Source organism: Nymphalis io, chromosome 9 (assembly GCF_905147045.1).
Source record: "Nymphalis io chromosome 9, ilAglIoxx1.1, whole genome shotgun sequence".
Classification (NCBI taxonomy): domain Eukaryota; kingdom Metazoa; phylum Arthropoda; class Insecta; order Lepidoptera; family Nymphalidae; genus Nymphalis; species Nymphalis io.
In genome coordinates, this window is record NC_065896.1 from 9,217,266 (window position 1) to 9,361,444 (window position 144,179).

The 144,179-nt window shown below is 31.4% G+C and overlaps 4 protein-coding genes across 12 annotated transcripts; 2 read left to right on the top strand and 2 right to left on the bottom strand.

Moving 5' to 3' along the window:
* Positions 1-12,314: 12,314 nt before the first annotated feature.
* LOC126770534 (extracellular serine/threonine protein CG31145) lies at positions 12,315-86,734 on the bottom strand. 2 transcript variants are annotated; one of them, XM_050489968.1, is made up of 12 exons: positions 86,512-86,734; positions 62,384-62,416; positions 34,895-35,242; positions 26,483-26,725; positions 24,497-24,621; positions 22,565-22,643; positions 18,791-18,883; positions 16,262-16,505; positions 15,071-15,151; positions 14,239-14,351; positions 14,005-14,145; positions 12,315-13,743 (listed from the first exon to the last, which is right to left on the bottom strand). In XM_050489968.1, the coding sequence occupies exons 3-12, from the start codon at positions 35,101-35,103 to the stop codon at positions 13,554-13,556; spliced, it is 1,518 nt and encodes a 505-aa protein (XP_050345925.1). In that variant the 5' UTR covers positions 35,104-35,242; positions 62,384-62,416; positions 86,512-86,734; the 3' UTR covers positions 12,315-13,553. The 2 variants fall into 2 exon arrangements, with proteins under 2 accessions (XP_050345925.1, XP_050345924.1); XM_050489967.1 differs by lacking the exon at positions 86,512-86,734 and adding an exon at positions 68,699-68,751.
* Positions 86,735-90,084: 3,350 nt separating this feature from the next.
* LOC126770488 (zinc finger protein 595-like) lies at positions 90,085-106,021 on the top strand. Of its 4 annotated transcripts, none has more exons than XM_050489883.1 (22): positions 90,085-90,478; positions 90,558-90,791; positions 91,055-91,202; positions 91,605-91,723; positions 92,289-92,363; positions 93,965-94,120; positions 94,597-94,803; positions 95,963-96,121; positions 96,598-96,728; positions 97,003-97,100; positions 97,456-97,594; positions 98,001-98,152; positions 99,332-99,499; positions 99,642-99,869; positions 100,094-100,274; positions 100,752-100,919; positions 102,336-102,503; positions 102,596-102,763; positions 103,133-103,296; positions 103,481-103,619; positions 103,943-104,027; positions 104,106-106,021. In XM_050489883.1, the coding sequence occupies exons 1-22, from the start codon at positions 90,419-90,421 to the stop codon at positions 104,229-104,231; spliced, it is 3,273 nt and encodes a 1,090-aa protein (XP_050345840.1). In that variant the 5' UTR covers positions 90,085-90,418; the 3' UTR covers positions 104,232-106,021. The 4 variants fall into 4 exon arrangements, with proteins under 4 accessions (XP_050345840.1, XP_050345842.1, XP_050345843.1 ...); XM_050489885.1 differs by having other exon boundaries at positions 91,605-91,678; XM_050489886.1 differs by lacking the exon at positions 100,752-100,919.
* Positions 106,022-107,314: 1,293 nt separating this feature from the next.
* Positions 107,315-108,275, bottom strand: LOC126770658 (charged multivesicular body protein 6-A). The gene is made up of 2 exons (XM_050490166.1): positions 107,786-108,275; positions 107,315-107,702 (listed from the first exon to the last, which is right to left on the bottom strand). Exons 1-2 carry the CDS (start codon positions 108,086-108,088, stop codon positions 107,385-107,387), a joined length of 621 nt encoding a protein of 206 aa, XP_050346123.1. The 5' UTR covers positions 108,089-108,275; the 3' UTR covers positions 107,315-107,384.
* Positions 108,276-109,316: 1,041 nt separating this feature from the next.
* LOC126770593 (luc7-like protein 3) lies at positions 109,317-116,323 on the top strand. 5 transcript variants are annotated; one of them, XR_007669468.1, is made up of 10 exons: positions 109,317-109,617; positions 109,858-110,053; positions 110,448-110,545; positions 110,784-110,935; positions 111,280-111,417; positions 113,376-113,594; positions 113,955-114,127; positions 114,722-114,804; positions 114,979-115,086; positions 115,847-116,323. XR_007669468.1 is itself a non-coding variant. In XM_050490068.1 (9 exons), the coding sequence occupies exons 1-8, from the start codon at positions 109,513-109,515 to the stop codon at positions 114,766-114,768; spliced, it is 1,128 nt and encodes a 375-aa protein (XP_050346025.1). In that variant the 5' UTR covers positions 109,317-109,512; the 3' UTR covers positions 114,769-114,804; positions 114,979-116,323. The 5 variants fall into 5 exon arrangements, 3 of the variants coding, with proteins under 3 accessions (XP_050346025.1, XP_050346024.1, XP_050346023.1); XR_007669467.1 differs by having other exon boundaries at positions 114,722-115,086; XM_050490068.1 differs by having other exon boundaries at positions 114,979-116,323.
* Positions 116,324-144,179: the final 27,856 nt, after the last annotated feature.

Here is a 144,179-nt window from a genome sequence, read left to right on the forward strand (position 1 = left end):
TCCCTCGCTCCATGATTGACGACACAGTGGCTCCACCACTGATCACGGAGCGGGAGATGGAGGTGGCCTTCGACCGCTTGAGGGCCAAAAACACTGCGCCGGGCCCAGACGGGATTCCAGGGCGTGTTCTATGTGACGCTCTGGAATACCTAGGCGTAAGGCTTCGGGAGCTGTTCGACCAATGTCTGTGCAGCGGGCAGTTTCCGAAGCCTTGGAAAGAGGGAAAGTTAGTCTTGTTGCCAAAGCAAGGTCGACCGCCAGATTCTTCCTCGGCATACAGGCCGATTGTGCTGCTGAACGAGACGGGCAAATTCTTCGAAAAAATTCTCGCTGCCCGTCTTATTCAGCACCTCGACGAGGTGGGGCCGGGTCTGTCAGAGGCTCAGTACGGGTTCAGGGCGGGTCGATCAACTATCGACGCCCTGGATGCCCTGAAAACCCGGACCACGGATGCGGTGGCCCGAGGGGACGTAGTTCTGGCGGTATCGATAGATGTTGCGAACGCCTTCAATAGTCTTCCTTTCGAGACTATTGGGGAGGCACTCCGATACCACGGGGTGCCTTCCTATCTCAGGAGGCTGTTGGGGGCATACCTCCAGGACCGGGTAGTCCTCTGGGAGGGGGGCGATGGGCGTCTTGTCCGGCGTCGGGTAGGCTGTGGCGTTCCACAGGGGTCAGTTCTCGGCCCAATTCTGTGGAACGTTGGCTTCGACTGGCTCCTGCGGACATCCGTCCTTCCCAGAATGGGGGTGTTGTGCTATGCGGACGACACTCTCATCACGGCGACAGGGCGGAATTATCAGGAGGCGGCTCGCCTGGCCGAAGTCGGTACGTCGCTCACAGTGGACCGCATAGGAATGTTGGGCTTGAGGGTCTCCATCTCAAAAACGGAGGCCCTCTTATTCCACGGTCCACGTCGAGGCCCCCCTCGAGGGGCGTTTATCACCGTCCAGGGGACGATGATTAAGGTGCAGGCCCACATGAAGTATCTGGGCCTGACCCTGGACGGAAGATGGAGCTTCGGGCAGCATTTTGTCCAACTTGGCCCGAAGCTCATCAACGCTGCTGCTGCCTTAAGCCGGCTCCTACCAAATGTAGGAGGGCCGGAAACGCCATGCCGGCGATTATACGCTGGTGTTGTGCGGTCCATGGCTCTGTACGGTGCTCCCATCTGGGTGGACGCTCTCACCGCTCGGAACAAGGTTCTCTTGCGAAGGCCGCAGAGAATCATAGCGGTGAGGGTGATACGCGGATATCGTACGGTGTCGTGGACGGCGGCAACACTTCTCGCGGGCGATCCGCCTTGGGAGCTCCAGGCGGAGGTGCTCGCGGAAGTGTACCGGTTCCGGGCGGAAGTGAGGTCGCGTGGCGACCGTCCAGGGTTGGAGGAGGTGCTGCGAATCAGGACTCTCGCCCAGCAAGCCCTGATTCGCAGGTGGGAGGAGGATCTGAGGTCCCCATCAGCAGGCCTGGCGACAGTGGAGGCGATCCGTCCCCACTTGAGTCGCTGGGTAACGAGAAAAGGCGGCACACTGACCTTCAGACTGACTCAGGTGCTTACTGGACATGGGTGCTTCGGTAAGTACCTGCACGGAATAGTCAGGCGGGAGGTAACGCCCTCCTGCCACGAGTGTGGTGCGCCTACGGACACGGCATGCCACACTCTGATGGAGTGTGCCGCTTGGGGGCCTCAGCGCCTTTCCCTGGCGACTTTAATCGGCGGAGACCTTTCGCTGCCGAGCGTGATAAATGCCATGCTTGGTAGCGAAAGGTGCTGGATGGAGATGGTCTCCTTCTGCGAAAATGTCATGTCGCAGAAGGAGGCCGCGGAGCGGGAGCGCGAGGAGAGTGCCTCCGCTGACCCGCTTCGTCGAAGAAGACCGGGGAGAAGACGCCAGCGCTATGCGCATCTTCTCCTCCCGCCGTGAGTGTCGCCGGGGCCAGAGGGTCTCTGTACCCCGAGTACCCCCTAGGATTTGGAGGCCCGCAGAAGCGGGCCAACCGTCGGGACGGCACGGTAGTATGCGCAAGCGATCCCGTGACGTCCCCCGACAAGATGGAGTGGGTACCGCTGGTTTTTAGTGGGTATTCCGGCGCCTTCAGCGCCGGCGAGTCCCACATACCCCCCCACCTTATGTGGGGGAAACACATAAATGTGTTTTCCAGCGAGGAAAAAAAAAAAAAATGGTGTACCATCTTGTATAATACATAACTAATTGTATATAAAATGGCCAAAATATTTTGTTTAATTATAAAGCTTCATGCTAGTAAAAACGTATTGGGTTTCTGTCAAGAAATTGTTATAGCCCGAAGTGTGGTATAGCGAGGACAACCCCGTGCATCGGAAATTATGTAAGCCAGAGATCACTTCATGTGTCTGAAGTTCCACCAGTCGTTGTATCTTGGTATTATGAGAGTTAGCAAATGGAGTGCAGCTGCGTTTGCACAAACACTTTAGCACTGTAATTTCTACTTTGCAGTGTCTCCGTTACTACTGTTTCTCCGTAACCAAAGTCAGGATGACACGATCACAATATAACAACATAAAAAATACTTGAAAAATCAGATGCATTTATGACTAAACACCCTTAAGACAATAAAAGAGTTTTAATAGTTTAGCAAAAAACAAACATGCTCTAATTGTTGTGCAAGTTCTATAAAAATTGGCGTAACTTTAATATAACAATTATGTCATGGAATATAATATGGAGTACCATAATTATGTCATGGAATACCAGTACCATTATTTAATTATTCTTCGAAAATGATTACTAAAATCTTAATAACTGTAAAGTCCAAACGAAGCGAGCGAGTAAAAAATAAAAATGAAAAGGTAAGTGATACTTGCATATTCAATATGCATATGTTATTACTCGACGTGACTTAAGGCACAACTATATGCGCTTTCACTGTTAGAAATTAAAATGCTTCAAGTCCCTTGAGAGTCGGCGGATTCGTCCAATCCGAGGATATCGATTTACATTTGTCCGCTCTAATTGCGATCATTTAGATTCACTACTTCGTTACTTACTACTCCTGATTTTAGAATTTTTGTTTAAAAGGTAACTTTCATGATTTACATGCATCTTTAACCTTAAATTTTCTATGTATTTGACCATTGACATATTTTGATTCGTCATCGAAAGACTAATTTTATACGTATTACGTACTGGCGATGAATTTGACCCGCGTTACAGGCTGTAACTTATAGCGCCATATTCCATTGTGTGTTCCAGATTGTGTGTTCCAGAGTGCGTTTTCCGTAGATAACAATTATAAATTATATTATGCACAAGAGTTCATTTGTTCCAAAATATAATTAGCTAATAATCGAGTACAGCTCCAACTACTGAAAACTAGCTTTAAACCATCGCCTTCATGAAACAAAAATACCGTGTTAATAGAACCCCGTTTGTTCTAATAATACGGTATATCAAATTTAAATAGAAAATACAAGATCACAAACAGACACATCAATGATTATGTACCTTAAGTAATTATATAAAGACAAAACAGGTCAAACTAAATAAAATTAATCAGGTCGATAAAATATTGTTTAATATCAATTCATATCCATCTCCATGCTATATACATCTCCTTATGATAGGAAATATTACCTGTCAAAATATTATCTTGATTAAGATTATTTTAAAATATTTTACTGTTCAAATTCTATTAGCATAATGAATGTATCTGAAATAGCCTTTACCCACTTGTCACAGACACACGTGTAATTAGACTGGTGAGCTTCCAAATCTATCTGATAAATCAACCAGCTGCTATTCAATAATTCTACGCATTTGGAAATACACCAAACCAATGAATATCTTATATACCTTTTCAGCCTATTTTCCAATTTTTTAATTATACTATATTATGAAACAACACTAACAACTGAACTTTGATTGATATAAACACAAATGATTACAGGGCTATATCTATTTATTTTATTTTTATTAATCCCTTATTGTACACAATTTACAAACATTTAATAATATATAATAACATGTAGAACATATAGTATGCAAAGGCGGTCTTATCACTTTATATTTATTATTGTGATGAATGAAGTGTGTGCACAAACAAAAGTGTTCCCTCTATTTCCTTGGTCTCACAATGCGATCAACTGTGCAACAATGGGACGAGTTAATGTTTCGGCTTAAAGACTCAAGTTGCTAGTGTAATTTGCAAATATTAAAACTTTTATATCTCTATATGTATCGAGGAACAATGTACAAAACTAAACCATTATTCAATATTAAAGTATTAAACTTGTTTATTAGTTATGAAAAATATAGACGTACGGAAAACAACCGAGGAAACTCGGCGGGGCTATACCTTTTTTAACCTAATTATTGCTTACAATTTTTTTTTTGTATTTTGTTGTAATGGCCTGGAGGCGTTAACTTTTGCCCAAGGTGTGTTATCATTTAAAAAAATCGTTAGCTTTATAGTCAGCACAAACTTTTTTAAACTTTACAATTGAACGATTTTGGTCGATTCCTGGGATCCTAATGTAAAAGCGCGAACAGTATCACACAACAAATAATTAACCTGTATAATAGGTCTTTGTATTTATAACGTGACAAATTCTAGAAAAATATTAATAATTTTATGTCAGATACATCCACACTATCAAATATGTATTGAGTCACGGTCAATGTTTATATATTCTAAGGGCATCTTAGTTAAAAAAAGACATTTATTATTATTTATCATTACATGAATTATATTTTATATATATATAAAATTACTATTTCTGCAATGATTAAAAAATAAATTACTTTTTGTTCACTATAATATTATCATCTTCTTCGTATTATTTTTTAAAAATCACACAAAACACTTTAGCTTTTAAGTTTGTCCAATTGCATTTTAGTTAATTAAATTGATAGAACCACTGGATATATGCAAACAGTTATAATCAATACCATTTGCCAATGAAAGCAAACAGGTATGCCTTTGATCCACAGAGTAACAACAAGGTCCATATAAACGGTTAGATCTCAATACTATTTTATTAAATTATTAAATAGAGTTAGAATTTGATAGGAAATGATTAATGGGTGACGTTTAACAAGTCATCGCCAGCGCATTCCCCATTTGTAATAACGGGGCACCGCATGGAGTAAACAATACCGCGCATGTTGCCGTCAAAAGCCAATGTTGTCCAAGTGAATTGTTGTGCCAGTGACTCCTATTTGGACACCGGCGATAAATCGTCCAAAAACAATAGGCCAGTAGCGACGCCTAGCGCCGCGCCATTCGACGTACATAAATCAGTCGTTCGCCAGCGCGGCCCATGTTGTATGGACAACTAAGTGAACATTCTTTAAACGTGTCACGGCACTTTGAATAACAAAATCGTTTAATCCATATTTATAATCTTCATTTGTTTGAATGGGGAATACGGTTTTAGATTTCGTTTGAGCACAACTTGGAACAGGCGTTAAGTCGGGTAGGGAAAATCTTTGAAATCTTGCTTCGATTCGATCGATTATTAGAAAATATGACTACACCTTTTTTATTCATATAAAAGTATATCGTGAATTTTTAATTACCCGTTGTTGCTGTTTAATGTCCCGGTTAATGTTCCGAAACGGCTCGACCGATTTTTATGAAATTTGTTATGTTTATTTGGGAGGTATATGAGAATCGGTAGTAAAGTATATTTCATATTGCTATTTTTTTATTTATTTGCTAGGTGTTAAGAGATATCCTATCCAGAATATATTTTTCTATTTTTTGACATTTTTTTAATTATGTATTTTATTTAGATTTAGCGTCAAAAAATACATATAACGTCGCGAAGAAAGTAGCGTAGAAGCGTCGCGTCATTCTGACATTTAAAAATTTGCAAAATATTTAACGATTTATTTAATTTATAAGAAATATAAGCGTGTTTTATGATATTGAAAAGAGTGGTAAAATACTAAAAGATCAAATACATTATCGGTATACAGATTTTATCAGTAAATACAACAGTAATTGGTCTATAGAAAAATGCCAGCAAAACGCAAGGGAGCCCATTTGGGTCGTCGAAGTAATAAAGCATCTAGCATGCGTAATAATAGAGCAGAAAGAACAGACGAACAAATTCAACAAAATAACGAAAATGTGCGGGTGGCTATGTCACCATTGAACGGTTTGCTCATCAGCACATCTCTAGTAGCAAGGCTGTTCCTGAAATCTATTCGCACACAAAAACATATCGCAAAGGACTTCGTTCCTCCCCGGGTCTCTTCTTCCCCAACAGTGCATTGTTTTTTTGTTATCGTTTTAATTTACACGGGACTTATATCGTGTCTTGATCTCAATTTTAAGGAGGAAAGTCAAGAAACCGAAATTGTAGCAAGTGTAAATAATGCAATCTTGAAAAAAAAGTTAATAAATCATTTAAATTAATTACAGTATACATACATAAAATACATTCAATATACACATGATTCGAGTGTTTACTATTGACAGTATAATCAGAGAAATGATAGTAAGTATAATCACATGCTCAGCGTCAAAAAAACTATCGACAAAAAAAACAAAATCCATTATTTATCAAGCAATTATAACAATATTTAATTTATAGTAAAGTGTTTTGATTGTTTAAAGACATTTTTGATGTTGAATTTACTGTTAAAGGGCTTTGACAACATTCAAAATAAAATCCTTTAGAAATAATATCATTATTCTGAATCAAATTTAATTATTTAATACAATGGGTAAAACTTAATTTCATTTGAATTCTGTTAGCAGCGCAACCTTTGAACAGACTATGTTTGTTTATATATTTTGTGTGAAATAAATCATCTCGAGTTGTGTAAAATATTAAACTATATTTCAAAAAATATTTAGCAGTAATTCAATTTGTCTGATTTAATAGAAACTGTTAGTTGCTAATAATTGAATCGATTGAAAGGCAATAAAAAGTCGCGGTTGCCTCACTGGAATTATAAAAGGATTAATTTAAATTAATATTTTAGGAGTCACGGCAAAATTAAAATTCTCGCGCAAAAAGAAAAATTATGTCGATGGCCAACGATGCGACAACCATGCCCAAAGATTATGTTCCATTCGTATGTACTATGTTTATCCCATATTCTACCGCCAAACAGCAATATTTAGTATTGTTGTGTTGTGTTGTGTTCCAGCTTAAAGGACGATAGAGCCAGTGTAATTACAGGCACAAGGGACAATTTGGTTCCCAAGGTTGGTAGCGCATTCGCGATGTAAGGAATGGTTAATATTTTTATAGTACCAATGTATACGGGTGGGGGTGACCATTTACCAATATTATAAAGAAAACAAATAATGGACCACCTTTTTCAAAAGTTCCGTCTCATAAAGTGGAACGAATGTACGATGAGCCACCACTCACACACAAAATCCGTAGACATAACCTAAGAAAACAATAATAAATAAACGCATGAAAAAAATCACAGGGTGGTGCTTTATATGCATAAATGCATATAATGGTGCTTTATATGCAAATATATATATATATATATATATATATATATATGCATATGTATAATGACAATCGATAAGTCACAAGGCCAAACGATGTCCGTTTGTGGATTAGATTTGGCCACACCATGTTTATCACACGGACAAGTATACGTGGCATGTTCTCGGGTGGGCAAACCATCGAACTTATTTGTGTTGGCTAAAGACGGACTGACAAAAAATATCGTACACTAAATTGCTCTTCGAAATTAATTAACTGCCTTAGGATAAAAATATATTACTTTTTTCACTTTACATTTAACTTTTAATCGAACAATGAATATGTCCATTACATTAATGAAATACATTGAATTGAGAAAATGAATGGTTGGTGTTTTTTTGTTTTTATCGGCGGTCATCGTCTACAGCGCTCCTTTCCTTTTTCTGTCATAGATCCCATCCCCACACAACAATAATATAATTACAATAAATTCGTTACTTTTTATTTAAAATCCAAAATATTAAGTAGATATAATTTATATGACAGAACAACGTTTGCCGGGTCAGCTAGTAGATATATATAATGTGCCTATTATGCCATTAATTCTTAATAGTAAAATAAAAGGCATGTAAGTAACGTTTTATTCGCCTAAGTTACCTTTTAAATTTCCAGCTACTTTGTTTTCAGCATAAATTTAAAAGATATGACGGTTCAAATCTTTTATCAACTTTCTTAGATTACGACTTACAAAGTATTTTGTGTAAGCGAACTTGCATTCAGCGGAAATAGTTTCGGAATCGATAGCACGCGGACAGATACCTATTTGTATGGACATTGTATATATTTGTTATAGTTGTTGTTGAATTGATCTTAAAGGTTTAATCATATTAATCTCGGTTTTTCACTTAATAATATTCATAGTTTTTAAAAATATTTATATCAATCCGCTCCTAACAGAAAATAATAGCAAACGCTAGCAAAGTGCACGGGTGGTTTTAAAAAAAAGTATAACTAAATATTTTGCATACCCCTTTGCTATTTTATGAATAAGGTTATTTTATTAATTTTTTTTATTTCTTTTCACGGTATAGATACAATACTCTGAAGGTTTCCGTCATAGTAAATTCAGCAACTTAACCTGTAGGGTTAAGGGAAATTTTCTTCTCAAGCGCACCAAAATGATGAACATTTACCATACCTATAATCATATAGTATTTCCGCCACTATATCGGAACCTACACAATCATTTTTTTTTTAATGAATAGGTAGGCGGGTGAGCCACCCGATGGTATGGCGCCACCAACGTTGGGAACTAAGATGTTATGTCTCTTGTGCCGGTAATTACACTGGCTCACTCATCCTTTAAACCGGAACATACCAAGTACTGCTGTTTTGCGGTGGAATATCTGATGAGTGGGTGGTACCTACCCAGACGAGCTTGCACAAAGCCCTACCACCAGTGAAATACTAGCATACTATCAAAAGCGTTATCAAGGAGGTTCAGGCAAGCGGCCGATCGTAAAGTGTGTCAAACCCTTTTTCTTATAGTGTTACATATCGTGCTAACCCTAAATAAATGGGCTAAATGGCAAACGAATCGTTATTATAATATCGACTTCCCTAATTAAAACTCTGCAATTTTTTTATTTGTTATGTACCTAAATTGATTAATAACCTTCATTTAAAATATGTATATACAATTAGTGTAAAAATACGTTTATTGAAGCACTATTGGATGAAACGTATAACTTCTTCACTGTTTGAGCATCATTTAGTGAAACTCTCATTCTACTACTCAAGGAACAAGACGTGCGTCTCTTATTTCTTCTAAGAATTTACAAGTAACAACTCTTTCTTGGTCTTATATTGATATATTCTTAACGTAACATATATTTCATATTTACCATAATAATTATTTTTGGAAGATTTGTTTGTTTTAAAAAATGTATTACAAATTTATTTCATTCCTCCGATGGCGATCTTGTACATCTAAGACTCGTTTGGTACACAAAATTATACTTACGGGCAATTAGCGATATCGTTCTATTGAATGTTTTCTATAAAAATATATTGATACCTTAAAATAAATACGTTATTTATTTGAAATAGTAAATTAAGGCGTATGTGATGTGCCTTATTTCTCTCGGTGTACTAATAGTTCGACAGTTTCAGTTTGCACTCGAGTAAACTAGGGAGTCTGAATGAGATAGGTAGTTTGAAAACTGTACACATTCAAACCAGAATATACTTCAGAATACACAATATACTCGTACGACAAAACAAAAAACAACAAACTCATCGACTTTCTGTTCGAATATTCAAAAATATTTCGAATCAGTTTCAATTTATAATGTCAAAATTAAATTAAATGTTCATTAAACGCAACATCTAACAGTAATTAATAAAATTATGAACGTTTATAATTATTTAAACATTATCAAAAATCCGGCGTTCGTCAAAGAATTGTGTGGCGAATTATTAATAATAACCGTTCGTTTACGATTGAGGGTAAATTGTAAGTAACTAAGAACAACTGTCGTCCCGTTTCATGATAATTCTCTTTGCCCCAATCTGGATGGCGACCTACAATAATTAAAATATTCCCTTTAATATAGCTTCATTCAAAGAAATTCTTAAGACGGTAATGTTTGTTTTTAATTACAAAATCCGATTTCCTTTACTGAAAGTGAGAGAAGTTTATTAAAATATGCCAACAAAGAAATTGTAATAAACAAACTATAATAATTTAAACTTGACCTTAATTTGGCAAATATAAATCTTTTTTATAACTTCCAAAAATGGGTAGCAGGATGAAGTATAATAGAACTGTAAATGAAAATAAAGAAACATTACGTTTAAAAATATGTTCTTTGGATATTTATGATTTAATTTATAGTAAATATAAACAAATACGACAATCATTTCTTTTTAAACCTTTAAGTATATATAAAAAATAATTAATTTTGATATTACAAATCAAATAAACCTTGAGTTTGCCCATAAAAATCTAAAAAATGTTTTGGAGTTTGTGTGAAAATTGACAATTTAACGCGATGCGCGAATTTCTCGCTATTCCACTCTTGTTATTCAGTAGATGATCCACAGTGTTGGAATTGACGTGATCATGTGAATATACAATTTGAAAGATTGCGATATGCCGAAGAACAAAGTTTTCAGACGTATGTATTCTTAATTTAGGATAGGAACTGAGCGTTTTCTTCTTAATTTTTCTTTAGTCTTTTGTGCAAAATCTACAAATAGGAAAAACATGAATGCAAACAACGCAAGCAAATTTTCTTCCAGCAACATTATACTGGAAGAAATTACATTTATTCTAATTATTATTTATTTTAAAAAAATAGTTATGTTTCAGTGCAGATAAAAAAAAAAGATTAAATAAAACTGAAACGATTTTCTTTATTAATATGCAACAAAAAGGCTGTAAAAAGTTATGGCAAAATATTTTGCTATTCATATCCCCGTTTTATAGCGGCCGCCCATATCTTTGTGTTTCTTCAGCTTTATGTGACCTTTATGTGATTACGTCAAGGGGATCACTGACCCGCGAGAACCTTTTCGTTGTCAAATAATTCGGTTTCTGAAATTTGGTTTTGAGAAGAGGATCTTTAAAAAAAATTATTTTCTTCAACCAGATCCTTAAGGATTACTATTAGCGTTAACTGTTCCCTGCGACTCCATCCTCTTTTGTATATCCTTGTCCAGGTAACCTTTTTGTTAAATTTGGCTAATAGTTGTGAGGAGACAGACAATTTATGTCATGATTATCCTTTTTAATGCCACATACAAGAAAGAGATAAACTGTAGTCGTGTCAAATAAGCTTAGTTTTTAAAATGTATACAACAGAAACGGCTGTTCAAACGTATTCCTCTTTTATTTAGCGTAATATGAACATAGTATCAAATAAATTATACTTTTGTTACATGGGTAAAAAAGAATTACGCTTCGGTTTTCATTTGTGTATATTTTAATTTCTTTGATATAATCTTCTTTAAAAAAAAAACTCAAACATTCAACATTTTTCTATAACTAACAATTTTTTTGGTTCTTCTTTATAGAATTTAAACTCCAAATTGGTCATAGAGTATACAAGGTGCGGCGTTTTTTCACGCCACAACAACTGTGCCTGCTGTACAAAACACAGGTTGCGTGGAATATTGCTCGCACCTTTGGGATGGCTCCGCTAAGTACCTACTGGAGGCCTTGGACCGGTTGCAGCGATGTGCCGTACGCATTATTGGCGACGTAAAGGTCACAAACACCCTTGAACCTTTACAATTGCGTCGTGAGATAGCAGCACTGAGCACTTTCTATCGACTGTATCACGGCGAGTGCTCTGAGGAATTATTCTCTCTAATTCCTGCTTCCCCCTTCCTTCTTAAGTCCACGCGAGCTGGTTCTCGATGTCACCGCCTAACTGTGACATCAATTCCATCGCGAACAAAGAAATTTGGCAACTCCTTTCTTTGTCGCACTTCCAAAAAATGGAATTCCTTACCAGCTCACGTGTTCCCCTCCTCTTACAACCCGGGTTCCTTCAAACGAGACGTGAAGAGGCATCTTGCGGGCCGGCAAGGCGAAGGCGGCTAGTCCAGAACGTTTTTCCCGTCTATACTGGCCGTCGTCGCGTTTGGACTCTACTACCACTTACCATCAGGTGGAGTAGAGTCATTTGCCCTCCCGGCGAATATATATATATATATATATATATATATATATATAAAAAGTATATTTATGTCGTTAAATAATGATTCAAACGTGTTTCTTGGAATATAATCGTTCTCTTACAATTTTACATAAGATGCAAGGTATAGATTATTCCGAATGGTCCAAACAGAAATAAATATCACAAGATACTTTTTAAAAGTTTATTAACAATCAACAGACACTCATTACAGTAGCGTCATACAACGTTTAAACACATTCATGTATGTATGTAGGTACATCTTTGGCAAGTTGTTTATTTCACCTGCGTTTCACATAAAGCCTCATATTAACTGACACTGCCATTTCTAAGTTTATTCAAATTATAACTTTAAGTAGGAATAATAATTATTTTTATATATTATAAGAATGCTACTTGAACACACCTTATATATAATAAAAGGTCTATATCGTATATATTTTTCCAAATTGATTAAAATTTATCGAAAGCGTTTGCTTTAAAACTATTGCATTGTAAAGTTTGTTTGCATTAAAGTATAACATAGATAACAACTAAATAAATATCCCAGAATAATTAACGTAAATTGCATTTTAACTACCGCCGACAAATACTTCGATAAATAATTTAAAATTACACATACAGCTAAAATTTAACATTTATTTATTAAAAATTAAAACGCAATAAACGCAGCGCAAGTAACTTAACCTTATATATATTTTCACCCTACAATATATAAGAAAAAATTGCATTATCATTTTTTTTAAAGTAACGAGAAATATAGCAACAGGGATATCATAAAAACACATATATTATTATATATAAATATCACATGCAGAAGAATCGCAGTACGATATGTCTTATTGAGCTTTGAGCTATGGTAACAGATTCACAACGAAAAATTGAGTTATCTTAAAAGTAGCGGCTAGTTTGCATTTCACTTATTATGTAAAGTCGTTTGCACTTAATATAGGTATGTTTCAGACTTAAAACTTTCAAAATATACAAAAAAATAAAATAATAACTAAGCTAATATACCAAACACATGTTTACACAAACTATTGACAGTCTAATAGATTTGTACAAACGGATCGTTTTACACTTTTTTTTTCAATTTTTGGTATGTAACATGGCTCTTTAATCAGTGGAATGGTTAAAAGATTATGCTGAATTATAAATTTCAAGATTTCATTTGGACTATCTTTGGCACAAAATCTTAATTCTAATAGCCTTTCTGAACCAAAGACCTGCGTTTGCGTTTGAAATCTTTCTATATCTAAATCAGGAATACGAGAGTTCGACTAGTGAGTCATTTTTATCAATTGCACCTTCCCTAACACCGCACTTAGTAACATTGCATATCACACAGCTATCACTGTCTTCATACTGATTCCTTAATGGTTCCATCACATTAATTTAACTGGCTATGGTCATACAAAATCGTTCACTTCATTCAGTATTGGATTTTCTAATTTGTCTGTACACTTTCTGATTGCGTCCAGAACTGTAACTATACGTCGATCTAAAGCTGTTAGATGAGGCTCCCATAAAATAGGAGCCACTGGATCAGCTTTTAAAGATTCCCGAAGAACTGTTGATAGAGGAACGCCATTGTGGTACCTGAAAGAAACCAAGCGGACTTGAAATGTGACAAAATATCTGTTGTTGTGTTTTAAGTTTACAAAAACCGTTAAAGGCAAGACTTTTTCTTATATTTATTAAGAAAATCATTATTAGCAATAAATTAATTTTCTAGTGACCTTTATGGTTTTGCGCAATCATTGAATGTCAGAATATAAAATACTTGTAAACAAAATGACCAGTTACGGTTCTATAAGATAGAATAATTAAATAGGACAAAAAGAGGCAAGTTTGACTCACTTAAGCAGTGTAGCGAGCGTTGTGTGCCGGACAAGGCAACACTGCAACAACGGCGCCAGGATACTCAGCTCGTCGTGAAAGGCTTTCCCAAACGCGCGACCCTGATCCAGGTGCAGTGTGAAAGTTTCATTACCGAACATTCTGGAACAAGTGTTTTTCTTATAAAAATGAAATCTTAAAAAAAATCGCATTTTGGCCACACGCGACACAAATATCCTTTTTTAATATACTAACTTGAAAGTCTCGTAGTGGTGCCTATCCATGTTGCCAGTAAGGAAATCGAATATGGACATATCCATCAAATCCAGAAGACGACGCCCAGAGTCGTACGGCGGGGTCGTGCGCACCTGTCAATGATATTATTATCAAAAGCTATGTATTTATTTTTCATTTTATTTATATATAAAAAAATGATGCGTAGCAGTTCCCCCGATAAACTGCGCAAACACGGGTTTGCGCAGTTTATCAAGAGCCGAGATGACCCAGTGGTAAAGAACGCGTGAATCTTAATCGATGATCGTGGGTTCAAACCCGGGCAAGCACCACTGAATTTTCATGTGCTTAATTTGTGATTAAATTCATCTCGTGCTTTACGGTGAAATTCTGCCACATGTGTATTCCACCAACCCGCATTGGAGCAGCGTGGTGGAATAAGCTCCAAACCTTCTCCTCAAAAAAAAAAAAAAAGAGGAGAGGAGGCCTTTAGCCCAGCAGTGGGACATTCACAGGCTGTTACGACGGTTTAAAAAAATGGCTAATATTTCCGCAGAAACCCGATCTCCTGAAGATATCGTTTTGACGAGTCTTATGACAAATTAATTATTATTAATATAAGTATTATATAAGTAAAACAAAAAAAAAGACTGAATAGACAATGTTTTTTTACGAAAAAAAGTCTGTTTTTTTAAACAAAAAAAAACATCAAAGAAATTTATCGTCTTCGCAGAAAATATATTAAAAAAAAAACAAAATACACAACCACATTACTTATAAATGTTATCTTTGAAGGCACACATATGTAAATAATTTTTTCTATTACATAAACGAGTAGCAAGCAATCACTAACCGTATCACAGTAATCAGATTGTAATTCCCATTGAGCTTTTCGACGCTTATGGTACGATCTTCTCCACGGATGCCTCCAAACCTGAAATATTTAAATCACTAAATATATGTCGTAGCTTAAGTTATAAAAGATAAATTTTGTTTTATATTTTATTAAAAATATACAAGTTTGATATGTCCTATTTTACACGTCTTATATTAGCTTATTTTTTATGTAATAAAGTCAGTATGTGAACAAATCTAGGAAGTCAATTTAACCTACTTCTAATCGGATCGATTTCAAACTTTAAGCGTCAATAGCACAATGGTTTACGAGCTCCCTAGCGATGTTAAAGTCGTGATTTGATTCTGACCCTTTGGCCTACTGTCGTCCCTACTTCTTAAAAAGCTTTACCCTTAATTGTTGTGGGCATTGCTATAATTCTTCAAAAAAAACCTTTGCAAACTTGTTTACGTTATTTGGATGATAATATTAAAATAAAGAACCCTCGACCTATTCTAATGACGAAACCAAGAGGAAGTATTACTTATAATTATGTGTCTATGTTATTGTCTTATTAATTTTGACCAGTCCTATGGGACCGAATTAATGCATTACGGCGACCAAGGCGTAGTTTATAGTATTAGGAAATAGAAAAACGTTCCACGTTTTTACCAATAAAATAAAGTAATACATAGAGAGAGATATTATCAATAGTGGTAAGATAAATTAATGGTATTTTTAATTATAGATAATTACAGCATGCTCAATGTTCATTCATACATCAAAACACACACAAAAAAATACAGATAAACATAAGAGTAACTGGCACCCTTAAAAATATCAAGACATCTGGCCCGGGAACAGACGGAGCGTTGAGGTTACCCACGTAATTAGCTTTAGCCCCTTTCATTTTTGCTCTTCATCGGGTAATAAAATTTAGATTTTTAAATTAAAAATTAACCCGGTCCCGTCTATTTTATCCAAAAATATTTTATTATTGATTATGAGCTATACACACTTAATGTTATAAAGTACCATATAACGGATATTGTTTTACAAATAAAAGATCGTCCTTTTTAATTATATGCCACATAAATTAAAAAAGAATAAACAGTCATATATAGAATAAGTTATCATTCAATAAAAATGTGTATCTAGTAGAAAGGAAAGGGAAAATATGTATTAATATAATCGAAATTGATTGCAAACCTTTCGTTCGGCTAAATCCGCAGTCGGCAGGAAAGCGGCGAAACTTCCTTCCAGCATGTCAGGATTGCCGCAGATAGCATGTCCCGTATCACAGTAGTAAGAACACTTGCCGTGGAAACAAAAGTTATTTGCAGGTGACACGAAGAATGTCTTTAGGATGTCCCCCTCAGTGACGTCATAGATCTCAGTGGTCATGTTGAGCACTCGGCCCACGACTGGCATTGCTCGTCGGAAGCCGAGTATCCTGATGTAGCAAAGAGTTTATTCTAAGTATTTTTTATTTCAAGGCGCATTAAAGACAAAATTCAAGTATGTAAAAATTAGTAATGAATTATTAAAAGGGTTTCACATGACTCAGAGCAGACATTTGCGGAAGTTAATTATTTGGTTAAATGGTGCGTTACTAATATTTTTATGAAGGATTATCTTTACACTTGCTGGCAAACATTACAAGGTTTATTATTGCGTGACATTAAAAATTAAACGCCTTAATTATGTTGGTAAGATGATTAGATGACGGATATTCAGCGTCGGATATCCAGTTAACAGATTACAACAGCTCGTGTAATGTTTACGTGGAATTTTTTTTTGTTTGTAGTTATTTTTTGTATCACCACATACTTTTGCGTTCGTGACTATTTTTAGTTTCATTTTGTGACCCTCCTTTACTTGGGAATATAAAACTTACATTCATATATAACTGGTTTTTTTCTATCATTCTACACATACAACGACTTGTAATGTATATAATATATAAATATTTTTTTTATTATTATTCATTCTCTTTGCTTTTAGATGAGAAAAATGACGCATCGTATTGATTTAGAACCTTTATAATGTTAGATAGAATGCAATATGTATGTAATGACTCATAGTTTGTAATGTATGTCTATATTTATCGTGAGACATGTCAAATATTTACAAATGTGTATTCCTGTAATCATGGCGAACAATCATTATTTGTATAACAGTAGCAATTTATTGTTTTGTCTTATAATTATATAGAATTTTATTTATATCATTGTCATATCTGATCTTTGATTTGGTTTACACTTTATTTCTCGATAGGTTTATTTTATATAAGTATATTATATAATTTAAAGTGTGCATAGTCATTTCATATATATCCTAATAAATGAAAATACGTTATTTTGTATGATCTAACTGAAAAATCTAGTAATCCATTATGTATAAAACTTATACCTACCAGAAGATACAGCGCGTTTCGGTTAAAATGTTGACTATTGACGTGACAAGCGTGAATTTAACGTTCTTGTAAATATATGTATATAGTACCATAATTGTAATAATATAAATGGAAATGATTACATATATACTTATTTAAAATAATGGTTAATTATTTAATAAACCTTCGATTATTTATCAATCATCTTCAATCAATGTTAATTAAATTAATAATAGTTATTTTATTATGCCACCGCTGGCAATCTTCAACGTGATTTCGATGAATCCGCACTACGCACTCGTAGTCTACCCGAAACATATCGAGCATTTCTCGATTAATAATGTAAGTAAAATATGATAATACCGACGATTAATTTAGTAGTTAAATGAGTAAAAATATTTTCATTTCAATTTGTTTAAGTTAAACCTTCATCGTGGGTTCAAACCCGGGCAGGCACCACTGAATTTTCATGTGCTTAATTTGTGTTTATAATTCATCTCGTGCTTGACGGTGAAGGAAAACATGGTGAGGTGACTGCATATGTTTAATTTTTCTAAAATCCTACCACATATGTATTCCACCAACCCGCACTGGAGCAGTATGTTGGAATAAGCTCGAAACCTTCTCCTCAAAAAGGAAAAGGTGGCCTTCAGCCCAGCAGTGGGACATTCACAGGCTGTTCACAAGCCTTCAACCACATTAAATTACTCTGTCCTAAGTTAGCAAGGTTATATTTACGTATAATCATCTCATAATAGCGACAATCCTAATTAGTTATACGTCATATAATTAGTCTCGTGCTAGTCAACAGTGTGCTATTACATCTTGTTGGACATTGCCTATTAATTATCTGTTAACTGTGACAATTATTGTAACTTTATGTTATTGAGATCAACTTAATGCCACAAACAGTATCCGCTTAAATACCGAAACCTTGATTCATAAATACTTATGTATATTTATATAAATAATAACCGCTTTTTGTTACATCTGTTATTATGTTTAAATCGATTTTACGATAACTATTTTTTTTTTGTACAATAAAGTATTATTAAGTAATTTTACATAATGTTATAAATAATCTAATTCGTTTTCTCTTATAATAATATACAATAATGCTTGTAAAATTTACAAAACTATAATGTATACATTACTAACAAGTGTTTTAAATTATTAGGTTCATATTTAGTAGTCCAGTGTTGTAAAGAATTATGTTATAAAAGTCACGAGAATATAATTGTTGAACATTTTTTTTTACTGGGAAATATTTCATTAGTGTTTTTCTTTAACAAAAATAGATGGTTTTTTTAAAGTTAATATGTTGTAATAATCTGGGCACTTACCGGTCGAGATGAAAAGCTGCAATTTCGGCGTTATGGCGCTCGTAGTCCGAGAAGTAGAAGTGGTTGGGCAATGTTTGGACGTCCCGCGCGAATCTGTCGGCAGAAGATATTACTTAGCTCTGGCGTTGTTTGATTCCACGTTGTGTTTGGACAAGATCTTAGCAATATTGTATTTCGGGTTGTGATACAATGGTCATTCTTATTATTCTACAAATATCATATTTAAAGTTATTATTAGGTATTTTATAAAATCACTAACCGCGTGGAATGTGGCAAGAATGCTAGCATTCTTATTTTTCATTTTATTAACAGTCACGATTTGTACAGTAATTATTTTTAATTTCTATTTGTATTTATAAGGTTTTAATGTAAATAAATGATTAATAACACTATAACTATCTTAATCCTTTATGTATGTATACACAAAAATGATACCCATATATTTTTTATAAACTAAAACCTAAAATTATCTAGATTACCTAGAAAGAATCATAAAAATCGTTTAATTAGTTTCTAAAAAATCGCTCATATGAGATACTTTTTTAAAGTCTTAATAAAATGTATCAAAAATAGATATAATTTCTTAATAGAATGCAAAAATAAATTAGTTAACAAGACTACATTGTGATTAACTAATTGCTCTATGTAGTAAGTTTAATTCAAATATTTGTAATAAAAATATTATAAAGTTACAAAGCGCTGCTTTAAAATCTCTTATATTTTACACAGCATACGTGATATCTTCAATGAGAGCAAGGAGTTTACAAGTGTATGATCTGAGATAAAGCACGCGTACTGTTCTGATTACTTAATTAATGTATATCAAGAATGATTATCTAATAAAACGTGCTTAACTACATCTTTGCTACTGATATGGATGATTTAAGTTCTATCAAGAGTACGTACATAAGAATTTTATAATAATATAATAACCTTAATAATGAATCAGAAAACATTATATAATAAAACTAATGTAAATAATATATTCAAATTTAATAACATTTTACTACATTCGATTTAAAATGAATATAGATAGATGTATTTATTGACTAAAAGAAAGTCCTAACATTGTTTTATTAAAGTGTCTAAAGAATCACTTGAATAATATTAAAATACATATATTAGATACTGACTTAAGTGACTACGGAGATTATGAAGTTACTTACAATAGCTTTTAAGTATAAAATATATATAATTTTAGTTACTTCAATTAAGAAATTCAAATCATAAATATAAAATGATATATCATAGATACAATATTAAACAGATAATAAAAAAACGTAGTTAGCATCCATTCAACGTTAATATTTATTTAATATACCTATGTAATTTAATTCTTGGAAAAGAGTAACTACTGAATTTCATGCCGTTTCTATTAATTTAACCTTTTTAAATTATAATTCAAGATTATCTGTATGAGCCTACTTGAGAAATGTATATTTTGATTTTGAATAAGTGTATAGAAACAACATAATCGTTTAACAGAAACGATGTACTATATCAATACGTCGGAAGCAAAACGTTTAAAAAGGCGCTTAAATCGTGAAGTTGGTTAGATAGCAGCGATTCAGGTAACATACGACCATGGATGTCATCCAATTTATTGCGCTTTAGTGGATCAGACCGATAAAATTTAAACCTTTTACACTTTACTCATTCTCAATAATAACAAATTATATTCAATACATATTATTTAATAATAATCAATACATCGAACAAAAATAGGCCCTGAGCTTAATGAACCTACAATCAAATCGATATGTATATTATACCAAGAAAAACCAAATACAACAAAAAAGCTGCAATATTATTTCCAATTAATTATGTAATATATTAATTTTATTTAGTTCTAGTTTCTATCCGCAGCTTCGCGTACGTGTTAGGGAAAGGTGTTTAATATGTTATGTCTTTTTCTGTATTTCTGACAATGTGTATGCATTTCATGATGACGGTAACAACGAAACAAAAAAAACTCACTTTTGCATTTATAATATTAGTAACAATTAAATTCTACAATATCTGCGTGATTACGATACTCCACTTTTACTACTACTATCATCTTTAAAATCTTATACAGAACTAGCTAATCGTCCCGGCTTCGCACGGGTAGATAAGAAGAAAAATGTATTTTAAATAGTATTTGCGTAAAATCCGTTCTTAGTGGTTTAATTTGAGTCTACGTCGGGGAAGACGTAACTGTGACAAATTTCAAGTCAATCGGGCTCATAATTTAGGAGATCTCTTGATGAGTAGTATTTCGCTTGTATATACAGATAAAATGCCTCTATACTTGTACTATTTCGACATAAATAATAAATTATACTTCATTTATTGACAACTTTAAAATATGATGACGTAATAATGCGAAATTCGTATGTGTGTGCGTGTATATGAAATTATTACTGGCGAGTCAAATATAATGTTGTTATTTATTTAATTAAACAAGAATGAAGGGTAGGCAGCAGTGACAATTTTATATCAATCGCGTCTCAGTTCGATAATAGCCGTACATTAATTCTTCGAGGTCCATTAGCATGACGTTGGCGATAAGAGTCAATGTTTCATCTCCTTGGAGCTCTTCATTAAATATTTAAGAATATAATATTGAATTTTAAAACATTAATTAGTCGGTCAAATGACTTCCGTCATAAATAAAATATAAACAATGTAGTTAACAACTCTTTTCTTTTAAATACTTTAATAAAGTTTTTTTAAATATATAAGGTCGTTTTTAAATATATAAGGTCGTTTTTAATATATCCTCCAATAATTAATATTAAATTACTAATAGAAGTTTAAAACATTTAAACAATTTAAAAACAAACTAAAAACTTGTAGTGTGAGTTTATGTATTAGTAAAATACATGTACGTACTTTATATTCTGGAAACTAAATCTATTCAAATATGTTTAAAGGTACAAGTCTAGAAAGTCTATAAATATAGGTCTCTATATTTTTATAAGTAATCACATAACTCGGATAAGCCCGTGACCTATAAACCTATCAACAGGGAAGGGTTACTATCGACTGTTGCAATTTATTGTCCCAAAGCGAATAGTGGGTGCTATCACCAACCCTTGAACTGTCGCCGAGATAACTGTATACAATTTTTCTTTTTAATCTAAAAACCAAGTTTAACTTCTATAAGGTGTAAGCGATTCAAATTGATTAAAATTTTAGCCTAATAACGTTTCGAACCTCCAATTAATGTAATTTTAAGTTACTCCGAAGTGTTAAAAGCTTTTGACATCCGATATACTATCCATTCGAGAAAGACAATGTTTTCCTTTAAGTATACTTGAATATTTAATCACAATAATGTCGTGATGAATTTCATTTTATTATTTCAACTTTATTTTATTTTCTTACAAATTTTTGCACTTATATTTTCAAGACGAACTGATACCGAAGAATTTACACCTAAGTTCGAGTGAATAAATACAAGTTAGTTCACACTCGTAGCTTGAGGATCCCAACAATATTACGGTAACAATGGTCCAAGCGTTGCAGAAGTTCGAAAAAATTCCCCACTTCCTTCAATAGCACTTGTAGTTCAAAAGAGGGTGGGCAAGCCTCTAAGCCGATCATGTGAAAGAATGTTCTCGAAGTTGGGTGAATGGAAGCAACGCGTTATGTTCTCAACAACATGACAGAACTTATACAAGTCGTACAGAACCAAGCACTCGAAACTAAAGTACTTATATTAAAGTTATGGTACAATGTGGGTGCGGAAAAATAAGTATTCTCAATATAACATGGTTTCAAAGATCTCACCTCATTGGTTTGAATAAAGCCTGGACACCGTTGGGGTAGTCTATTATAAGCTTTAATTGTGTTCCACCTTCTTTTTGTTCTGTAATAGAAAACAGTATTTTAATTTTATTCGAAAGAAATAATTAAAATTATATATAACATTGTATTTTTAGTATAATCTAAAAACATCAGCCAAATTCCATAAAATATATTTAATTTTTTAAAAAAAGCTAATACAACATGCTATTCGATGCAATTCTTATCACAATAACAAATTAGAGTACGACCTTCAAAACAAATGAGAATTCACAAGTAAGGCTAAGCTTGAAAGTTGTTTAAGGACCCAATCGATCTAGTTATATACATCTATACATTAAACAATAATGATTCTTGATCGTATAACTAAAATAGAATTGTATTTGATAGATCCGATTTTAATAATGAAATCCATTTAAGTAGTTTAAATATTAAAGTCCAATTGGAAGTAAAGGGCGAGATTGTTGTGGCACCATTGTCCGCAGACCGCTAACCCTCCACTGATTGCAGACCCGACTTCATTTAATATACATACCCTGGCTGCTTAAGCTTTTGTACACACGCAGGTGGACGGTCGCGATGTATTATACCTAGTTGATGAAACTTCAACTAGCTTTGTGTAGCAAATTAAATGTGATGTAACATAATATGTTGATAATCAAAATGTCAGCAGCTTTCTCATTATTTATCGCAAAACGTGCAAATCCATACAAAGTTCGATACAAGAACTAACGAAGGCCGTCAAATCTTAATTATGATGTGTATTGTAGTTCGTCAAATCGTCAAATGAAAACCATATTTTCGTTATATATAAACTCTCCAAGGGCAGGCCATGTGTAAATATTATTATTATTATGAAAATAACCTTCACCTATTTTACATATGTTATTGACCATCCCAATCAATTGAATAATTAAGTACCTATTTAGATATAGCTTAAACAAACAACAATTATAAGACTGGTTAAACATTATATTTTACACGAGAAAAATAAATGTGATCGGTCATTTTAGTTAATGGAATTTTGTATTCAGATCAACATTAGTTATTATAGACAGTTATAGATATCCTAATGTAGAGAACCTAACTCGTTTCACTCGGTGATTGTTAAGTTTTGCAATTTGACATAAATATTTAAACGCTAAGCTAAGCTTAGCTGGAAATTTACAATTATTAAATCGCATATTAAAATTTATTATATAAGTATGACAAAAATAATTGTTAATAAATTAAGTTTTATAATTATTACAAAAGGCTTATGTTTTAAGTGTTACGTGTAGCAGAAAATTTAAATTTCTTAGAGAGCAACATATTCACTCACTCACATTCAACGAATACATTTCTTAGTCGTCTTCATATTCTTCACATAAAAAATATCATTTATCTAAGTTGTTACGGAGGTATATTCAAAGATTCAGTTTATATTATTAGTAATAGCAAATGAGAACAAAGATTATTACCATCTAACCAAAGGTGATCTCTGTTCGAAATATGCTCTGTTCTAATAAAGCAAGAGTAGAACCCGCTATAGTCATTATTAAAGACAGTCTAAGTAGTAAGTGAAAATTATATTAGGCTTTAATCATCATATACAGCAACTTATATTTGTAATACTGTGTAAAAATATCTTTGTAAAATGTTGCAATTTCGATTTTGTGATTTTTGTTAGACGTAAGGCGTCTGTGTAACAATGAGACACTGGATAAATTTGCTTCTATGTTGAAAACAGTTTGAAAGTTTCGTGTCACAAGTTTTATTCACAACCATTACATATATGATGTGATGTATTATTTTTTAAGTGCAGTATGTAGAAAGATAGAAAATTAATAATAATCTTAAAATATATTAGCCCTTTGAGTAGTGAGAATTCGAATATTATTATAATTATTTAACAAGTAATTATCGTTACATACGCACCAACATGCAATATTGGGATTGTAGCCATGTCCTGAAGTACAGCGCCAACCAGTGGCTCTCCATCTTCATAAAGTTCATGTTGTGCAATTTTTAGCTGGAATTTTTCTAAATTCGATGCATTTACGCTGAAATAAAAATAAGAATTCAATATCCTCATCCGTTTGACCAGTAACGTGAAGTGCATAGCATATGAGTTCAAGTTTACAAGATAAAATCATAGTAACAAGTTCAGTAGGACAATGGAATGTCTATCGAGGCACTTTAAATTTGCATCACACACTCTTAAACCTGATCGTTAATGTCGAGATTTACATGGAAGATTTTCCTACGGCGTGTTGGTTTTGGCTGCGTGGAACACATAAGTGGACGTGATTTGGTTGCTAGAAGCGGGCGAGACTCCAGGCGACACGACGCAGGAAGGAACGGAATACTAAGGAGCCTACGTGTTACGTTCTCGATTTGTGGCATGCCCCGATAACCTGCATTTAGAAATCAAGCCGTCTGCCATAAAATTTATTGACTCTCTTTCGGTGTGAATTGTGCTCGTGTCAAATGGGAATTCAAAACGATCGATTCGATTTAGTACAAATGGACGTTTAGAATTCTGAATGGCTAACTTGATAAATTGCAAAAGCAACTTTTATTCTGCAGATTTTATTTTTTAAAACAGAATAGACACTGCCACTGTTTTTGTTTCTATATACAACGGGTCAGATTTTTGTTAATTTTTAAAAAACGTCCATTTTAAGTTCTCCAGACTAACATTCAGTGTTTGTAGAGTAATGTCTTAATGAAATATTCTGCAAATTGAACATTCACGGAGCAGACAAATTTTATAAAAAATATGTTGAAGAACATATTGTATATAATTTTTTTGGCCTTATATACAGTCAAGAAAATACCTCCAAAAATACTCTCATTTAATTTTACATTTTCGTAGATGGGTCGAGAATATAGTAAAAATTATTCATATATCAAAGCAACCCTTTTGTGGGATACATGAATTTAGCTATAAGGCTCCGTCATATCTTAAGCAACGTTTGAGGAAGCCCTCATGCATTCATTCCATTTAGTTTTATTGTCAAAGGCCCGCGCCTATCTCCACACAGCCCCGTAACTGGATTTTAAATAAGTTTCCTAGCAAAGCTGGTAAAATTCGCTTTACAAGATAAAAAAGGTCGCCCTGTCTGTTACATTATAGAATCAGTCTATCGTTCAAGTATGATCCGTTTTATAGTAATATCGAAAATATATTCCCTTAAGACAGAGAAGTATAAAGCTAAAAACGAACGACATTGTAGCATGATATTTTTTCATTTCATTCGCCGTCCTATGAGATTTGGCCTAATATTTACTTTGGTAAAATTACGTCAACCACTGAGCGACCAACCTGTTTGGTTTTGATGCATACTTCAGCGCTCAGCCGGGTTAGTCGCTGTGGATGAAAAGCTTTTAGGATGTACGAACAGTCTACTATTCTTACAATGATGAATGCTGTATAGTCTATTTTTGTTAGACTTTGAAATTATAATTTCCTTATAAAATATTATGTTTAAAATTAATAAATGATTTTACATACCCATCACTATGACGTATGTTAATTAAAGGGTACTTAAGAAAATTAAATGCGAGGGAAACGAAATGGCCGAATCGTTAAATGCAATATACGTTTTATCAAAGTTTAATTGCAGCAATAACGGAGTAGGTAACCAACTATTTAATTCGCCGTCTTGCCGCGCGCTACATAAATTGTACTTGTGGATGTCAGCTGTCGACAACTTTCCCAAATTTTCCTTGTAATGTCCTTTTCGAGTCGTTTTTCGCGAACAATTTTAATTAATATTTCTCGGTCTTAATATTAATTTCTGTACATTCTTGGATATTTAGGTTAATGTTGTTTTAATGTTAAACGAAACGAAGCCAAGAAATCTTTATTTTTTAATAATGTTCGTATTGTAAATAGTTTTTTTTAAAATATATTCTTACCTGGGTTCCAAATCTTCCATTTCTCCAATAGTTGGATTTTCGGGTCTTAAAACATTTAAATCGCGATGTGGAGGTACTACAACAGGATTGTCGTCTGCTTTGCCTTGAATTTGTAGGAGAAGTATTCTTTGCAAGTCTTCAAAACGATCCGCCGGCGTGGCCGGAGTACGAAGTTCAACATCGCTCCCACTCGTCTCACTCGGAGCTGATTGCTCGTATTCTCTTGAGCCATTGCTGCCATTACTGTTAATAAAATCGTAATAAATAACTTTAAGTTATTTTTTTCTGTAATAAAAATAGGGTCAATGTGTTGACTAAAAAAAACAATTAAAAGATATCTTTGGTATTAATATACTTAAGGTTTTTTTTTAATAATTTATATACGATAATATTTTAAACAAAATTAATAATAGACGGATTTTATAAGTACGCACTCAATAATATCTTAATAAATGAAGGTTCAATAGATTTCAGTCAATTAGTTTTGCGAAATTCCCTTAACAATTTACGCCTAAGCCTTTTCAAGTCAATTGTTTTGTTTATTCCAGACTTGTGTTTAAAATATTTAATTTTGAATTGCTTAATCTTATTTAATAACAAAAGAACCAATATTATTATTCAGTAAGTATTTTAATTACCTAGCAATGTTTTCAAAGTTTTGATGTAAAAAGTTAAAATGATAAAAAAATTATATTGTTATTAGTGATTTTTTATATCGGTTTGTGGGTTTGAAATTCAGGGTTTAATTTTGATTTGTTTAATTTGATTTTTAATTTGATAAAATTAACAAAAAAGGTACAAATATAATGTGACACTGTATAAGAAATAATGCATATATTTGTAGAATTGCAGAAGTAATTTATTATTATTATTAATAAAAATAATAATTATTTATTTGTTAATCGAAGATTGCGGGTTCAAATCATGAGGACTCATCATTGACGAGCGCCACTTTGTTTTAAAGTACTTAATTTGAATTTGTAATTCATCTCGGTGGATTCCTAATATTGTCATAAATGTTTGGATTTCTTCATACATTAGTATTTCAATTTGAGAAAAAAATCGTTTAATAGTAGTTTCGCTTAATGGCTTTAAAGATGCGAATTTGAAAAATATAGGCTAATAGAGACAAAGTATAGTAATAAAAAATATATAATATTTAAGTTAAAAAAAACATTTCATTTCGCTTAATTTTTAGTGAACATTAAATATTTAAAAACAGCTAGATCGTTACAATTTAGAGTGCACGCTTAATGATGTTAAATGTTAATGAAGCTACAATGTCTTAATAAGTTCCGTTTACACGATGCAAATTTTTATTAGTAATTATCCCACAAGGAACTTTTCAGACGAAACAAATGGACTTAAGAAATCGGTATTATTTAATATTAGTTAATATACATTAATTTACATATATTATATAAATTACATACTTTATTTTAATAAATGTAATAAGTAAATTTATAATGGTTCAAGTTTAAACGATCATATCGAAATGAGAAAATATAACATGTAACGTGTATGTAAATAAAACACGTGTAAAGTATTTAACTAGAGGCATATGTATAGGTACAAGTATGGCTACTTTTACCCTTAAACCTATTAGTTTGTAAACTTTTAAATTGTAATTATTGCTGTATGCCATGTTGGTGATCCTAAATAAAAAAATATCAAATATAGAAATGACATCCAGATTGTTAAAAAACTCATTTACATCTCATCTAAGTTCATTAAAATTACATGAAAAAGTAATTTTTTTACACTTCCCTACTTCCTCATTACTTTAAAAAGAAAATTAAATCATTATTTCCTTGCAATGGAAAAGTCTAACAGAATATATGTCTGTAATGAATGTATTTTGTTTGAACTGCAAGGAATAAAAAACTTTTTTTAAGTTTATAAAGTGTAATTCATCACCTGGTATACTGTGGAATACAATTTATTCATAAACCTGCATAATTAAATTTTAAGGCGCGCCAGTAACTTAATAATGATGATTATTAAGTACTACATTTCATTTCCTAATACGAAAGATAATTAGATATTATTCTGTATATTCTATTTGTTTAATGTTCAAATATAAAAACAATAAAAAAGTACGACTTATTAGAACGAACTCTTCTAGTATGTGATGGATGTACGCAATATAAAAATCTCTCTAAATAAAAAAATACGCGTGCAACTCTGACAAAAGTGTCATGTGAGAAAAGTTGCATTTTAAAACGTTACTCATTTAAACGTTTAATTTATATCGCGCGCAAAAATTGCAGGCATTTACTTTACTAGACAAAAACGATTCTAGAAATAATTTACTTGAACAATGAAGCCAGCGATGGTGTGAGCATTAATTCTTAAGATTTTTGTTTGCTGGGCCATTGTAATGATATGACGTTTCGATTGTATACAGCTATTGTTCTAAGGCATAAAAGCATTGAGTGGCAAACTCATATTTCGTTTACTTTACATATTTGCTCAGCCGAGGTGACAAATTAATTAATGCATTGTTCAACAACAAAAGCTGTCACTTCTTTAACGTGGATATAAAGCGATGGGCAGATTGCAAATATAATAAGAAACATGTTTACGTATTATCTATCAATACATAATATTTCTGATATGTAGATTAAGCCACACGTAGGCGAGACTATTTATAATTGTATAGCTACCGTAACAACATCGTAGAATATGATATGTTTGACTAAAATAAAAAATAAAACATCTATGAATGGGAAAACTCGTGTAATTTGTGAAGAAACTTAAAGTATCTGCTAATGTAACGAAATTTATTAGAACTTATATTATAAAAGTAGAACTTATATAATGGAAGAAGAATTTTACCCCGTACTATTTTTTAATCATTCAAATTATTTTTTAAACATTTTTTAAACCTACCAATCTATTCGCTCGTCTAAGAACTTAAACATCATACAGCACGCCCTGTTTAGTTTTTCATACCTTTATTTAAATATCTAATAATATTTGTAGTCTATATTAGTGTATTAAATTGCAAGATGATAATTTACCTTGGCAATATTTATACTTATACATACTAAGTGACATTTAAACTAAACTACAATTTTTTTTTATTACAATTCTTTTTTTTCTCCTTTTTCAATAATAAAAATCGTTAGTATATTGCGGACTTTTTTTTTAAGCTTTTCATGAGGAAAATCTTTCAGAATTGTAAAAGGACATTATTAAAGTGTTATATATTATTACGTTATGTATTATAGCCTTTTTTTATGAAACCTATTTTTTATGTTACGAAAGTAATATATTAATTTTGAAGTGGACTTTCTTCTATAAGTAAATCAAATTAAAATATTCTTTATTCAAGTAACAAAGCATTTTTGAATCTTCATTATAGACTATTAAATGAAATGTATACAATCGGTTCAGATTGTAGATTTTTTTTTATAGATTAGGTAGGCGGACGAGCAAATGTGCCACCTGATGGTAAGTGATCACCACCGCCCATAGATATTGGCACATGCCCGTCCACCTTCCTGTTCTAAAAAAAAATACGCCACCATCCTTGGGAACTAAAACGTTACGTCCCTTGCGCCTGTTACACTGACTCATCCGTCCTTCAAACCGGAACACAACAATACCATATACTCATTACCGACAACAATTTATATATTATAAACGTTAATTTATATCAAATAATAATAATTATTATTTATCCTGCATGAAAGTCAATCGATAAATAAAATCTAAAGAAAACGAAAAACTAAATTTAAACAATGGTTCAAATATCACGTATAATACCTGAACACATTTTGTCGTAATTAAACTAATAAGTTTTAAATGGCCAATCGATTTGCCAGAAACAACTTATAAAGTGTATGTATACACGTTAAGTATATTTACATTGAGTCTTAGATCTTTCCACACAAGTGTTTGCAGTGGATCTCCCCATGACCTTTGACATAACATCTGCTATCTACTGATAAGATGTAAAACTGATAACACGTCTCGACCTCAAACTGCTACAAATAATTTCTTGAAGAGATATTTTTGAATTATACGAAATATACAAATATTTCAATCAATCATACTAATCCAATTTCTTTTACAACTTGTAAAAGCCATCAAGCATGAAGATATAAAGTACGTACTTTTACTGCGAGGTGGGATAAACCTGTGGTTAGAATATGTGCATCTTAACCGAAGATTGCGGATTTATGCCCAAACCGTTTTTTTTAAATATTCATTGCTTAAGTATGTGCTTATGAATGTCGTATAAACAAGCATTGCAGCGCGTTAGTTGCTCTAAGCATCCTAAATCAGGGTAGAAGACCTTTGCTCAGCACTTTGAAATTTACAGATGGGCAAAGTATGTCCCACAACTGGAATAGGATCTAAGGAGCTCTTCCACTGCTTGTTTACTCCTTCCATATAAATACCACGCTGTTATTAGGTGTTTTTATTAATTTCTAGATATATTATGACGAGAAATAATTACACTAAGTATTTTAATTACTATAAATTGTCTGAATACTAACAAGAATTTTCTTGGAATAATTATTTTATAATCTTAATGACAATAATTGTGGGTCTCACAATAAATTTTCCGGAAATATATAGTGACATTGAAAAAAAAAACATGTGGGCTTATTCGACTTTTATTATTTAACTAGCAAAACCAAAGGCTTTCCACGGCGACTTGTTCTGAATCTTTGCGTTTATTTTCTGTAATATATCATATACTATAAATTCTTCCTAAGGCCAAATAACATCGATTTGTACATGAAAACATACGGTCCCCGATTTTCAGTGAATTGACAGACAATGTTTTTGAAAATTGCTTTCGACATCGTATTTAACAATTATGAATAAATTAAAAAATATGTTCACATAGACACACGTCTTCGTTACAGTTACAATATTTATCTAGATTGTACGTTCTTTTGTATAGAATAATAATTGAAGATATGACGAATATGCCTATGAATTCAACTAAGATATTTAATTGTCACTGTCTGGGACAAAATTAAATTATACAGAAATCTCACTTATATATCTTTACAATATGTAAGGTTTGAGTTGATAAAAAATGTGATAAACATGATAAAGTAGTAGATTATGCCAAACGACTGATAAATATTAAAGGGCCGAAATTCAAACTTGTTTTCTTACCATTACACAATATTTCTGCATTGATGAAGTTACATTAAATTAGCTATGCAATTTAGCTATGCAATAAACTATATTTAGGCAATACGAACATAAAGTACTTTTTCGTCTAAACACAATTTTTACGACTTATGTTATTTTTATAAGAAAGTACTCCAAAGGTTTATAAACATATATATTTTTATTTACCATTACTTTTTAGCGTAATCAACACATTATGTACCGAAGGATATATATTAAAAAAAAAGTATTTTTCATCAAAACTAGACACAGTCAGTTATCTTTTTTATAAATTTTGATGTACGGTTAACCATATCATAAATAAATAAATCAAAATATGATAACAGCTGACCTAAATATATATGATTATTTTTACTCAATGGTGTTTTATATGTACATATCACTATATACAAAATACCAGGTGCTAAAAACGTGAGCGAAGATCGCGGATTCAAAACAGAGCATGCATGCTTAAATACCTGTGAGTTAAATTTGTTCATATATTTAAACTCGAGCACATCGATAAATGAAATCCATAAAGAAGCCTTTATATTCAGATCCATCTATCGACCTGTAACTAATTTAAGACAAGAACATTGGGACAATCCTACTGTAATTTTTCGATACGCGTAAAAACTGTAGTTACAAATATAACTATATATATTAATCCATTATGTGATAGAGGGATTGATGTAGATTAGATAAGATACATATTAGTGAAATAAAGTAGCGGGAAGGGTCAAGAAACTGAAAACATTGTTGATTCAAGTATTATTCAACATATCTAATAGCACTTTTGCTTTATAAGGACGTACTTATATATTAATCACTAGGTTTAAAGTTTTAAATTTGTTTAATATAGCTTGTTGCTTGTGATATGTGGATTTTAATCACAATAGTATGCGCAAGCATCCCGTAACGTCCCCCGAAGGGACGAAGTGGGTACCGCTGGTTTTTAGTGGGTATTCGGTGGCGCCTTCATATGCATAATCTCCGCGCATATCTATGTCAATCTCATAGCTCCGGCGAGTCCCACATACCGACCATGTGGGGGAAACGCATAAAAGCGTTTTTGCAGCGGTAAAAAATGTGTATTTTAATAACAAATGCCCGATTATAATTTTAAAAACCTCTCTACATACGAATAATATAAATTCATAAGATTACTTGCAATTCAAATAGCGTTGCTATACATTGTTTTTAAAAAACAACCTCTAGTCACCGAAAACAAATCAGATATTCAACATACCTTGCATAGAAGATTTGCAGGTTTTACAATATCCACAGATGACATAGTTACACGTGTAAGATATAAGTCACTTCATTTTGAATTTTAAAGATTATATCGTGATTATGCTTTATATACCTTAAGTATATATTCTTTAAAAGTAAAATCTAATTAAATAAGTGATAAATTTTCCTTAATTTTTTTAAACTACTTTGATCGAGTAAATTCTCAAAATAATCACAATATATTTGAGAGTAATTTTAAATTATATTGCTTAATAAAAAAATTTGCTTAAACGAAGAGTAGCTAACTTACTGTTTAATACCGCTAAAGTAAAGTAACAATTTGTGAATGTTCCACAATATGGAAGGGAAGATTAGGAGTTTATTTACCACGCTGCTCCAACGCTGGTTGGTAGATAAACATGGGGCTGAATTGTATTGAAATTGGACAAGTGCAGGTTACCTCAAAATGTTTTCCTTCACCTTCCTTTTGTTGCACAAAATGAATTATAAACATAGATTAAGCATATGAAAATTAAAAGATTTTTGTCTGGGTTAGTACCCGCAATCATCAGTTGACATTAACGCGTTCTAACCACTGAGCCATCTCGGCTCTTTGGTGTAATCTGAGACAATATTTCAAACTGAGATCGATTATAAGGTTAGGTAGTCATTTTGAGTATATCTGATTAATTAAGAATCTTTTTTTTGAATATAGTCTATGTGAAACTTACTCACTCCCGTCAGGGGCGCTACTCTCCAATTAACAGGCTAATCATCGATTTTAATAATATCTACAAAATGCTCAATAATATGATTAACAATAAAAAGTGTCAAACGAAGCTCTTAAAATTAATATTTTAATGTCATTAAAAAAAATTGAATCAGTTTCGTAAAAAAAAATCTTTTTTTTCTTCTCAATAATAATATATAAAATAATGTATAATTTTTTGTTTTTAACAACTTTTTCTTTATGTAATGTACCTCTTAATTTTGTTTGCTTTTAATCAAATAATTGTTATTCAACAATTTTAAATGTTCTCCGATATTTATATTTTACTCATTTTATACCAATCAAGTGATAATTTTATAATAATTTAATTGTTCATGTCTTTTCTATTTGTTATAAATATTTTGATTTTTAAAATTATTATTTTTTGTTAACTAGAAATGTTGATATATTTTTTCAACACCTATAATTTAGGAGACACTTTATTTGTATAACGTCATGTTTAAAGGCTCAATTGTATTTATTAGTGTACTTCTTGTTGGTGTTGATATAATAAATAAATAAATAAATAAACATAATACCTTTTGGCAATTTTTCTTCATGATATTTTTATTAGTTCAAAATTAAAATATGTTTTATTGTAAATTGTAAAACTAGAACGAGTTAAAATTTAATTAACACGCTTAACAAAACGGTAAAAGTAAATGAACACATTAAATATTCATCCATATAATAACACTATTATATATAATATATTTAATGAAGTTAGTACTAAGTTTATTTAATTATTGGTACAAATAAATTTATTTTAACTATAAATAAAGTAGAACAATTTGTGCACTCAATTACTCATAAATTATTAAATACATCATTATATTTTGTTTACATAATGAGAAAACGTAATTTCTTATCACAGAAGACGCTGTCAAACCAGTAAACACATGATAACGCGACGACAGCTTACTTCTAAATTTAATAGAATTAACATTATTTATAAAACTTCCATCAAATGCTGTTTTAAAATAATATGTTTTATTATAAATCACAATAACAATACACTAAGGTAGTTTTCACTTAAGTTATTAGAAATTATAAGTGTCAGACGAGTTTTTTTTTCTTAATACTAAAATCAATCATAAATAATATTATCTAATTTTGAACGCTATCGGAGGTCATTGTATTAATTTTTGATAAGATTTGATAAGATCTAAAGGAATTATTTTTGTGACGAAGGATACATACAATACATACCCCGAAATACACAGAAAAACTATCATGAAACACTTAAGCAGAACACTGGTACACTGACTTACCTTTTCTGAAGAAAACGTTTCCGAAACTCAATGTACGCGGATCGTCCTTTATCAGTGTCATCGCCTATTTTCACTCGACCATGCAACGGGACTCTATGTCCTGATATGCCATAGTCCATTTGCAGGTCTACAATTAGCATGAGCGTAAAAAGGACGAGGAAGGCGCTAAGGGCAAGCGCGAGGCGCTCTTTAAGTTTCATGTTGAGCATGGTGCGCGCGGTCTGGCGGCGCGGCGCGGTCGCACTGCCCCCAGGCGCATGGTCCGGCGTCGGCGAGCGCTTACAGTCGCGCGCGCAACCACCGCGCCACCGCCACCGCCGCCACTGCGTGCGCGCCCACCCGCTGACACTGTAACAAACGCATCATTTATAAAGCGCAATATTTTTAAATGTCTCTGAAAATCGTAAAAATATTATTAATTTTGTACTAATTAAAAAACGGAAACCACTAGATTACACATTCTACAATACAGTTATTTTTTTCTTACATATTGTTAAAGGTAATTAAATCAGCTTTTTATAGATTCCAAATAAGTATATAATAAATTTCAAATAAACTATTTTGATTTAATATTATGATATTTTATAATAATCATTTATATTAACTAGGTAGGTGTATAGTTTTCATCCTCAAGCACAAGCTTTACATTGAAAACTGAATTTGAACTGAAAACTATTATTTTAAGTCACACAAGAGAGAACTAACGTTTTCTCTCTTTTACTACATAAGGTTTTGTCTAACCATTCTTTAGATTTCTTTTCGTCTGATACCTTGAATTAGCAAAAACAATTGTATAAGTAGTGATGAGAGTAATAGTCAAGACTATGGTTTGCGATACCTATCTACGACAACGTCACTAAATGCTCAATTAAATGGCAGAAACGTGACATTTTTATACAAAACCAGTTCATATAGTGTTCAAATACCAAGGAAACAGCTAATGTTGGTACCACTATTACAGAGTTCACTAGCGTTTACTCACGACCGTGAGGTTAACCGATTACGCAAGCTAGTGTAATGATAGAGTATAATGGTTTTGAAATAGTAAGGAAGCTGCGTCTGTCTTAAGTATTTAAGTACTTGTATGTTATTAAATTGAAGGTTGTGAATAGATTTAATATTAAAAGATTCGTTCGAAAAACGAATGGAAGAAAGTTGTTGATCTGCCTCGTCGTGGTGATAAAAACACAACAAAGATTCAAAGTATTTTTAAGTGTTTAGTTTTGATCCCATACTTTTTGGCACAAACATTGAATTTAAATGTCATTGTCTTAAAAATAATACGTGAGGAAATTAATGTGATAGTATATCAATTAAGTAATTTAACTTATCATAGCATTATAATATAGCTTGTAATCAACTTATAGACATTTTTATATTTCTCATACACATAATCTATTGATATAAATTATATTTATACCTTAATAATTATTATGTTTATTATTATAATTTTTATAGAATAGGTAGGCGGACGAGCATATGGGCTAATAATGCTAACAATCGCTTACATCGCCTATGCGCCACTATCCTTGGCAACTAATATCTTTCCCTAATGTCCCTTGTGCCTGTAATTACACTGGCTCACTCACCATTCAAACCGGAACACAACAATACCAAGTACTGCTGTTTTGCGGCAAAATATCTGTGAGTGGGTGTTACCTATCCAGACGAGCTTGCACAAAGCCCTACTATTAGTAATGTGTCAAATACCATTCCAAATCATCCATCTGACATCCTGAAGAAACCTGCATGTTTTGGATAAAAAATTCTTCCATATATCTATCCAACAACAGTCATTGAAGCAGCGTTGGAATAAGCTCCTAGTCTTCTCTAAGTCAACCGTGTATAACTATGTATCAAGTATGAAAAAGCAAAACAAGCAAATGTCTCTATACTATTTTACTCTTCATACAAATATAAAATCCTCATATATTCGGTAAATATAATATTACAAACTAAGACATACATATGCACGTGGACCGCCAATTTGGCTGACTCTGAGAAATATAAACCTATATTTATGTTATACATAGTGTTAAATATCGCTGAATCTGCTAATCATTCATATACATGAAATCTTCGCATGTACAGATAAAACTGAAACGAGTAATTGATATTATTATAATTGAATACATTGTAAGATATGTTGACCTTTTTTGTAACATGAAACACAGGAATGTGGAAACTAATAAAATATACGTCATTATTTATGTTAACTAATTTAGACGATATATCTGTAATCCCGGGTAAAAACTATTTTATTGTATATTATAATGTGTGTGTGTATTCCATACGTTTAGGAATTTGTTCATCCTTGAAGAGTTGAAACTTTGCGGTTGGATTGGGCTCTTGCTTGAAAGATTCTGATACCCATCAGAGTGCAATATTTGGCGCGCGTATGGTATTGGATAATTGTTTACAAATAATGGCAATCCAATTGTTAATATTTGATAAAATCATCTACATTTAAGATTCATTTGTATCCTATTTATTTAGACTTAACTCGGAATTTCATAAAATTGTATTTTATTTTGACAAATATTATATTTAAAGCTAATTGCAGTTTCTTAATTTTATAAATTAATATAACATCTTCATGAAGTGCAAACGCCCTAATATGTTTAACAGTATAATGTCTTATTGGGTGATACTTACTTTTAATACCCAAGGTAAACTTATCATGTATATTCCATCAAAATAACCGATCTTTTATAATCTCACCATCCGGTAAGAAATACAGACGACTCTACAAGAGGAATTCACTAATATTAAAGTAAATATGTATTTGTTGTATATTATTATAATTTATCTTGATAGGTCCACAATAATGCCAATCTCTTTTCATCATAAGACAGCAAACATAAAAAAAATTAGGTATGTGTAAAGTTTTGCTAGAAGGCGTCGAAAGTAAGCATTCTCATAAAATATTGTAAAATATTCAAGTAAGGAAAAAAACAAGGAGAATATCATACGATGTCGTGAGATACACATAATACCAAATAGGTATGGTTTCTGTATACCTACAAGCTTAAATAAATAAACGGGTAATATATTTTAAACATTTTGAGAAAATAAATGTCACTAACCGTAAACACGTTCTAACTATTTTTTTTATGTTATAGGTAGGACGGCCAAATGACCCGCTTGGTGTTAAATGGTCACCACCGCCCGTAGTTATTGGTGATGTAAGAAGTATTAACCATTCCTTACATCACCAATGCGTCACCAACCTTGGGAACGCTAGTAAAACCTAGTAAAAAAAATTAACATTATAATTTAAAAAAAAATGGTACGCACTTATCCATTTTGTTACAAAGTATTCACACCCATTCTCAATCATAAAAGGGCATTTTATGAAAGAATTTTTATCGTATAAAAAGTGTTTTTATCCTCGACACTTAAGTTTTCCTTTAAGAAAAACATCCTAATAAAATAGAACGAAAATAGATGGTAAAAACGAATTTTTAAAAAACAATTTTATACACAGGATTATATGTATTTAGTACATCACTTTCCCATAGCTTTTATAACTACTTAAGTTAGCAGTAACGGCATGATGAGTTATTTTCTTCCCTTCTTCTCTGTATTTTGTTGTAGGACTTTGTGCAAACTCGTCTGGGTAGGTAACATCCACTTACAGCTATTCTATCGCAAAACAGCAGTACTTGGTATTGTTTTGTTCCGGTTTGAAGGATGAGTGAGCCAGTATAATTACAAGCACAAGGGACATAACATCTTTGTTCCCAAAGTTGGTGGCGCACTGGTTATGTAAACGACGGTTAACATTTCTTACAATGCCAATATCTATGGGCGTTGGTGACCCCTTACCATCGGGTGGCCTACCTGCTCGCCCGCCTACCTATTTATTAAAAAAAAAATGATTGTGTAGGTTCCGATATAGTGGCGGAAACACTATATGGTTATAGGTACGGTAAATGTTGATCATTTTGGTGCGTAGAAGAAAATGTCCCTTAACCCTACAGGTTAAACTGCTTAATTTGTATGCGATGTAAGCGATGGTTAACATTTTTTACAATGCCAATGTCTACGGGCGTTGGTGACCACTTACCATCAAGTAGCCTATATATACCCATATATAGCCCGTCCGCCTATATAAACTATAAAAAAATATATATTCTTGAAAGCGTCAACCGTTGTATAATCCATTAGTGAATCTGAGATTAGGAACACACTAGCGGCTAGTATACGCCTAGAATAGACACCGTAGCCAAAATCAGTCAGAGGCAAATCGTCATACCTTTTTTGTCTTGTAGTCTACAGTCACGTACATACATTTACACGAATGCATCTACTATACTTGTAAAAATAAAAAGTTTTTGTTACAGATTATTCTACACATTTTCAAGTTTGCATCGGTCCTATCGTATCAGTTTTGATTCGAAAATTGAAATACACCCCTGTAACATCAATTAGAGATGAAAAAGGACAAAGTTGTTTTATTTGTTCGAAATCGAATACGAAAAACAAAACTTTACGTTTTTGTATTTTTGTTGCAGTATTTTAAAAATTTACGTTCTACTACTTGTTTCACATTCAGAAAATTCTCATTTTTTTATGTCATATTATTATAAAATGTAGGTTTTGTATACGATTTATATATTTTTTCTAAAACTGCTTCTAAATGTTTGACTCCAATGTTAAATGTAGAAAGAATAAATTCCCAACTATACAATCTGCAAAAAACAAACTTAACTTTCTAATGTAAGTTCCTAATAAGAAAGCTTATAAATTCGAATTTCAAGCCTTTGCTTAAAATTCAAACTGTTTAACCAAATTTAGTTGAATGCAGTATTATGAACATCTGTCATAGAACTTAAAAGAGTCAAAACAGGAATCGCTGCAGAAGTTAAAAGCGTAAACTTAGTTACAGAGCATATTTACTAAACTTGGCAGGAGATAAAACTGATTTCTGTCACATAACAAGAATCAAAATTATCATGTCACGAAGTCTTAAAAAAGATGGAACACGTGGTATAACTCCTGTTCAATTGTAAAACGTACATGAGACTCTTCAGACTTGCATACGAGTATGATAACGCCGAACAAAAAGACTTCAATTATCCAATTTGCAGCACGCTACGCAGCTCTCGTTAATTTATATAAGTTCGCAACTTGAGCCAACTTAATTAGTGCTATTGACATAAAATTGAAATTTCTGTGACAATGTTTGATAGAAAAATGAATAATATACCATTATAACCCTTTAAAACATAATACTATAATAATGTTTTATTTATAATACCATGTCAAGTATTTCCACAATACGAGCTAAATTTTGTTTAAAAAACATATTTAACGTTATTTTTCTGTTTAGTAATTAAAATGTAAACATGATTTTCATTATATAAATATTCTAGGGCGACGGAAAAGACTCGATCATCAAAAATAATGAGTTGTGACACGTTTGCGTTATTAAGTAAATGATTACAATGTCTATATAAAAATTAAATACACAAATAGTTTTTATTTGCCAGTAGTTATTATCTAAAAATAATTTATCATTTTAACTGTTTTTGTAAAGCAAAACTGTAAAAACATAAATAAATGTTTGTCAATCTTCACTCATACTTGATGTCAATGAAGATTTCAATCCACCTCGGCTCTAAGCAATATCGGGATATTCATTTCCACAATCTAATTAGAAACAAATACATTTAGATAATGGAAAACGCGCTACCACCCATGGTTTAAGGACACGCTTCATTTAAGAAAATCGGCAGATTCTTGTATAAAATGTTCGCGGTCCACTCGGACATCACAGTCTTCTTCCACCTATCTTTCTTTCACTGAATACAAGAAGCCTATAACCACATAAAAATGGCAGGAAAAATCACCTTCTACGCTGTCATCTATGTAGCTATGTTTTTCTTCTGTTTGGATCAAACCATCGCCAGCCCAGCAATTGCTACTGGATGGGATCCTCTGGAAATTTGCATTGAAAATTGCGCCCAATGCAAGAAGATGTTCGGCCCGTGGTTCGAAGGACCTCTCTGTGCTGAATCCTGCATCAAGTTCAAAGGCAAGCTGATCCCTGACTGTGAAGATCTCGCTTCTATCGCCCCTTTCCTGAACAAACTTTAAGAGTAACTGTGATTTAATACTTGGCTTTTGAATATCATTATTTAATCGGAAAATATGCAATAATTTCAAAAATTTAATTTTCATTGTAATTCATACGCATAAAAATGCAATTAAAAAATAAGAAAAATATGATTTTATTAATTAAATAAATATGATGTAACTAAAGGAATTCGAGAATCGCGTAATTGAATACGTTTTCATGTTATTTTTTGTTTTATTCACAAGCATCGTAAATTACAAAGAGTTAAATACGCAAATACAATGAAAATATTTTTGGCCAAACAACACATTATTGGAATGGAATAAAGGATTATAATAAACGCAAAAAATGTTTTCTTTCGTTTTTATATGAAATAAATGGAAAACTATGCATTTTTATAAACAATTTTACAAAAGGAATACTTATAGTTGTGTTTGCGTAATGCTTAACTTCCAGCGGTCATTATGCACCGCAGGACGATAGCTAACATTACCTGCTCGTATGCACCCATGCATTAGTGTCATTGAAAGTGCTATTTCACAACCAACACGAGTACACAAATACGGTGCAACATCACAACTGTGTACACTTTGACTTTTAACATTGACTTCACAAAAATCTACGTAATTATTAGTGAATTAAAAGGCCACAAACTATATTATATTTACAATATATGTATATAGGTGTAAGTACATATAAAGTATTGTTTAAGATGAACATTTATATCTCCGCATTACTAGATTAATGGTAAATATTTTACCGTACAAAACGTCTACGTGAAAACAGAATTAAAAATAATTTATCACAAGAAAAAGTTTTGTTGTTCATACATAGGTAAGTTGAAGAACAATAGATATAAGGAACAGACGTACAATGTACCAGGCGAACGTAAGCACTAGGAGCACGCAATGATCGCTTTAGTCATTGAATGAGGAGATAAACAATGGTACAACAACAGCTATATAGAGATAACATCTTGATCACAGTTTCCATTAGCCGAATGTAGGTACTTTCTGCAATATACGTGTACCTAGAACAATATAACAGACAATAAGAAGCCACTATCGACAGGCGTAATCAACATTATATTAACATGCAAACTAATGGAATAATATAATTTTAATTATTTTATTTCTTCGATCGTTTAAATCTTAAGTAAAAGTTAAAATATTAAGACAAATTTCCTCAATAGTAACACAATTTTATACCTTATTCCTTACATTAACTTATGTTCTCTTTAATTCGGTCAAATAATTATGCTTATTATTTTAATAAAATAATTTATTGTTTAATAAAAAAAATGTTGTGAACATTTATATCGTTTCAAGCTTATATATATAGGTCTACGATCTAAAGGAGATAACAAAACACAATTCAATACAATAACGTGGAAAGTCAGCGCTGTGAAATAGGACATTTTTTCAAATAACGCACATACTCTATGAATGCTTATTCTTAGTAAGTATTGTAAAATAACATTCATTCTGTATCGTAATATATCCACAAAATTAATATTAATTATTTACAGCGACAGACCTTCTGTGCTTTTCTTTAAGAACTAACTTCGCATTTCATGACGTTGTTTTCATGCGTGAATCTTTTAAATGTTTATAATGGTTATATTTAGTATAGCATGTCAATTTCAAACATTTCACGATCGTTTTCTGCGGTGAGTTTGTTCTTACTGAATATCTCCACAGAACTGCCTCGTTGCTAAGTAATTATACATACAAAGAAAAATTAAATTTTAAACAAGTATACTTCATTATATATATGAATAAAAAGATTGTATCACGCAATAAGTGCTTAGGAATTAATGAAACTATTACTATATTCAGCTGAAAAGGTTATATTATTGCGACAAAATTATATTACCCTGGTGAAAAGCCGCTCTGATTATACGAGTATGAATCTCGAAAAAACTAAAGCTAGTAAGTGCGTAACTTACGAAACTTGGAAGCCACAAGCCAAGATCGATTCGTCTTCTTTATATGTTAATAATTTTGGTTTAACAGCACTCGGTAATTTAGATTTTATATGATTGTACTTGTCCATCTCTTATTTATGAGAAAAAACTTTTTCCTTCTCGCGTGAATCATTTCAAGAAACACTCGTGTATTTTATATGTAGTTTTATTTTTTTATTCTGTTGAATCTATTTTATAACTGTCACGATTGGTATACATATAATCTTTGAGAGTTCTTTAAGAGTTTTTTGCAACACCTATATATATGTGTGGCAAGATAACAATAATTATTATTTTAATACATATGCAAAAGGTATTGTAAGAGAATATTTTTACAAAGTTAAAATTAATTAATACAAGTTATCGATTTCCATATAACAGATGAAATTACGAAACTCGTTACATGTATTGATAACCTTGTACATTTTAAACAACGTCCGAATCAGGAATTTTAATACGGACATAATTGTACTGCACTGCAATTATAATAAATACACTACTATCATTTCTTGCGACTTCGTTCTCATAAGAATTGCAATTGAATACTTAAATTATGCTTCGCCATATATAGATTTAAGAGATAGCTTGTAATCTACAAACACTCGAGCAATATTATGTAACATTATTGATTAAAATATTTTCCAGTCATTTTTATCCACAATAATACTTTTATACACTATAATATTACAATTAAAAATGTTTTAGTCCGTAGGCCTTTGTAAATTACTTATTACAAATTATGCTCATACGGAAAACATGGTCTGTATAATATTACCAGGCACACAGTAAAGGTGTAAGGGCACCTGCCTTCATTATCATTTCATTATGTCTATTATGGTGTGCATCTTGAATGATAGATTTCCGACGCCTGCGCAGCATCAGTTTCAATGATGTACCAGAATAACTACATAATGACGTAATATTAAAACAATAAAGGAAGTGCAATTGTTTTAAAATACATAAATTAACAATATATATTGTGTTTATCAAAGGATATAACTTTATCGAGTTTTATATCTGACATGAGTTTTTTTACATTTCGGCATTAGAGTAGTTGCCGTGTAGAATCGTGTTTAGAACTTAGTATCGTTTAGGCAAATTTAGGTTTACAGTAATTTTGTACATGTATGTATGTATGATTCATTGTAAATGTATGTTATTTATACAAATTTGTATTTTTTAAATAAAAAAGAGTAACCACTGAGTTTTTTGCCGATTCTTCTCGATAGAATCCACATTACGAAGCGGTGGAAGCAAAAGTACTTTTAAAAGTCTATATGAATTAAAATATCTTGATTTGATTTGGTCTATTTATCTCTAATTATTACGCTATTATTATTCCGTGATTTTACTTCAAATATCAGATATGAAAAGTTACCACGTAAGTAGCCTTTCAATTAGAATTGTGGAAGTAACACAAAGAACACTGTATATAAATTAATAAAAGCAAGGTTTGTATGATAAATTATTAAATTACAGTCAACTAACCAAAGTAAATTGCTTAGACATTTAATAAAATAGAAACGAGTCGTATTTCATTTGCTTTGCAAATTTAAGTATGTTAGTCCAAGCATATAATTATTATTATACTACCTCGATGTCACATGAAGTAAATATTTTAATCATTGAACATTTGTTTGGCTTTGTGGTCATTGCAAATCGCTTCGGCACTTCCTTGTTAATAGTTCAATCACCACAAAAATATCTTGATAATTTCACAATTGATTTGTAAACCCCTTCAATGTATTTTTACTACATATCTCTTTTCCTTCTCTTATTTGTAACCCCTTACTTTGGGTATAGGGCCTTTGCCATAAAAACTACTCTTTTAATTTAATACCTCCAGGAATACCATTTGACACGGTATTTTTTTGTATATGTGTAAAAATATAAAGTCATCTAAATTAAATGAAATCTTCTTCGACAAAGCAAGGGATTCATAACAAATTGCCTAACCCAAAGAGTTTGTTCAGTAATAATAATGTGGAAATTATTAATCGTCTAAAAATAGTTTAAATCTACTCAATTATATTAACTGATAAGAGTTTTTGAATTTGGAGGGGAATTATCTGTCGTTATAAATAAATTTATAATTGCTTATATTAGGATAACAACTAAATTGGCCCTCAAATGACGGAAGGACAAATTACCTGCCCACAAGATAGTTAATGACTAAATTGTTGCGTTCCATCCAACCCGACAGTAGAGGACGGGATTGTAATGACGTAGATATGTACGAGTATATGATTTGAAGAACAAAATATTATTTAGGTCAAACTATCCTATATTTGTTAATAATGAAAAAAATTAAATTGTACTACTTTAATTAAAACTTACAAGTTAAACATATTCTTTCAGTTTAAAATATATATTTTACCTTAGCCCAATTATATATATATATATATATATATATATATATATATTATTTATATATAATAACACAACATTTTGACCCACGGCGGCGGAACATTTTAAGATTAAGCGGGTGAAGCTGCGCAAAGCAGGAAGTAGTTATTATAAAAATAATATTCAAAGTTATCAAAAGGGCTGATCCTGTCGACGACGCATTATATTATTATTATTTATAAAATAGATTAAATTTTTTTGTTGTACAATTTTTTAAAAGGATTTTTTGGATTTTCAGTCAGCCATTGGAAATTGCTACTGGTGGTAGGGCTTTGTGCAAGCTCGTCTGGGTAGGTACCACCCACTCATCAGATATTCTACCGCAAAACAGTAGTACTTGATATTGATGTGTTCCGGTTTGAAGGGTGAGTGAGCCAGTGTAATTACAGGCACAAGGGACATAAAATCTTAGTTCCCAAGGTTGGTGGCGCATTGGCTATAAGTGATGGTTGACATTTCTTACAATGCCAATGTCTAAGGGCGTTTGGTGACCACTTACCATCAGGTGGCCCATATGCTCGTCCACCTTCCTATTCCATAAAAAAAAAAATTGCAGAATAACTATGCTTGTGCATACCTTCATACAACATACCACCAAAAGGCATGTATTCATGGGACTGACTGTGTAGGACAAAAGTCCCTAAATTAAAAAAGAAAAAAAAAATAAGTTAAAAAATTATAATGTAATAAACATGTATGTGTGTTTTCAGCGAAACAACATTGACTATTTCTAGAAACGTGTATTATATTTTTTTGTGTTTTCTTTAATGCATAAATATATTTTATATGAACTCCCATCGGAGTCCAATTAAAATCAGAATGTAGCAAAATATTTTCTTAATAAACAACTACATTACAAAACGAAAGTTCATAATTCAAGTCTATAATAATGTAGGACACATTACGTTTAGACTGTGCGATGTCTGTCAATCATTTAACCAAGGAACGGTATTTTTATATACAAAGATCTTATTAAGACTTTAACTGCAATAATCGGATATATTGAAATGATTCAAATTACGTAATATAAAAATAACAAAAACCACAATAAGTAGAATATAAAGAAAAGATATGTCATGAATTCACTTAACCTATAAATAATCCTATAGAAGATAAAAGCGTTTCTTCGTCTTATCCCACGTGAGGAGTCAATGTGAGAAATTAAACCACTCAGCCAACTCTTAAACGGTCTGAGAAATTTAAATGAAATGTATTGAATAAACGGCGGAAATGAGGTTCTTTCAGCTTAGCTTATTCCCCACTCTTGACTGACTGATTCAGTCCAAGTATACTTTTTAACCTCACTTCTTTCATTTATTTTTAAGCGCTACAGCCAAGATATAAAGTTTCGAGCAATTCATTTAAACCAGGGAAAATCGATATAAAATTGTGAAAAATTGAAATAAACGTAGTTATTAAAGAATTAATGTTATTGAAGCAATAAAGCGCTGCAATTGAAATCTATGTCATTACTTAATCTAAATAGGCATCTAGCAAAATTTTATTAATTTAAAAACTTCAATAACATATTAACCACAATCGTGATAGTTAAAAAAAATCCCACCTTGATATAAGTTGACATTGACAGTTTCACAATGGGTTACACGTAATTAGGTGACGGTAGGTCGGTGGGTGACTGGTAACAGAATCAAAGTCAAATTTTTTAACAGATAAAAAACCTTCATTTAATAGTATGTTAATAAAGATACACTCACAATTTACATAACAGTGGCCCTAAATAGTTACTCTATTTAGGGCCATTATTTATTACATAATATTAGCAATTTTATTTTGTCTAGGTTGTTTTTTTTTATGACGCTTATACAAAAAATACTTCACCTAAGATTAAGATAACATTCGCATATTTAAATTTAAAATGTGTCTGTTAATTTACATATTATTAGACCGTTGCAGGTGAAGTTTAAATTATAGTTCATAAAGGCTAAATTTAATGTTTTTGCAACTGAGATTTAAATTATTTTCTTAAATAAAATGTAAAAATAAATAAATAATTTCTTAAATAAACTATGGTATGAATTGTGTACAATCAACAAGACTGATTCATCAAATTTATATCACTGATATCTAAATCGTGTATCTACAAGTGTGTCAGACGTTTAATAAGCCATGCAGTAGACGCCGGCCGCGCTGCATACAAACAACCGTCACTTCCAGTTTCACGGATGTAACCATGTAAAACGGCGATCTTTATCAATGTCACGCTAAGGGAATTTAGAGAAAACACCCGAAATGAGATCGTGCAATTTAAATTCACGGAATAATACTGTATCACATAGTATAGGTATGTACTAGTATGTGTGACTGCGGACAAGCGCACTATGACGATTGGTATCGTATTCCATTGGCGTTGTTTACTTTCTTTCCTAACCTTTGATTTCGGAATGCAGAATCGAATTGCTTATAGCGATTTTCTAAAAGAACGAAAGAAGTAATGTGAGTTACAATTTTATGGTTCATAAATATTAAATCGGTGTCCACACACACCAGTGTAATTGGATATTTATTTAAAAAACGCAAATACTATGTGTTTTATTTTTTTATATTCATAAACACACAATAAACATAAACAATATAACAAATATGCGTACAATGTATAAAATTAGTACGTGACTGTTTGTTCATTTCGCGGCTTAATACGAGTTTCATAAAGCAAAAATATTGTCTATTCAAACATTCTATTAAACATTTACACCGTACGTGTCCGTAACAAATATCCAAACTGATCTCACAAATAATTACGTCACTGTAACAAGCATGAAATATTCAGAATCCTCATACATTACAATATATTATACTTCGTCATGTTGAAATGCTAAATTTTCTTTCAATTCAATAGAATAATAGAATTCGCGATTGCATTACACGCATATTTACTTTTTGTAACTTTTATGCAACAATAGTTTTTATTGTAAATTGTTAATATCCGGAACATTCCAATACTGTATTTTGATGCAAATTATCAGTTTTTAAGACATTTTAATAAAATACAAACAATTCTCAACAATTACGGTAATAAATTAAAATGTAAATAATATATATATAATAATATATATATGCTTAATAAAATGTAATAATTCCATATTAAGGATCTTGGATTTGGAAGGAATTTTAGTATAAAATATTACTTTTGTTAAAAATGTAAAAAATAACAGCCTCTTAATTCTTGGGCTACGGCTTTCTCTCCATTAGGAGTTTTGGCTTACTACACAAGTGACAGATTATCATTCGCCACATACAGGTAACGATGTTTTCCTTTACGAGCACGAGATGGACCAAATAAACGAAAACGATCTTAACGATTATTAATCACATGAAAATATTGTTTGCCCGGGTTTGAACGCACGAGCTTCGGTTAGATTCACGTAATTTAACTACTAGGCCATTTTTGTTAAAATTATTTATACATATTTTTAAACTAACTATTCCCAAGGATATATTGTCCATTGCCTTTGGATCTTACTATTATTTTTATGGAGTTTAATATTCTGATATGACTGAATGATTTTATTTCCAAACATCACATCACAATCGAAATTTCAGGATTACAATTTTAATTGTCGTCTGTGTTCTTTTGTTTGCCTTCTTATGTTGTCTTTGAACATTTCTAATATTCATATTAACCGTATCTATAAAGATTACAGTTGGAAATATTTTTGGACCTTGAAGGTAGGTTAAATATTCTCAAGTTAATGGCAATATATTGATTTATATAATACTATGTCAAAATGTATTTAAATATGAGCAAATTACTTAAATATATGCAATGACTATAATATATGTAAGTCTAGGTATATTTTGAAATCCTCAGAGCTATTAGGAGTAAGGCAAATAAATGTGTCACAGGTTTTTTTTTATACAGTGATGAGGAGGCATGCTTTAGATATACATATACATTATTACAAGAGGCACATGAAAAAACAACTATTGAATTGAAGAAAGTATTATATTTCTATATTTGTTCATATTTTATTTGCCCATACATTTCGACAGTTTTATCTGTCGATTTCCTAGTAGACTACAGGTAGACTAAGAAAATTCATGACTTTATGAAACAGGCAAAACAAGAAGTTACGATCGCTATTAACATTCGTATAAAGTATATAATATTAAAAGTTAATGTATGATTAAATAAACTGTAAGAGTATTTCGACATACTACATACACGTGTTGGGCTTTAATATCATTCACTTTGAAGATAACTTTTAGGTATCAGGCCAATTTCATTCTAGAAAAAAAAAATAATATCCTTATCTCCATAATATGAAATTTGACTAGGTAATATGTCTTAATGTAAGAAAGAAAATACATTGTTTCATATTAATCGACGCGATATATAAAATTTTAGTTCCTACGTTTGTAAAACATTTTCTATTAAAATAATAATATGACATCACCAGAAGTCATACAAAGTTTCACGAATGTCATTAAATACAGTTAGATATATTTGTGATATATTAGTGATAGTGAAACGAACATAATATTGTATGTGTTTCAATCAACACACAGAACACGTGATTACAAACGCGACTATCACGTATCGGTTATAAATATCATTCAAATCTGGTTTCGTTGGCGAGATATTTTAAACCCATATTGACAGATACGCCTTCCTATTCCGCAAACGTTTCAAATTACCTTCATTATGTCAGAGCTGACCATATCACCACAATATACAAACATTATCAAAGAACGATTTTCATATAAAAGGAGTAGAAAACTAAAATTCTAAGGATTTTTTTATACTGATTTCATGTTGTGCACCATAAAGTATGGATGAAATTAAAAAAGTAGTCCTCTGTGTAAGAGATAAGAGTTGGAGCATATTCTACCACGCTGATTCTGGCGATACATATGTGCCAAAATTTCAGGTATATATTACACATGCAGGTTTTACAAAATTTTCTTTCATCGCGCAGTAATACGGATTTGAACCCGCAATATTCAGTTTAAGGTCACGTGTTTTATCCACAAGAAGCCGAGAGTCTTGCTTTCATATAAACTATAATTTGAATCTGTGCAATTATATTATGCGATAAAAGTCATATATTTACAGGTAGACGAAACAAAGCATTGAAATAAGCATTCGTTAACTTGATGAAACACATTCTATATCTAATTATAAATAATGAATTAATTAATGTATAAAGAGCATAAAAGAGTCAGTAATGAGCTTCTTGTCGATTCTTCTACGTATAAGTAAAATAAGTGGTTGTAAGCCAAATTCAATAATATGTATTTTAAAGCTTTTAATTTTATAAAATGATGATGGTAATGAACATATTAATGTTCTTGACGATAATTACAACGATTATTTTATTACCTCTTATAGTAGTAAAGATGATTGGCCAAGTTAAATTTTAATAGTCCTGTTGCAAGATATACAGTGCTGTTGACCAGTAGTGTAAACAGTTATTAGCTTTAAGATTATACAATTTACAAAATAACTGATTTTCTTACGGGAAATTTAATATTAAAATGTAAATTAATTACTTCGTGGTACGTAAGACTTTGTACAAACGCTTCTGGGTAGGTAGGTAATCTTCTTATCACCTATTCTACCGCTAAACAACACTTCTTAGTATATTTATGTTCCGGTTTAAAGGTAAGTAAACCAGACAAAAAATAGTTAATATTTTATAACACTATATATATATATATATATATATATATATATATATATATATATATATGATATATATATATATATATATCAATCATAAATTAAAAAAAAAGACTATATTAATAGACAAAAGTAAAAATAAAAGTTTCGGATATTTCCAATAGAATCCAAATTCCGAACCAACCCTTACACAAACCACACCCTATACACAAAGTACTTGTAAAATAATGATTCAAAATTAACTAACGTACCTATAAAAATTGATGGTATAAGGACAACACATAGTTTCTTACTAGTTCTTTTTGGTAGAATCTATATTCCGAGCCGATGGCAGTTTCATATTTAATAAAATAATGTAACATGGCGACTCAAATGTGTTATTTTTATATTAGAGAACGTTTCGATTTAGATATTGACATATTTAATATTTTATATATAAACAACGCAACGCAATAATATATAACATTTTAACGTAATATGAAACGCATTATACAAAGACACATTATGTATAATAATAGTATTATAATAAACCTTTCTACACGTAGCTTACATTGATAAACACGTGCCTAAACTGAGATAGGTATTAATTTATGTGAATTGGCCTTAATCCAATACGTTTGGAGGTTTTGACCTAGAACTACATTTATAAACGGAATAATTCGGGCATTACCTCCGGGATGTAAACAACAATTAATATATATAGTAATAAGACGGAATGTTGCGATAATAGATTAAACATTCTTACATATTTTAATTAGTTTTTATTTAATTATGCTACTACATAACAAATAAACCTTGTCTCCGAAAAAGAAAACACAGTTTCATAGTTTTGTTTTAAATTATTATTTTTTTTTTTAATTTTTCTGTATTTTTACTTACAATATTATATATATATATATATATATATATATATATATATATATATATATATATATATGTATATGTATATTATATATAAATATACTATTATATATAAATTTTAGACTTTTAATAAGTCGATTAGGTAAAGGTTTCAATTTTGTTAAATTATATTTAGTGGGATTGATCATTACTTAACGAGGGTCGCTTTCAAATTTCAAACTCGGTCATACTTATAACCACAAATCAGCTATGTGCTTAATATTTTTCCTGTTAAAATAACATCGTGAGAAATTATACATGAGACGAAACACTATTACATTTATTTCCCAGCGGACCATTCTAGTATATATCTATCAACTATTGCAATCCAACCTGTTAGAGACGAAGTATCTTGATGAGAAGAATTTTTTATCCAACTGTTACCTGTTCCAAATAAATAAATCAAATATACGTACGTACACATAAATCTTTCTAGTACATTGTATACACTCTTGTAATTTTTTTAAATAACCAATAATAAGGTATACGGACAATAAAATTATACAACTACATTTCGATTCTAACATTCTATTTATTTATTTCATGGTTAAAATTTAAACAAATAATGAAGCTTACAATGTTTAATTAATTGGATAGGACATAATCATATCAAGCTACAATTATAATGAATTGATGTGCAATTAAAAGAGAAATATATCATATGATATTTGGCATGCGTGGTTACAGGTGTCAGCGCCCTGTCGACGATGTTCATGTATTGTCACGACCGTAAACAATGTGATATTTTAATAAACCATTTGATTTTAGATTTGGTGTATGCAATACGTATGGTATATATTAGGTCCTTACATATGAAATTGGCGTTTTGTTCAGGAGGAATATAAAGTCATTTTTTTTTTGTAAAATATATTTAATTAATCAAAGTATGCACCGTTGTTATTTATGCACTTTTGCCATCTCATAGGTAGTTCATTGATCTCTTTACTAAAAAAAACATGGGGGTGTGAATCAATAAACTTTGAAGGCGGTTTGGACTGCAGCATCGGTGTTGAATTTTTTTCCTTGTAAGAAGTTGTCCGAATTCCGGAAAAAATGGTAATCTGTTGGAGCACGGTCCGGGGAGTACGATGGATGTCGCAGATATTCATATTGTAGCTCATCTAACTTAATGGTTGTTTGTTGTGTAGTGTGTGGTCTTACGTTGTCGTGAAACATCAGTGGCCTAGAGCGATTGATCAAACTTGGTATAGCGACGCCAAAGAAAAAAATAATGAGGAATAAACAAATGAATGACTGTTTTCAAAACTCAAATGGACCAGCTAAATGAATTTATAAATTTGAATTTGGAATTCTTAACCAAAGAGGAGATATTTCATATCAATGTGGCCAGTACGAGAAAACGCTAATTTCATATGTAAGAACCTAATATATTTTACATTTTGCCAATATGAAATTTGTCAATTAAATTACTATGGGCATAGCACACAATTGAATTGCGTACTGATGCAAAAAAAATATATAAAACACACATTTACCTCAAACTAACTTTCTACCAACCCGCATTGGAGCAGCGTGGTAGAATAAGCTCCAAACCTTCTCCTCAAAAGGGAGAGGAGGCCTTAGCCCAGCAGTGGGACATTAAAAGGCTGTTACTAAGTTTATTTAAAGACTACAGAGAGGAGGAACAGTTTGATGGTAAGCAACAAACTACTTTAAATGAAAGGAGGCCTTTATCCAGCAGCAGGCCATTGAGGAACTGATAGGTACTATAAAATAGTTTTCATTTCAGCATTTCCATATTTTTATATTCTATTATAAAACAAAACACGACATAATAAATAATTGAAATCAATCAGAAATATCAGAACTTCGTATGCATATATATTTTTGATATTTTCGTTACACATTCTAAGCAAACATATTCAAAACATGACGTGTGATCGTTAATGTGAAACAATAGCCATTACAAACACATTGTTGATTTAAATTTGTAATTACCCTCTCTATATTTTCACCCGATAAATAAAATATTTGTATATATATATCTTATTTAATATAACATTGATTACACATGTAACAAGCATTTTAAACATCGATTTAATATTTATTTAATATAAAGTTATTTATACATAAAAAGGAATGTAAATGTTCAATAATATAGCTTCAACCGTAAAGTTTGTTTGTTACATATGTATTTACGCAATAACGTATTTATTGATAAAATAAAACAGAAATTTTAAAAATAAAAATACTGCTTTTTGTAGGAGCTATAAATTTTACAGTTTTATGTGTCACCGTGAAATCGGAGTTTATACGGTCGATAGGCAAGAAATAATACGCTGCATGAATACGATTAGTTTCGATAAACTAGGTTTACGACGGAAGTTAATTACTGAGTTATAAGTCCTCAATGTAATTTCAGTTTGTACAACACATCTTTTGAGTTTTAATAAAGGAAGGACAGATTTGCGAAGATTTATCTACAATCAATCATATCGAGAATTGATTTTAATACTTAGGTACTTTAGTCTTATATACATAGCAGAAGTAGTAGATACGTATCAAAACGTTCTAGTATATTATATATTGGATCAATAATAATAAATAATAATGTCCTCCAGTCCGATTTCGGCCACGGCGGCCAATCTCAAGAGAGATTAGCCAACTACGCAGGAGATATTATAGTGCACAAGTGTGTGCGCAAACACAGGTGCACTCTCTATTCCTTAACTCTCATAATCCGGACGGCAATCCGACACGACCGGAAAGAGTTCCAGACCCAATAACTTTTTAATGGCCCGACCTGGGAATTGAACCCAGGACCTCCGGGTCTGCGGCCTTATATCAAGCCACTAGACCAACGAGGCAGTCAATCAGTCAATATTGGATTACAATTATTACGAACGACTTCAAAAAATGCATTCATTGTTTTTTTTTGATAAAAAAATGTTGATATATTTTGCAACACCTATAATTTAAATAAAAAAGCCGAGATGGCCCAGTGGTAAGAACGCATGAATCTTAACCGATGATCGTGGGTTCAAACCCGGGCAAGCACCACTGAATTTTCATGTGCTTAATTTGTGATTACAATTCATCTCGTGCTTTACGGTGAGGGAAAACATCGTGAGGAAACCTGCATGTGTCTAATTTCACTGAAATTCTGCCACATGTGTATTCCACCAACCGCACTGGAGCAGCGTGGTGGAATAAGCTCCAAACCTTCTCAAAAAGGTGAGAGGAGGCCTTTAGCCCAGCAGTGGGACATTTACAGGCTGTTACGGTACGGTACCTTTAATTTAGGAGACACTTGATTTGTATAACGTCATGTTTAAAGACTCATTGTATTTATTAGTGTACTTCTTGTTGGCTCATTATTTCAAAAAATCTTGTAACGATAATATATTTTTTATAAGTATTGTATGTGATTAAAACGTCTTATTGAAGAACTTAATATCACTTTTGATTTGGCAATTTCGAAGAATTAATTATGTAGCTTAACTTTCGTTAATAAACACGCAAAGGCGATGTGTGACTATAATTATGATGAATAATAGTCGCGTCTAAGCTCCAACGAAAACGATAAAATATTTTAGTGCATTTACGTTATTATTTTATACGTCCTGTTTTATTTTTATAGACACATCTCGTTTAACTGCACCTAACAACCTTTTTGATTATTATATTATTACAATATACTCATGATAGGCTTTTGAATATATATAATACTTGTTTTTTCAGCGGCTTTCATTAACATCGATTCAGTGAAAACAGAGACAGACACAGTTATATTTATAATATTAGTATATACATTATATATAAATGGATGTCGGTATATCTGTTTGAGATTAATAGACATTGAAACCGTTTAACCGATCATAAAAGTTTGCACATATATATATATATATATCTTTTTCACGAAAATATTTTTTTAAAAAACAATTTGTTTTAACTCGCCGCTAGATGTCACTGCACATCAACTTATATACCGTTCAACCGATCGCCATGACAATTTGTATATATGTATAGACAAATTGTATGCCTGGTTTTTATATAAACATATTGAATTTGCATTTAACTTCAGCTAAACTTTTAAATTTTTAATGTTAAAAAATTATACAGTGTTCGTTTTAAAAAATTTCAACATTGTAATCATCTGATCTTTTTTTATTATTTTTAAATAAATTAAACTGTTATCATTGTAAATTGTAAGTTTATTAATTGGTGATTAATTATTATTAAGCTTACATTTTTTATTAAATATTTAATAATAAAATCCAACATTAAATCATTATAAAAATTATTAACATTAAGGAAATTTAAAATTATTTCGTTAAAATTAAACATGAGTCACATAAAAAGGTTGTAAAAATGTATTTATTATCAGGTAAAAACTAACTCTTTTTTTTTCTCGCAGTGGAAACCTTCAGAAAGGTACCCGGGTCCAATGGGGGTGGAACTGGGTTATGTGGGCTTTAAAACAGCACGGATCGGTAAGGCTGCGGGATCGTGTTGATATAACGCATCTCTGGCCTCTCCCGTGGCTCGGCTCTCATCAGGGGGCGAAAAAAAAAAGAAAAAAAAAACTAACTCTTAATTCTACTTGTCTTTCGATAAGAGACTAGCGAAGGTCACGTTACAATCACATCATTTAAACAGACTGTACAAACTTGTTTTTGTTTGTTTAGGTTTTTGTTGAAAGTAATTATGAAAGTTAACAAATTATAAGTGATAAGTTGGATCTACAAATACCAGTCATCATCAGTCTTCGCTTTATAAAAGCCATTTATTTAAAGTCGCCGGTTGTTTGTTTATAAAATTATCTCTTTAGCTAAGAAGCTACTAATGTTAAAATCGAGATGTTGATTTCTTCAACCTAACATATGATAGACGTAATTAATTAAATATATCGGATATTATTTAGCTCTAGTTGAATCAGTGAAAAACTCAAGACTTTATCACATGAAGATCACGTAAGTGCAGAACAGTCTAGGTATGTAGCGTACCACATCACAGCATCCATACTCAATATAGCCGTGTTTCCGTATGAAATTATAAGCACATTGTATATAACAATGTACGATAGTTTATACCATCAGGCCGATTTTGTTCGTTTGCCTAATAAAGTAACGAAAAAAAAGGTCTATTAAGAAAATTGAGACGACAAGTGAGACAAACAAACAAACTCACTTTCTCCGTTCTTAATACAAAGTATATTAATAATGTACAAGTTATTGCGTGTTGATACTCACATTTGCACGCTCGTTGTTAACGCATAGGAAGCGGAACACATACAGCACGCTATTTATACGCTAGGGCTGCCAGTCTAGCGTCCAATAAATGTGCAATCGAATATTAAAAGTTATTGCTATGTAAAAAATCATATTTAATCTACCCTTAGAATCCTTTATCTTTATATTTTGATAAACTTTAATCTACTTTAATAAACAGATACATTATTTTATTAAATTGCATTTATATTATAATATTATATTATTATTATTCAGTTTAAATATTGTCCTCTATTAAGATTTTGTAAATTATAGCCCTAGGTTAAGTGTTTGCTTGCTTTATCAATGGGGGATAAATAGCCCTAGGTTAAGTGTTTGCTTGCTTTATCAATTGGGGATAAATAGCCCTAGGTTAAGTGTTTGCTTGCTTTATCAATTGGGGATAAATAGCCCTAGGTTAAGTGTTTGCTTGCTTTATCAATTGGGGATAAATAGCCCTAGGTTAAGTGTTTGCTTGCTTTATCAATTAGGGATAAATTGACTTGTTTGTCATAGAAATATAAAATGTTTTTACATTTTAATGACTACAATTTAAAGAATGTTACATATGATCAAAATTTAGTATTTCTCCTTTACTTGGCACTTGAACACTGGAACACCGACTTTTAAATATTTTTGAGTAATTTTTAATAATATCAATTTACGGTATATAAATATTTATTTTAGAATGATGTAGATTTGATGTTTGCAATTATTTTAAAAAATGAATACAGGTGTAATTATTTTAATAGCAACTTAATTGGAGTTTGAGTAAAAATAAATAAAATTTTATTTATCCGTTTTTCAAATAATATTTTACGGAAGACACTTATAGCAGGACTATATTGCCGAAACTTTCAAATTTTCTTTTGTAATATAAATATGCTTAAATGTTTGTACGTGGAACTATATCAATGTAAGAGAAAATTGGTCTGGACATTTTCGCTGACAATATCGATTATTTATAGAATAGGAAGGAGGACGAGCATATGGGCCACCTGATGGTAAGTGGTCACCAAACGCCCTTAGACATTGGCATTGTAAGAAATGTCAACCATCGCTTATAGCCAATGCGCCACCAACCTTGAGAACTAAGATTTTATGTCCCTTGTGCCTGTAATTACACTGGCTCACTCACCCTTCAAACCGGAACACAACAATATCAAGTATTGCTGTTTTGCGGTAGAATATCTGATGAGTGGGTGGTACCTACCCAGACGAGCTTGCACAAAGCCCTACCACCAGTACCAGTACCAGTACTATAGTACCAGTATTATAGAAGTAACGATATATAAGTAAGTTTGTATAAGAAAACTGTCGATCTATGAATATACGGTTGTATGCAATTGTCTTATAGGAGCGGTATGAAGAGATCCAATTCTACTAACAAATTGTCACTTTATCGCAATCGAATCGAAGCGTGATCGTTGCCGTTTTTTCCGTTTTTCTATTGTTTAATTTAATTATCGACTATTGCCGTAAAATTTAACAATTACGTTTATTACAGATGATACAAAGTTGGATCGGAATTGAATCGGGAACGTATCGTAATCGTTATAAGTTAGTAGAATTCGGCCGCTGTTGTAGAATACAATTAGCGATTGTAATGTTATTATTCAGTATATAATATAATACTATGCCTTGTAAATGCCAAGGCTGTCTTTTTATCCGTAACTACATTAGATTTACAATATTATTTTATTTAACTTACTACCAAAAAAATTATAATAATGAAAAAAAAAAACATTTTGACACACACTTGTGCCCTATAATACATACTGTAAATGCTCCGTCGAGAATAATTGCTGTGGTCGGATTCGGACAGAAGGACATATCATCATATTATTTTTAATATAAAAAAACTGGGGGCAACTATTAACTCCTCAAAGAAGGAACCTTTGCTATTTAAATTTTATATTATCCTTAGAGCTTAAGTTTTATAATTGCAAAGTAGGTATAGCCTTACAACATGCAACGAAATAGCTCCTACGCTTGGAAAAAAATCTTGATCATGTTTAAATGGGTATACAAGTAAATATACCTCCGAAACGGAGAATTTATAAATTATCTTAAATTATTATTATTTTTAACATTCTCTCTTTTTTCGATGTTCCATGTTAACAAAACGGAGCTCTCGGTCAAGGTTGCACTTAGAGTATGAGTATCTGCAATCTGCATCCATCTACTTGCCATCCACTTATTTCTTACGTCTTGCGTAACTCGGTACATGATGATTGCGCTCGTGATATCTAGTGTATTATTAAACTGAACTTGTATCGCATATCTCTGATATTTTATAACAGGAATGAAACCATAGAGATTTGTGTGTACTTATGTACAATTTTTATTATACTATATTTCGACAGTCACAAAATACATAAAACTCTAACTGAATGTCAGATAGACAGAATGAATGTTAGATAATTAATGGTTTTACTCCAAATTTATTTATTGGTTTTCTTTCTTTCACTATAAATTCTTTAAGAAAAAATACAAATTTTGAATTTTTACATATACCAGACACATCATGTGACGTCAACATTTTTTTAATTATAAATTTTAGATGTAAGAAAATCTAATAGTAAAACATTATACATAGTAACGTATTTATTAAATAAAACTCAAAGAAACCATTAAAACTATTTAATAATTTAAACCACAAACCTTTATGTTTATCAATAAGATACTAATAATTAGCCAATTAGTTTTTTTTATTTTTTGAATGTTAAGTTAGCCTATAATTGATATATATTTTGTTACAATATTTTTATACATGCAATAAGACAATGTTTTTCTAAATATTTCCGTTGGCTTCTGATTTGATTAAAAAAAAAATTAAGATACGTGATAGTTTTTGTAATGTTTTTGAATTAATGAGGTAAACCATAAAAGTTGCCTTACAATGTTCGAAACGAGCCAATTTCAAGTAGAAAACAGTGACAGCGAAGGTACAAGCATTATCGTAGCGCACTCATACGTGTAATCACTAACTTTCGAATGAAACGGTAGAATTATTTGTCTAAGCAATAAACTTGCGATTTGCCGATTCAAATAATTGACGAACATAAAATGTTCAGGTAGTGTTTCTATGTGTTATGGTATTATACATTTTAATAAAAATTCCAATTGATATATTTTCAAAATTTACTCCAATTCAAGGTGTGATGTATTGAAGTTGTTTGCAAATTTGAGAAGGTTTTTTACTTTAATTATTAGTATGCATAATCATATATTAATTTATAGGTCAATAGCGCAATAGTTTACGTATCGCCTAGTGATGTACCCGCATTGGAGCAGCGTGGTGGAATAAGCTCCAAAACTTCTCCTCAAAAAGGAAGAGGAGGCCTTAGCTCAGCAGTGGGACATTTACAGGCTGTTACTGTTACTAGTGATTTAAAAGTCGCAGGTTCGGTCATGACCCATGGGCTATTATCGTCCCCATTCCTAACACAAACTAACGCTTAATTGTAGGGGTGAATGCGAATATTAATTCCTTAAAACGGGAATTACTAGTATTGAAAGTATACTATAAACACATTTTAAATATGTTTTTATTATTTTATTTATTTTTATTTTTATTTTATTTGGGAAACATTACAATACTATATTAAATTAATATAGACATTCTCAAAATTAATCGTACCAAGTACAAACTATCGCTCTTAGAACTATTACTTTGACAAAGTACGTGATGGTGATGTACGCAACAATGATCATTGTTTTTTATTTAAACTATCGATTGCCGTCTCATGAAATTATTTTTATAGATTTTTCTTATACAATAATATTAAATATATAATTTGTCTTTGAAAGTGAAGAACTTTCTATAACAAATTACGTTTTTTATTATATTTTATAAAGCTTAACTTCGTTGTGACTAATGTACCTATTGAAATTACAATTTAATTGAAATTGGCCCGTGAGATTGGTAATTAAGACGATTAGCAGAATACCGTGTAATTATATGTAATGTCAATAGTTAATTTATAATGACGATAATGATGTCTGCCTGACCGATTTTGGCCACGGTGGCCATTCTCAAGAGAGACCAGCCGACTGCCCGGGTTATATTATAGTGCACAAGTGTATACGCAAACCCAAGCGCACTCTCATAATCCGATGGAACGGCAAATCCGTCAAGACCGGAAAGAGTTCAGGTGAAGGACCAACAGCTTTACGTGCTTTCCGAGGCACTGGAGTGTACACACTTCTAACTTCCAGGCGCCGCTGAGAACTTTTTGACAGAAAATCCCAATAACTTTTTATCGACTCGACTTGGGGTTTGAACCTCTTGCCTCGGGATCTGCAGCCTTATATGGCCTTATATGACCTTATATGAGGTAGTCAAGGAATTGATAATATCATACAGCGATCAGTAGGCCCTGCACAAACAATAATTAGGGCTTATAAGGGACGTGTAGAGTCTTCGAAGTTTGTTATCATTATAAAAATAAATTAACATACTAAAATAATAAAAAATACGTAACATTGTCACTTTGTTTTAATTATTTACAATTCACAATACACATCCATAGCTTACGCGGACTGAGATTATATAACTAAGGAATGTATTAATAATGTCCTCCAGACCGATTTCGGACACGGCGGCCAATCTCAAGAGAGATTAGCCAACTACGCAGGAGATATTATAGTGCACAAGTGTGTGCGCAAACACAGGTGCACTCTCTATTCCCTAACTCTCATAAACCGATGGGACGGCAATCCGACACGACCGGAAAGAGTTCAGGCGCAGGACTAACGGCTTTACGTGCTTTCCGAGGCACAGGAGTGTACACACTTCCAACTTTCAGACTCCGGGCTGCTACTGAGAATTTTCTGACAGAAAAACCCAATAACTTTTTATTGGCCCGACCTGGGAATTGAACCCAGGACCTCCGGGTCTGCGGCCTTATATCAAGCCACTAGACCAACGAGTCAGTTTAAGGAATGTAATTGAATATATATATATATATTTATAATGGGAAAGAGTATATATTTTCTTTGCTGTGTATAGCACGGTTACTTAACCGGGATCGTATCGTGAGATCGACCTACAAATCACATGAACGCTATTGTCGCCTTGTCGTCTCACTGCTAATGAGAATGTGAAAAAAGTTTATATTCAATCTTTATGATCGTTTCATATCTAACTATTGTACTTGTTAATCTTGTGTAACAATGAATAGTACATAACGATCTTCTTTAATTAGATTCATGTTCAACATGAAGGTAATTTGAAATTATTATATTTTTTTTAATTTACCTGCAACAGAAGAAGACCGCTGACCACAGGTTCCTGAAACGACAAATAATATTATTAGAGAAATTAAAAAAAAAATACGATGACGGTACATTATGCGGTTACGGCTTTACTTTTAAACTTTTTTGTTTAGCAGTTGTTTAGTTAAATACTGTTTTCTCTTTCTCTCATCACAGATCCGTACGTCATATTTCGTATGACATGAAGAAGACACAACGCTGTTTAACTAATCACTCCCAAAACAAAATTTATAGGGAAACCATTAAGGCTAATGCGAAAGTAATCACAAAGATAGCTGCAATATGATAAAAAAACAATAAATTTTAATAATGAACACCAAAATGTCAATAAATGCGAATAAATACCAGGCATCGACCAACATTAAGGAGGTTGGGCGGCGCGGTTCCCGAATCGGTCATTAGTGCAAAAACGTCAAATCAAACAGAAACTTGGGCAACTGACAGAGAAACTTCTCCTTAATTGACGAGAGGGTTTGGTTGCGACGTTAAATATTATTCTAAATAAAATAGTAATTTATGAAAAAAAATGATGTCATTAACTTTTTTCCTGCCGCTGGACAGAAATTCAATCGTCTCGTTTAATTGCGCTCACAACGGTAAAAATACTTTTCCTTTTTAAATAAATTTATATTTGAAAGTAAGTTTTTATTTACTGACATTAATTATGATGTCTACTTTCAAATAACTAGATAAATAATGACTACATTTCAGTACCTAACTCGTTTCCTATCATAAAATAGGGAAAAAGTGTCACATACTGTTTAAACGTCAAAAATCATCAATATTTTCATTCAAAAAAAATCTTGTATAACTTGATATACTATATGAGTGTATATTTTGTTAACTCACAAAAAGGAGAAGATTCTTAAGTTGTTGTTGTTGAATTTTTTGAAATTCATTAATTACTTCATTTAGGAACCAATTTGGAATAATCTATTTTTGCTTTCGACATTCCCATTTGAACAAAAAACACCAAGGGTAAGGGTGAAAAATAGAAGATGATTTTTTTTATCGGCTAGAATTTTACTTGAAGCTTTTGTTTTTTAAGCCGATAATTATTTTATTACCATTCATTACTAGTATGTATTTATAATGTTTTTAAATTTTAAATATACGATATGAATGCTTAAATAAATAAAGGAAATGAATTGAATTACTTAAATCAATATTAATTGTTCATCGTAACAGCTATTTAAACACACGATTTTATCTTTTAATTTTATAATATAAAATACCTTTTCACGTTCGTTATATACCTAACTGATCCTATTCATATTGGTGTATTCATTAAAAAAAAACATTTTTAATTCGATACCTAATAATAATCAAAATTTTTAAAGTTTGTATTTTAATTACTGGTGGTAGAGCTTTGTGCAAGCTCGTCTGGGTAGGTACCACCCACTCATCAGATATTCTATCGCAAAACAGCAGTGCTTGGTATTGTTGTGTTCCGGTTTGAAGGGCGAGTGTGCCAGTGTAATTACAGGCACAGGGGACATAAAATCTTAGTTCGCAAGGTTGGTGGCGCATTGGATATGTAAGCGATGGTTGACATTTCTTACAATGCCAATGTCTAAGGGCGTTGGTGACCACTTACCATCAGACCCATATGCTCGTCCGCCTTCCTATTCTATAAAAAAAAATTGTAAATTACTTTATCTTTCCTACACTAGTAAGTATTGCTTTTTGGTATAATTTTAACATTTACTGTCAGTTTGTGTTAAAATTCAATTATTTATATGCCTATTTGCCTACTTATGTTACAATTAAAAATTAGTATTGTAAAACTAATTGTTTAACTAACAATATCAATTACAAAACAAATATTATGGATGTAAATATTAATTAGAGCGTTTCAAAATATAAATATATAAATAAACCCAAAGGTTGATTTAAAAAAATACTTTATAAGATATAATAAATTATTTAAGTCAAACAGTATTTACAGTAGCAGATAGAAAACATGCAATATATTTAATAGCGTAGAAATGTCATGCACCATAATAATTCTGTTTACATCAGCTCGATACCGGTTTACGCCCGGTTATTTAAGAGCCAAGGTCGGAGACAGGTTTAAAAGACCCGCACTAAGTACCGCACGAGACATCAGACGTCTGACGTATAAAATTCAAATTTGTCAATTCATATTTATGTCAAATTTTTTCTTCGATCTATATGATCTTGAATAAAGATGTTTTTTGCAGCTCTAGTCTTCGATTGAATATTTTTTATATGTTTAGGGAGCGCAAACTTAATATCAGTTATTGACAAGCTGCACCACGGTTTCACTGGCGTACAACGGTATGTACGTATTCCTGTGATTCGGAACGTTATGTTATTAATCATCTCTTTAAAAGAGCAAAAAGGATTTTTCGTTTAAGTCAAATCGGATTAGGTGGGAACCTGAGATTAACGCGTTCAAGCGAACAAACAAACATAAAAAAGAACAAAAAATAATAAACGATTAAACGAACGAATAAACATTCTCTTCAGCTTTATATATTAGTATAGACGGAAAAGATATGTAATGTGTGTGCAAGGCAACATTAAAAAAATCGACAACTACAGTTATAACGGACATATACATTTAGTCTAGTTTACCATAGTTTTTATCTGATATTCATGTTTCAAAATAAATCGTATTTTTTATGTTCAAAATATAATAAGAAGTCATACGGTATCAATTCTATTTATTTAAATCTAAGTGAAGAAAGACGTTTAGAAGAACATTCGAATGTTTACATTTATCTACTCGCAATTTAAGCCGAATTTAGTACAACGAAGAAAAACATTGACCGGTCCGATATATTACCGCCAAAACCCAACGGAACAACATAGCAAGCTCCAAATTGGTCTGTACATGTCCTTTTCTATTTCCAACTGACATTTACAGACTTACGTACAACACGCGACAAATGCGCCATCGCTTATATTACGCATTGTTGCAACTTATGTATGTAATTATGACACGCTCTTGCATTGTGGATTTACGAGTATATATGTTCATTCAAGCGTTGACTTGTGGTACGATTTATTCCATACATAAAACTGTAATAGAGTGGATTCTACAATTATTTATGTAAAAATTATTTTAAAAAATATTTTTTGTCAAGCCCGTAGAACATAAATAAAGGTAAACGTTTAAAAGTTTCTGAATCGTGCAGACAAGATCTGAAGTAGTTGATAGTCCTGAAGAATGCACATCATTAAAACATTTAAATGAACGATGAGGAGTACAGTAGATACAATACTCTTATTTAACTATGCAACTGAATTACTTGCGAAATTATAATTTTATTATATTTATTATATCACCAATGCTTCACCAACCTTTGTAACGAATATTTTATGTCCCTTGTGCCAGTAGATACATTGGCTCACTTACCTTCAAACCGAAATATATGAATACCAGATTTTGCTGTTGGGCTGTAGAATATATAATAAGTGGATGGTAGGTACCTACCTACCACTATGACCACCTTAACGTCGGTAAGTAGGTAGGTTGTTGTTGTGGTAGTTGGTGTTAAATTTTTTTAAAGTAAGTTATCTTTGTATTTTTTTAAGTAACACAAGAAGACAGAGACGCTATTTTACACTGGGTTTTAACAGGGAATAGTTTACAAATACAGTAGGTACTTTAACGTGAAAAGATGGAGCTAATATATGAACTAGCGAGGTTCATGTAACTGTCTTGATATGAAAGTAAGTACATATCCAAAGAGATGTAAATGTACTACGAAATGCTATATTAAAATAAAATCTTGCGTTATTTAAACATTTTTCATGCTCATGTTGCTTATTTAAATATATCGGAATAATTGTAGATGACTATTCTAAATGCATTAACAATTATCGTTACTAGTATGCGATGATATCATAGGTGTCAGTGTAGGCATAAGGCATTTGAATATTAATGTACGAATTTATGTTATCTCGTTCTACGCTAAAAATATAATCGTGACATCTAAATTATTCGAAACTATTTTTTACGACATATTATGCATTTTGTAAAAAATGTTTGTATCATAGTTGCATACATTACTTGAACATTCCTATCGATTCTATGTAAAATGTACGTACATACGTACACACACAGCATTTACTTCAAATACAATAGAAAGAAAACATTAAGGATACATTAATTTATACAATTTACAAAATATATAAAAGAAAGGTTAAAGAACAATGATCGTGTGGCATTTATGTTTTTGATTCCTTCTCGGAACCGATGTAACTTTTCGCTATACACATGTTTGATCTCTGTCGTTTCTTTTTGGGTTTCTTATTATTTATTAGAAACATCGACTACCTAATTAACGAAAAAATTTGTTAAATACCGTTATTCTAATCAAATAGGCAATAGTTCCGTTGTAGAGTTTTACCGAGATAGAATATCTCGGTAAAACTCTACAACGGAACTATTAACTCTATAACTCTACAACTCTACAAGTAGAATTTTAAAACAAAAACATTTCATACTTGGTTTGAAGTCCGGGCTTGGAGTACCTGTGCTTGTAAATACTAAAATGCAACAGTTTTTCCAAAATGTAATACAGCTTTATTTATTTTTCCTACAGTAACAGTAACAGCCTGTAAATGTCCCACTGCTGGGCTAAGGCCTCCTCTCCCTTTTTTGAGGAGAAGGTTTGGAGCTTATTCCACCACGCTGCTCTAGTGCGGGTTGGTAGAATACACATGTGGCAGAATTTCGATGAAATTAGACACATGCAGGTTTCCTCACGATGTTTTCCTTCACCGAAAAGCACGAGATGAATTATAAACAGAAATTAAGCACATGTAAATTCAGAGGTGCTTGCCCGGGTTTGAACCCACGTTCATCGGTTAAGATTCACGCGTTCTTACCACTGGGCCATCTCGACTTATTTTTCCTATTCATATATAATTTTTAATAAGTATTGTTATTTAATTATATGTTTCAAAACCGTGTGACGCACTTACGTACACTTCTATGCCGCTATATCTATAATACTTCTAATCCCAAAGGTATTGTTTTTCGTGATTTTAGTATTGTATTGTCAAATATTTTGTCTTTAAATAAATCAACTGTTTTTAAATACTCTTTGATAGTTACTCGTACATACTTAATATTGATACTGTTCAATAAAATTAAAAAAACATACACGTATGGTATAAATACGTTTAATTTAGTTCTTATATTTTACGTAATACGGATTATAATGAAGCCGATGTGGTCATATGTCGAGTTGCACAATTTTACATTTACAATATGGACTCACTTATAACTTGTAATTTGTCTGATATGTGACGAAACGAAGTAATTAAACCTGGCTTACAATTAGTTTTTGCATGCATATAATAATGACAGCTTTGTAAGGTTTTGTACGAAGCTATGGGTTTGAAGCTCTGTGCCTTATCAGTTTCATTCTTGTATAGTCCATAAATTTAGATTACTGTACAGCAACAGCCTGTAATCGTCATATTGCAAGCGTCCTGTGGAGGTTTAGAGCTTACTCCACCACGTTGCTCCACTGCGGATTGGTGTATGCGTATGTGTCAGAATTTCATCTGAAACATTCAGCTTGCAACGGATACATCCCGTTGACTTCCAAAAGAGACGATTTACGAACAAAGATTTATAAGCACCTGCAAAGCGAGTGTTGGTTACATACATTTAAATCTGCAGTGTTAATATACTCGTGTTCTATCTACTGCGACATCTCAGTTTAAATTCATTTCAAATCGCCCTATTCGTTTTATTCAAACGTTCGAGATACATTGAGTGCATACAATTCGCAACAAATAAATTATAAATATTTGTTTCACGTGTCATTTCAAATATATATTTTATATCTGCAGTGTAAATATATTTCACAAATAATACTTAAGAGTTTGCGAATCCGCTACAGAAAGATTTCTAAAGCGGTGATTCGTGAGGCATTATTTATTGCTATTAGATGAGATATATACAAATAAAAAATTACGAAATTGCTTTGAACTATTTATATGTAAAGTCTGCGGTATCTTAGTACATTTCGATGTGATTAGACATTATATAATATGATACAAACAATATTATTTGTATATGTACACGTAATCATATACATTCTAATAATATTGAAAATAAAAAGAGGTAATTTTATGACAGATCCTGTTATAGTTTATCGAATAAACAAAATCGATAAAATCTACCTTTTGTTTTGATTATCAATGACAACAAATCAATTATAGTTTTATTAGGCAGTATAATTTTAACATTTATTAATTTTTGGTTAGTTTCGAATTTAAAAACACAAATAAATAATATACAAAACATTACCTATATAAAAGCACTATACAAAACTGTAAATACCGCATCACTGAAACCACTTAGGTATATACTGTATGTATACAAAAACGATTCATTTATTGATTTATAGAAACACACATTTTTATAGAAGAAACATTACAAGAAAATTGGAAAAGTGTTGTAAAGTGAGCTGCGCGCGAATTGTTTTGAGCGGATCTTGTTGTAAAGAAAGATCGCGCGCCCACGCATCGCGCGAGGCGCGAGCTATAACGAGAGCATGTGTCGCCGGCCCTGGGGCAAGGTTGCCTGGAAAATTGCATATGATAGCAACAAGTTTTGAGAACATCTCTTCTTGTTTTCAGAATAATCATACGGTTGTATGAACAAGCACGCATGAAGTTAACTTTTAACATATACTTTTTCAATTGTGTTGTCTATTTCGTTGCGTTATTTTGAGTTACGTTGTAGTGAATATAGTAATACTTTATCTTTTAAAAATATAAAAATCTTTTTATTTATAAAATTATTTAAACCTAGAAACTGACTTTGCGTTCTCATACACTTGCGCTCATCCGAAATATTTTAACGATATTAGCAGAGAAGCAATTACAGTTCACTTTTTTTGCGATTCTTTAAAAAATATAGAAAGTATTGACGACCTTGTTGGCGTTTTGCCAGTCAACGTCAGCTGGTGAGGCGCATTCTTGACTTCATATCCTCGACACATTACTAAAGTCAAACCGATTTTTCTGTATTCATTCGCTTTACTTTGAGAATACCAACCCATCTTGTCATCGCAGGGATATAATTAAAGTCTTACCATATTATATGTTTTTAAATTATTCTACCTGATGCTAACACAGTTAATGTCAATTAATTAATTGTTATTTATATGTTCTACTGGTGGTAGGGCTTTGTGCAAGCTCGTCTGGGTAGGTACCACCCACTCATCAGATATTCTACCGCAAAACAGCAATACTTGATATTGTTGTGTTCCGGTTTGAAGGGTGAGTGAGCCAGTGTAATTACAGGCACAAGGGACATAAAATCTTAGTTCCCAAGGTTGGTGGCGCATTGGCTATAAGCGATGGTTGACATTCTTACAATGCCAATGTCTAAGGGCGTGTGGTGACCACTTACCATCAGGTGGCCAATATGTCCACCTTCCTATTCTATAAAAAAAAAAATCCATATTTGTTTGTACTTTCTGTTATCAAAAACAAAATTAATTCAATCTGTTTGTTGATAAAAAATTTAATTGCAACATTTGACCCGCATATACTATAATAAATAAATAAAAATACGGAGGGGTTTATTTCTCATTTTCCGGATTCGAACAAATACTCATAATAATCGGTTTTACATGATGATGCATTTTTATAGAATAGGTAGGCGGCTACCTATTCTATAAAAACCTTCCCTTCAAACCCCCTTCAAACCGGAACGCAACAATACCAAGTACTGTTTTGTGGTAGAATATCTGATAAGTGGGTGCCCACACAGCCCTATCGCCAGTAATCACCAGTTTTTATGTTTGAGAGGTTAGTTTGAGCGAGGTCATTAGTATTTAAGTATAAATAGATGTTATGTATTAAAAAATATAACTTAATTATCATCATACATGAAAATTTAATGTTAAACTGTATAAAGTAAAGCCTAAATTTGTCCTGATCACAAGACATTGAATTAGTAAAACCGTTTATTTAAAACATACATGTAATAAGGTGTTCAGGAACAATTGATAAAAAAAAAATCTTACCAATGTTGTAATTAAGTAAATATTGCATATTTACCCGTAGTCTTAAATTTTTTACCCGTAGTCTAAAAGAAATGTTCTGTTAATTTATTGTTGTAAAATAATTTGTTTTTATTTTGAGGCGTTAATCTTTGAGGTTGAGGTTTGAGAAATATTTTCGCGTGATATAAACTATTATACAGGCAGGCTATAGATAAACGGTTTAAGTAGTTTTGATTTTTAAGTACTACAAAACAAACTTAAGCAAACAGATTAGATAAAAAGCTACAAAATTATACAACTAACATTTAGGAAAATAGAATTGCATTATTTTTAAAAACTGTTTTTATGTTCATCTCTATCCCTTTACCAGTCGGCAACATAATTCCATATCACTACTTAAACCATAAATCTATATACGAGATTTTACTGCAAGAAAACATTAAAATTTGAAATAGCGAAACCAGTAAAGTCGAGTCGTAAACGAAATATTTTGATTAGGTTTAGGCGAACGCTTTCAATGCTTCATAAAAATATATAGTATAAACAAAAACGTGCGATACATATATTTTTTTTTTTAATTTAGACTCACGTGAAGGTTGAAAGTGAAAGAACTAGAAGGCAGCTCGTTCATTTCGATGCAACACTCAAGGATCGAATGTAAATCAGTTGTTTAATTCTGTGGAACAATTTAAATAACCCGTTACGCTCAGCCGCTTAAAATCAAAGCATAATGTGTTAAATCAATCGATAATTCGATATAACATATAATAACCAGTTTATAAACATAGATTAAATATTATATCACCCACAGTTCGTAAACCTTCTACGCAAAAACGAAATTATTAACAACAGTAAAATGATAAAAAATTAACAGAATTAATTTAAATTACAATAAAATTAATATCTACGTGAAAAATATTTTTAACATTACTATAATACAATTGTCCAATATTATATATTGTAATATAACACGTAAAAAAATGTCTGTAAGGATGTCTATCATACCATGATGCCCAACATGACGGACGTAATTCAAATGTAATTGCGAAAGAGTTAGATTATGTATTATCATGTAGTAGGGAATACTCTTTTACAGGTTACCTACCTTACCAATTATTTAATTCATAAAAATACAATAATTACTAAGCTAATTTAGGGCCAGTGAAGCGACAGGTAATTTTAAAATAAATATAATTATTTCACAATTTGCAATTGAATTTTTCGAAACTATGTCATCAACAATTATTAATTACAAAAGAGAAGGGTCTGCTGGATTACGGACTTGTTCTTAAAATAAGGAAGTTTTGCTAACAATAGTCAGCAAATTTATCAAACAAATACATAATACTAAAATGTTAAGGTATCGTCAGTAATATGTTCAAAATACATTTTATTTTAATTTGAAACATTTTGGTGTTGGTTTAATGGAGAGTAATGTCATCTTATAAATGATGACGTAATAGTTCACTCGGTCTGGACAAGATGCGAAAGTTGTAAAGCCGGTTTGAACTAGTGCGATGCGGTTACTTCTTAACCCAAAGGTTGTCCCCTTTTCGTCACCCATAGTCGTCAATTTTACAAAAACATATTAGTAAACGTATCTACAATAGAAGAATCCTTAGGCGGTATTCTATCAATCTATAAACCCGTTAAAACAATTATAAGTTAGTTGCCTTAATTATTCGATTTCTTTATTTTTTATATTTTCGAGTACATACCGTTTTGCTACTTATTGGGTGTTAACTCGTAATTATATTCTGTAATTTTATAATTACTACCTGACTAGTATTTCCTTAGAAAAAATTTAGACTAAACGTAATTTAAAAACGGTTATCCTTCAACAATGATGATGATGTTTCCTTAGTGATTTCGGCTATGGCTGCTATTCTTAAAATAAACTGGATAACTTACTAGCAGTTTTTATAACGCACAAGTGTAAGCGCTAACAAAGGTGACTCCTTTATATCCTCATTTTCATTGTCCGATGGGACGGTAATTCAACTGACTACTAAGAATTGCTTGAGAGAAAAACCCAATAACTTTTACTGACCCGACCTGGGATCATAGTAGTCTTATAACACAACCACTAAACTAACGAGACAGTTATTGTTTTAGGACTAGAAGTTAAATTAGTACATTAAATTCCATATTCAAAAACCAGGTTTGAATTTGTACATGTGATCTTTAGTTATAACAGATATACGTGTTCTATCTTCGATATCTCGACTTTGCTCGAAATCAACACTATGTAAAAGTATTTTTTTAAAGTAATCAATATACACAACCCTAAAATTGTGACTTGTGAACTCCGCCGAGTCACGGGCCGAGTCGATTGGCCACCGTGTCATCGGGGCAATGCGAATAATCGCGAAACTGTTACGAAGAAATGTCATTGCAGCCACCATAACAGTTTGTTGTATTTCATAACCAGACTTTCGGAATTTTTAGAATAATATTTATTGAGATTTTTTTACCTTATTTCATCCAAAATTCGATAAATACAATATTTAAAAAAAATCTATACAATTTCAAACATACCTTAGCTAGGCCTCTATTAAAATTCAATTTGAATGAATTAACCAAATATTTAATTATTTTATTTCCATTCGGAACATTATTCACGCATATTAAGATTCCATTCGAAATGGTTTATGAATATAATTCAAATTATAGAATTGTAACAGCTATGTTAAAGATTATGAACTGTTATGATTAGAAAGAGGGTTGTGGTATTTATGATGATGATATATTATGTAGTATATAAGCCTATATGCGAAAGAAAGAGAAAGTAGCCAATCAAGAGTCATTAAGTAATTATAATAATGTGGTAATATTACGCTCATATAATAGTGACAGCTGTCGTTAATATTAAACAATATTATAAAATTCGTATCACCCTTAAGTAACTTAATCAACGAACAGTTATATTATATTATATTTATAAATATATACATTTCTACATATGTATTTCTACATAAATACATATGTAAAATTTGATTGATGTTATCATTTAGTATGGATGTATAATTACTTTTAATATTATTTTAACACTTTTCGTCGGAAAAAAATTACCTACTAAAATTTAAACCAATACCAAAACGATCAGTTATTAATATAGATAATGTCAATATATACGTAAATATTTTATGAAATAACTTGTATTAAAAAAATACCATCGGTGAAAACAGGAATCTGTTTATTTCAACCGCAGAGAAAATATAATTTCCCAACTCATAGCAGCAGTAGCAGGTATTTTGTCTTTATTTACGGAAGCGATAGTGCCGCGTAAAGAAAAAGTGCGTACACGTCTATTATATGGAAGGCACTTAAAAATGGATACAACAACAGCGTGATATGACCAATTGCGGTGGTAGCACTACTTAAGGCAACTACCACTGCTGCTGTTTCACAAATAGATAGTTAGAGCCTAGTGGATGCAACTAAGCGAATTACGGCCAGTCAATAATAAATGATAAGTAGATGCTAGATAATGTCGGCTAGGTGAAACCAAAAATACTTTACATTTCAATTATACATGAAGAGCATCTACACTCCTATGTTGCACCTAATGCAGTTGAACATTAAAACTATATATTGTGTACCTACGTAACGTTTATATTTTGTTAATTGAAGTGCAACAAAACATAAATATATAAAAATAATATAAAATACAATAATAATAATAATTAATGCAATATGTTTGATAACTGTAATTAAAATGTAGCTGCAATACATTATTAATACGACCTTGCCTGAATGCCTAAAAAAATTTAAAGCACAAACGAAACAAGTTTCTAATTTGATACATTTGAATCTCGTTATAGTTTACATAATATTTCGCAGGATAAAAATCGCTGAAAGTAAAAAAGTAATGCAGATTATAATTTTTAAATTAACATTCGCTTTAATAAAAATAAAAAAATATATTTTTTGAGAAGTTAATTTTAAATTAGACGCTTAATGAATACGTCTTCAGTTCTGGGAATTACATTTTCTTAACTACGATCACCATCTTCATGTTGATGTATTTAAGTGGCACATTAAGATATTTCCGTGTTATTTGAACCGCAATATTAAGTATACCTGACTTGTTGCAGCTGTGCTATACTATTGTTAGCGCTAATAAATATAAATAAGTGAAGAAAACTAATTGATTTGGCGTTGTATCGGAGCACATTACTATTTTAGATATCAGCATATGAGTCAATATTACAGTCTCGTTGTATATAATGAAATAATAGTAAATATTAATATTTATCGACACAAAATGTCTGACTTAAAATTGCTGGGAATAAAAAAAAGGAAATTATATATAGTAAGCCTTTGTGGCAGACTAGTGCCTGAAATTAGTTTAAAGAAAAAAACTTTGTAATACAATCTTAGTAACGGCAGTTCTTTTCCCTGAAACAGTATTCTCGTAACGATTACAAAAAAGTTTCCGTTAAAACGCGTATTTATTGCAACCACTAATACATCAATGAAGCGATAAAATACAGACTAGTAATAAACGGTACAACACAATACGTTGCTTACTGTCGTTTCAGACAGAGCTCGCGAAGCGGAGTTCAAATCTCATTACAGTATGTTATGCTATGGTTTCGTGGCAAAGGCCACGGCCATACGGTGCTATTTGATTTATCCAACAAATATAGAAAAAATACTACAATATAAGATTTTAAAGCCCTGAAATGAATTCATAGAAAAATAAGAGAAGTATAATTTGATCGGTGACTATAAATTTATAAACATGAATTAAATTATTATAAATATATTTACAGTATGATTATAAACATTTTTAGAGTCATTTAAAAATTCCAATTTGGTACTAACAATCTAATCTAAAAAGTAATTGAATATTTAACAAGGCCAATAATATACAAAAACGATTATAATTCAAGGTTAAATTATTACAATTTTTACTTCTGGAGTTCGTATACATACATTTGTTGCAATATACATATGTATAATGTTGGAATGACAAACATAACAGGTAAATGGGAAATAAAGTTAGATGTAAAATTATGTTAATGTTATCATTTAATATGTTTGTTACCACTAGGTTTTTTAATCATAAGTACTATATAATGTAAGTTTTGTTTGTAAAACCAAAAACAATAATCCGTATCAAAGGAACTTATGATAATTGCATAGACTTTGGAGTTATATTTTTATTGTACATGTAAGTAATTGATGGTTCGGGTGCTTTCGAAGCAAACGCTGCCAAAACTATAATAGACACAATACAAAGCGTTGTATGTAAGTTTTTTATATAACATACCTCTAAAATATCTACAACAGACTGCCAAAGTATAATCATATTAAAGTCCATTTTATTCGTCATGCAGCAGGATTAATAAATATTTATAAAAAACAAATAATACATTGATTGTGAGACGTTTTCTTTAACTTGTCATTCCCGCCAAAGGTTCGATTCCCACCCAGTGACAGACATTTGTGTGCATGAACATGTCTGTTTGTCCTGAGTCTGGGTGTAATTATCTATATAAGTATGTATTTAAAAAAGAATAGTAGTATATGTAGTATATCAGCTTGTACTATGGAAACCAGATAGGTTTCCATAGTACAAGCTCTGCTTAATTTGAGATTAGTTATGTGAATAATGTCCTATGATATTATTATTATAATATTCGTGGCTTACATAATATGTTAAAAATAACATGTTAAACGTTCCAACGGAAAAACCAACTACGCGAAGACCGGGTAGTAATATCACAAATAGGTTGTACATGAATACAAGTCAAGGTCAGGTGCGTCAGATAAGTCTTGTTGAGATAAAACTTACTTTCACTTTAAAATGCTTCTTAGCTTGAACTTTTGAATCGTGAGTATTCATTGTTGGAGCAAGAAGAGTGGACCTTTATACACATTACGAAATGATTAATAACAGTAATTTATGTAATAGAGCAAGCATATTATGTGAAACACACGATAATAATTTCATTTACCTTATCTAATAAAAAGTACCTATTTATTAGATAAGATTCACTTACTTTTTTTTAAAGATAAACAACCCGTTGTCGTCTAACGTAAAATTAACCAAATATGCAACAAATTATGAAGAAAAATATGAATCGATAAAATAATTATATTAGAAAATGACCTGATATTGTAGTGTATGGACTCGGTATGGCCGAGGATATAGAACGTGTGGATTTAACCGAAGGTCGCACGTACAAATCCGGACAAACACCACCTTTTTTTTACGCTGGAAAAACGCATTACACGTTTCCCCCACGGGAAAAGTGGGGGGGTATGTGGGGCTCGCCAGTGTCAAAGGCGCCGAGTGCGCCCCGAACATCGGAATACCCACTAAAAAACCAGCGGTACCCTTTCAGTCTTAACGAGGAGCGCCACAGGATAGCTTTCGCATGCTACCGTGGAGGACAAACACCACCTGTCAATCAATTATAGTTCATCTCATTCTCGGTGGAGACACTAGAATAACCTGAATGAGTTGGAAGTAATTCTAATACATATCTATCCTTTAACCCGCAAGCCGAGATGGCCTAGTGGTTAGAACGCGTAAATCTTAACCGATGATCGTGGGTTCGAACCCGGGTAAGCACCACTGTATTTTCATGTGCTTAATTTGTGATTAAAATTCATCTCGTGCTTGACGGTGAAGGAAAACATCGTGAGGAAACCTGCATGTGTCTAATTTCATTGAAATTATGTCACATGTGTATTCTACCAACCCGCATTGGAGCAGCGTGGTGGAATAAGCTCTAAACCTTCTCCTCAAAATGGAGAGGAGGCCTTAGCCCAGCAGTGGGACATTAACAGGCTGTTACTGATTACTGAACCCGCTATGTAAACGTATAAAAAAACTATAACCCTAGTACCTTTGCCTAGCAGTAGGATTTTTTTTTAATAAAAAAAATATAACTTACCTCACACACGCTTTTATTGTTTAAATATGATACGAATACATGGGAGGTGGGTCGACAAACCAACACCGACATTTGCCACGTCTCGATGAATCAATTGTCTCGAAATGACCCCGTGTCCGGACTGACAAATAGCTGTTCACGGGACTGATTTATGTGGGAGACTGTTCCCACTATGATTTTCACTTTTAAAATTTTGAAATCGGGTTTCGTCTTATAAAATCAATTAGTATTATCAATTCTTTATTATTTATGAAGATAATAAAACCTTAAAGCTATGTGGCTATTCCGGGTTTTTGATTTAAAATATTTTTTTTTTTCTATGTTATTGGCAGGCGGACAAGCAAATGCGACACCTGATGGTAAGTGGTCACAACCGTCGAAATAATAACTATTCCTCATATCGTCAATGCGCTACCAACTTTTGGAATTGGACATGTTATGTTCCTTGTGCCCATAGTAACACTGGTACATGTATGAAAGTGAAGCTTAATTCAAAAATATTATTTAGTATATATCTATAAATACACTTTAAATTATGATAAGAGGATAATTATTTGTATGAAATCCTACGTTATTTTTTCACATAATACAGTTAAGAAAAAGCATTACCACAAATTCTTAGTTCAAAGAAAATGTATCTACTATAAATGCTATTTTGAGATTATACTGAGAAGCAGACGTTCGGTATAATGTGAACGAACTCTTACTACGCACGAATCTTGTTTTTTCCGGTTTAAAAAAAGGAAATTACTGCAATTGATTTACAATAATGTTCTATTATCTTTTAAGATTGTTTATACCTAATTTAAACAATGTAACCGCTAGTAATAAAAAATATTATATAAAGTAACATTATATTTATTTCTGCAGAACATCCAACAAAAGTAACAATAATAATAGTACATATAACACATCAAATAAATGAATATAGTTATTATATATGGTAGACAGTTACAAAATAAAAATTAACTACGCGCTTAGTACAGTGTTATTTTAATATAACAACAATCACTGTTGTCTATTTTTATAAAACGAGTATCAAAAAAGCAGAAATTACGTCAAAATACTCACCGGACTCTGACTTTTTAGTAATTTTCGTTGACCTAGAAACATAACCTTTGAAGATTATTAATTTAAGAGGTCTACTACATACTAACAATTGCGTCAACTAATATGTACCATTATATAACCACCACGATATACCTAAACGTTACTTTGTTCCTACTTATACGTGTTAAAGATGACAAAAAAAAAACAGTTAGTTTAGAAAACGCATTCAAACTTTAAGTATAATATTATGTAATAACACTTTCAGACATTGCAAACGAATCGTGACACGGTATTTGCCAAGTATTTAAAGTTACCTGCAAATATTTCTATTTCCACCGAAACCTAATAAGCCGTGATTATTGACGCATTCAAAACTTTTTCAGTAATTTAATTTTTTTTTGCATTATATTAATGGCATTGTGATCGAAAATTCTAAAGCCATTAACAGTACTAAGTAGGTAAATAACTATAATGTTAGTCTTTGTTATAAAAATATTGTTTAGATTAGCATCTTTATTCGTCATGGCCGTGAGAATTTTTCACGTAATTTTATTGCTTGCTGGTCAATAATTTCAATTGTATATTATTGTACAATATTAAACTTTTTTAATATGTGGTGTGCTACTGAATTTCTTCATTTTATGATCTCATTTCAAGAAAGCGCTCAGTTCATATTTGTCTCAAGAAATGTTTGCTTAGAATAAAATAATGTAAATTAAATTACAAATATAGCGCACAATATAGACATTTACGGCCTTAATTATAATCGTAATTTACCGAGTGATAAGTTAAACAATGATGGGTCTTCTTTCGAATGTCATATCAATAATGACAGAAAGAGCGAAATCAGTGTTTAACTAAACAGCCGCTAAGCAACATTAAACGTATGGTCGTTATTTTTAAATAAAATGTGAATTGCTTTTAATTATTTAATAATAAATGTGTCAATACTCTAATTGCATATAATTAAACCATGGATGTGCATTGTGCAAATTATTATTATGCCAATAATTAAATATTCCAATTAATAAAACACAAACTAGTTACTGACTTATTATAGATCTTCATTCCAGGGGCAGAACAGTCGTAAAATTTTGGTATAATATAAAGACCAATTAAAAGAGAATAGTATTTTATTTTTGTTTAGAATTACCTACTCATTTCATCCACGTAATTCATTAATGAGTTCAACGGTTAAAACAAAAAGCGACTTAATTAATCCAATCCAATTATTTTCTCATACATTATTAGCTTCGGTGGCGGTAGACAATTCATTTGAAACTGTTTTCTTTGAGGCGTAGATAATCAGGAATAGATTGCACGTTTCTTCAACGAATGCTCAGCTGATTGAATAATTCGTAACGGTGCACGGCCCATGTAAACGTAACAATTAAACGTAACACGAGTAATCATTTTTAATTATTTAATCTATAGCTAAGTTGACAATGTAATAGAATAGGTCACAGATAACACAATGTTATTTAAATGTGTTCATTAATTAGTTTTATTTAATCTATAATAGACAGTACGTAATTAAATTTAGTTTTTGCAAAAGACAATTTAATTACATAAAAAAAGATTTGTAAACTATTTCCTTTTTATTATTCTAACTGTCGCCACATTTTTCACACAATATCAACAAAACATGCCTCATTTATATTATATTCTTACGAAAAGATAGCATTATTTCTCAAACTGTAACGTCTTCCTTAGAATAAAAATCATTTTTTTTTAAATATAATAGCAAGGCGGACGAGCATATGGGCCAACTGATGGTAAGTGGTCACCAACGCCCTTAGACATTGGTATTGTAAAAAATGTCAACCATCGCTTACATAGCCAATGCGCCACCAACCTTGGGAACTAAGATTTTATGTCCCTTGTGCCTGTAATTACACCGGCTCACTCACCCTTCAAACCGGAACACAACAATATCAAGTACTGCTGTTTTGCGGTAGAATATCTGATGAGTGGGTGGTACCTTCCCAGACGAGCTTGCACAAACCTACCACCAGTGGAGCCCTACCAAAAGTACATTATTGAATAGTATTATCCTATAAATTATTTCTAGAGTTTTACTTCCTAAATTTAATATTACCTAAAAGGGTAATTAATGGATTATTAATGATCATTACAGCAGTTTATATCATAAACATCATTATTACGATAATTCAATTGAAATGGTTTGATTTACGCTTTATTTGAGGAAACGTTAAGAAAGTAACGAGGAAGCGCTCATAACTGTTACGAAAAGTTATAAAAACTGAGAGTTCTACATATTAACTGTACTTTACTTATTAGTTCTATAGGAAGTGTTAATTATTCTTTTTAGCATTGGTTTTCAGCTGGTTTGCAGACAAATATTTATTCTTCCATTGAAAGTTCACTCCACGTGTGATTGTAATCTAACAATATATTTAAATCATTCAAAATTTCAGATTATCACATATTATATCAAATACTTCTTCTCAACACAACTTCTTTAAAACAACATAACATATCAATGAGAGTAATATTTAATTTAAAAGTTTACTATGTTAATAGTAAAAAGCAGTTGACCGTGACCGCAAGATTAGTGTCAATTCGGAGTCGACGCAACGATTACATTACTTTTTACTGTTTTTATCTTTAACTACTAAGTATTGTATAATCTATAGTTTTTTGCAATTTAATACTTTAGTGTTCTCTCGAATGAATGAAGTTGAATGAATAGATTTGTTCTTGCAAATTTATCTAAGCTACCTGCATTTTGCTCATTTTTAATATATAATTACTACTGTATAGTGGTTACAAATATGTTGTATTTTTCTTGACACATTTATTTAAATTAGTTTTGTAAATTTGAATATTTTGTAAATTGTGAACAAAAGAATAACATCTTTATTTCAGCTAGTCGGTCATAAGAAATCAATCTGATTACTGTAAAAGGTGTCACAAATAACGTTAAAATTGTTTCTGATAAGTCTATCAGAGCATAACCAAAATTTTCTAAATAATTTGATTTTATAGACAAAAACACCAATACTTTTTTATTATTCATTTATATAGATTAGTAATGATCGCCCGCGGCTTCGACCGCATGTTAGGTAAGGGGGGAAATGTTGATGTTGTGGGGAGGGATTGTTACAAAAAGAAGCCTATGGGGTTTAAGCTTGCTTCATATCAAATTTCATCAAAATTGTTTTAATATTCTTGCCCTGGAAGCGTAACATACAGACAGAGATGCTTATGCAATTACTTATGAATTTATAATATTAGTATCGTTTTGAGTAAAATTGTAAATGTGAAGGCAAACTAATAAGAGTAATAATCAGTTCCAATATTATACAAAGTAACCGCAAATAATTGTTTATGTTAACGATTACTCACGAACGTTTTTTTAATAGTTTTCTAATAATTTATTTTATATTTTCTGTATTTCTCAACATAAACAATTATCAGCAGCGGTTGCTTGATATAATATTAAAACAGTTTATTACTTTTAACCATGGTAATATTAAATGTTAATCTACATACCTATCTAAATAACGTATACAGGCTGTAACAAATGTCATAATAGTTTACAATTCATCAACGATAAGGCCGAATTTATATAAATTAGCTACTTAATACTTGACACTGTACAATGTATTCTATTGTCAAAAAGTCTAATTTATCAGGACTAAAATTATTGCTTTCTCTTTCTTATATTTGGAAAGACAGGGTGACAGCAAGACAAATTTTTATCGTTTTAGATATTATGTGCAACAGATTCACCATCCATGTTACTACTATAATCGCCTGTTCTATGGAAAAGTGCCTGGTATATCATCATGATATGGTATGCGGGTTTAGAGGATATGTAGTTCAATCAACAGTACATCACGCCATAATTTGCGTTGATAACATACAATTAAATTTCATTCCTACTATTGAACTCATTATACTTTGTCAACCGACACTAAGTGGATATTTACTAAGGGGCCTAATTACACCTTGGAGTCCACAGTTTTCCTCGTAGAAAGTAGAACGTGAAAATGTGGTTTATTGAACCTACTTAGCTTTTTATTATTGTGTCTAATTTACTATCAATATGATTTAATTGTACCTAAACGTTATTAGTGTTTTTTAAAATAGCAATTAAACGAAATAATAAGATAATAATAATAGAATAAGCTCCTATATAAGGCCTTTAGCCCAGCCGTGGGACATTCACAGGCTGTTACGGAATTAAACGAAAAATGTTTTTCTGACTTTTACGATGCTTATAATACATTATAATAATTCAATGCAAGTTAAAATACGTTACTAATAAAATATTTTATCATATATTTGACTTATTATATTTATAATATTTTTAACGCATTTTAAAGTAGTCTACGAATTTCAGCACCAAAAATGGGTTCGCTCTGTATAAAATCCCGCTAATCGTTTGATTTTTGATTGGATTATGTTAGAGGATGACAAAAACTCGGTTTTATACTTAGGGGTGCCCCCTACCCGTCTTAGACCGTGAGCGTTAGCCGCCATTTTGAAAAACGTATTTTTGCAAATTAATAAAAACAGAAACGTTAAAAACAGAAGAGAACTTTTTTGTAGAGAATAAAATTTTCCATCTATTTTACAACATATACACATCGAAAAATCGATAGCGGGATTTTATGCAGAGCGAATGTCTAAAAATTTTGGACTAATATATACTTATGTAATATAATTATAAAATTCACATTACAGTTACAAATAAAACATAATATTCAATTACTATTTATACAGTCGTTTAGTTAATGGTACCTAATGCTGCAATATAATTAGAGAAATGACCGGTATGTATGGAATGCGGCAATATCTTTGACAGTTACCCAGTGATCTTGGCCGAATAGCAGCACGTAGATTTTATTTCAACAGGTTCAACATTACGTAGCTTTATTTTTTTTTAATGACAGATTAAATATATAACTTCAACATAAAAATGCTACTACAAAACCTATCGACTGAAAATTGTATCTTTGTTTATAAAGATAAATAAAATCTTTATAATAGTTTTGTTTGTTTCAAAAACAATTATTAAACGTAAATTACTCTTCAACAAAATTATAAGTATATTAAAAAATAGTTAATTCTACTCATTCATCCTATTTAAACAAACAATTTACTGTTGCAAAAATACCGCCAATATTTGATAGACATTCTATAATTTTTCGCAAAGTCATTAAAGTTGAAATAGCACAACTCAGAAGTACCTCTATGTGAAGATATTCCCGTGTAGCATAAAGTGCGCTATTTCTTCCGGTTGAAAGAAAAAATCTTTTTAATGTTAATATAGTATATAATTAGATAGACAGCTCATAGCCCAAACCAAACTAGCAAAGCAGAATAACTGAGATTTTATTTTATTTTATGAATACGCATATATAAAAGAAATGTTTTGAGAAAAATTGCTAAGTATTTGTAAGTACTACTTTAGACAACTCTTTCTTAAATTGATTATCATGAATATACTTCCGTTCCGTTAGAATAATCTTCTTTTACATTTAATGACCTTACATATCAATGAAATACACATTTTTAATCAAAATGATTCCCAAAAACACACTTTACGCCATTTTTTTTTTTTTTATTGAATAGGAAGGTGGACGAGCATATGGGCCACCTGATGGTAAGTGGTCACCAAACGCCCTTAGACATTGGCATTGTAAAACATGTCAACCATCGCTTATAGCCAATGCGCCACCAACCTTGGAAACTAAGATTTTATGTCCCTTGTGCCTGTCATTACACTGGCTCATTCACCCTTCAAACCGGAACACAACAATATCAAGTATTGCTGTTTTGCGGTAGAATATCTGACGAGTGGGTGGTACCTACCCAGACGAGCTTGCACAAAGCCCTACCACCAGTAAAAGCCATTTATATTAATTATAACATTTCACGACATACTAGATTTATACTCCCGCGGAAATAACAGAAAACTTTAGGTAAAGCCAAATTCGGCGCTAGATCTCTCTCCGAGCATGGAAATAATGTGTGTTGCGATCAAGATTGTGTACCAACCATTTGGCTAATCTTCAATATTTGCCATCGTTTTCAAAATTTTGTAAGGAGAACAGATGAGAACAAATACTAGGATTTATAATTGGTATCAATCCAACACAGTTGCGGGATGATGATAGTTTATATACGTATTAACTTTACCGAGTTCGGGATAACCAAAAGTCAATTGAGTAGTCCCAAGTTTGGATAGAGAATACACTGTGAACAATGATGTACCTACCTAAGTTTCTTTAGACTGTTACAATAGTTATAGATACTAGTTTGAATTTCAATCGAGCCGCACTTCCGCTTACATTGCAAACTTTGATATATATTTATACATATAGATTCAATTGATTGTTTAAATTAAAATATTTACATTTTTTTAACTATGACGACGTATTTACGTAATATAATATTACTATCACACGACAAACTTATTTAATAAGGCACATTTACTATTAACTTTATTAATTAATATTTAAGTAACCGCGTTTTTTTTGGATCTGCAAAGATTGAAGTTGAGCTATTTATTTAATTATTTTTATGCAACAATATTTAACATAAAAAAATCTGAGCCATAATAAGAACGCCAAAAATGTTAAAGCATGATATAACAAAGCAAATTAGAACAATCAAATCGTATTGAACAATAATGAAACGCTCAGTATCGCAATAATTTATAAACAGTGCATGTTAACAACAACAGTTGAAACAAGTTATGTGGACAGTATTGAACTTACAGAAAAAATGCAAGTTAGCTTCTATGTTTAAGTAAATAAGGATCAATGGTGCGCAAGTATACTCGCAGTAAAAAGTACTTACAAGTTATTGATTATGTAAGGAATATGCTGAAACGATTCGATATTATCAATTGGGCTTAAGACTGTTTAGGGTAAATTTTATATCGTTGCTAAACGAAATATCAATTTCGTAACAAACGGATCGGATCATTGACCATCACCTACAGGCTTGAATTAATTGGTTATGATCACTCATAAAACTCATTCATTGATTTATTTACAATTCTTTTAAATATTATTATAATAAATTTGAAAATGTAAAAACTAATTTTATAGATATATGTATCTCTTGTTGTTGTCGCGATAAATTTTAATCAATATTGCTCCACTTTTAACATTTAAGTTAAAATATTTCCTTAAACACCGTATGCTTAAAACTATTATTATTCATATTAATAATACATAATCAAATAATTTGAAACATAATATAGTTCCAACAATTGTTATAAGTTATTAAACTAAGTGGAATTTAAAATATATGAATAGTAATATAAATAATTAGATATTATACGTATTTATTTTAATGGATATAGAACAATGTAATAAAATTATTTAGGTATCTGAAGATTGCATTAGATAAAAACAAGTTTGATAAAAGAGAAGAAAATGTAAACGTCGCTGTTCGATTTAAGATAGCAAATGGTTACCATTGTGTCTACAGACACACAAGACTTGCATTTCAAAGAGGCGTAATATTAAAATGCAAACATTTTACGTAATTGCGTGTTAAACCTGTAGGTACGCGTGGAGCGCTATTCTTTGTATGATTAGATATTTTTTTGTTCGATTACTTAACCTCATATCATAGCTTGTTTCTCAATATTTCATGTTCATATATTATCAAAAGTATGTTAGATACCTATGTAAATGTATTTAGTGGTGATATGTTTTTAGTGTAAAAAACTACAAACGATTATATTATGTTTTTGGTATTTTTAGTTGTTTATCAATATATATCTTTTTTATTACTTTTATTTATATTTTGGAGTGACTAATATTCCGCATGTTAAGTTATCATGTAATCCTGATATGCAGAGTAACAAAGTCTATAGTTCTTAATCATATTATATAAACAAGACTCATTTTTTTATATTGGCTCCCTAATAAAAAAATGCACATTTACATTAAGTTAACTTTAACAAACGTTATTCAATTATTTAACAGTTTGTTTTTAAAAATTCACAACATTTACTTTCCGAATTTAATACACGACACAAAAAAAAACAACTGTAATAACATACTAGAGAAATTGACAATTCACCAACGCAAGCTTTGTCGAGATAAAAATTCGAATAACAAAACATTTTTATCAGTACAAACACCAATACCAACCTGAGAATTGATGACCGGTAACAACGATGTTTCTCTAAACAAATGACACAGCTGATTAAAATATTTTTTTCGCGTGATAACAAATGCAAATACAATATTTTACCGATATTTTATTGCCAAATCACTTTCACTGATTTTTTAAACAAAATCGCGAGATTTTAAAAGTTTATGAAGTTTACGTAAATATTTACGCGGTGTATGGAAACGGAGGCGCGCAGCCCAGCCTGGCTCTCAGTTATTACTGAGTTGAAACTTGGAACTTGGAACTTGGTCGAAACGTAGTTGCTTTGAATATACTACATTTGTGTGGACATGGACATACAACCGTACAGATTTGGACAATTTAAGCTAACAGTTTCATTGTATGATACAATTTGTGTCATATTTTCCTGTTCTATTTATAACAATTTAATATAATCATGACAAAGTATTGATCATTATTATTGAATAAACCGTTTGCTTGTTATCTTTTTTTCATATTCAAGAGTATCACAAAACAGAAATTCTTACTATTTCTTAATTTCAGTTTGATAGCCCAATTTATAAAAGCTTTATTTTCATTACATAACATTTTAAATGTATTGGTGATTTAGAAAAGTGCCGAAACTTTTTTCTTACGTAAATTATAATTTTTTTATTTACAATAACAAAAAGGATATCGAGAAAAATTGTCTATCGATTTGTATCGTTTTTGTACATTTACTTCATATTTTAAGTTTAAAATACATCATTTATCGAATGTGCAATTTCAAAGTTGTTTGCAAACAGTACAGGCTGATACATATATTGCTCCATTTTTTATTTACAAGTCGGGACTTAGGTAAAGAAAAATTGGTTGTTTCTACCCCTAACAATTTACTTTAATACAATAACATTAATGATTACGAAGCTTACATTTTAAAATAAAAAATATTAACAAAAATATAAAAAATGTATACGTCGGTAGGTAGGTAAAGTACGAAACTTAAATAAAAATGAATCTTTGAGCTACAAGTAAAACAAATATATAAATGGTAATAACCTTATAAAAAGAAAATAGTTACGATCGTATGTTTTTTCCTTTATTCATTACAATTACGTACTTTAGAACGGGTAGGAACGGATGGTAAGAACGGGTGAATCTTAACCGATGAACGTGGGTTCAAACCCGGGCAAGTACTTCTGAATTTTCATGTGCTTAATTTCTATTTATAATTCATCTCGTGCTTTTCGGTGAAGGAAAATATCGAGAGGAAACCTGCATGTGTGTAATTTCACCGAAATTCTGCCACATGTGTATTCCAACAACCCGCATTGGAGCAGCGTGGTGGAATAAATTCCAAACCTTCTCCTCAAAAAGCGAGAGGAGGCCTTAGCCCAGCAGTGGGACATTTACATGTACTGTACTAAAAATAAGAGACTTAGTTTTTTGTCTCTTGTTATGTTAAAAACAATATTGAACGGTTTCGCAAACAATCAAAAATGCAAAGCCGCTGTAGCTACAATTCGAAGTTGACGTTTTACTATTTTTTTTATACAACAAGGGGCGGTTATTATTTAGCATCGAATTCTAGTGAACATTTAAAACTGTGTGTGAGAGTGATAGCGATAAAATGTCATTGAAATGTTTCACATGCATTTAAAAATATATATATATTGTCGAATTATAAGAAGGGTTTGTTTCTGTATAAATCTTAATGATTTAGTATAGATTTTAACATACGTTTTTCATATTATATATTAATTTAAAAATTATAAGTAAGTAGTTTGTAGGACTTACAGAACATTATTTTATTTTATGGAGGTATAATTTTTTTTCACTTGTAGTAAAAATTATCAAAAATACAATTTATATTATTATTGGTCATCAAATGATGACACATTAATATTTAACATAAATCAATTGTTTTTTACGGACTAAACCAATCCAATTTTAAAGTATTTCAGCCGAATTGTCGGAATATATCAAATAAAGTACTTACCTTTGGTTTTTTACAAGAGTAGTTTTATATCAACTGTTCACAACTCCACTCATAATTTTTTTTTTTTTTAAATAAATAGTCTTTTAAGCGTCTGCCTAATTTATTCGTAGCCAAGTCATTATTATGTGTTAAAGTTGCTTTAATATTAAATAAAAAAACTTTTAATTTCCGATTCACATGCCTTTGAGCCGATATGAACCAGTTGTTAGAACGCGTGAATTTTAAACGATATGTTTATAATAATTCATCTCATGCACGGCTGTGGCATTAACCAAACCACATTGGAGCAACGTGGTGAAATAAGTCCAAAGCTTCTCCTCAAAGTGAGAGGAGGCCTTACCCTTAGCCAGTGGTACTATCACAGGCTGTTATTTTTTATTATTCCTTGGTTCGCTTGGAATCAGTGTAAATAAGTCTATCACAATAATATAATTACTATATTTCAATTAGATCAGAATTAAAATAGGATTTTGAAAATCTTGAACCACTTCAGACTACCACATTTTTTTATGAAACTCGAATACAGCGCAACAATAAAGAACAGTTCCAACAGTACTTAATTAAGTGTGAAATTTTTAAAATTGAGCACCTTTTACAATTATACATTATCACCGGTAAAAATCTGACACCTCACGCTGCGGTTTGTTAGTATTTAATGTTCACCAAAAAAGTTGCAACTTTAAATATCCTTTAAACTTTAAAAACCTTATTTAATCATTGATATAATATGTATTCTATACATCTGTTTTGGAACTTAGTCACAAATTACAAAAAATAAACATCATCATCAACAACAAAAAAGTAACGGAATATCATACGAATCTTTGTCAATTATTTTTCTTTTATAATACTACCTCCTATTCAGATACTATCAATAATAAATTATTGTTATAATTACCTATACTATATTTTATGACTTCACTTAACAAATTTTCATATTAATAAATGATTGTAATTTCATTTCATGTAGATAACATTTAATTTTAGTATATTTAAAAAATTGGAAATAACGAAAAAAAAAATTTAATTAATCGAATTTAATCATTTTCTAGTTCAAAATTTAATATGAAAAGTACAAAAAATAAAAATGGCCGTGTTAGGTGTTTCCATTATTTAAAAATGAAGTGCATTCATCATACTTAAAACAAGGTTTTGATTTTATACTAAATAATCCTGGCCTTTTTATTTTTTTTAGTCCTGTAATCGTAAAATAACTTATTCACTTTTCATTAAACTTTCCCTTTTAGGTGAATAGGTAATGTATTTCTTGATATTTCTGCATGTTGTCTATATTGACATTGAGAAACACAAGATCCATTTATTTGTGTATAGAGCCACCTGTTGAAATATTTCGTAACTACTTTCTGCGAAGTGAAATAGCATCAAATGAAATACATTATTAATGTATTCTTTAGATTATTACTTGCGCTTTTTTTTCATAAATGTTAAAAAAATATTCTTAAATATCCAAATATATTCCATTTTATAAATTAGAGAAATTGGTATAATTCTAATATTTTTTATATAAAAGTCTTGAAACTGATTTCATTTAGTTTTAAAAAACCTGAATGTTGGCCAAATTGACCACGACAAACTTTCGTTCCTGCTCCGAAGTGAATATGTGTAAAAATGATGATAATGTGTAGTAATTACGATTATAAGTAATAAAAAAAATAGTTTACTAAGTATGCTATTGAATCGTTGATACTTATCAGAAGTTTACTCAGCTGTGACTAAATTAGTGACTTATGAAATAATCTTACAAGGATTGTTAAGAAAATGTTATTGTGTGCTAAGTTTCATAATGGCGGCCCGTCGCGTCCCCCGCGCCTCCATTTCGATGACAGTCAAATTATGACAATGCCGATACGAGAAATTATAAAAACTGTTTTGATGTTATAAATTTTAAAAAGTGATTGTTATTTTAAATTTTAAAGGGACTAAAAATGAATCCTGATCATCATAATATAAACACGGGTGGTGGCCAACCTCCAGGCAATTCTGAGGTCCAACATTACTTTTTGTTTTTAGTGAATTCCATCTAATTAGACAAGGATTAAATTGCTTCATATGTGATAATTACAGGCTCAGAATCAAAGAGTGCAATCAACGCAGCAACAGCAGCAGGGTCAAGCTAATAACTTGACTCCGACAACATCTGCTACTGATTTAAGAGTTAACTCAGCGGCGGTAAACGTTGCTTTGTCAAGCGTGGCCAAATACTGGGTGTTTACAAATTTATTTCCCGGTCCAATACCTCAGGTTTCCGTATATGGGTTACCCACGGGTGCTAGAATTGAAAATGGGAAGCCTGTACAGGTAATATATATATACAACAATTATTTACATACAATCGAATCTGATAGATCTAAATAATTTTGACTTAAGTTTTATAACTATTTTTGGTAAAATATTCGAAAGATTATATATGGTGTTTTTATTATTTACAGTCTAGATAGTAAATGTTTGGATTTGTTTGTCTATATATATTAGACCCATTAAAATAGATTTTTATATTAAATAATATTATTGAAAGCGATGTATATACAATATTTGTCATTTCAAATTTGTAAGTATTTCAGGATCTTGGACAGGCACATGCAAGTCTTCTAAATGGAGATCCTAATATTATATTAGGACATGCCGGACAACAACAAGTTACTGTTTCGGCAGGAGGTCAACAAATTCCTGTTTCACAGATTATTGCAAATCAAGCGACACAAGGCCATGGTAAATAATATATAAACTTAAATTGAATAAATAAATAGTGTTCGATAATAATTATATGATCTTATATAAAAATATAAAATATCTATCTGTAAAAGCTCATTACTGCCGACAAAGGACAAAACAATTTTCAGGACATTATACATAAATATAATAATTCTTATTTAAAAACTTATATAGTGGTGGTACATTATTTTAAAATGTATACTTCAAAAACTTCTAAGCTATAGCAATAGCAGCTTAATTAAAACTGCCACATATCTATCTGCACTAGACTATATTGGTGAAGCAAGCTTTAAAAAGCTCAAAAGCATAATGAGCCTTTGCTGAACAGTGACATTTTTGTATCATTATTTTTGATTTTTAAGTTAATTACAAGCTTCCTAAAGTGAAACAATGCCTCAGAGTCGCTGGTGGCGCACGGTGCGGCGGAGGGTGGCGGCGCGACGCTTTCGGTGGCGGGCGCGCAGACCCAGCAGGTACCCAATAATCGGGTCGAGTTTGTACAACATAACATTGATATGGTAAATCACGTGGTAACACTCCGTTAATAGCGGGAATGCTATATGTCGCTGTCATGTAGAATATAGTATCTCTATATGTTAGTACTGCATGTGGATCAGTAGTTCCGAAAACCTCATCTTGCAGTTGAGACGATTGATTCAATCAATTATTAGCTATGTTCTTAATTACATATCATAACAATGTATAGGAAGTATTTTTGTTACTTTTTTGCATGTAGTCTAATTAAATGCTCATAGTAGATAGTTCAATGTGCATGCATAACCAATAAATTTTATTTTACTAAAATATTTCCTTCATATTTTGTTTAATAGATAGATATTTATCAGATTCAATTTCATTTTTTAACATGATTGATAAAAGATATAATGCAGTTATATAAACTATGGAAATAATTATATTATGTAAATTCTAGATAAGTGAATTAATTATGAAACCTTTTTATGAGATACTTAACAATTTTATATATAAAAAAACTTGATAAATTGAAATTAATCATGCAATTGAATTAAAATAATTTACTTTTAAGTAATTTTAAAAAATAATAACAAATTGTACAATTCACAGGGCCATCACTCTCAGCAACATATAATGCAGCAACAGCTGATGGCTGCAACCCGTCCAGAACATTCTAATCAGCAGGTTTGTGTCAAACATAACATATCATTTAATTATAAACTTAAAACTACTAGTCAAATATACTACAGCACTTAAAATTATATAATATATTTAGCATTGCATTGCTATGGGTATTTGTGTTACCAGTCACCTCGAGCCCCCCGCCTGTGACTAATATTTGTCTAGGGTATGAGCTGTGTCACTCAGCATGCTTCTGATAACCAAAACAGTAGTGGGAAGGGGTTAATTAAACATAATTTATTACCTATTATATATATTTTTATAAATAAATAAATATATATATATATATATATATATATATATATATTATTATTCCTCAATATAATCTTGAGCAGGCTTTTGTTTTGAAATAATAAATTATTTTAATTAAATTTACTAATTGTTGTTCAGCTTTATAAAATCGTTTTTATGATGTTTATTAGGCATTTATTGCAAGCATTGTATGAATGTAAGCAATTGTTTGTACAATACCCTTTTGTAAACATGCATTTCTGTATTCACGCTGCTTTATACAATTATACATCAGGTCAGTGAGGTAAGTGAATGCTTTGTATACATATTTAAACCTATTATTGTGTTGACATTGAAGGATGATGAGACAATGGAATTTCAATGAAACATGTTATATTCACATGTACTTTTTATTTAAAATTAAACTGCCAATCATTTTAGTTATATTAAAATTCGTTTTTTTAATTTACAGTTTTATTTGAAAATTGAGTTAAAAAAAAACATTTTGAACAGTATACCATACTTGAAATAATTTAATTGTAACACTTTTGATATAAAGACAGACCACTTTTGATATAACACTTTTGATATAAAGACAGAAGAAGTATTATTTTATAATTAAAAACATTTTAACAATGATATTTATTCTCAAGGAGTACTTCCTTTATTCCTATTTATATTAGCAAAAAAGTCCTCAAACTAAAGCAAAATGGTTGCACAAAATTTATTTTCTTGCAAGGTTGTCTTTTATAACTTTAGACAAGGTTAAACATTGACTAAAATATGTATATGTAAATACATATGTTAATTAACCATCCGAAATTTTGACATATACATTTGATTATTTATTTTTTTAATATTGAATTATTATTACCCGTAGGATTCATTTTTGGCAGTTAAGAACGTAAAAGCCGATAAAAAAACAGCAGTGAAACAATAGAATTTGATAGGATATTATTAAATTTGATAACTTTTATATGTTGTACCAAAAAAAGGTACATAAAAGTGTTCAATTCGATACTCGACGAAACGAATTGAAACAGATTTTGAAAATCTAAAAATACTAAATTTATATTTATTGTTAATCAATTCATTAGTCTGTCTTTGTCAGAAAATCCAGATCGCGATTCGACAATGTAAACAAAATACAGATTTTTCTACATTATATAACATGTAATGTACTACTAGTACAGTGTGCTCTTGAAACTAAATTATTATTATGCCAGATAAACTAGTAGTTTTTTGTGGTAAAACCACAAAAAAAATACCAATTACATTTTTAAGAATAAATTTGAATAATTATATATTGGATTTATTTATAGTCTTATGCCTACATAAATAAATTGCGACACAATTAAAAAAAATACACATAGATACAACTGACGGTGAGCGAGGACGGCATCGTGACCGTGGTGGAGCCGGGTGGCGGCAAGCTGGTGGACAAGGACGAGCTGCACGACGCCATCAAGATGCCCAACGACCACACACTCACCGTACACCAGCTGCAGCAGATCGTGGGCCACCACCAGGTACCCCTATATAAATATCCCTTTATATATCTCTATTTTATTGATTTATAATATTTTATGATTTATAACTTTCATTTTACTTCTAAACTTCCTATTATTTTTATTATATTCTTCTTTTTATTTATTAGTATTTAAGTCAATTCAAGGTCAAATTTGTTTAATTATATTTACTTATGGTATTTAAACAACTATAGTTACTGTAGCAATGTTTATGCAGGATATTTGATTTTATATTTAAAATATAATTATATATTTTAATAACTAAAAAAAAATATGTGCCATTTTACTTGACGGTTATTCTCAGTAGAATTCACATTCCGAATCAGTGTTAGTTTCATTAACTCACTTGACCTGTCTTAACATTACAAAAGTGTATATAAGAGCCAACTAATCATTAAAAGATTTTGTACTGATTAATGTTTTGAATAATATTTGTGGATGTCAAGAGCAGTATTTTAATAAAAACAATTATACAGGTGATAGACAGTGTGGTCCGCATCGAGCAAGCCACAGGCGAACCGGCCAACATCCTTGTGACGCAGAACCCGGACGGCACCACGTCCATAGAGACCAGCGCCGCCGACCCGCTCATTGTAAAAGACGAGAAAAACGTCTCCAAGATTGAGTCTACGCAGTTCGCTATACCCGCCGAGATTAAAGATATCAAGGGAATTGACTTAAAGGTTAGATTGTATAAGTGTTTGTTACAATTAATAATAATGAATAAAATTCTTTGAAGGTTATTTATCCTAAAAGATTGTTTTAATTTTAAAATAAAAAAAAATTTAAAAGTTTAAAAGTTGCACTTTTAAAGTTATTGCGTATTTTGAACCAATAGGTTGTGCTATCAATATTTGCTACAGTCACTGCTGACAATCATTGACGGACAACATATCTTCCAATATCATAAAGGAAGTTTGCAGATATTTTTTAGATAATTATTGATAGATATCTTGAATTTGTCAATCATGCCGAGATGGCCCAGTGGTTAGAACGCGTGAATCTTAACCGATGATCATACAAACCCGGGCAAGCACCACTGAATTTTCATGTGCTTGACGGCGAAGGGAAACATCGTGAGGAAACCTGCATGTGTCAAATTTCACTGAACTTCTGCCATGTGTATTCCACCAATCCGTATTGGAGCAGCGTGGTGGAATAAGCTCCAAACCTTCTCCTCAAAAAATGAAAGGAGGTCTTAGCCCAGCTGTGGGACATTCACAGGCTGTTACTGTACTACTGTCAATCATCATTATTTCAATCAATCTAATTATTTCGTTTGCAACAACCTGACATTTTTTGTTTTGGTTTATCATATAACCCTTTTGGAACAGTAGTTCCCATAATCTAATTCGAGTATAATGCTTTATATATAGTTTTCGTGGATGTTGTAATATCATTTCAAATTATTACATACGCTTTTGTTATACATATGCTATAATTTAACTCAACACTGTAATCTTAACTAATATAATCTTTACCTTTATTGTTAAAATATTTCTTATGACTGATAATCAAGAGTGGCTAACCTAATGTTGATATCAATTAAGTAGTCATTTGTTTCATGATTGATGGAATTAAATGAATAATTGCCAAACAGATGGCATTTGTGTGTGAAAGTCATTATAAATATTTATTATTAAAATATTTTTTATTAAACTATCATACTTAGGGTCCATATAATTATACACATTACATAATAATGATTAAATACATTTTCCATTTATACTAATGAATGATATTAATAAAAAACATCTCAGCTGACATTTTGTTCATAAACGAACTTTGCAATTGTCTTTTGTTCTTTGTTTTATTTTTACTAACACTGAGTGCTTATTTCAGAGTGCTATGGGTATGGAAGGGGCGGTGGTCAAAATATCCACTGGGACAGAACATGATCTTCACGCCATGTATAAAGTTAATGTAGAGGATCTTTCGCAATTACTTGCCTATCACGAAGTATTTGGAAAACTTAATTCTGAAGGCCAGCCACAAGCAAAGGTAATTTAATTTGTTTTTGTATTATTTAAAAAGACTATTTTTAAATTGATTTTTAAAATATTATTAATAAATTGGTTTAATATTGTATTTAAAAAAAAAAAAAAAAAAAATTTATAAGATCATAGTAAAATTTAATGGATTTCACCAATACTTTATATATCAAGGTTACAATGCTCATATTATTTAGAGTAATGTCCCCTCCATAATATATAATAAAAAGCAAGCTTCACTCCTGCGAATGGCTATACCTACTTACTTACATTAGTAAACATTTGTCATAAGTGATGAGTGATTAATCCCAGTAAACAAAGGTGTATTTCTATACTTATATCTTTCAGTAATATATTTGAAATAATTATACTTAAATATTCTGAACAAACCAAATAATAAATATAATGCTGTCATAAAAAATAAAACTCTTAACAGTATACTAGTGGTAGAGGCAGTTACTTGTAACCAAAACTGGTTGGTCGCAGGTGATCAGCGAGGTGGAGGTGGAGGCGGGCACGAGCGCCGCGCTGTCGGAGGCCGAGTCGTCGCCCGGACACCACTCGTGCGACATCTGCGGGAAGATCTTCCAGTTCCGATACCAACTCATAGTCCACAGGTTCGTCCCCTTTTAACATACGACTGACGTTAACTATATATTTGTATATCGTTCCGGCTTCGCACGGGTAGATAAGAAGAAAAATGTATTTTGGATAGGATTTGCGTAAAATCCGTTCTTAGTGAGCGTCTACGAGCGATAGCTTAGGAGATCTCGTGATAAGTGGTATTGAGATATATATATATAAACAAAGAAAAACAAGACACAGAGTCCTACCACCTATGTTGCTTATGTAAAAACCCTAGATTAAGATAAATTTAACATTATTTTTCAGACGATACCATGGTGAAAGTAAACCATTTACATGTCAAGTATGTGGTTCTGCGTTCGCCAATCCAGTAGAACTATCGAAACACGGAAAATGTCATCTTGGTAAGCATATAACAAATTAATGTTATTAAAATATATTTAAAAAAAAATACAAACAATATCATTCTTAATATAAACCAAAATAAATAATATTATCTCCTAAACATTTTTGAGAACTTATTAATACTACATAGAATATAATTTTACCTTCTAATTATTATTCTACCGCCACACACTATATGTTGCTATGTGTTTGTTTGAAGGGTGAATGAATCAGCGTTATTACAGGCACAAGGGTTTTAACATCTTAATTCAGTGGATCCCTGTGTCGTATCGATGGTGTAAGAAGTTGTTTATACTTTAAATATAAAATATATTTACAAGATGTTTTAACTATGTTTTTGTTACATCACAACAGCCGGTGACCCCGCCGAGCGCCAAGCGAAACGATTGGCTCAAGATAAACCTTATGCTTGCTCCACTTGCCATAAGACATTTGCACGTAAGGAACATCTTGACAATCATGTCAGAAGCCACACCGGGGAGACGCCATACAGGTCAGTGTTACTACATTATTATAAAAATCTTATTATTGTCTGCAAATTGTTGTTGTAGGTTTTATTATAATTGAAAGAAAGACTAAATCGATTGAATAATGGTGAATTGAGAAAATTAGAATCGAGATAATAAATGTTGTTTATAAGCTCGACCGAACTGCTTTCGTATAATAGATATTTATTAAAATGCCTTTTTTATTACTTATATTTCCTACGTTTCTCATGGAGCTAACCGTCAAGTTTGCGTTAAGAGTAAAGCACCACCAACCTGTGATCGACAACTGCCTCAGAATCGAACTTGCAATTTTGACATATTAGAAATTGAAAACTAAATAATAGTGCCAAATTTATTATGTATTCTTGATCAGAAAGAATGATTTTAAACTTCATCCGCCTACTTGTCCAGATGCCAGTTCTGCGCGAAGACGTTCACGCGCAAGGAGCACATGGTGAACCACGTGCGCAAGCACACGGGCGAGACGCCGCACCGCTGCGAGATCTGCAAGAAGAGCTTCACGCGCAAAGAGCACTTCATGAACCACGTCATGTGGCACACCGGTACGTGGCGCCCTTCTACGTTCGATCTTCTTATTACTGTTCTATTATATTCCCGGTATTTCTCTAGACCCTGCTTTACTTATTACTAGATGTTTTGCTACGTTTCCGTGAATGTCGTTATTTGCTTGACTTAAAATTATAATTTCGAAATTATTGTAACTGACTATTCCTGTTTTACTTTAAACGTTATTTGTTGCGGTCAGCCACCTAACGTCGTCACTTTCAATTCTTAATTATAACCGTAGTCTTCTTGAATAATGTCGTAACTTGTACATGCCTTGGCGAATAACAAAAGTGAAGAGGGAATAGTTAATCATAATAAAATAATGTACACAACATTTTGTGGATAAATATACTCCGAAACTTACTCAGGATAACATGATTCTTAGGTGAGTTCTAGAAATATCTATCAAAATGTTATCTTAATCTGGAAAAAATATTGTCCAAATAATTAATTTATGTCAAAATGTACGCGTTCAATATTTTTTTCTACAAAATATACTTTTCATTCTTGGGAAAACTATCATCTTTTTTTTTTTACCTTGCTTATGGAAGTGTTACATTTTAATATTTTGATTGAAATTAATTTAATATCTCTTAGTAAGTCTTGTAAGAAAAACGAGTATACCCATCATGTTAAATATGTATAATTTCAATTAAGTACAAAATAATATAGTTACTTGATAGGTATTGCAAATAAACTTCGATGCTACATGTTATCTTCAATTTCTTATATTCCTTCATTAAAATGTTTCTATGTGATCTAGTAAATATTAATGTAGTATTAAATCTCTTTAAAAAGCATGTTCATTCTACTTCCTTTCCTTAATAAATGTTGTTTAAAGTATTTCTTTTTTTAATTAAATGTTTTAGCATTGACTGGTTTAGCGTTTTTTTTTTAAAGTGCAATATCAATGTGTAGACAAGTAGTTTGGATTGTCCAAGCCTGCACCAAAGTGAAAGGTTAGTACCAGTGGTGCAGAAAGTAAGAGAACAATTTAATGATTCAACTAAATTTATAAACCGGTCTTCCAAAAGTCATATTCATTTCTGTTACTAACAAATATTATCCTATTACGTAATAAAATATTTATCGATATAATAACCTGCAAGTGTTACCGTCGTGACATAGTTGCATCATTGATTGTTAACATATTATTTTCTGCCCCACAAAACTAGGTGAAACGCCGCACCATTGTCAAATATGCGGCAAGAAGTATACTAGGAAGGAGCATTTAGTGAACCATATGAGATCACATACAAATGACACACCGTTCAGATGTGAACTGTGCGGCAAGTCCTTCACGAGAAAGGAACACTTCACCAATCATATATTGTGGCATACGGGTCAGTATGGATTTTACTAAAACAATTGTTGTCAGCCTGACACTGGACTTCTAGCACTATTCATTTTCGAAATTTCTTATTGTTTTGGTTGTTGATCATTATAATTTTTTGCAACATTTTAATTTTTACAATTTAATTGCAGGCGAAACTCCACATCGTTGTGACTTCTGCTCCAAGACATTTACACGCAAAGAACACTTACTTAACCACGTGCGCCAGCATACGGGCGAGTCTCCTCATCGGTGCAATTTCTGTGCGAAATCCTTCACTCGTCGCGAACATCTTGTTAACCACGTTCGCCAACATACGGGCGAAACGCCATTTCAATGTGGTTATTGTCCTAAAGCGTTCACTCGAAAAGATCATCTTGGTATGTATGATAACTTCTTATAAATATTTAGATTATTAGTTATCGATATTAATATATCGATAACTTATACCATTGTAATAAACATCATATTGTAATTTTTTTCGCTTTTTGTTTATTTAATATCACAATTGCTGTCTTGTGTCTTTTATATTTTACTACGCATACATATTCAATACTCAATAGATTTTGTACAACGCATTTATAACCAAAAATATTTTTTTCAGTGAATCACGTCCGCCAGCACACTGGGGAGTCCCCTCACAAATGTTCCTATTGCACAAAGTCATTCACGCGTAAGGAACATCTAACCAACCACGTACGGCAACACACGGGCGAGTCCCCCCATCGGTGTACATACTGCGCGAAGTCATTTACAAGAAAAGAACATTTAACTAACCATATAAGGTAAGATTTTTTTTATTAAAGCGGCAGTTTAACCATAGAGTTTTCGTATGATAAAATGTATGAAATTTTATATTTAGGAAAACATTTTTATAGCACTAACATTTTTATATTTATTTTTGTACATATGCATGCTGAAGTCTATACTATACTTACCAAGAATAACAAATCAATGCTGTGCTACAGGCATCTGAACTGTAAAAAAAATATAATATTTGCATGTTATCGAGTGTGATTTCAAAACCAAGGTAAGGTTTATGAACTAATAATTTCATAGAAACCATTTTGTTATAAATAACGCATATTTAAACGAATCCCAAACGGCATTCGTGGGCAGTTCCCTCCCTTTGCAGTAGCACAGCATTGTGCATTCCGATTTGAGCTCTATAGAGCTAAACTCATATCCCTTCCCCTCGGACCAGATTAGGTGTTATACGAATTAACAATAATAATCAAATCGGAATGTACTTTGTTGTGCAGACAGCATACGGGGGAGACTCCTCACAAGTGCACGTATTGCTCTCGCGCCTTCACGCGGAAGGAACACCTCAACCAACACATCAGACAACATACCGGGGACATGCCACATACCTGTTCATATTGTAACAAGAGTTTCACGAGGAAAGAACATCTTGTCACGCATGTTCGGTACGTACGTAGTGTGGAAATGAGTGCAGTAACTCCGGCGAAAAAAAACCATCAGAATCACATTATTATTGTCCCGAATTTTTGTTAACAATAATTATTTATTATTTGAAACGGCCTCGATGCGATCGTTTTATTCCCAAGCGGCCAGAGGGTTTATAACCAATTTGTTAGTTTCATAATAACACAAGCTAAAGCTGTGTGAACTTTATAATTGAATTTTCCTTATGTTTAACTGGTATGCTGTTGTAAAAGCGTATACAATTATACGTTACTACCTACATAAGAATTACTAACACTATACCCTGGGAACAGAGCTTACGACTTTGTTTGTTCCTTGTACTTGTACACCACATTATCGAACATATGTTTATAAGCGACAGCCAATTAAGGCTCTGGGGCCAAGTCAAAAATGCCAAAAAGTTAATTACTAATCACTCTATTCGTTAAAAAATCCTTCGTCCTGTTATATCTTGTCAAGACAAATTTCAAGATCAATAAAGTAAATCAAAAAATGTTTAATGCAATGTATAAATAATGAAAATAAATCATCGCAAATTACACTAGTTTATTGCGAAATCAACAGTAGCTATTGAAATAAATATATATATATATATGAAATTTTCTAAAACACTAAATTGTAATAAACGTTAGTTGCAATACGAACTTGTAGTAATTAAGCACATTTTATATTACAATATTTATTACCTAGTAAGGCTTAGGACAAAGTAATAAACAGTTTCTCAATTAAAATCACTTGCTAACAAATTATTTTAAAAAAATAGAATTTTCAGATTCGTGTATAGCCTTATTCCATTCGAAGTAGAAAATGTAAACAAACCACAGATTTACATCGTCCAAGCAATTTGATAATAATAGTTTTGCTATAATTATAGCACTACAAACATTACTTGATGAATATATCATTATTTATAATGCAACACTATTGCATTTAACAACTTATACCTACTTACTCTCAAATCCTATAACAACTTCGCCTACCTACCTACCACCAGTATTATTCTTAATATCATAGATTAATCGAGATTTCGACAATATTATTGCGTCAATTTAATGTCAAAGTTGTTTATTTGACTTCGCTTCTCCTGTGCATGAAATAGGCTAGAGTTTGAGAGAATTTGTGTAGCGTTTAAATTTGGTTTTGCAGCTCAAATTAAAGGTCTGTCTTATATCGATTAAAGCAACACAATATAGCGATGGATATTTTACTTTTCTTTAAAAGTAATTATTTACTTATGACTTATCTATAACAAAACGTACGCAATATTGAAATTAATATATCCTATAAACGAATATAGTATTTACACAAATAATATTTAGTAGATTGCAAGCATGTTATATTTACCGTAATTATTACTGTCTGACAAGATGATGATGAGACTAATATAATTTTTTCAGACAACATACTGGAGAGACACCATTCAAGTGTACATATTGTTCAAAGTCATTTTCTCGAAAAGAACATCTCACCAACCACGTACATCTTCATACAGGCGAAACGCCACATAAATGCCCCTTCTGCACGAAGACTTTTTCGAGAAAAGAACATTTGACTAATCATGTCAGGTAAGTGGTTACAAGTATAAAAAAACTGAAAGACATTAAAGAAATTGCGATTATAGAAACCATGTAGTATCCATGATGCCAATTTTTTGTAGAATACACACTGGCGAGTCTCCTCATCGATGTGAATTTTGCCACAAGACATTCACGCGTAAAGAACATCTTACGAACCACCTCAAGCAGCACACTGGAGACACACCTCACACTTGTAAAGTGTGTTCTAAGCCTTTCACGAGAAAGGAGCATCTTATTACGCATATGAGGTTTGAAACATTATCTTAACTCAAATCTTTGTTCAGCCCCTCTATGTCATAAAAAGTTATACGATTACGAATATTTTTACTCACAAATAAAGTTAAATAAAATTAAATAAATAAAGAAATTGGTTTTAATTGTTTTAATTTTATTTTATTTAATGTAAAATAAGTATGTATTTACAAAAGAAAAGTACATTATAATGTAGTATATCAGTTGTCTGGTTTCCAAGGCACAAGCTTTGTACAAGCTTAATTTGGGATCAGATGACCGTGTGTGAAAAATGTCCCAGGATATTATTATTATTAATTTAAACTAAAAATACAAATCAAGTGCAAATTAATTTAAAAATAATTGTGTAATTCTTATTTTATTAGGTCGCATAGTTGCGGGGAAAGGCCATACAGTTGCGGTGAATGTGGCAAATCATTCCCATTGAAAGGCAATTTGCTATTTCATGAGAGATCACACAACAAGAGTGCAAATTCTGCAAATAAATCTTTCCGATGTGAAATTTGCTCAAAGGAATTTATGTGCAAAGGTATAGTAAGAGTACAGACGGAATAAAGTGTATGGCAGTAGAATATATATTGTAGTGTATATATATTCAGAGAGAGCGAGATGTGAAAATAATCCATTATATATAATATTCCAAAGATAATAAACTTAAATAATTTTGAAGACAAGCTAAATAAGTAATAATTGTCATATTTATTTTCTTTTAGGTCATCTGGTTTCGCACAGACGAACACATACAGATGCAGTTGAAAATGCGGTTAATACGGAACCGGCAGCCGAAGGCGAAGACTGCGGAGACTGCAATAAATGTGAGAAAGATGTGCCAGAGAGAAAACATGATACAAGGTATATTTAATCGTTGTAATATTTGTAAGAAATTTACTTTTCGGTTATCAATGTAATGAAAACTAAATTCGCCTTAAACTACATTATAAGATAAGTCTCATAATGTAGTTTAAGGCGAATTTAGTTCATATCTCTCAGAATTTAGTTCGTATCTCATAAGTGAGATAGTTATATAACAGAAAAAGAAACTAATAATATAAAAACTTCAAAGCATTTTAGCTATATGTAAATTTTCTTAATGGATAAGAATGGTTAATATGCGATTTCTATTTTTTATATGTTTTTTCTCGATGTAAATAAAATGTAACATGTTCGATTTACAGAGCAACATCAGAAAGTAGAGCTACTGAAACAAATGTAGCACAAACTCAAACGGCTAGTCCAGCAGTTATGCAAATAACCAGCCAGGTAATATTAAATAAACTGCAAGCTGCAATGATTCATTAAATTAAAACAAAGTTTAATATATGTGTATTTTTTCTTTAGCAAGTCCGAACTGGAACTGCCACAAGTGTAGCAAGCGTGGCAGCGGGTACTTTCACTCACACCACTAATACCCAACACCATACTGGTACAACAATAGCACATCATCCAGTCACAGTGAATTACTAGCATCAACCCACAACTTCGGATTCAGAGACAATATCTGATCCGTTGATCATGTTTATAGAGAGCTGATAGACCTTATAGCAGGCAGAAACCTGATAATACATTAAGAGAAGTCACTGTTAATTTATTTATTTCTGTTCTATTCTTTGTGTTTATTGCTTACTTTTAAGATTTCAGTTTAGCACAAAGTGAAATAAAGTACAAAATTTAAAAAAGATGAAATTATATTTTCACTTGTAAATAAATCCAATTGTGAATAATCCTTGTAATTATAAACCTAATAAGATCCTTTAAAAGTAATGTAAAATTCAATATGCTAAAATAAGCTGGAAAAGCAATAATTTCTGTTATATAATGGTAAATAATTACATGGATAATATTTTGACTTATTTAAATATAATGTCAAAAAATACAACAAAGCAGATTAGCACACAAAGAATAGTACAAAAATAACAAGTGAGTGATTACTATTTTATAAACGGAAGTGAGATAAAATATAGTAAATAATATTTTTCAAAAATTGCCGTAATATTATCACAGATAATTATATTTAAAAACTTGTATTATATGTGTACATTTTTGTATAAAGAAATTAACGCAATACAAGTTAAATAGCTACAAGGTTTGACAAATATTCTAAATAAGAATTTTGCAGTTGTTAATCACTTTATGAGCATTAATTTATGTTAATAGTTTGTTACGAATATCTATGTGATTTTAATAGTGATATTGGTTCTAACTCCTACGCGTATATTTTCGTAGAACTAAAACTTTTATTTTAAGTAAAATAAATCATAGGATTGAAATGACCGAAGGTTACCACAAAAAATATTTTTTTTTGTATTCCTTATGTATAAACAACATTAAGGTCTAATAAAACCTTATTCATCAGAAATCTAAGTTAGTTTTAAATTGGTCTAAAGTTAAATTGGTGTCATATGTAACTAATTAATTAATATATTCGTAAATATATACATTCCTAATTAACAAAATTTCAGTCTTGTAAAAAAAATGTGTGTTAAATAAATTTTAAAATGGTGGTGTCTGTATTTTATAAAATCTAAAAACATTTTTTTTATTTATTAGAGATCAATACCCCTCGATATAAAGATTGGAATGTAATGATTGTAAATAACTTAATATTGTTTTATTTGCAATCCATATAGGGACCAGAAAGCGAGAAACTTAATTCCTAGAATAAACTTGCTTCTTCCCTAATAACACATTAATTTATTTATAAAGATTTATTTTTTTAAGTTTACTACACTAGTGGTTCTATTTTATAGTTATTCTTTGCCATTTATGTACAGTACAAGCGTGATAAAACTATAGTATGTTAAGGTTTAAAAATGTATAGATGTTACACTGGTGGCAGTATGCTTAGCTTAGTCAACCCACCAGTATGAGAAGTGGTGTTATAATCACTTTCATGATTACTGTAACACAGCTAATAAAAGAAATTAGTTTATATTTATGTGTAAATAGTTAACATTTATGTCATAGTTATATCCAGTAGTATATCATAAGGCTATATCATTTATGTTATCTTGCTGAATTGTGGAAATATAATATTGGGAATTCAACGATTTTGAATCGTATGTTACGTATAAGGTTTTCTTTTTAAATGTGTAAATCATTGGGAAAGTCATATCATGTTTATGGTAGTGTCTCTTTGATGTTACACTTACTTTTTATAGAACCTATCCTTATTTAGATACAATATTGTATATTATATTAAAATCTTAAATTATGTTCAGTAATTTGATATGAATGAGATTAAAATGTAAAAGGATTACCTGTTTTTTATTGCTTTACAAGATTCTCATATGTAATTATTATAAAGTTTTTTCTTTTTTAAAAACGCTTTTTTGTCTATGTTACTATCAATTCAGTAGTACCTTTAATTTGATCACCTGTCTAGTTTATTACAAATCTTTGTAAGTTGATAGACGCATTACAAAAATTTGATTCTGTTACTACTTAAAAATACAACAATAATTTTAATTATTTAATTAGAACAAATAATTGACACATATTTAATAAACCAAAAAAAAAAAACTTTGTAAAATAAAACTAAAGGCAATTACATATTTACTTGATAGGAAAAAAAATTACACAACTTCTTCATGAAAATATATATTAACCTAGTAACAGCCTGTGAATGTCCCACTGCTGGGCTAAGGCTGCCTCTCCCTTTTTGAGGAGAAGGATTGGAGCTTATTTCACCACGCTGCTCCAATGTGGGTTGGTGGAATACACATGTAGTAGAATTTCAGTGAAATTGGACACATGCAGGTTTCCTCACGATGTTTTCCTTCATCGAAAAGCACGAGATGAATTACAATCACAAATTAAGCACATGAATATTCAGTGGTGCTTGCCCGGCTTTGAACCCACGATCATCGGTTTAGATTCACGTATTCTTACCACTGGGCCATCTCAATTTATCGAAAGTACATAAAGCTTATCATAATTTCAAAGCTATGAACTAGCTGTGGTATAAAACCTCTATAGCGTCTAACCGAAGAACATTAATGATTCAGTGTCTCAGTTGAGGTATTACATCTTTGAATATTAATATCTTTCTCTGTTTGACAATTTTGTTATTAGTTTATGGTAACTAAATCCAATATGGATAAATAAACTGTAATTTGATTTTTCTTTAAGTCATACTGGTGTTATTTTTAAATTACAGTTACTGATGGTGTTTAACATCCAAGTCTACCAAATCCTGTAGGATGGCTCGCTGCTTTTTACACTATTTGCGCCACTTTTAAAATAATATGGACAAGAAACATGTTACAGCTTGTTCATATAATTAAACCATTGTGAAATACATTACGACAGGTAAAAAATCCCACGATTTGGTGTAGATTTTTTAATAACAAAAGAAAAAGACAAAGTTTTGCAGTATTTGTGCCCTGCATTTGATTGTGAAGCCATATTAAGACTTAAGACAATAGTTTTTACCAGCATGGCATGTATGGCAAAATAACAGGAAGTGTAAAACTCAATTTAGTATTTTTAATTAAAAAAATGTTGTAAAAAGTAGTTTAATATATTTCAAAGGTGTTAAATAAAACATATTTAAAATAATAATAAAATATAATTATTAATTTATATACTGTACAAATAGAAACATAGTCATCATCTTGATCAAGCCTCAACAGCAATTTTCTTCGAGCTAGATTTTGTTCTTTGAGGTCTTTCTGGTTCCTTTTCTTCAACTACATCAGGCAAATTATCCATAGGCACTTCAGGCAAATCATCTTTCACATCAAGTATTGCTTCAAGTTCTGCATCAATGGCTTCATCATCCTCTTCCGTTAATTGGCCAGAAATCAGTTCATCTATTTCTCTTTGTTTCTCTATACCCTCTCTTGTTTCATCCAAAATCTTTTCTATATCATCAATGTTAAGAATATCATGAACTTTTTTCAGAGCTTCGTTACCAGTCTTTAAGCCATCCAAAACCTTAAGACAATAAAAGTCAAAACATTAATAAAATAAATCTAAATAAAAATTAATATAAAAGAGTTATTCAGTATTAACTTTACCTGTACTTCAATTTGAGTAAATTCTAGGTCATGCGTAAGTTGTTCCAATTTTTCTAACTGAATATCAGCATTTTGTAACAAATTTTCTTGGTATCTTTTCTTTTTTAGTAGTAACTTTGCTCTATCGCGTTTATTCTCGGCCAATAATTTTTTAGCCAAAAGCCGATCTCTCTCTAAATTCAATTCAATTTTCTTTTGATATTGCTTTAACTTATCTCTTTGTTGCTTCAATTGTAAGATCGCTTTATCTTGCTCAGTTACTCTACTAACGGGTTTCTTACTTTTACTAAATAGCCCACCCATTTTACTTACTATTTACAATATTTAAAACCGTAGTAAAAGCACAGTTATTATGGAAAATATCATTACTGTTGAAAGTGAATCTTATTTTCAACTTACATTACTAAATATTAAAATGAATAAATACATCAATACAATTATGTGTCAATTTCATAATTCACTATCAGTTTACATTACAGCTTTTCACTTTTCATTTTGTTATAATGTCAATTTACGAATTTATTACTTTTTCACGGCTCTGGATACCTATATTTTTAGTACTATAATGTCATATAATTTTTTATGATGTTGCTTACTTAGGTTTAGTTTAGTTGCAGTTTTTTTTTTGTTTATTTCAACCAACAATAATTTCATCAATATTTTTTTTTATTGAATAGGTAGGCAGACGAGCATATGAGCATATTACCTATTGGTAATACTAACGCCCATAGGCATTATATGGCATTTTAAGAAATGTTAACCACCGCTTACTCAATGCCAATGCGCCACCAACTTTGGGAACTTAGATGTTATGTCCCTTATACCTGCTGTTTTGCGGTAGAATCTGATGAGTGAGTGGTACCTTCCCAGACGAGTTTGCACAAAGCTCTAACACCAGTTAATTTTTCGGAACAAGAGCTTTTAAGTGAAACATTCAGTTAATCGACAAATATATTTGAACTGTGATATCTTATTACATTAGCTCCTTAAAATATATATTAATAAGTATTAGCAAGTATTAAATATACGATACTTACTTTGACTGAATCTCATAAATAGGTATGTCAAAATATTAGCTTATTAAAAAAACAAGGAACCCAAGAGCAATGTTATTTTATTAAGATTCTAAAGATATAATATAATTAAGAACACATAAAAAGGCAGTGGTAATACTAACTACCCTTTATAACTTGGTATGGATACTCTGGATTAACTTTATATCAATAGTTCTCACCCACTGGCTCGCCTTGTCTGACAACTTTTAAGTTTAACCTTGGCCGTTTCAATTAATCCGTAAATTTATTAAATGTACAACTCATTAATTGTAGTTACAGTAATACAAATTGTTAAGTATTGGCATTGTTATTTTTTAATTTTCAGAACAAATTAACGTATCATAAAATAACAACTAACAAAAAACAGAGTTAATGGTCATTGGTAATCTATGGTCATCCAAAAAGCTGCAAACGGCCTCTATTATTTTCTTATTGTCTATAATAATATTTCTTATCTGTAATTTTCGAAACTCGTTTTATCTACAGGTTCCATTTACTGTCGCTTGTTAATTATTAACATCATAATTTTATTACTTATTCGATTAAATGTAGTCCATACAAGAAACGACTTGCTTATTTACGCATTATTACATTGTAACATTTAAATTATAAAGGGTTTGAAAATAGTGTAGATAAGATTTTATGAGTTAGCTTGATACAAACTATCAAATCATGGCAGTGTTAGCAGCGGCCCAACTTCTCGACGAGTTAATGGGAAGACATCGGAATACTAATCCAAATGAAAAAATTAAAAAACCAAATTGGGAAGATCCTGAAGTAAGTATCAATAAAAGTTAATATATTTTTCAAAATGCATATAACCTATAACGACGAAAAATGCCGACACAAAATCCTGTATCGGCATTTTTATTAGTTATGTTTGTCAGCAGTATTCGTATAATTAAATATTATATATTATATTATTGAAATATATAATATATAATATTATTGAAATAATTTATCTATGGTGTATAAAATTGTTTATAGTAAAAAATTAATTAAGCCATTTTGTTACAGTATTGTAAATATTATATGGTTAAGTTCTGTCCTCATGACTTATTTGTAAATACACGGGCAGACCTTGGAGCTTGTCCAAAAGTACATGATGATGAAGTTAAGGAACTGTTTGAAAAGGCAGAAGGTTCTTATAAGAAAGCTCAGTATGTTGAAGAGTTCCTGCGCTTTTGCCGTCACATGATCAGTGATGTTGAAAGTAATTATTCCTTGTATTTTATTGTTTTAAGCCGAAATTTTAGTACAGAATAAAAATTGTATGTAAGTCTGTGTCTAATTTGTGAAAATTAACATCTTCAATAAAATGCGTGTTCAATAATTTGTTGGAAGTGGTCAGCCTAGGTGCTGAGGGATGCTGTCTAAAGTGATAAGAGAAATCATATTAATTATTTCCCTTATCGTTTATATATAGGGTGACAAAGTGTTTGATAACACATGTATTTATAAGTGTACCAATTTTAAATATCTTATTAAATATTTTAGTTCTACTGTATATGACCTTAACAATATTGTAGACAATATAATAGAAAAATACAATTGAAACATGAAGTACTAAAGTAAATCATAATATTGATTATCTTATTATATTTTAGGAAAAATTCAAAAAGGTAAACAAAGATTAGAACTGATGAATTCCAAACCTGAAGGACCACCTATGACTCAGGCTCAAACAGAAAAGAATATGGAGCAGGTAATGTATTACACCATATAAATGTCTTCACTATAAGAAGTTTTTTTAACATAAATTGTTTTGAACAAAAAATGTTGATTAAGAACATGTCCCTCTTATATGAGATTTTTCTTTGTATTTGCTAGGTTAGGGTAGGTCGCTTAACCTTGTTTCAATAAAAACGTACATTTTGTTGAAGAATCAACACATTTATTTTTCAATTAATTTTTAAAAGTTATAATTATACAAAAACTTTTAGGTGAAACTTTTGTCAGAAAAGATAAGTGCTTTAGTCAGAGAGGCAGAGGAAGCAGGTACCTGTGGGAATGTAGAACAAGCTCAAGGTCTAATGAAGCTGTGTGACAGATTGAAAGAAGAAAAAGAACAGCTTCTGAAACAGCAAGAAAATAGGTAATATACATATTACCAAATTGTTCTTTTAATTTTATATATTACTATTAAATGTGAATTGATGGAAAGATTAACTATTTCATTGAATTTTGAATAAACATTTTATATTTAATCTTAAGCTTAAATTAAGTAGAATTAAGAATTTCTAGAAAATAAAAACCATAATATACTCTATTCAAGTAGGTATTTGAATTGTTGTTTCTATAAGATAAATTTAAATTAAGATTATCATTGGTTTGGAATGACTAGTAAGTTGGTGAACAAAATTTCTATTTGATTTGCTTGTTTGTCCTGAATTGTTTGATTATTGTGAATTATTAATAAATGATAGACATCAATTTCAGCCACTGGTCGATGACAGCAGAACTAGCAGCAGCTCAAGAGAAGCAGATGGAAGTGTGTCCTGTGTGTGGAGCATTTCTTATTGTGGGTGATGCGCAGCAGAGAATAGATGATCATCTTTCGGGGAAACAACATGTTGGGTAAATATATTTGAAAGCTTTATTAATCAATTTAACTGACATATATAAAAGGGTCTTATTAATCTTTTTTTTAAATGAAACTATAGTTAGGCTAATATTATAAATGCAAAATTTCGGATTATATGTTTGTTATTTGTGCAATATGACACAAGTACTTTTTATTTTTGTTCATAAAGAAAGTCTTTACCAATTTTAAAAATGCGAAAGTGACTTTGTTTGTTACACTTCCACATCTTCAATACTTTTGTTACACTTCCACATCTTCAATACTCAATGAATCATCATGAAATTTCACGACCGATATTCACATCTCTTTCGCCGGTTTTTCTCAGGGCTGTTTCTTTTGGTAGAACCGGTGGTAGTTTCTAGTTTAACTATCAATACAGTACAGTAACAGCCTCTTAATGTCCCACTGCTGGGCTAAGCCTCCTCTCCCTTTTGAGGAGAAGGTTTGGAGCTTATTCCACCACGCCGCTCCAATGCGGGTTGGTAGAATAAACATGTGGCAGAATTTCAATGAAATTAGACACATGCAGGTTTCCTCACGATGTTTTCCTTCACCGTCAAGCACGAGATGAATTATAAACACAAATTAAGCACATGAAAATTCAGTGGTGCTTGCCCAGGCTTGAACCCACAATCATCGATTAAGATTCACGCGTTCTAACCACTAGGCCATCTCGACTATAACTACAAAACGTAAATACGACATGAGATGATTTCACTTTGACCAAGTCATGAGCTATCAATAAGTAAGTGTAAATCCTTAAATGTTGTATAAAGTATTTTGACTCAACTTTTGTTTTGCAAATTTTGGCAAAAATAGCTTTTGTGTAGGAATTACACCTATAGATAACCTAAAAAAGTAAAATCTTATCTAAATACGAAATTTGAGCCAAAGCATTATAATTTTTTTTTAATAAATTGCCCATTTAATATTATTACTTAGAACAAGTGAACAATCAGGATTGATAGAAATCATGATTTTTTATATTAGAAGGGTTAATTTTCACCCTAAGTGGAGTTACCACAATTATCTAATTAAGATTTTGATGTCAATAACTGAGAATTCTATGAAAACTACTGTTTTATTGGTAGCTGCGTCGCGCGTCGTACATTTGTGAAAATGCTGCAAAATTGGAGTTGCATATTGTAATATGTAATTGCTGTTAGTTAATTTTCCTATTCATTGACAGTTTTTTTTATAGTAATATGATTTACCAAGATAACAAAACAAAAATAAAAGGGTGACATTAATTGAGACTTAATTATTATATCAGATTTAAAACCAAAAAATCAAAATCTTAATACAGTCACAATAAAAAGTAAGATGAACAAAAGTGTGATAATAAACAAACTAAATTCTGATATTATCTGTGACGTTTTCATAAATGCAATAACATACAACAGACACAGATCTACAGACAGGCTATATTCACCCGGCATATAATATTACAATGTTTATTAGATCACAATTTTTATGTATTCTAGACAAAGAACTTTGAAACAAAATTATATCATTGTGTTTAAAAGTGTTCAAACAACATGGTATACTAACTAAGCTTTGATATCATTGTATGATGCAAATATGTAATTCTGGCTTACATTTTTACTTCAAAGTCAAGTTTAAGAATTAATAATTGAGATGTTAAGTACATATAATTACAGTAACAGCCTGTGAATGTGGCCTGCTGGGCTAAGGCCTCCTCTCCCTTTTTGACGAGAAGGTTTGGAGCTTATTCCCCCTCGCTGCTCCAATGTGGGTTGGTAGAATACACATGTGGCAGAATTTCAGTGAAATTAAATTCACCGTATAGCACAAGATGAAATATAATCACTAATTAAGCACATGAAAATTCAGTGGTGCTTGCCCGAGTTTGAACCGACGATCATCGGTTAAGATTCGGCATCTATCTCAGCTTATAATTACTGCATGCTAATACAAAGTTATGATACAGGTACTTCAAATTGCGTCAAGCTTATGAAGAAATGAACGAAGCTCGTGAGAAGGAACAACAAGAAAAGGAGAGAAGACGTCGCGAGGAAAGAGATAGGGAGCGTAATATTCGTGGTGGCGGCCTGGGATCTGACAGGCGTGATCGCGAAAGAATGGAGAGAGACCGCGAGCGTGACAGAGATAAAGACAAGGACAAGGATAAGGAAAGGGACCGCCATAGGTAATTTTATTTAATAAAACTTTGTACCTATCTGAAATAACATAAATAATTAGATGATCTCACTTCTTTTGGACATAAAATGTATGTATATATATCTTCTCTAATTATAACCTCATATTAATAAAGATGTATTTCTAGTTTTGGTTGTGTAAATGGGATTTAAAAATGTAGTATGTATGTATGTTGGTACATAATTAATAAAGTAATTCCAAATAATACAAACACCAAAGGCCAAAGCAAATATGTCTATGGAGTTAATGGTTATTTTTCTATCTAACTTTAAAAAAAAATAAAATTAAATAACTAATAAAAATATCTTATTAAAGTCCTATGATGCATTCCATTTACATTTTCTTCAAGATCAAATCGTGATGAACGCCCCGGTCGTCATGAAGACCGTGATCGTGAACGCGAACGGGACCGAGAGCGCGAGCGTGATCGAGACAAGGACAGGGAGAGGGATCGTGACAAGGAACGAGAACGAGATCGCGATAAGGAGCGGGACCGTGATAGGAAACATCGTAGGGAGAGAAGTGAGTTAAGAATTCATATTGGTAATTTCTACTGGTGGTAGGGCTTTGTGCACCCACTCATCGGATATTCTGCCGCAAAACAGCAATACTTGACATTGTTGTATTCCGGTTTGAAGGGTGAGCCAGTGTAAATAAAATATATATAATATATATATTTTAAATGCTACGACGAAAATATAAATATAATAATATAAAGATAATATAAATATAAAATATATATATTTTAAATGCTACGACGCTAAAACGACGGTGTTCCGTTTGAAAACGACAATTATTAGAACATGAATTGTATATTGCTTCTCGTATTAACGGTACAAAGTATGTTATATTTTTATTTTACACTAGTTACTTATAAATTCGGTAATATGATGTTTAGAAATCTTGTATTTTCTTTTATTAAATTCATCCAATTTATTTTTTAATAATACACATAATCAATGACCCAATGCAGTTCCACAAACTCCTATCCTAACAGCATTTGAAACTGATATTACATAATATAAATATAATGATAATTTATCTCAAAAGAATTCAAAGTGTTATCTTAATTTGTTATAATGTACTTTTGTAATTGACTTAAAGCTCTAATTTCAGAAAATTCACACGAGCGTCCGCGTCGGCGTTCTCGCGAGCGTCACTAGCGAATCACTGAGGTATCACATAAGCACCTCGAACCGGTAAGCATATATGTAGTGTTATTTTTCAATCCACAAATGACGTCACTACATAAAAATCAACCGACACCAGTACATTAACAAGACAATGACAACCTAACAACCGATTCAGACACAATCTCGCCCCGAATGTTGATACAATATATAAGTAATAAATTGAACACTGTTATTTTACAGCTTTAGTAACATACCAAAATAAAACTTCGGTTTATGGCAAACTATGGGGAGTAATGCCCCGTTGCACTCTCGATTCGATAGTTGTCGTCACACCGACGGACTTGGCAGGTATTTGATACGTATTATGAATAGCTGGAAGCCGAGCAAGTTGGAAAGGCTTTTTGGTCAATCGCAATCAATCTTAAACATTTTAATCGTTATTTTAAAAAAGAACTTAGCGATTGACCAATGAGGAATCAGATGTGCTGTCCGCATTGACGTCGTCTAGTTGAGGTATTTTTAATGTATGTTTCGTCGTCGTGAATTTCGAGTTGCTTCGGTCGAGCCGCTGCAGATCGCGAATGCCTTGCCAGGTATTTGTTAGGTTATCGGTTTTGGGAAATAGGCTCACGACATATGGATAAAGTGCATCAGACAATTGTTGTAGGGCTTCACTGAAACTTTTTAATAAATTTGTCGAACAATCTAGTCACGCCGTCGTTTTATTCGCTTTGAATAAATTATAATGAATGGACAAGTGAAGGGAAGCATGTTCCATATGCTTCTTGTTTCACAAAACGGATGCTGTTTTAACATCATCTTCTGTGCATTTCCAGGTACCCTATATATGGCAACAAGCTTTTTGTTTAAATAAACGTTTCATATTCTTTGTGTTATAATTTTAAAGGTTTATGCAAATTAAATCTACTTGATGCCATATTCAAAGTTATCTAATACCCACAATCCCAAATGAAATAAACTGACAATGATTGACAACAAAGATAATCAAAAATTTATAAAAAAGGTATAATAGCAATCATTGGACGCAGTATATTTCATAATAAATGTTCTCATATTTTCGTTACTAGCGTATCGATGGACTTTTCAGTTGGCAAACTACAATAGACGAAGATCGACATCAGCGTGTCGTCTCAACCACAGTCAATGAGGTACTTTTGAAATTAAGACAACAGAGAGCCGCTGAAGAGGCGAAGGCACCCAAGGTTACTTTGGACATCGGTTTCGAGGTGACATAGAATAGTTTCGTGTAAAATAACAATTTTCTATTAATTCCATAATGGTTTATTCAAATGCATGTATCGTCTTGCGTTTATAAATAAACTTGTTATTATTTCGAATTAGACTATAAGTATGTGTAAAATGTAGCTACCTCGGCAAATGTTTTTTTCCCTAGGAAGGTTTATTCTGTAAACCAGATACCACTGAGGAGTGACTTCAGGTATTTATCGAACTTTTATTTCGTTATAATATAATAAAATTGTGATTAATTTGTTTTGTATGACTATAAAGTGTGAACCAATAGGGATTGTCCATATTAATATAATAAAACAATACCATAATGCAACAGTTTTTTATTGTCAATTGCCTCGTTAGAATATATATATTATAATCAATTATTACTTCTGCTCATAATGATTTAATTACAAATATAATTATATAATATCTATCTATATCTTCAAAAAATAAAATAAAGTCGCTTTTCGCGTCAGTTCGTTTGCTCGCTTGTACTAAATTGCACGTTGGTTGTCGATGAGGCTTCCCCATTAGATAATACCTGTATTCTTGTATAAATAATACATTTGCATTTAATTTTTTTTTTTTTATAAAATAGGAAGACGGACGAGCATATGGGCCACCTGATGGTAAGTGGTCACCAAACGCCCTTAGACATTGGCATTGTAAGAAATGTCAACCATCGCTTACATAGCCAATGCGCCACCAACCTTGGGAACTAAGATTTTATGTCCCTTGTGCCTGTAATTACACTGGCTCACTCAACCTTCAAACCGGAACACAACAATAATAAGTACAGCTATTTTGCGGTAGAATATCTGATGAGTGGGTGGTACCTACCCAGACGAGCTTGCACAAAACTCTACCACTAATACTAGTAGTAAAATTTTATATTTTACCCGGTTCCGGGTGCAGTGGCATTGGGCGACCGACACACGGCTATCGTGTCAACGGATTCGGAAATGTATATTCGTCGAATATTTTGTGGAGTCTGGATTAGATTAGTTTTAAGATAAGAATTAATATTTTGTGATACTTGAACTAAGCTGCAGTTGTTATGATTTTCCGTTTTTTTAAACATAAAAAATTTTTTGCTGTGAGCTATATATTAGTTTCTTACATATGAAATTAGCGTTTTGTCGTACTGACCACTTTGATCTGAAATATCTCCTCTTTGGTTAAGAACTCCAAATTCAAATTTATAAATTCATTTAACAATTCATTTGTTTTTTCCTCATTATTTTTTTCTTTGGCGTCGCTTATTACCGCACAATGGAAAACATGAAATATCGGTATATTTACGAGTACGAGTTCTATCGTGGCACCAGTGCTGCAGAAACAGCTCAAAGGATTAATGATGTGTACGGCGCTGGTGTCGCAAAAGAAAGCACGGTACGTTTTTGGTTTTAATCGGAAGTGCTCGTCGCAATGGCGGAATCCTGGAGACCCAGCCAAATCCTGCCCTAAACGAAAATTGACTCAGAAAAAGTTACTTGTGAGTGTTTGGTGGACTAGCGCCGGTGTCGTTCACTACACATTTCTAAAATCTGGTGAAACGATTACGGCAGATATCTTTTTTTTTTTTTAAGTATATAAGCTAGCGCTTGACTGTTATCACACCTGATGGAAAGTGATGATACAGTCTAAGATGGAGCGCGCTTGCCTAGAAGATGCCTATTCAATCTAGACTTGAAGGTACCCAAATTGTAGGTGATGGGAAAAACGGAGGTCGGGAGGGTATTCCAGATCTTAGCGGTGCGTATCAGAAACGAGGAAGCAAATCGTTTCGTACGTGTCTTAGATACATCAACAACGTACGGGTGCAGATCTTTACGATGCCTCGCAGTTCTATGGTGAACAGGTGACGGAGGAACCAAATTAAATAGTTCCTGGGCACACTCTCCGAAATATATTCTGTAGAAAACCGACAGACAGGCAACCTTACGAAGGTGTTCCAATCTATTGTCAACAACTGCAAACCATGAAGGAAGTACTACGTGCTACACAACCGAGATTGGTCAATCGCTCTAGGCCACTGCTGCTTCACGACAACGCAAGACCACACACTGCACAACAAACAACCACTAAGTTAGATGAGCTACAATTGGAATGTCTGCGACATCCACCTTACTCCGCGGACCTTGTTCCAATAGGTTACCATTTTTTTCCGGAATTTGGAACTTCTAACAAGGAAAAAAATTCAACTCCGATGCGGCAGTGCAAACTGCCTTCAGAGTTTATTGATTCTCGCCCCCATGGTTTTTTTTTGTAAAGGTGAACTACCTATGAGATGGCAAAAGTGCATAGATAACAACAGTGCATACTTTGATTAATTAAATATATTTTACAAAAAAAATGACATTATATTCCTCCCGTCTCAACGCCAATTTCATATGTAAGGACCTAATATAAAATAACTGTGAGTAATGCTCTCGCCGACTGTTCAGTAGAGATTTTGAAGCACTTCAATACAAAGTTATTTTGGATGTGGTTAAGTTTTGGCAAAATTGCTTCAAAATTGCAGTGACGCACACTTTTTTCAGACTACGTCGGCATATTAACCTATAATTCTAAAATTCTATGTAAATGGATCAATGTTTTTGTGTGAAACCGAAAAAAAAAACTATAACATATAGCTGTACTTAATCTGCGGCCCGCCGGGCTTTTGTGGTTGGCCACCTTGATGTTACTTTATTTTGAACTATTTGTAATTTCAAAGGTTTTTATTAACACCTAAATAATTTAAATTAAAAAACTGTTTGTGACTATTGGCTCTGCAGAGTGTTTAAAACGTCATGAAATGATAAAAAATCATAGTTCTTCAATTTTATTTGTAACAATCCCGACACCTAAGGAATCATTACCTAAATATATTTTTGTTTGCGACCGACATATTAACACGTGTGGTTGAGTTTCGCTGTCTATAACAAGTAATTCCGGCATTAGAGAGGCTGTGTGGTGAAAACCTTAGCCTTTTTAAAGAGAAAATAATTAAATAGGATACAAGAAAGTATTTGACAGTTGACATTTGTCATTAAATTTTAAATATTGAGGTTATAATTATATATGTTTGTAAACAGTGAAACGTAAAAACTAAAAAGCAAATAAGAGCAATTTAAACTTATTTGCTTATATTTTTTAATGTTAATTTTTATTTAATAGCATCGAACTTTTCCCAGCGAAGTGGAGATTAATTTCGGTGACGTAAGAATACTAAGATGTAAATTGTAATCATAAATACCTTTTTAAAATGTAAGCTAGATATATACATGGCTATTTTAAAATTATAAAAATAAATTTTATTTTTTTTAAGTCGGTATAATATAATGACAAATATAAGCATATGAAAAAAGTTATATTCTTGTGTTTCAGAATATTTAGTAACTCGAATTTAAAATAATGATTTCTGAAACTGATGTGCTGTCACCACAAGAAGCCAGAGCTCAGTTACGAGAATCATTTCTGAAAGCTATTAATGAGTTAAAAGGTAAGTTATAATAATTCTAATTTTGGGAGTTAAATACTTAGTTAAAAGTATAAGAGTAATATTAATAAAGGCTTAAAAGGAGAGGTCTGGCTTCTTTTAATTTTGGTATAAAAGATATATGAACTAAATAAAAAATAGTATCAGATAGTAATTGCCCCACTTCTGAGCTAAGATCTCATTCTTTTTAAGGAGAAGGCTTGGATCTAATTTTACCATGCTGCTTCAATGTAGGATGTAACACATGTGGCAGGTTATCATTAAGTCACCAGCACAACACAAGATGAATTATAAACAAAAATTAAACACTTGAAAAATTCAATGAGTCTGACCTGGTTATAAAACTGGGAGATTATATAGCAGATTCTTTTTTTTTTTATATTATAGGTAGGTGGACGACCAAATGGGCCACCTGATAGTAAGTTGTCACCAACGCCCATAGATAGTGGCATTGTAAGAAATGTTTAATGATAGTATTATGACAATTTTGATTTTGATATGTTGTACAGATAGAAAATGCTTAAATATCAGGTTTTAACAAGCCAAGTCTTGGATCGTACTTGGTAGTGCTGTTTTAAAATTAACGCTTTATACTAGAATTTTTTGTATCGAGAATAGATTTGAAGTTTGTATGCACATGATTTTTTTTTATAGAATAGGAAGGTGGACGTGCATATGGGCCACCTGATGGTAAGTGGTCACCAATGCCCATAGACTTTGGCATTGTAAGAAATGTTAACCATGCTATGTCATTTAATTAATTAATATTAATTTTATATTTCAGGAGAGCCATGTAAAATTCTGACTTATGAGCAATCTACACTGGAAGCTACTTTCTCGGGTTGGAAACCAGACGGTTCAGAAATAATAGTGCACGATTTAAAAACTCCAGCTAACATTAAAATGTCATCTGCTTTACTCAGAACACCTGATATTTTAGCAATTAAATTTGAAAAATCGCTTGTTTAAACTATTTTTTTAAGATTTGTAACTGTCACTATAAATGCATTTCTTGTTTATCTGTCTATCTTCTAAGACTGCCTTGTTGGTCTAGTGGTTGCAGATCCTTAGGTCTTGGGTTCAATACCAGGTCTTGTCAATAAAAGGCTTAAGATCAATTAATATGTGAACAAATAATACTTTCATTTAGCTGAATATAAGCTTTTGTCTAATGTAAATGTGAAGGGAGGAATTTACTAATCTTATATTTAGTTATTAACTAATAAATAAAAATAAAAATAGGTTTAAGATATTTTTAAACTTATTTGTACATTATTGATTATAATATTAATTTATAAGTGTAGGTTTTTTTTAATAAAGTTATCATAAAATTCATATTTTTTTTTATTTTTTATAAACACATTTTTATTATTTTCCTTTTTTAACATAAAATATTTTTATATTTAAACAATTAATAATAAAGTCACATATATCTCTCACTTATTCAAAAGAAGGTATTAAAGAAATTTTATAAATTTTGTTTATAGTTGCTTTTATATTATACCGTACATATATATCTCAAAGGAATTTATTAGATACCTTAATACTTTGAAAATTTAAATTCAATCTTCATTCATTTAGGCATTTCTCATAGAAGTCAAAATTATCTTTTTTTTTTAATTTCCATTCATCCGTCCATTTTTTTCAATCGTCATAAATAAGCATATTAAGTCATAGTTATTTACCTTAATAAAAATCAAAAAACAATTATATTACTAATGTCCACTTTAAACAATTACAAATATAAATCTAATCTAAATAGGTCATGGTGAATAATAATTAAATTTAGCCTTTTCTAATGTTATCGTCGACACACATATAAATGCAAATATAGGCCGTAGTTTTACGATCCAATGGGACCTGTTGCTGAATCGATCTCAGAGCCTTGTGGCGACTGTGGCGCACGCAACACAGAACGCTTTATTTCCAAGTCAGTGTCATTGTTTTGAGCGATTGGCTTCGTGTCAATGTAGGTATTTGTATCATAACATTTCACAAGATAATAAGAAAATAATACTCATTTTACCTTTAAAATGTTACATAATATTTTTATAAGTACTTAATACAGTTTTACATTCAAATTATTAGATTATGTATGTAAGTGTATGTTCATTTTTTTTCGCTTAAAATCCGGGCTGGCTTAATTTGAACGTTATTTAGTCTCGTGGATACATTCGGGTAGATATGTTTGGTTTTTAAACTACGAATGAAAACTAATAATTTAAATTATAAATGTAATTACGCATCTGTAATCAAAATCGTAGGTTTAATAGCTGACAACAACCAATGATTTTAGACGAAATATACAGGCTGGATTTTAGTCATTTTCTTATTATATAATGTCTTTTATTATTATAATAAATAATAATAATGTCCTCCAGACCGAATTCGGCCACGGCGGTCAATCTCAAGAGTGATTAGCCATCTACGCAGGAGATATTATGGTACACAAGTGAGTGCGCAAACATAGGTGCACTCTTTATTTCCTAACTCTCACAATCTGATGGGACGGCAATCCAACACGACCGGAAAGAGTTCAGGTGCAGGACCAAGGGTTTTACGTGCTTTCCGAGGCACGGGAGTGTACACACTTCCAACTTCCAGACTCCGGATGCTACTGAGAATTTTCTGACAGAAAAACCCAATAATTTTTTATTGGTGTGACCTGGGAATTGAACCCAGGACATCCGGGTCTGCGGCCTCACATCAAGCCACTAGACCAACGAGACAGTCAATTATTATTATACCTATATTTAAATAATAATATTATTATTAATTATTTATAAGCAAGCATCAACTACTGGTGGTAGGACTAAGGGTCCGTTCACACAGACCGGCTCGGAGAGGAGAGCAGATTTTTATCACGTTGGAAACAGTGTTTTGAGTGATTGTAGTAAAGTTTATTTTTGCATTTGCACCTTTTTTGTCATTAAAAATGCCTGAACGCGCTTCGTGTGAAGTAATAAAAGGAGCCGACCGGCTCCGCTTGCGTGCTCTTTCTCGCTCGCGCAGCCGATCGGCTCTGATTGCGTGCTCTTTCTCGCTTGCGCAGCCTGTCGGCTCCGATTGCGTGCTCTTTCTCGCTCGCGCAGCCGATGGGCTCCGATTGCGTGCTCTTTCTCTATCGCGTAGCCGATCGGCTCCGATTGCGTGCCCGCTGCGGCCGCGCCGACCGCCATTTTGATAGCAACATTCAAATAGTTGTGCGTACTTGTACGAAAAGATGAATGATGAAAAATTAATAATACTCGTGTCAAAATATGAGTGTTTATTTGACATAACCAAGCCATCATATAGCGATCGGATAATGAAAGACAATGCATGGGAGGAAATTAGCAAATGTCTAACACACCGAAAACAAAACTTAGACTGCGCGGAATACTGGCACTGCCTTTGTAGTGTATCCACCCGACTCCGAGCGCATCCGACCGGCTCCGAGCACATCCAACCGCACCCGCTTTCAGATCTCTTCCAGCCGGTCGATGTGAAATAGTTGGCGGCTCCGCTCCGGCCAATTCCAAGCGTATACGACCCGGTCTGTGTGAAAAGAAAAAAGCAGGCCGATGCTCTCCGAGCCGGTCTGTGTGAACGGACCCTTACTACAAGCTCGTCTGGGTAAATACCACCCACTCATCAGATATTCTACCGCAAAACAGCAGTACATGGTATTGTTATGATCCGGTTTGAAGGGTGAGTGAATCAGTGTAATTACAGGCACTTTAAAACTTCTTACAATGCCAATGTCTATGGGCGTTGGTAACTACTTACCATTAGGTGGCCCATACGCGCGTCCGCCTACCTGTTCTATAAAAATAAATAAATAAGGGAATCGCTTAATAACGACAAAACAAAGTAAAATAATAGCCAATCGCCCTACTGGGCGCACACTAGCTGAATTGCTGAGAAATATTGGAGCCTATTTAACGACGTTGTTCTGCTGGGGATTCTGAACAATACACATGTAGCATTTCATTCAATGCATGTAGATTTCCTTATCATGTTTTTTCTTCATCGCCTAGCACGAGATGAATTATAACATAAATTAAGCATTTAGTGATGCTTGTTCAGATTTGAACACGCTGTTTACGGTTAAAATCCATGTATTCTATCAACTGGGACATCACGGTTTGTAAACTATGTTTAAAATAGTTAAATTCTTAATTAAGTTATATTAAGCTACGGCAAGCTACAAAGAATAGTTAATTATTTATTAGACCCACTCCATTTTCAACACCGGATCGACACGTCTAATAATGAGAGAAATTTTAAACGATAAACATAATTTTAATGATCAAGGTAGTTATTTCAATAAAATTGTATTTTAATGACGTCTTAAATAATGTTTATTTCCTAATTTGAAATAAGAATTCACAGTATTATCAATAAGATATTCAAACTCTTATATTGAAATCTGATTATTACTTTAAAATATCTTTATACAGAGTCAACGATTGATCACAATTTTAAATAGAATTTAAGTTTTTTTTTACTACATTTTTCTATATGCATATAATATTTAAATTTGTATACAACTGCCTCTTTGCCCAGTGAAGTGGATATAATATTAAAACCTAAGTATACAAGTACCTATATAATATATCTAGCACGATGATGATCCCGGAAATTTAAAATAAGGATTGTGCAACCCGACTTAATTCATTCTCACTTCATTAAAATTATTTAATAAGTTGCTGTCTGCCTGTCTTGTATCTTTGTTTACCTTTTGTAAACCATGCTAACCAACTTCAGGTTTTGATACGGTTTTCATTTATAGAAAGAGCAATAATCGAGGTGTGTACATATAATTTTTATATGTCTAGTACGTATAAAGGTGAAGGGCTATAGAAAAGTCCTGGAAAGCACGTTCATCTTCTAAGATACAATTACAATAAGTATTTTTATCCATAAGGTTAGATAAATTATTAAAAAAACGTAGGTTATAGGTTAAACCATTTTCTCCAAATTATTTATATGAATCATTGCTGATTCATATAAATATGTCAATTATCTCAGACATTTAATATAGACTAAAATTGTCTTTTACATTATGTCATACGAAAGAATACTTTAGAAGATATTATAAGAGTTTTGCAGAAATGCAATATTGCAGATGGTCATGGAAGATGCAACAAAGTAAATAGAATTAGAACATGTTCGTTTGCAGTGTTCTTAGTACACATACTGTACATATACTGTTGTATACTGTTGAATTTTGTTCTTTACGAAATTGTTCAGTATGGTTTTCTTTTTTAAAATTTGAAATGTGAATTATTGTCTTTAATATAATAATTCGTTACTCAATAATGTTCAAGTATTCTTTTTAATTAAATAACAACAATCTATGTATAAAACTTATGTATTTCTGCATAAATACTGAAATATAAAGCGATGACAAACGGATATTGGAATCGATTTCAATAGGCTTTTACGACCGCCTTAACGGAATTAATTAAGAGATTTTTGTTAATTATGATACCACCGTACTATTGAAAACAATGGCGCATTAAAATTAATACCTTTTATGATTTAAAATTGTTGAAGGCGAAATTCTTTTTAAAATCTTTTGTGTACACATTATGATCATGGACATTTTATCTTATTGTTTGTTTTCTGTGTAATGATTCGTACCTACCTATTATTTAAAAAGTAATAGTCATTGCAACGATTTTTATTAAGCCTTGAGTGATGTAAGTTTTAATAAACAAATGGAGTTATAGAAAATTTTACAGTTAAAATCATGTGATATGTAAAACATCTCTTAAATGGTTTTTACACTTTTAAAGACGTATTAAATACACTTCGTAAGATGATCTGTTTTAATTGTTAATTTTAATCGCTACAAATATCAAAACCTATTTTATTTTTATTGTAAATGTAAAATCGACTAGGTTTTATATAAACCGAAACATCGGTCTTCTGTGCAAATAGATAGAATCTCAATTTGGAAAAACCATAAATTTAACGACGATTCCGACGTAATATCAGCAAAATGCTGTTAAATTTAAAATTAATTACTTATCAGGAATTATATAATTATACTACATATTTATTAATTATTTTTATTTATAAGATAGCATAATCCATAAAAACAAGATTTACCTAGTTTTTTATTTCTTTTTTTGGAAATGAATTTGAGTACTTTCTTCATTCATAATGGAGGAAACCGAACAGAAGCGTTCCTATTGGTTAGACGCGCGACTACAGCGCCACATGCGCTAAACTATTCTCTTCTTATCGATATCCGAACTGATCGGTCGATATTTTACGCGTTCTCATAAAAAACTGTAAACTGTGTTTTATATCATCTACATGTAAGTGTGGACAACTCTCCCTGGTTCTTTCAGCAACTGGTTACCTATGGAAAACGTATAAATAGGAAGACCGAAGACACGTACTGGGCTCAGTCTACGTAAGCTACTTGGTGCTGTTAAAACTCAATGCTTAAGACTCTATTTCCTATCGTACGTTACATCAAGGTATATATATCTACTCATGAATATTGAGATATAAATTAGTGATAAAATTCGAAACATTATATATTTGTACAAGATTTCAAAATTCCCTGTGTACTTTACATTAAAATTTCGTATCGTTTTCAACAATGATTACTTTGCCGGAGCACTCCTCGTATAACCCAATGTTTAACTCTCAGCGTAATCCATTACCGAGCAAGTCGAAAAAACTATGCTTTTATCTACAAGGGAGCAGAACATTTGCCTTGGAGTTGAGTTAGGTAATTGAAACAAATACCAGAAAACGTTTTTATTGTGTTAATGTTGATAATGATATATAGATATAAGTTATTTTAAACAGTGATATGCTTTTATATAATATAATATGAAGAGCTTTACGTACGTATTTTAATCAAATAATATAATGCTTATTCCATAATATGTTAATATTATGGAATAAGCATTGTATGTCTTTATAATAGCAGATAGGCTAACGAGTTGCATGCTGAGCCGGTAGTCGAGGTGGCCAGTTGGTTAGGAAACGTGAATTTTAACCGAAAATTTTCGTTTCAAATCCTGACAAACATCTTTCAAGTGTCTTGTGCTAATTTTGTGTTTATAATTCCTCATGTGCCGAGTGAAAGAAAACAATGTGAGAAAACCTGATAATGTCAGCTGAACGTGCGGGTTCACATTAGAGCAGCGTAGGGAAGCCTTTGCCCAACGCTGGTATATGAACAGGCTGTTAGTTATTATACATAATGAAAACCTGCAATATTCGCAAGATGAAAATTTTAGAATCTAGATTCTATATCGACGGAGTTCGTAAGCTTACCTAAATCACTGCAAGGTTCTTTTTCGAGTCACTTGTGGTTTGAACAAAGGACGGGATCAGCGTTTAGCTACGACGGCGGTAAACGTAAGCTTCTTAAATGTTAAGCCTCCTTTAATCTTTAGAGACTCGACATAAAATCTTTCTGAATTTTTATGTTATTATAATAGATATAGAAAAAATAAAGAAAAAAGATAAAACCCAATGGAAGAAAATCATGACTATTGATTTTCTTAAAGATCTTTTTAAATTTTTGAAGTGATATTTGACAGATAAGCTTTATTATTACTATTTTTTGATAAAATTGGCCACCTGATGGTAAGTGTTTATCTTTAGACATAAGAACTGTAAAAAAAATAAACCATTGCTTACAAGCCCAAGCTCCATCAACCTTGGGAACTAAGATGTTTAGTGTTTTCCTCGTGGTTGTACACTGGCTCACTCAACCTTCAAAACGGAACACTATTTATTTATTAGCAATACTTTATATTGCTGTTTGTTTGTGTTCCCAAACAGCAATACAAAGTATATAAAGTATTGCTGTTTGGCGGTAGAATAAATGATGAGTGGGTGGCATCTACCGAGACGGCTTGCACAAAGCTTTACCACTATGTAAATCTTTATTTAAATAGTGATTAATTTTACTTCATAATATTATAAATAATTGTGTTTAGATTTTTATTTGATAAGATTTACAAAACTACTTGAATTATATATAAAAAAGAAACTTGTTTTTAACGATAGTCACCCGATGTTTTACATTTATTTCTTTTTGAACTTTACGAAGTTTTTAGAAAAAAGAGGAAAAAATAAATTATATTAATAAAAGTAATAGGGTTCCTTATTATAACTTTTAATTTTTATTTAAGTAGTCAGTAACACTTCTTCCATTTAATTTAGTAAAACTATTTAGTTCGCATAAAAAGATGGAAAGTTATAATATAAGCGTTACTTTTCTAATCGATTCAAACTAATTATTATTTTAGATTGTGCTAAAACCCGGGCTGGCATCATTGAACTTTTACGTGCTTAATTTGTATTCATCTGATGCTGAAAATATTTACATGAAAAAAAAATCTACATGTGTCATTATAATCTCCCACAACTGTACCCGGCATCGGAGCAGAGTGGTGGAATAAGCTCCAGGCCTTTTCAAAAAGTAGAAGAAGCCTTAGCCCGGCAGTGGGTTACTTACAGGTTTTACTGGTGGTAGGGCTTTGTGCAAGCTCGTCTGGGTAGGTACCACCCACTCATCAGATATTCTACCGCAAAACAGCAATACTTGATATTGTTGTGTTCCGGTTTGAAGGGTGAGTGAGCCAGTGTAATTACAGGCACAAGGGACATAAAATCTTAGTTCCCAAGGTTGGTGGCGCATTGGCTATAAGCGATGGTTGACATTTCTTACAATGCCAATGTCTAAGGGCGTTTGGTGACCACTTACCATCAGGAGGCCCATATGCTCGTCCACCTTCCTATTCTATAAAAAAATTTGCCTAAATGCCTTTTATTGCTATAGATGTAGTTTACATCTGGCAAGATTTTGAAATAGTGGTCAATGTTAGTTCAATTCTGTTTATATAAATACCTTCAAGTGATTATGTTTACCAAAGAGATAATATACAGCAAAATAGTACAATGTTATTTCAGGTGAACGTTGCATAAACGCTGTCACTAATATATATTATTTTATAATATTATATGAGCAAATTTTTGTTTATATAACGATTTGGATTAAATTTTTATTCGAATATGATTTTGCTTTTCAAGTTTTTCTATATGGATGTCGTCTTTCCTAAAAAAAACGCATATTTTAAGTTCCTATTTTTGACATTAAACATATATTATAACTAATTATTGCAGTGCCCAGGTGCTATATAATTGTATGATTTATATACTCTACTGCCTGCCTCGTTGGTCTAGTGGCTTGATATAAGGCCGCAGACCCGGAGGTCCTGGGTTCAATTCCCAGTTCGGGCCAATAAAAAGTTATTAGGTTTTTCTGTCAGAACACTCTCAGTAGCAGCCCGGAGTCTGGAAGTTGGAAGTGTGTACACTCCCGTCCCTCGGAAAGCACGTAAAGCCGTTGGTCCTACGCCTGAACTCTTTCCTGTCGTGTCGGATTGCCGTCCCATCGGATTATGAGAGTTAGGGAATAGAGAGTGCACCTGTGTTGGCGCACTCACTTGTGTACTATAATATCTCCTGCGTAGTTGGCTAATCACTCTTGAGATTGACCGCCGTGGCCGAATTCGGTCTGGAGGACATTATTATTATTATTATTATTATTATACTCTACTATATAAAGAAATATTACAAGCGATTTGCAACAGGAATCATTTGTGAAGTTAAAATTATTAGATATTACTAACGCCGCGTCGATTTGACTTATATTTTTTTCTTACAAAATCATCTTGATATTATAATAACACGAGAAAAATAATGTTAGCATTAATTTTTTTTATAATGTTATGTGCAAATCCAATTGTTTTATGTAATAAATACAAGTTACATTATTTTCTAAAATACCAAGGCATCTTTAAAACAACTGGGTGAACTGATAATTATTAACTTAATTCTAGATGTAATGCGAACCAACGTTCACGAGGGTAGGCTTAAAAAGATGAAAAGGGCCTGCAAATATTGGTTTCCGTTTCTAACTTCTGGGTCTCTCGCAAACAGTGCTAAGGGTCAGATCAGAACACAAAGGACTTAGCGAATTTAATGCCAAAATACAAATGTACAGTGCTTATTTTATTGGAACTAGAAAATGTTTTTACTAACTAATAATGACTATGTTTAATGATGATTGCTTAAAACCTCCAAAATAAATTCTTAATAAAATTATTCTATGATAGTAATGCAGAAGAATTGTTGTGTGTTTTTCAGTAAACCTGAAAAAACTCTTAATGATAGGTTGGATAGTTAAGACGTTAAAGCGTAACAAAAAAAAAATACAAATAATCAAACTCAATTTCGCTTTTATAATATTAGTTTGGCTAATCACCTGGTAAGTGTTGTTATATATATATATATATATATATATATATATATATATATATATATATATATATATATATATATATATATATAGTAAAAAGTAAATACCGCATAGATTAAGGTAACAACTTACATGAACCATAGGTAGTAGAGATTATTTGCGAAGATGTTATTGAAGACTTTGAGATGCGACAATTAGATTAAATTCCGGCCGTTTTTTTTATAGTACAGGCAGGTGAACGAGCATATGGGGTCACCTGATGATAAGTGGTCACTTTCGCCCATAGACATTGGCATTGTAAGAAATGTTAACCATCGCTTAAATCGCCAATGCGCCACCAACCTTGGGAACTAAGATGTTATATCCCTTGTGCCTCTTATTACACTGGCTCTGGCACTCACCCTTCAAACCGGAACACAATAATACCAAGTACTGCTGTTTTGCGGTAGAACATCTGATGAGTGGGTGGTACTTACCCAGACGAGCTTGTACAAAGTCCTACCACCAGTTAATAAATTCGAAAATAAGCATCTTGATAATCTTAAAATATTAAAAGACGTCTTTCAATACGTTTGATTAGTATTATTTTGTTAGTAATTAATTTTTTTTAATTAATAATCTTCATTATTATGTGTCCCTGAACTATTTATATATCAACATCCTGAAAGATTTCCGTCACGGCAGTCAATCTTTATATTCGCACATAATTATAGCTGTCAAATACTCTGCCGTCTACTTGAAAACGTGATGGCTCATTTAATATTTAAGACTAAAGTATAGATACAAGTAATTCAAAACTACGCACTTTAAAAGTAAGTGCATTAGATGGGTAAATAACCCGTAATAACTTACGATGTAAGTGACGTTTTGTCTTTTATAGGAAAAAAGATCTTTGTTGTAAATACTTTATACCTGTAATAGTGCATCACACTGTCATGCTATTATCGTAATTTTTACACATGTACAATTGTTATTCATATTTAGTAATGAACGTGAAAGCTTTTATTTTAATTAAAATCATATGTAATGGAAATCCATGTTTTTGATTCGTTTATTATTCTTAAAACAAACTATAATGCGTATTTTTTTTCAAATAAACTGTTTATTTTGTATAACTTTGCCAGTGGGGTATTCTAAAGAATTATATTTTCGATGCTATTGTTCACAATCATTTAAGGCCCTTTTAATGCGATATCCTTCTCAAAGGATAACCGACTAGTTTGCGATCTGAACCACCATTATTCTAGATAAATTGACAGAGACCGTTATTTATGAAAAATATAACTTAAAAAAAAGTGCTTAAAAATAGAACAAAAAATAACTCTAATAAATATAGATTTTTTTTAAAGGCTGACGAGCACATAGGCCACCTGATTTGCATTCTAAGAAATGAAATGTAAGCGATGTTATATCGCCAATGCGCCACCAACCTTGGGGACTAAGATGTTATGTCCCTTGTGCCTTTAATAAGAATTAAGTGCATGTTATAATATTAAAATTCCTTTCCTTTGTAATAAATACAATTTTTTTTTCTCGGTCTTATTAATTATAAAAAAACTCACTATTTCAACTTCTAATTGAAATTAATTGATATTTGTAGAGATAAAAGAATATTAAACATCACAACTAAAATCCATTTTCTTTGTTCAAAATGGCGGAATAACCGTTAAAGTTTAAACCGAGCACAGATTGCAATCTAGTTTGTAGTACCACCCAATCAGCGCGGTGTAACAGCTTAAATGTTATAAACTGCAAATAGAAAAATCGAACTGGCTTATGAAAATACACCAACAAATTTTAGATTCAGTTTACGTTTTCTACGATAATGTTGATATTTATTTAAAATATATTATCACAATTTAAAAAGTAAGTAAGCCAGTGTAGTTCAAGGTTCAAGAGTGGCTTAAAAGAAATATTTATTCCTGGCCTGTGAGGACAGTAGTGAATGTAAGGAATATCTAATATTTTTGACTAAATCTATGGTCAGTGGAGACCACTTACCATCATGTCGCTGTTGCCTCAATTTTTTTATCGAATCGAAAAAGAGCCATATTAAAAGGAAATACAAATCAACAAAAATGTTTTTCTCTATGATATTTTGGTAACACTTTTTATTTATATAAATAAATGTTGTTTGTTGATGTCTTCACTTTATTTCTGATCCAATAACAAGTATAAGCAATTCCTATACTCCTATATCCAGCGATTATTTATAAAATGTATTATCTATTCCTATTTCCAGCGATTATTTATAAAATGGGAATTACATTGTAGTAAATATTGTCGATAATATATTTGATATGTGTTGCGGAATAAATATTATCCATTTCAATTTAATACTTCGTTCAATTTTTAGTTATTGTCGATGTTATTTAACTTATTCCTAAAACAGAAGGATATTTCAAAGCTATCTAATAACACATAATTTAAATTTTAATAGATTGATTGATTAAAATTTGAATAGAACCTCTAAATGACATTAGTTGACGTTAATTTTTATTTCGTCTTCCTGGAAAATGCATAGGTTTTACACAATACAGCCTTTGACAAATTTTTATTGACCATTACTTTTAAATAAAAAATATAATAGTATATTATTAGTAATTTAAACGTCAAACATTTGGAAAAGGAAAGGATAACAATTTATCTGTTGCTGTATTTTATTGATATCGATTAATCGATTAATTTTAAGTAATCGTGAAAAACAAAAAAAAAAAAATTAATTGCAGATGTAGGTTGGTAAAATTTTATTCAGAAGACTATCAATATAGTCTTTACATATTATGTGATTTGATTTTTTTTCACACTATCAAAACTATAAGTCACTAACAAAATCAACTCAATCTTTTAGGGATTGAAAATTATAGAATAATTTCAAAACGATTTGGCTAAACCGATTATTAAATTGTTAATTCCGTAAGTTATATTTCAATAAGTCATCAAATCATTTTCTGTAATATAGTATTTATCTTTGTCGTTAAGAATTTAGCTCACTCACTTTATATCTATGACGAGATCATAAATCATCTTGCGGGCGTTAACGAGCGAACATCTCAGATACACCAACTGCGTCTGACTACACTATTAAACTTGACATTTCTCTTATAACCCAATGAAAATATGTTGAAAGTTTTTTATCGCATATAATTATTAACGTCCTTACTTATAAACGTTGCTTAGCGGTTGTTTAAGACTGATTTTCTTTCTGACATTATTGATTTGACGTTCTAAAAAAAAGATACAGCATTGTGTAACGAATCAGACCCTAAATAACGTTTATAAGTGCTTATATAAATATTAATAATATACGGTCTTCCGTTAATACATATATTTAGGTTTTACTACCTTCATAGTAATAATAATAATAAATAACTTTATTCACAAAAAAGAAACAAAGACAAAAAAATTAAGGCCAAAACCATAAAAAAAGAGTTAACAATATCATAATTTGGTGAAAAGGTCGTGGTCTCAGCTAGGCTGCTTTTCAGTCTACGCCTTTTACATATGCTGCCAACACAAACGCTACATTCAGTGCAGTAAAAGGTAAAAGGAGATAAAATTACTTAAATAATAAAAGTTCACAATAGGCTAAAATAAAAGAAAACATGCAAGCATTACTAAAACAGTGAGGTTTTTTTTTTAAATTCTAGAAAAAGGAATATATTTCATATTAAATAAAAAATGAAAATAAAATATTTAAAATGTTTAAACAAATAGAGATATACGTTTTAATACATTACAATCAAAGTAACAATTAAATATTGAAGTTTAGTTACACACATTTATCCAGACACATTGCGTCTTCACGTCATTGTTATGATATTGTTTAATCTCTAAGTCACGAGTTAGGTCTTACAATTTTGTAATGCAATTTTCTAACTCTTCTGGAACCTGGATTCGAATTCATAATCTACCCATATATCAACTGAACAATCTCTCCTCTATACTCTCCGGTTTGTTGAAAGGTTTACAAACCCATTTCATTTCGCTGAAGAATATTAGGTTGAGAACTATGAAATCTAATTTAATATTGTATTATGAAGATATAATAGACTATTTCTGCTTTGAGACAAATCCATTGTTACAGTTTTGTTGTGCTGAGAAACTACTTAATATATTTAAATTAAATATTAGACGGCAAATATGGTTTCCTTTGTTTAATCTACAACGTTAGAAATTAAAACATTCGAAATGCATTCATGTCTACTTGGGTCGCATATATACCATTTTATTTCTTATTCACAAAGCTTAAAATAATTCCAATAAATCTTATTAATTTGATATTCATATTAACTGAGAGATCCAAAGAGCTTTTTAGCTTTTTAGCTTAAATGTCAAAATTTCAACTTTATTAATTGTGTTATAATTCTATAAGAAATGTCATCCATTACGCACCTTATCACCCCGGATTATGTATGCAATTTCTATAACAAAAAATTAGTATTGTTGTGGATGTGTGTTAGTTCATTTGGCTTTGTAAGGAGTAATAGATTCGCGAAGTTTTTGTTTAAAGATAGTTTACGGTCCGCAGTGATATGGTACGTTTTTTTAATTTGACTTATTTTTTTTACCTGACTTCGACCTGAGTTTTTAGGTAGATGTACTTCATGCGTAATAAACTTGTAAAATAACGATTTGTGCTTGTAAGGAATGTATTGAAATAAATTGTGATATTTTGATATCGATATAATTTCGTAATTAGTTTAATTAACTTAGCTTGACTACTTGAAACAAAAATACTTTAAGAAACACTACATAAAATTGTAATATTTCTTTAACGTTTCCAAATGAATAATAAAAAAATGTTCCTTTAAACGGAGCCTTAAAGACCAACCGACAACGCTAATGATGGTTAAATAGTATAGAGAATTCGTCGTGGGAAATCTAGCTTCTCAGACCCTCATTCGCTTAGAATGAGTAGGAAATTTGTTTTAATCTTGCTTGCGAGAAATTTTAATGAGAATATTTATGGAAATTTATGAAAACGTGCCTTCATTTGTTGCTTAAAAAGAGATTAAAGTGTATTGATGTGTCCAGCACAGGAACAAGTTTTGTTGGCGATATTATTCTCAGCTAATAAAGACGAGGTGGCTCAGTGGATAGAACACGTTGATCTTAACAAAGTATCACCGGTTCAACATCAAACACGCACGGTTAATATGTGGTTAATTTGTATTTATAATTTGTCTAATGCTCAGTTAAAAAAATCTGCACGTGTCGTATGAATTTCTACCACATGTGTAATAATGGGTGTGAGAAGTTCTTTGCCCATAATTGGGATATTCATGGGCTATTATTTTACTTAATATAGTGTTAATAACGTGACAATGTATGAGAAAAGAAAATATTTTAACATCTTTCCAATAATACATAAAATAAAAACATAAAAAATCAGCAATGTACGTTTAAAGTAACTTTAAAGTTATCTTTCCAGGTGAAAGCGCACTGTCTATGCAAGTTTGTCTACGTCGCGTCGATGGAACAATCTTGCCACTTGTTGCAACTCGTGGATTTCTAATATCTCTAAGTTATAACTCGATATTACAAAGTTTTAATATGAGATCAATATCAAACACAGTAAATGGAAATTGTTCCATAAACTATGTTCGAACTGAAATTAATATTGTTATATTATTACCTTAATATTTATTAGGTTGGTATTAGGTATTTTGTAGGTTTAGATTTTTGTGCATAATAACGAGAATTATGATTCAATAATAAAATCAAAATATTCTGTAATTATAATTTTAGAACTAAGTTAAGTTTGAAAGTAAAGTAGGCCGCACGGCTTTTTCCTTTGTATTCAAAGGATGTATCCGATAAATTTCGGATCCTATATTGTTTACTCGATAACAAGCAACTTAAGATTTATATAATATAGATAATATAATTCTAGAACATATTATATAATATATTGCTTTATACTCATTGCATAATTTTTCATTTTCTTTCATATAAAATTTAATAAATTAAGTGTAGCGATTCGGGATTTTATTTTAAAATTACTTAGTACCTGGCATATAGTATATTATGTATTTAACTAAATAAAAATCCATATTCAGCCAAGCCTTGGCTTATGATGACCATTATGCAGATAAGGTTGTAGATAACCTTATAACGACTGAAAGGCGTGTCCGTTGCATACCGATAGAAAAGTTTTTTTATTTATCGATTTCTGCTATCATTCGTGATTACAATTGTTCGTTCTTGTATTTAATTGAGAATGTAATTATTCTTTGAATATTTCAGATGTAAAATACTGTTTGGTTGGTTGGTCCTGGTCAGGTTACGTTGTCCAAGAGCTAGGTGAGTTCTTGTATATTATATGCTTGTATATATTTAATTTTATACAGTTTTGTGTTTTGGACTTTTGTTTATTTATGGACCCTTTACATTCTACTATACACTTTGACAAGTTATGAATGATGCCTGAGCCAAATGATTGCACTTAAAAAAAAACCTAATATATTATTAGATGTATATATATATTACATTATAAAACATAAACAAATTCTATTGTTCGTGACTTTAATTGCAATAAATAAATAATGAGAATTTCATGACTCGATACAATGTCGGTGAAATCTATTACTCAAAACAGTGTAATAAATATGCTCTCGAAAAGGGTTTGTCGGTAAAAGACCAAAACATATTGAAGAAATAAAGTACTTAACATTTAAATTATTTTATTATTTTGTTTCAAATAATCTTCTGTAAGTTGTAATGTAATATAATAAAGTTTATTTCTTTTCTCAATAAATATTGAATGGTAGTAAAAATTACCTGGTGGCTTTGTATGAGCCCGTCTGGCTAGGTATCACCCTCATCAGATATTCTTCTGCCAAACAGCAATAAATAGTTATCTTGTATTCCGGTTTCAAGCCAGTGTAACTACAGACACGAGAGTCATAATATTATTTCCTAAGGTTGGTAGCGCATTAGTAAAGTAAGGTGGTTAACATTTCTTCCAGATGCAATATCTATGACCTAAAGTGACTATATATGTTACCATCAGGTGGCCCAATTAGCGCCTTTATCTGCCTTTCTATATTATAAAAAAACAGTTATAATTAATGAATTATTAAGAATCAGTAAACATGTTAATATTCTTCTCACTTCTTTTAATGAAACTGTTACTCTACTTTTAGTGAAATAAAAATGAATCATACATAACATACTATATGTTTGAGCTATCCTTGTGTGTAAGATCAAGACGAATAATTAATTCACGAGAGTCGAGAAAGTCTTATAAATAACACGTATTTTCTCATTTATAATATTAATGTTGATTTATATGGTTTACAAGCTCCTCACGCTATCAAAATATTTTACGACACTTAAAAATATTTCGCAAGCAAATACAACGCTTCTTCAGACATTTTGTAAAAGGAATATATCGGAAAATTGGGAAGTGGAAATTTATTGCACACCGTTTGGTCACAATGTAAGAAATTGAACAGCGTACAAATATATTTTGAAACACTTACGGAATTTTTATTTCGAAATGTTTGCTTTTAGTGTTCACTTCAATTTTCCTTAAGGTCCTTCTCTATTTAAACAGGATAAGTAGTTAATATCAGAGTTTTGGGTTAATCAAAATCTCATTAAGCGACCCCAATAAGGAAATAGAGATAAGGGTATGTAATGAATCTACTAATCAAGATTTCGAGAGCGTTGTGTTAGAAATGTATGTTTGTTTTTGTGTCGCATTCTTTATTCGATTTGTTTCAAAGGTCTTATAAGATAAGTTTCAAAATTTTGACTATACGCAGTCAAAATTTGCTATTAAGATATTTAGGTATATAATTTGTTAATTAATTAATTGCTTTCAAATACGAACTTATACCACGTTGTGCTAATTATATTAAACAATTCCGAAACTCACTCCTCCTAGTAATTGTCTCCATAAATTACTCTACAAGTAAATTATCGTATCAACTTAAGCAACTCTGTTACTCACGTAATATACATCACCAGTAGCTTTTATTATTGTTTTTCTCTGTTCATAATAATTTATTATTTATTACTAGTTCTCCGTTCCGGCTTCGCACGGGTACAATGAGAGTACACATTTATATTGAAGGACAAATATATAAAAAAGAATTATGTTTTCTAGGAATCTTCACGTGCACATGAATGGCTCAGAAACGCGTAGAGGACAAACATACAAAGAAACATTCATTTTTATTTATAAGAAATATAGTGTATTGTCGTAATACTTTATTGTTTGTAATAATATATTCATGTCTCTGGTATAGATAGTTAGATACATATATGTGAAATTTTCACTATTTTATTTCGCAAATTAACATAAATCTGCAAGTATGGATCTATATTTTTTAGTTTTATCACATCACAACATTTATTACGATATTCAGAGACGTCTTCGCATTTCGGAAGTTGAAACTGGAATGAATATTTTTTAGCCATGTCGGAGCTTGTGTGGTTCTCTTAGGGTCTCCTATACGGAAGGTGGCTATGACTTAGTAACAGATAGAGCGCTTTGACAGCTGGTTTCGTATGATGAGCACAAGTCCAGCAATGCAAGTTTCTACAATAAACCATTATGCTAAACTTAGTCAAAGGCCTTTGCTACATCGAGAGCGGCAGAGGATATAGTTTCGCTTGAGGCGGTCCTTTAAAATGTATTACCAACACTCGTGTGTTCATGAGGTACATGCCTTGTCATCACACGAGTGCCTGTCACTACTTCAGAACGGCCTTGATTCTAGCTAGTATGATTCTCTTGTGGACCTCACCGAGGGTGTTTAATAATATAATATTGGATATAAAGCCGGTGATTTTACTGAACTGATATTTCTTTGCTCATGTCGGATTGCCAACTCATCGTACTATGAGAATGATGACACAGAACTGTATAATAAAAAAAGTATAAACACGATTCATGCAATAAATTACAGTTGACATTATTGTTGAATTGTCTTCTAAAATTAATGTTCGCTTTAATTGCGGCTAAACTTATTAATTTATTTGAAATGTCAATGTTGTATGAAAATTTAATGAATGTTTCGTTTAATAGAGTGAATAGTGAATCATTAATGCATGTAATGGAATCCAAAAGTATATATTTAATGAGCTCACATGCTTCTCGTGATTAATGAGAAAAGTGATTTGAATGCAGTTTGTTGCCCACTACATAGTCGTATTCATTTAGTTTCGACTTGCATTCGTACATAAGTAACTTTGAAATTTTCAAATAATGGTATTATTATTATTATGAAATTCTAACTTTGACAATATACTTTAACATATGAACTCTCCATTTCAAAAAACAATAATTAAAAAATAAAATAAATTGTAGTATACACTATAAATAAAAAAAAAAAAGAAAAAAAAAACATACTTTAAATCAATAGGTAAATTGATTGATGGGTAGATGGGTAGACTAGGATGCATTAGTCGATATAAATAGGGACTGATAAAACTAGTGAAAGTAGTAGTAAGGGTCGCGCAGTGATCTATAGAAAGGCTTAGAGTTTTTTAGAATGATCGCATCGGAAATTTCATTGACAGATCACTAAAATATACCACATAGAGCCACAAGAGCCTAGATAATTAGCAAGCTGAAGACAACGTGACTTGGGCAGGCCGCAAAATCGACGTAACAAACAGAAACGCAAAATAGCAAGAAAATGAGAACTCCCTTAAGTTGTAAGGTTACAAGTAATAATTTAAATTAAAAAAAACTGGTGGCTTTGCTTTTTGCAATCCTATCTGGGTAGGTAACACCAATTCATCACATATTCTACCAAAAAACAGCAATACTTAGTATTATTGTGTTCCAGTTTGAGAGGTTAGTGAGCCAGTATAACTACGGGCACAGGACCATAACCATCAGATTACATTGGTCCATAACCTATTTTATATAAAATAGTTATACTGGCTGAAAATTTCAATCCTCATTAGATGACAATGCTAATTGGAGGTACGAAATATATACTGCGCATTCCATACAGATGCATCAACAATTCCTTATAAATTATAATTGTACATTTGAAAAGTTTGGTACATTTAATCTATAATAATAAGGTTACTTTTTTTATTGAGCAGTACAAAGTTCACAGACATATAAAAATTCTTAACGACTAAAGCGATTAATAATATGTAATTAATGAAAATAAGTCCTTCCTATGTGCCTATTGAAATCTTATTGTTATATAGACTGCAAGTTCGCTGTCTATAAACTATCTTATGAGTCACTTGCATTGTAGACGACGCTCTAAATTTAACTGCAAGTAATAATTCGAGAGAAGTATTAAGCGGCTCAAATGTAATGCTTCCCTTAGTTCTGAGACGATTATTTGACAGTCTATTAACTTTGTTGACGCTCTGAAAATTTTATTGTGTAACAAAACGAGTAATTTAATACTCGTAAATATTACTTTTTATTTAATATAGACTGCTATAACAAGAATGAGTAGTAAAGTTTTTGTTATGTTAATCGAAATCCATTACAATGTTTCCACGGATAATTCAATAAAAGTCAACTACCGTCAAATACCGACGTTGTTTTTAACAAAACTTTAAGCTCTTAAGGGATTCTTGGAGCTTGACTGAGGGGTCAAAAGTGATGTACAATCAGTTGTGATGCTTGAGACGTGACGTTCAGTGATGAAGTTGCTCATCCTGGCACCTTACCTCCACTGCTATATTTTGTACATTTTATTAGCGGTTATCTGTGGCCTTCAAGAGTAAAAAAACAAGGTTGCCTTGTAAGGCTTCTTTATCTTGAGCTTATTTTATTAACTTCGATATATTGCGGTCGATATTATCATTGAAATATATATTAATATTCATTTTTTGCTGTATTTTGTTACTTAAAGTTATCATGATGGCTAAATCAATATTCATATATATGTTAATAAGAACAATTAAAAATTAAAGTATTACGAGTATTTGCAATACGAGATACTTACAATTTTTAATATTTAAAGAAAAAAACTCATGGTAATAAATTAAATAGAATATTTATATTAATTAATATATAAAAAAAATTAGAACAGACGCTTCTTTTCCGAGTCACTTTCAGCTTAAAATAAAAGCCGCGTTCAGATAGCTGGGACAAGAAACAAGCTTAAACATTAAGCCTTCTTTAATCTTAGGGTACTTGACGTTCATTTAATTTTATCTTAGAAAGAACTTGTTTGACATAAATAATAAAGTCTTTCAAATGACTGCAAACCTTGCTAAATTACGTTTATAATTTTATTTCTTACATTAACAAGCGAATGAATGGCTGCAACTAAGCTACGATAAAAAAAATCTTTAGTATAAAACTCAATGAAAAGTATTCAGAATACTTCACTTAAAATTATTCTATAACTCTTTATTGAAGTATTGTCATTAGGTATCCAAACCATTTATTAGAGCAAAAATGTATGTTCTTATTTTTTCTCTCTTAATAATTATATTTTGATCGTTTTATACAGGATGTTTAAATTTGTCAAAATATTCTTTTTATTTTCGCTTTGAAGTTATTAAAGGACATTGTCCTACTCGAAATGGGACATATACTTTATTTTATATACCTATATATGATCCTATAAAGACTATATAATTGCGTTAATAGTTTATGGAAATATAAGAAAAATTGAAACACTTCTAGAATACGTAAATATTAGTACAAAGACAGTTTCGCTTACACGCAAAACTTACATTCCACCAAGCAATTTTCGAGCTTAATGTTTGCAAAGGGCTAGCAATTCCCGTGTACACAACACTACACGAAAACGCTGTTCAACAGGTGCAGACCGTACCGTTAACAAAAAGCCCTGTTTCTCAAAGACCCAATGTAAACTGTTACGATTCTTTGTATTTAAACTTTACTCGGCTACGTTTAAACATTCGTGGATGTCGTGAAAAAAACTATAATAGCAAAAGAATAAATAAAAGACAAAAATTTATTTGTTTTATTTTGGATTAATTTGACATTTTATGAAGTGCATTCAGATTTGGTAATTAAATGATTTTTTGACATTAACACAAATGCGGTTTATATAAAAAATCTTAAAATTAAAATTTATGTAATGTAGACTTTTGTCTGTCTATAATTATAAAAAATATGAACATTCGATTTATCTTTGTAGAATAAACAACAAAATTATATTTAAAAAACAAAATAAACACACATAGACAAAGCTGTACAAAGGATTACGTATTCATAAAATGGATTTTCCATTAGATTGTTGTGTTTCTTGTTCATGACACTTTTTGACACGTCAAAAAAGTATGAAAAAAAATTGATCGGTAACTCTTTGTAGTAACATTACACTATCGAATAACGCGTTACAGATCAAAAATGTATGGCAAATCGGTTAAGTGACAAAGGTTCTGTTTAAAAAATGAAACTACTAGCTACAATTATTATATAAGTTTCGTAGAGACGTATCTCGACTTGACTCGTACTCGACCTCAAATCGCGCCAAAAGGCATTTCACGTCAATAGCGGCATTGCGAATATCAGGCGTGTGGTAGTATATAATATAGTTGTAATTGTAATTTCAACTATGTAGTTCTTCATTTCAGTGTCATCTATTTTGTAATAATGACTAAAGGGACCTTGACATCAGTAGTTACAATTTCTATGGTGGAAATATTACACTAATTTATATCCCTTAGAAATCAGAAAGGTCAGAACTTGTCCCTTTAGGGCGAAACCAAAACTCATTTGGATAATAGCTTGGCCTTAATGTTTAAATAACTTGATATGCCTTGAATGGTAATGTGCACGATTCTATTTATTTCAAATATAATCACAGAAAAATACTAATATTTATTTTGAATAAAAAAATATTATTAATATAAATTACTAACTTTAATCTTTGATTTGATAAAATCCTTAATTTGTTTTTAATTATACATAATTCAAGATTATTTTATAGAATCACAATTAATGCAAAAGTTCAATTAACTTTACTCTCTTTCAACCGGTATACGGAAAAAATTAAACGATAAAAGCAGTGGAAATTGAGATCACAAAATATGTAATTTGATTACCTTAAATTATTATTTTTTCGCTGATTAACTTACCATTTGGATTTTAAGCTAATTATTTTAAAACGAAGAATCGTTCATCATAGGATATTTGTTTAAAATATTTAGTAATATAATAATAAAGCTGATGAGTATGTTACTTTCAACGCAAAAGTATATTTCTTTCGTTACATTACTAATTTATATAAGTTCACGCCACTACGGTGGAACAGTAGCTTTTAACGTAAGTGAAACCGGTCGGAATAGGCCTGCTAGCAAATTTAGCAAAAGATAAATTAGCTAGCATTTAGCAATAGATAAATATCGTTTCTTAGGGCGTCCGAAAAGCACACAAACACATTTTGATACATAGATTCCATTATTAATAATACTGTACTGTTATTATTATTATTGTATATTATGGTGTTTGAAATTATATCACTAACAGATTGCTCATTATGATCGTGAGCTTTCAGGAATATGACAAGCGTTTTGCAATTAACGCAAGTCATATGTTCATTATATAATCATATCAAATCAAATCAAAATCCTTTATTCAGCATAGAAGCATTACACTTATTTACTGTTTGTCAAATTAGAAACTTCCACTCGTTCGGAAATGAAATACCCTGACCAAAGAAGAAACAGCAAAAGAAATTGTTTTTAAAAAAATAAAATTATTGGGAACACCTTAATATTTATCCATCCTTAATATTAATAACTTACTATTTTCCTAACATATTTAGTAATTTATTAAGATAATGTATATTGCAAATGGCATTCATATAATAAGATAAGTTTCTGTTTTTATAACATAAAGCAAAGGTAATATTCAGATCCATTTCATGTAGCTACGACATACAGTCGAGATGAAAATTTCCCCAGACACTAATTACTCAACTCCTTAACCAGATTAAAAACTTTTTGAGACGCTCGCGTACTACATACGTACTTATGTAATGTCATATAAGCTGCCATAACGCTTTCAAGCTGTCATTAACACTTCTACAGTAGTACCTGCCACTGTATTCAATATATCGTTGAAATTGTGATGTAAGGAATTTTTGTAAATAATAACAGAACATTATAGATCCCCATGGACATGAACATGGTAGATAATTCAATAGCGGTGTAAAAGTAGTTTATATATCGTTTTAGTGTGCCGGTGGTATGTGTTCGCTAGATTTATTAAAATATATTTATTTTTAAATGATACAACTGTCCAATTCTTATTGTGTCAAGCAGAATTGTCGGTTCGATTTAAGGAGTATTCGAAAATTGATGATTTCGATATGTATTTGAATGAATATTCATAAAAATTACTTTCATAATTGAAATATATTTTAAAAATATTAAATGTAAGTAGTGTTTTGTTTTTATTTATTTGTACAATCGATTTTACGATTTTTATTTTTAAGTTAATGA

Coding starts and splice junctions, on each gene's coding strand:
- LOC126770534 (XM_050489967.1), bottom strand. CDS start 68,736: ATGCGGTATTTACAGTTTTGTATAGTGCTTTTATATAG. Junction 62,417..68,698: donor TGTATAGTGCTTTTATATAG/GTAATGTTTTGT, acceptor TTGTCGTTTCAG/GAACCTGTGGTCAGCGGTCT. Junction 14,146..14,238: donor CACCACTACGAGACTTTCAA/GTTAGTATATTA, acceptor CACTTGTTCCAG/AATGTTCGGTAATGAAACTT.
- LOC126770593 (XM_050490066.1), top strand. CDS start 109,513: ATGGCAGTGTTAGCAGCGGCCCAACTTCTCGACGAGTTAATGGGAAGA. Junction 110,936..111,279: donor CTGAAACAGCAAGAAAATAG/GTAATATACATA, acceptor CATCAATTTCAG/CCACTGGTCGATGACAGCAG. Junction 111,418..113,375: donor TCGGGGAAACAACATGTTGG/GTAAATATATTT, acceptor GTTATGATACAG/GTACTTCAAATTGCGTCAAG.
- LOC126770488 (XM_050489883.1), top strand. CDS start 90,419: ATGAATCCTGATCATCATAATATAAACACGGGTGGTGGCCAACCTCCA. Junction 94,804..95,962: donor TCAAGGGAATTGACTTAAAG/GTTAGATTGTAT, acceptor TGCTTATTTCAG/AGTGCTATGGGTATGGAAGG. Junction 99,870..100,093: donor CACTCGAAAAGATCATCTTG/GTATGTATGATA, acceptor TATTTTTTTCAG/TGAATCACGTCCGCCAGCAC.
- LOC126770658 (XM_050490166.1), bottom strand. CDS start 108,088: ATGGGTGGGCTATTTAGTAAAAGTAAGAAACCCGTTAGTAGAGTAACT. Junction 107,703..107,785: donor TTACTCAAATTGAAGTACAG/GTAAAGTTAATA, acceptor TATTGTCTTAAG/GTTTTGGATGGCTTAAAGAC.